The sequence below is a fragment of the Pagrus pagrus genome (genome assembly GCF_965226575.1).
Source record: "Pagrus pagrus genome assembly, chromosome: 2".
In the NCBI taxonomy this organism is placed as follows: domain Eukaryota; kingdom Metazoa; phylum Chordata; class Actinopteri; order Spariformes; family Sparidae; genus Pagrus; species Pagrus pagrus.
The window spans coordinates 26,905,481-27,031,249 of NC_140186.1; the positions used below are offsets into that span (position 1 = coordinate 26,905,481).

The window sequence follows — 125,769 nt, forward strand, 5'->3', positions numbered from 1 at the left end:
ACAATGGAAACTATACACAGGCGCACAGATAACGATTGTCACCACCTGGTGCTCGAGCCTGAAGATAACAATATGCAGTATATTCTCGCTCACTTATAAATATAAATATGAACACAAACATACCACACAACAGACGTGCATGAGTCCCAGGATGAGCGCATATGACCATATGCATGCGCAAACACAAAAAAGAACACACGCATACACACTTCTCTCTGACACACACACCTGTGTATGCAAATAAATCCCTCCCCCCTTGAGACTCTCAGACATAAATACTTGCACAGGTAGCAGAGTTGCCTGGGGTTTTCTCTGAACCTTTCGTCTTAACCTTGATGTTCTCTCCAATTCCCACACATCTGCTTAACACGTGTAGCCCTGAGCATTCACTTCCGCCTGACAAGAGCAAATGGAGAGATGAGAAGAGAGGGAGAGAAGGATTGGGGGGGGGATCAGGTGTCTCCAGAGAGTCTGATTGGCATTCAGAAGCACAGCTTCCCGTCCTCGTGCCCTGCATCCCTTAGAGGTCCACCAGGCCTTCATAAGGTGTTGAGGAGCGGACCAGAAGTCCTTCGATGTTCCTTACAGATATCCTCGGTTCCCCTCTGACAGGAGTTGAATGGCTTCTCAGTGAGAGGCATGATGAATGATAATGATTCTCAGGTTTATCGGTGATTGGTTTTGAGTTCAGTTTGATTACAGATGGGGAATTCAGTTGTGAAGTTAATTGGTATAGCTCTTAATCCACTCAGATACTGACACTTTGATCACCAGCTTACGATCCTCAGTACATTTTAGGCCTTTAGCATTTGCATTATTGTTTCGGTGTACACACTCACTCACCCCTCCACACTCACTCTTTGTGCAGCGTGTCTCTGCTGTAATATATCCAGCTGACATGTCTGGATGTTGAAATGCACAAAAAAGCTAACTGTGGCTACATTTTATTCTCAACTGTCGGTGGAGAAATGTGTCTGAAGATTGCTGCTGCACTTACTGTCGTGGTTGAGGCTGACCTTTCATCAGTCGGGAAAGAAAAAGGTAACCTTTGCAACAAAGTACAAAGTAAATATAAGGAGTTTTCACCATTTTTCGCTGTGCTGAAAAGTTTCTTGCAACCCAATCGCTAGAATGAATGTTGGCAATGTACGTTTCATTTAGATTTTTTAATTTATGTTGTGACAACGCTGTGCTTATACTCTGGTCAGGTTCAAGCCCCAAATCCACTTGGTTAGGTTAAGGAGAAGATCATGTTTTATATGGCTGGGAATTATCCTGAAGTCTCCTTAAAAACATACAGCTGTTTCACACTTAGAAATCTTGAGATGCGTTCACTGGCTTCGCAGCCTTCTTTGCCTGTAAGTCAGCCACCACCTCCTGATATGAACGCCGGGTCACACATAACGTGAACATGATATGACACGTGCAGTAGAAATGCCAGTCTGATGCCACCTACAAATGTGAATGTATTAGTGGTTTGCAGAAATGTTAGCTGCGAACATTTCATCCTGCCTGGCGACTGGGTCCGTTTCCTGTCTTTTTTTCTTTTTTGCATCCTATAGATGACGAGACCTTGTTCGTGTCATTATTACAGCCGAGCCACAGAGCATCAAACATCTCATTTTGAAATAAATAGATCCGGTGAAATAAATAGAAATAAATATCCGGTTATGTTTGAAGAGCTCCTCAAAGGCTTTTACATATTGTGTCTGTTTGTTTGAACTGTTTCCAAGTTGTGACTGTTGAGGCTGAATATTTCTCTCTGCAGAAGGTTAGAGGAGTCGTTAAGGATTCTTGACATACCTTCAGAACAACGGCGAATGTTGTTAAACGACCTTCTGAGTATTTCCAAAAAATGATGGGTATGTGTTTTCTGGCAGTTCTGCTTAGATGAGCTTGGACTTCAGTGTCCATGTCACGTACTAAAACCTTAATGCCTTGAATAATACCTACTAAACAGCGCTTAGAGAGATATTTATTTCAGCCCTGGGAGACATCACAGACCTGGAGAAGCGAAGATGAAGGGCAAACATTTCTTTTATTTCTGGTCACAGACAGAGAAAATCAGAAGGAAATATCTTTGGTTACAGGAAGAACAAACCCTGAGTATTCCTGCCACTGTATATGATTGTGCGTGTGTGTGTTTGTGTGTGTGTGTGTGTGTGTGTGTGTGTGTGTGTGTGTGTGTGTGTGTGTGTGTGCGTGTGTGTGCGTGTGTGTGTGTGTGTGTGTGTGTGTGTGTGTGTGTGTGTGTGTGTGTGTGTGCGTGTGTGCATGGTGGGAGTGTTATTGCTCAGGGCAGAAAATCAAAGGGAAGAGAAAACAATACAGGCTATTCTCTCCATTCTCTCCCTTGGTGGTTCACAGAGGCCGGCTTTTCTGCAGAGATGCGCCGCCTTCTCTTAATATTTTCTCCCTCGTTCGGTTCTTCTGTCCCATCTTTCCCTCTGTTTTTCTTCTGTGTTTTCTCCTCTGTCACTGTCTCCGTATCCCCTCTTTCTCTCACACTTTGTCCCTCTGGAGAAACAAAGCGAAGCTGTCTCAGCTTACTCAGGGGTTTGCAGCATGTAAGAGAAGGCTGCTTGTGCCTGTAACTTAAAACGGTGCCTAAAGTGAAAGGAATTAATAGTGACATGCCCCCAACACACACACACACACACACACACACACACACACACAAACACACACACAGACGGGTAAACACACAGACACACGTCTTCTACAACTCATTTAGAGCATGCACATTCAAGTCATGCCCTCCTTGTAACAACACATCCTGGGATAGATGTTACTGCTCTCAAACCACTTCACCCCAACTCCCAGCTCGGATAAACAGCGCTTGTCATCTTGTTAAATATCCTCTATTGCTCTCTGTTTCCCGTCTGACTTTGACTGAGTCCTCACTCCATCATTCTCCTACTCCATCAGCGTGATGTGACTTTTAAAAGAAGGAGGAGGAGGAGGAGGGGTGGTGGGGCCCCTGGTGGACAGACTGGTTCCTGTCCGACCATTTGTAGCTTCCATTAGCCCGGCCAATGCAGCCTCACTGGTTTCACACTACATTTCCCTTCATTCACTTTAACACTCCATTGGGTCTCAAAAAAGAAAGGGGTTGGGTGTAATTGCATTTTGAGTGATGTTTGTGTCATTACCTTGCTTCAAAGTCAGCGACAACAACAACAATTTAGCGACACGCGCTCAGCCTGCCTTAAAAGTCGCAGCTGGCAATTTGGAGCGGAGATGGTCTCAGCCGAGAAATGAAGGCTGCGGGTTACAGGAGTCACTTTCAGCAGAGCTTAGCACTGATCACACATCCTCTCCAGTACATCAAAGTGCAACTGGAATTTAAATTCTCGTTTTTTGTGGAAAGAAATGTACATTATAAAACATGGGCCTGTCTTTATACTACATTTTCACTATAAGAACTTGAAGGCAGCCGCATTAGTTGACTTGACCGAACTTGACCCGTCCAGGAACTCTTTTCTCAATGACTGGACCTGGTCCAACGGGTCCTGAAGGATGTATGTAAGAGAAAGAGGATGAGGGAAGAACTCACTAAAACATCAAAAAGGGAAAAGACAATAAAAAGTGAAAGGACAAACAACTACAAAGATAACAGCCATACAAACGCTACTCATTCATGATATATGTAGATGTACAACATGAATATGCATTATTTATATTTCGAGAAAAGAAAAGAAAAGAAAAGAAAAGAAAAGAAAAGAAATAAAAGGGAGTTGAGATTTCAGGTTTCACAAAGGGGCAGGGGCAGACTCAGGACTTTTGAGGGTCAGGGGCAAAAAACAATAAAAAGGGCACCAGCTGCATGTGGTGGGGCACCAGTGTGCAGAAAGGGCACATGTTTTGTCCACTAAAGGGCACCTACAGGTTTATCATGTTTTATCTACCACAGGGCTTCCAAGAGGGATCTTATGCAACCCCTTTTTTTTTAATGTGGCAGCAAGGGGCTGAGATTTAACTGAAAAACAAGGATTTATTCCTGTTCTGTGCTGACTTTTAAGTTGACATGACGATGACAAACACATCAAATAGACAGATAAAATAAAAGAAACAAAACCCACAGACATTCCACTATTTGAAGACAATATGTCATGAATCAGCAGCATGAGAAATGCATGTTTCTCAATCTGTGCTGGTCACATTGGTCACAGTGTTGCGCAGTGTTGTTGCTTCACATGGATTTTAGGCTACATGATGTGTTGAATACACTTGAGCATTGCATCTGACAGCAGAGCGCTTTTAATCTGTTTTACTTGAACGCTGCTATTGTTTTGTCATTTGTGATTGTTGTCACACGGCCTGTTGTTACAACGGTGATCCCAACCTATTCCACTGCTGCTCCTATTATACATGCCTCCGATTTTTACAACGTGATTTCCTCTTGGCATGGTGATGCACAACACTTTAATGGCTGTGTTGAAGCGCGACTTCATTTATAAGCCAAGCAGATTCCAACAGTTGCATAAACACAGCTGTTGTTTGTTTTTGTTGACAAAGGCTTGCGAGTGCCAATTGTTCCTCCGTTTCAGATTCAAAAGATAATAAAATTATGTGCTCAATTTTGTACTCCAAAAGAGCTGCGGAGCGCTGACCAGAAATAGACTGCTGTCTGTCAGATTAATGAGGGGGTTGTTTGCCGAGGCGAGAGACGCTCAGCTGGACTGACTCATCAAATAACCGCGTTCCAACCCAAAACACAGCTTAGGTTCAACCTGTCAAAAAGTCAACAATCATCTCATGCTTTTGACGTCCTGCAGCGGCACGGCGACCTGGCACTCGTCCTCGTTGCCGTGTCGGCGTGCATGCGCTTCGGCCTGCCACGTGCACATGCGAGCACAAGTGCAGACCGTTTGACCGTGGTTCTGCTGTGCTGTGCTATGCTAATCTGCTCAGACAACAGGACCAGCCGTGGCCACAGGCTATGGGCTAAGGACAGAAGGACCTTGACAGCGCTGAATCTGTGAGAGTGCAAGGATGCCTCCACCCACACTGACTGGTCGACCTCTCTCACCGCGTGACTGTCAAGACAATTATGACTGCGCCCGTAGCGTAGAATTAGATTTTTTTTTCTTTTACAAAAAAAGGCTGACCTGGAACGTAGATAACCATCTCATGTGCGGGCTCAGAAACACACTGGGTATTTCCGCATCGACGGGAGCTGACTCGAATCTTCATGTCGGAATACAAAGATGAAAAGAGAGACAGGCGAGCTTAATTGAGTGACAGGACGGTGAACACGATAGCAGCGTGACAGTAGCACAGAGATAGTAGAGGCGGAGATAAAACCAAGAGAGAGGGAGAAAGAGAGCGAGGGAGATATGGGCAGGCAGCCAGTGGTGGCTCTGGAGGGAGGCCGGCAGTTGAACAGCACGTCAAGCAGCTGGTCAGTCCGCGCCATTTGCTATATTGGCCTTAAAGCACTGCTGAGATGAAAGCCTCCCACAACCTCAGCCCTCACACGCACACACACACACACACACACACACACACACACAGACGCTTCCATATGCCATCGTCTGAGCACATGCACCTGCACTCCTGTGGCTAAAAGGCAACTACAATTATCACGTAATAGATCTCTGCCCTGTCGCTGGAACCGAGCCAGCTGGATATCAGATGAACTTCTTCTTCTTCTTCTTCTTCTTCTTCTTCTTCTTCAGGTGGATGTAAGCCCAGAGAGAGTGCAGTGGGAGGGGGGGTTCACATTTGTGGGGTCAGTCTAATATTAGTAGTCCACATGGAGCAGATATCACATGCATCAGCTATAATAGCCCTCATTCATCACAATGCTCACCGAGGAAGACCGAGCTTATGCATACGGCGCCGCCCTGCCAAAGACGTATTGCTTGTTGTCAGCGTGAGGGGCACTTCACAGATTAGATTCATCACTGACCTCATCAAGCGCACAAAGAAAACAAATTGGTGGAAAATGTACAATGTTTGTCATTAGTTGACATGTGGCCTATTTTCCAGCCTCTCTTGTCACTCCCTAATTTGAAGCATCGACGCCGCGGGGCCGCCGCGGGGCCGCCACGCAACGCAAAGAAATGTAGCGGCGCCGCTCCGACGACAGCGCGCACTGACTTGTATCTAGACAAACAAATCGATAAACAGTCCACTCTGTTCCATTATCAGGCAGAAAAGTTAACCACCAGCTCCAGCAGCGAGAGCATAGCAAGCAGCAAAGGAGAGCCGTGACGGGGAGGAGGAGGAAGAGAACAATATGAATTCCAGATTCATTTGAGAGCAAACGCTTTACACTGGCATCTAATTGACTGAGGACAAGTTGGGTGGAACCTATTAGTGTTTAATGCTGAATTCAGCAGCGGCTCTGCACCACCACAGCACCTCTGCAAAAAACATCATGGCATTAAAGTTTGACCTTAGTTCTGTCTGAAGTTTGGAGCAAACTTTGAAAAATTGATACGATATTTCTCTGTTCATGTCATCTCCAAGGTTGTACCCACTCCAACTATCAAGAGGCAGGATTGGTCTTTCAGGCCATCTGTTGTGTACTTGTTATATTTTTTTTTGCGTTTGATTTCATATAGTCGTTCATGAATGCAATATTTGTCTTGGAGCGACTCCAGAACAACAGATTTTGATGGTTTCCCCACAGAAAGGTACAAGAAGAACTTACTGTTGCGTAAAGAAAAAAGAAAAAAAAACTGCCTATAATATTCAAATCAGAAAACTTTACAGTTTGAATAAAGCTGTGATCTAAGTGTGGTAATTTGCGATGTCGGAGCCTCTGTAGCAGAGGTCACCGCTAATCAGCCAAACCAGCAGGGGCATATAATCTCTCTCACCTACGCAGCTGAAAGTTGGGCTGCTCTCAGGGCTTCTGTGGCTGGCACATACATCTCCCAGGCTCTCTCTCCCTCATTACCTGCCTCCTCTCCCTCTCTCTCTCTTTATCTTTTTCTCTAAACACTGTCTCTTGCCTCTCTCAAATCATCGCCGCTGTTACTATTTTTACCGATCTAACAAGGTTGCTTGGTCACAGAGGACTGTGGGGAGCTGCGAAGGAAGGAAAAATGTTCACCGAGATCGAAGACGCAGACATGCTACTTCTGTTACGCCTGCCCTCGGAGTAAAGGGCCCTGGGGCTGAAAGTGGAGCCCCACGAGATGGAGGGAGACGGGAGGAACAGAAGACAGAGCGGGAGAAGAGCCGCTGCAGTCCACATGATGGTTGGACAGACTCTTAACCTTGAAGACGGATGAAAGGAATCAGCCCGGAGCTGAGCGAATAGAAGGAAAATCAGGGTTTAAATCAGGGTTGTGCGCTGTCGTTTGGGGAAGAAAAGCTGAACCTTTGAAAAGACTTTGATGTACTGAATAAAGAGGAACTACTGAGTAACTATTTGAACTGATCTTAGCCTCTCATCACCGGAAGCATCAGTTGATCTAATGATTGTTTTGGATTTGTGTCATCCCTCTGTGAATAGAGCCGGGCTGTTTCTCAAGACAGCGAATATGTGCATTTCCCAAAATGTTGAGCTTTTCTGTTATGCCATACATCATGTACTTTGTTGTTTAGGTAAACAGCCCAGTCCAGTTCAATCTCTACTTTAGGTTATAGTTATCTGATTAAATAACGGGGGATCATGGGAGTTGTTGTCTTCCTTATCAAACAGCCACCATTGCGGAGAATATGTTTTTTAGTTTAGTTTATTTAGGAAGGGAAAGTGCAAATTAATAAAACACATACATGGGTAAAAATGCCAGAATTAAACGCTATTTTTCATCCGTCGTCCCCTGACCCAGGTGTTAAAAAGGCTTCCTGAAATACAATGAATAAATAAATAACAAAAGAAGAAGAACAAAACAGAGCATAGTTTTCTGATAGGAGTTCCTGTTGGCGCAGACCTTTTACATGCAAAAGAACATGCTGTATATACAACACTGATGGGAGGGAAAAAACGATAAAGCACAACAGGTCTCCTTTAAAGTTCTCCCAGGAAGCCATAGCAACAGGCGACCAAATGAAACACATCGTTACTTTGACTAATCTTGTGAATGTCTCTGGGTTTGAACACTGGTGGAAACGATTGGGATAATGTAAGAACACGGGTGGTTTTACACATGAGAAATGCAGAAATTCTATATATTACATCTTTAAATATTTAGCATTATGTCCGGTGTATACGGTTTATTAACAGGAATAATAAAGCTGTTTAATCTAGATGGCCACAGTGCAGGACACACAGTAGTTGAGATTGTACATTAGTGGTATGAAATTACAAAAATCAATTGACACACAGTGAACCTGGGGCTTTACGGGCCCCTCAGGGCAATTGGTAATCCAGCGTTGGTGTCAGCAAGGTTTATATTCAGCTCTGAGGCAATTTTTGAGGTCATAGCTGTTGTTTTTCTGTTGTTCTTCTAATATTTCTTCAAAATGTCAAAAATATTCCTTCAATAATAAGTTATTTTAAAGTATGTTTATGCACTGGCAATATACTATATGTACTGTGGCCTATATCACGTCTAAGGGATATAGTATTGTCTATGCAAGCTGACCTCACAGGCATGAGACTGTGACAGAAAAACACCCAAACCTTATTTGAGTCCAAAGTATCCTCACCGTATGTGGTGATGATTCCATTTTTAATAGAAATACTGTGTGAGCTGGGCTCTGAAGGAGCCAGGTCATATGAAATACAATATCTTCCTATTTACATAGAGGTCACACAGAGTCCATTTGATATAGTCCACTGGCTTCTATGTCATATGAATAACTCATGCTCAGAGGAGAGGAGCAGACGTCAATGAACAAGAAGTCATTTTCAGTCAGTCTGTCAGACATGGAGACTCATTCAAACCTATTTAACTGTGCTTTACATTATGTCCGCTCAGCAAAAAAAGAGGAGGGGCTAGATCTGGGAAGGATAAATTATTCAGCGCTTTAATGAAGGTGCGCAGGGCTAAATTTGCTCTGCAAAATGGTGCGTCCCCCCGAGAGGAAGTTCACTGAGTGACTTGGGACAAACAGAATAGCTGTAAGGTCACAGAATATCAATATTAATAGATGTAAAGCTACAGAGAGCTGTGCTATCCCCTAAAGGTTAATGCTACTGACAGGTTACATGACACGACATCCATACAGTCTGGCTAGGAGAGGGGAAGGTTGGTTTTAAAGGTGCCCTCTTTCTGGGACGTTATTCCATCATGGTGACAACCTGCAGGGACCAATTAGAGCCCAAATAGACAACATGGATGCTGACAGACGAAAGCTGCTCGATGTTCAAATATCATTTCAACCATGTTACAAAAGAAAAACCTGCTGTAGCTTCTTTGTCTCAGCTCTGCAAGTGATTCTTGATGGATTTAGGGGAAAGTAGTGCCAATACAGGGTGCTTGATACTGTGCACACTGAAATTAGATGCATTTGTATATTGATGAATTTAAGGGCATCATTAGGAATGTGGTTGTTTTTTCTTGAGATGTCACTGTGTTTGAATACCGGTTCTTCTGTTTTATTGTGATTTTTTGTGTATCACGTTTCATACGTTGCATTTCACTATGTTGTGATTTTGCACGGCTGCTCCCTTGGCCAGGTCTCCCCTGTAAAAGAGATATTGATCTCAATGGGACTTCCTGGTTAAATAAGAATGAATAAAATAGCATTATGTCCCAGATTTACGCAGATTTATTTTAAACATCTGCATCCTGGGATACCATTTTGCTCCAGGGTGAAATATCTCAATAGTTTTTTTGTTAAATGTCTCAACAAGTATCAGATTATTGCTATGAATTTGGTACAGATATGCATGGCTCCCAGAGGTTATATCTTATTAACTTTGGCGATCCCCTGACTCTTCCTGTGGCACCACGAGCAGCAAACTTGTCCTGAGAAACATCTATACGTTGACCTTTCGGATGAGTTCCAAACAAAGATTTCTCCAGACAATCGTGTTCACCCCGAGACTAATGTCACGTTGATCCTCGGACTTGACATCTTTCGGCAACATGATTTAAATTTGACCAATATTTTGGTTTATGACCAAACAAACTAAAAAGCTAATGACATTTCCATTAGCATCAGCTGTACTTTTAGTGCTAGTAGGCAGATGTCAGCATGCTAACACGCTACACTGAGAAGGTGAACATGGTAAACATTGTACCTACCAACCAGCATGTTACTATTGTCATTGTGAGCATGTTAGCATGCTGATGTTAGTGTTTAGCTCACTGTGGCCAGGTATAGTCCTAGAGAGCTTCTAGTATGAACTTAGACTCATGGTGTTTCTCCTCTTTCAAACCAGCACGACAGAAATATAACGGAAACCAGTTGATGGTTGGCGTGTTGGAGAAACATCACTTGATGGCCGTGAAACTCTCTGTTCAGACTCGCTGCTGTCAGCGCTAAAAAAACCCAGAGTGAGTGGCTCTGTTATATGCTTGCTCTTCCACTAATACAGGGGGAAAAAAGTATTTTATGGCTTTATGGCCACAAACTATTCACACCAAGGAGAAAGAACAAATCAATTATCAGAACAAAAGACAACCTTTGATTGCTTCACTCACTCTGGAAACCATAGTCGTAATCATTACAGTCTGTAATCCAGGTGAAAAAAATGACCCTCGCTCTCTTTTGACTGCTCATATTAAGAACAAACGTTAGATGTGATTTTACCAATGTTGTTTTAATAGACCCACCTACTGTTTAATGGCTATTGATGCAGTATATCACTTTGGAATGAAACTTCATTTCCCATTGAGTGAGCATTGCCAAAGCATAATAGCAGTGTCATTTTACGTGCTTCCTATCACCCTTAACGCGTGACAAGACTAAACCCGCTGATGTATTTGCAGTCGAGCCTCATTACATTTTTTGAAATGAGCACAGATTACATACGATTATGTTCCTCCACCACAAATTCAATTATGTGAATAGGACACAAACCAGAGACGCCCTTTTCACTTGAAGTCCGTGGCGCTGATTCTGCCTTATTTCCTCCCTCAGAAGACTCAACTGTATGTTCTCTGTACACTTTGAATGTCACAGGGGGAAAAAAAGTATTTTTATCATGTAGAAGTCATTTCAAAAAGAGCTTCTTCCTGCAGGGACTGGATTTGGTGAGATTTTTGGTGCATATTTGTGCTCTCACTCTGCATGCTTTTGTTTTGCCTTTCCGCTGCTACTGGAAGCCCTCTCACTGCGAAATGAAGCCAGAAGGTGATGGAAGATGAAAAAGATAAAAATGCTCTTCCCTCACCCTCGCAGGTAGGCAGAAGCATAAACAAAGGAAATAGAAATAGAGTGTACACACTGCCTGTACTGCTCCCAGTGTGTACAGGTGATGCTCAATTAAGGATGTGTAATTAAGCTTAAAAATCACATATGTCCCCAGTTTCCTGAAATACTTATAGGTCGCCTTCAAAACAGAAAAAAAACAGATGATTTATTTATTTTTGCCAGTAGATGTTTTTTTTCTTTACTTCAAGGAGGCACGATGCATACAGCGGAAAATTGGTAGAGAGGCAACAATAAGAAAATACTCCAATTAGACTGCTGTGATTTAACTATGAATAACATGCCAATTATCAATCTTTTCATTCAAGTAAGTAAACAGGATATTTCACTCTATCTTAAAAAGAGAAAATGTCACAATGGTAAACAACATCTGCTGCTTTTGTTGCTAAGCAACAAAAACACGTTGGATCTATAACCATGATGTGCTGATCCGCTAACTTGACAGTGGTCTTTGAACGGGACACTGGACCCAGAATGATGGAGATTTTGTCTACAAAGGGACGTAAAACACCTTAGTACTACGAATCTGGAGCTCAGCCACATTCCAGACAACACACCAAATCGCCCGTCTGATGTGCAAATATCTCTCTACATCTTTTGATGGTCTTCCACTTTACTAAACAAATGGCGTAAAAGCACTGTCTTGTAGAAATGTGCTTTCAGCTGACTTCATTTTTCCTCATCTCTTTGCCCTTTTTGAAGCTGTGGCTCCACGTTATACTGGATGGTCTGTTTTCCCTGGTGGTGGTTTCAGCTTTGTACCTGATAAGAGGTGCTGTGTTCCTCCAGGATAAGCTGTCTGATGTGAGAAAAGCTTAGCATCCTGGAACACATCCATTTCCTCAGGAAACACATTCATGCACATGTGCACACGTGCCAGTGGAAACTGACATACAGCCATATGAGATAAGGTAACTGACTTCACATCAGCGGGCTCAGCTACCAAATGAGCCAATCGAAAAAAGGCGAGCTGTCACCAGTTTGCTACTGGCACTGACACCTCAAGGATGTGTCATATACTGGGGAAATATTTGGATTCACACTCCAGCCTTTTAAAAGCTTTGTAGTGACCTTTGTGACCCCTGACTTTGGTGGTATCAGGGACATAGAGCAATGATGTTGGTGTCTGCAAGTCCACTAAATGACAGTTTGCTAAGCCCCACACATAAATAGTAGATGTACCATCAAAATTCACAGTCATTTTTTAAACAGTTGGTCTAAACGGAGTAAAAGTTGATTTCTTCAGCTGAAATGACGATAAAATAAGCTGTAGCTTGTTGCAGAATGCTAATGCTAAAACTCAACGCCACGACAATGAAAACTCTTTCTCCAACTGACCTTTTAATGTTTCCAGATGTTTTGTTTTATTTTTTGATTTTTTTTAAAAAGAAACCCTTGAACAGATTTAAAATAGGCTCGCTCATGATAGCTACACACCGCAGGCTGCAGTACATGATGCAATGCTAGAAAGCTACATGTCATGGGGCAAAATATGGTAACACTTCATTTAACAGGATGGGAAATCTCTTGGTAAGTCGTGATGTGATGTGATGTCATGAAAGCTAGCTCCTTTAAGGGAACTTTTTTTCCCCTTATTCATTTATTTGGGACATAAGTTCCAGAAATGTTTCACTTTGGTAAAATTAAGACCCAAGCATGGTAAGACTTTTGTATGTCGCACTGGTTGCCAACCTACAAAACAAAGTTTAATATAAATAAAATGTTCAATGCACATAGTGTTTTATGTTTTTATTCCAAACGTAAAAATGATGGTTGTCTGAAAAGTATGAGGTTTGGTGTCATTACATTGAATAATTGAAGTGATATATGTGTTCACATTCCCATCATGGGTCAAAACATTGCTAAATGTATCTGAATTGTAAAAGCAAAAAGTGGCTTTAAATGAAGAGCGGAGCTGAAAGAGGCCGTTCTTCATGCTGAGCTGAGCTGAACGATCTGGCTCCCTACAAAGAGCCGGGTCTCCCAACTCTAGTAATGAGGTGGTAATTACCAAGTCACATATCTGAAATTTCTTTAAAATTATCCCCAAATTACCACAATAATTGCAGCAAAATGTAATGAAAACACCATTTAACAATAATATTCTGCTATTTTCCAACATGCAGTTATTAAAAGATGGTAATTCTTTTAATAACTGCTGGAACACATTTCCAGGAAAATTGTCCAACTTCTGCTCTCTCTCTCTCTCTCGCTCTCTCTCTTTCTCTCTTTCTCTCTTTCTTTCACACACACACACACACACACACACACACACACACACATACTTATTATACACAGGTACTTAAATGGTAAGAGTGACATTTAGCTTGAGTGGTGTGAAGACAGTATTATGAGGGCTAAATAATAATCATATAATAATAAACTTTATTTATAAAGCACCTTTGAAAACCAGAGTTACAAGGTGCCTCGCAGGCAGACATTTAAATACACGGGATAAACAGGCAGATAAAAGACAGGTATATTAAGATGATCAAATAACCACTATAAGAACAAGTATAATGAATAGAATTAAAAAGGGTTAGGGAAAATTTTGAAATGGGAACTTAGTCACTTGATTCTTGATTATGAAGTTGTATTTGTTGGTAAATGGTTACACATTGTGGCTGACTAAAAGGAAATGAAGATAATTTACCCCAAAGTTGGACTGACCTGCTGAAGTGATAGAAATTGGTGAACTTCAATGTACTTCAATTTCGTGACCTTGCAAAGTTGGGCAGAAATTAGTTAGGAATTAAAACGGCATGATCAGCACAAGTTAAGCAGAACCCAGTTGGAAATTTCCTGAAAATGTTTTGAAAAAATGTATCAACCGCTTAATTGGAAAATAGCAGAATATCATTACTAAATCATGACGTGGTGGTTTTTTAATAAACTTTGACGTAATTATTTGGTAACTGGGGGTTATTCAAAGACATTTCACGTTACTTGGTTAATTACCACCTTCTTTATATAAAAATTGCAGACCTGTAAAATGAAATGTTACCCGAAAAGCATAGAAAAGCATTAGGTAGAGCTATTCAGTCCTTGCATACAGTATTATGATAGCAATGGTTTAATATATTCCTTGGCTGGTCTGGCATTCATGCTTGAATGTTCGTGTCACTTGTAAAAGAGAGGAGGATTTGATGATGAATAATAACCGACGAGTTTAGCAAACTATCAGACGAAGTGTAAACTTCCCTAAACTGTATAAAGAGCAGGACAGAGCCGCGAACGCTACTGAACTCTGATATAGTGGCACATTGGCTCCCACACAGTGGATGTTCCTGTCATATCTTTTCAGCATCTTTTTATTTCACAAGAATGTACAATAAGCAGCAACTGTGAGTAAACATAGCAGCCTCACAGAACGCTGAATATCCCCTTATCCCCCGTCCCGTTCCTCCGCCCACATATGCCCAAGTAGACAAAACAACACAAGAACAAAAAAAAGCAGACACACATAAGTTGTGTATGAGAAAAGCAGAACAACAAAAACAAAGAACTGTGACATTGCAAGTAAAAATAACATATGTCCATAATTTATGACGTGCCTGAATCTGCAAAGGCTCACAACCAGAAACTGTTGACGAAATAAATATCTTGGAGTCTGGGTTCAGTCCCAGTTCAATGCCCAGCCGTGTTCACCATCCGGCGGCTAAACCTTGTGGAGGTGAGCAACTTTACCCGTGATGACTCCCACAAAATGACCTGTTCAGAAATCACACTGCCAAGACAGATTCCTCCTTCATGTTGTTGATGGATGCTCCCGTCCTGAACAGGTGCTTTTCTGACTCAACCTGTCACCTCACTCAATAATGTAATTAACTTGAAAATAAAGCAGTACTTCTTGGTAGTTGCTAGTTAGCCAGGCACGCTAACGTTTGTTCCTCAGGTTCGAACAGCTGCTGAAAAAAATCTCCTGTGATTTTGTTTTGAAAAGGCGAAATAAACCCTCCTCCAAATGTATTAGCTCTCCGAGCACATCATTTCAACATGCAGAGTAATCCAAAGATTGATGCCCTGCCTGCTGTGCCAAGCTACTGTTGCTAAGTGATGATCAGACAATTGATGTCCGGGCGTGTATTTTTATTTTTTCTCCCAAGGATGGCGAAGTCACGTCCATCCGACCGATGAATTCAAACCCTTTAAAGCCTTAACCTAACCCTAACCTTTGTTGATTTGACGTCAGGGATATTTGTCGGCTATGACTGGATGAACAATGCTCATTAACTATTCATGACTTGACCTCGCCATCCTCTTTAGCACATGATCGCTTAAAACGCTTTCACACTTGAACCAGTGACGCTTTGACTCTTCAGGACGGTGACATTTTGACACACTTTGACACGGCCGGCTCAGATTGCCCGTGCCCTCGGCTGTTTGATGTTATGACATCTTGAACATTGCGTGAACCTCCTGGCAGCTCTTTGCAGCCACATAAAAAAGTCAACAAATCTCTCTCCCTCCCTGTGCATACAGTCACATCAGCCTCGTACGAACCACGCCGGCTGCTTTAGTCTCTTGTCGTATCACAGTGGGAGAAAAAAGGCTCCCTCTGGTCCCCCGGGGCCATCGCTGTCAAGGACACCTGTCTGCTGCTGTGTTTCGCTGTGTTCTACTGCACTCCAGTCAGCACGCTGCCTGATTACATAAAACACTGAAATGCATGAGAGTGTCCTACAGCGGGACGCCTAAGGCTTCAACAGTCATGTTGTGCAGCGCCTACCCCGGCTCCCTCTCCCTCCTGTCCCAGACTCACTCCACCAGCTGGCTGCTCATCTGTCTCCCTCTCTGTCTCTGCATCGCCGTCTCTCTCAGAAGAGTCGGGGGGGTTTGCGAGGACGGCTTTGCATGCTCGCTCGAGTCTCCCGGCGACTTCCTCTGGTCAGCCGATGTGTGTGCGTCTGTCTCTCTGAGTGACAAAGAGGTCGGCTCTAATTAAAATCAGCATTTGTTGCCGCAGGGAATGGTAACCATTGTTGTGGCCACAGTCGGCCCACTCGGTCCCCCAAGCAACAGAGCCACAGCTAATGAGAGGGGAAGACGTGGCTGTGCTGCCAGAGGAGCATGAGCAGCTCTCCGTCTCGTTTTTATTTTCCCTTTCTGTGTCTTTAATCATCTTTACATTGAGCTCGTAAATGCTTTTGTTTTTCTGCTCCCTGTCTCCCTCTAACTCTCCACTCGTCCGTCTCTCTTTGGCTCTTTGCTAATTTAGCAGACCTATAGGTGTACTTGCTATGCTTTGATTATGTTTTCCACTCCCTCTCCCGTTTTCTGACTTCACCCCCACTTTCCAATTACATCGAGTTTTGTCTCTTAACCGTTCTTCATCTCACTCTTGGTTCATTTTGCTCTCATTAATGGCGGCACGCGCGTCTCCTCCCTTGTTCCTGTCCTCCTCTCTCTCATCTTTGCCGTAATTAACAACTTTACATTTCTTTCCATCGCAGCCTCTCCCTCTCTCTCTCCCTCCTGTCCCCCACTCTCTCTCGATGATTCGAGAATTAACATTTATAAGATGCTCAAACATCTTGGGAGTGTCTGAGAGCACATAAAGACATTTTGAAATTCCACACATTTATCTGTCTGCGGTCTGCAGCCTTATCTCCGCAGCGTTGGCTCTGTTTGCCTGCAGAAATACCACCAAGTTAATAATTTGCGCTGCGATTCAAAATACTTCAAGAAAGCCGTGTGATGAGAATACAGATTAAACACTGGAGCATGGATGACAGAATGGTTTGGTGACTCTTCTTTGTGACGAGCGCTGCAGTCTAACAGCGTCATGCTCCTGTCTGAATGATGGCCTGACATTAACAAATTACTCTCCCTCATTTTGCCTACGTTTGGATAGACTATACTTGATTGCTTCTGGTTGCGACTCTTTGATAGGAGAGAAGCATACAGGGATAAGCCTAACAAACGGTTAAGCTGAAAATGAACAGCTATTGTAAAAGGCCCATATGTAATTCTAAAAATGGCAGGAATGTCTAATTGCCACGTCGATTGCGAGACCACAAGGTCAGCGCCTCGCACTCTGAGAGAAATGTCTGCTTTTGTCTCCTGCAGAGCTGTTGTTTTGGGATTTACATGATATGCTTTGTCTGCGCTTCAGTCGAGGCATTCCTGAAGATGAAAACCACAATGCGGTGCCCAAAATGATAACTTCTTTTTCTGTGTTTCAGCAGCCACCGCAGCATATAATTCACTCCCCAATCCGAGGCGTGATGTATGCAAAACTTTGGTCTGGTGTCAAAATTCGCATCCAGCAATTTTCTTTTCTTTCCTGCCCCCAATTATCTTATTTTGCCCGACACTCAACATTAAACCGGCTATCAACGTGTCAGAAAGCTACATCTACTGTTTACAGTCTTATTTATCCACCTCGATGGCTCGTTGCTGAGAAACAAAGAGGAAAGACGGACCAGAATCGCTTCGACCGTGAATAGCTCTAATCAGGGTGTCATTGTGTTTCTTTAGCGTTAATAAATGAAGTGTGGAGTCTATTCTCCCTCTTCTTCTTGTTAAATAACACTGCATCCTGTGTCCCAAAGCTTTCTGAGCCTTGGTTTGCAAATAGCAGTTGGCCAAGGTCTACCTTTAGACATGAAACAAAGGAACAAAGTTCTTCTTCTGCTGTCGACTCAAAGCTTTTTAAATCAGGCTCTTTTTTTGTGGGCTAATAATCGTTTATCCTGGACTATCTGCAGACTTTAGTAGCCTAAAGCTCAATCACTTATTCAACACCACAGAGTAAACAGGATAAGTGCTTGGAGTCGGCAGTCTCTTCTTCCATTTACCAATAATCTGCAGTAACCCTCCCTTGTGTGTCGGATCTTGGTAAAGCACTCCAATCACAGTACAGCAGCTTTCATTCGAAGCGCCAGTTCTTGTTTGAAATCACTGAATAAACATTTTTATTTACCTAAAGCAGTGACTTTAAAGAGACTCTCTGTGAGAATTCTAGTTGAAAACATTTAGAAAATAACTAAAATCATCAACAGAATGTGAATAAATAGCAGTTTTGACATCATGATGTCTTTGTATTATGTTGCAGAGATATCTGCCTAACTTAGCATGCTAACCAGCTAGCTGCGCCCCGTCCTGGTCCAAAGCTCCTGTGCTAGTGGTGTAAACACTAACACCCCCCTGGTCCCCTGAGCTCCCAGTCAGGAAGCTGTGCAGCTAACTGAGCTAACTAGCCGAGGACTGCTACAGATGGCAGCAGTTAGCAGCTAGTCTGGTGATATGCTGCCCCCTTTTTGTTTTGAGCATTAATTTGACAGGTGGCTAATTCGTACATAATGCACCTTTAAGTATTTTGTCAATTTTCCATCTAATTCTGTTCCATACGTTCAATATAAAGGGTCACATTTAATGTGAATTTTCTGTCACGTTGAGCCAATGTGTATAAATTCAATGACTACACGTGTGATTAATTACAGGAGCTAGAATAACCAAATGCACTACTTTTATATATAATACTTGAATAATAAATGCTTGAAAAACACATTATGTTCATGTAGAGGTTCCTTTAATAGCTGCTAAAAGCTAACTCCCTGTCCGTTTTGCAGTCCCCTCCCTCCTCTCTACACCACCACACTTGCCGACTCCTTTCTTTAATTCGAGGCAGCTCTCTTTGCCTCTTTCTTTTTGTTAAGTGTATTTCTTCGTTTGGCCTGTTTGGTAGTATAAGCCGTCATTGGGAGTTCTGGAATTGGGAGCTTTCCCCGTTCCACCATTGCCGGTGCCGGTACCAGAACAGGAGGATCCCTCTCAGCAGACAGGCCCGCCTCGTTATGGAGTTCTCTGTCCTGATTGGATAAATTGGGCAGGGATACCAGAAAATGTCTTTTCTCTTTTTGCATGATGAGGAGGAGGACGGACATGGGTGACTGACCAATTATTCTATTACAGTGATTACTGTTGGAATATCGGGCTATTTAACGCTTATTTCAAAAAGAAAATAACACAGCAGCTTTAACTTTATAATAATATAATAATTGAATAAACACATAATATTTATGTGTAAGTCTGCATTATTTAATTTAATCAGACCAAGTTTTGTAATATATGCACACTGAATCAACAAAGAAAAACTCTGCCTGAGGCAGATGAAACCGCAACCTTAACATCAGAGGTGTCTGTTTTGAGTTGGTGGAAGTTAAACATGAGCAAACTGAGACTTTAATCGATGGCTCTTGTTCATCACAGTGTCACAGTTGTCACTCAGGGCTTCCTCATGGGGCGATTCTAGTGTCATGTGTCAAGGCTTTAAAGCTGTCACATTCATACACCAAATAAATAGGGAGCAGCATGCCACTAGAATAACCGCTAACTGCTGCTGACTGTAGCTGCTGTTAGCTAGTTAGCTCATTTGACTGTGCAGCTAGCTGTCCTATTAGCTGACTCCGCCCAGACTGGGAGCTCAGAGCACCAGGGGGTGCTGTTTACTTCTTTTTTCTGATTTCTGATTTCTGATTTTTTCTGGACTATCACCTCTTGAATTACAAACTAGCTAGGGGGCTAACTGGTTAGCATGCTAACTTTAATAGATATCTCTGTAACCCAAATAATAGACATCTTCGACATACTGTAACATCAAAACTGTGATTTGTTCACATTCTTTAGATCATTTTATTTAATTATTTAATGCTATAAAGTAAAATTCTTGCAAATTGCACCTTTAAGAGATAACTGGAAGATTTGAATGCATGACTGTGGCCAAAACCCCTTCTGCTTTAGTGTATATGACAGCCAAAGGGAAACACGAGACAAAACTATAAAGTAGAGATGAAGAGGTGTTGTTCAGACAGCAGCCCAATCCAGAGATGTGCTTGTATTCTGAGTCACAGCAGTGCTGGTGTCAGTCAGGTGGGCTCGGGCTGCAGCATCCTCCCAGGGTTAGTTTTATCACCAGTGCCACAAAATAAAATGATGTCATTATTTTTAATCCAATTGAAATCGAAAAGAATAATTGCCATGCATGAATGTTTGAAATGTTAAGTCTTATTCTCAGGATAAAAAAACGATTTACTAGAGCATGAAATGTGTGATAACCTTGGTTGGATTCACCCTCCGACTCTCCAATGTCAGAAAGATCTTGAGCTCTGAAGTGTCTTTATGCCAAGTACACTTCCCCCATAATGAATGAAGAATTCTTCATATATCTTCGAAGCCGTATTGAGAGCTGAGTGTATCCCACAATTCATCACAGTCTTGTGTGCCACGTCAGTCCAGTGGATGGTTGTTTAATTACGAAGCTATGAGATGATTCACCATGTGGTAATAATGAACAGAAGTGAAGAAGAAAATCATCAGTATCATCGCATGTTAATGTAATTCTTCTCCGTATGGATATGTTGTCTATATTGATGAATGATGAAAAGAACTATGTACGCTGGCGGGACTATAACAACAAAACTTTTGGTGATTTTCAAAAAAAGCAACAAGAGTTTTATTTATGTGAACAGCACTCCGAATAGAGAGTCTTACATAATGATTATCATCTCATCACGCAGTAAAAACTATCTTGTCCTTCAGTGTATTGAAGAATATGTAACACCGGACATAACGAGTGATGAGTGGGCTTTCAGAGGTGTGCATTAAACCATGATGAACGGTGTGAGGCAGCCCTGACACATAACCTTTGAAGGCCTGCGATTGGCTGATTCGGTGCTTGAGGGAGAGCGTTTTTGGTCGACATCACTTCAGTCCCTATTTCACAACACTCTGGAGTCATTGCCGTCGGTACTTGAGTCACAGATTTAGCTGTAAGTTTATTTTTCGCACTCCATACAAAGTGCCCGAGCCTTATTTTTCAGAACAACTTCTTGACTCATAAGTCAAAGTTTAAGATTATTCTTCAGGCTGTTTCCTATACTCTTTATAACTGGCTGAGGTCTTAAGCTTGGCAGCGTCAACATCATCCTGCTACTGTACAACCCAGGAAGCAAAACCAAAATTACCTCCTTGGTGTAGGTGAAGTGTTGTGCTGCGTGTCAGCCAGAGAAGCTCTGCTATCTCTGTTACTCATGGTGTTTGCATTTCAATGGAGCTCAGGAAGCGTTTTTAACAAGCATCTCTGAATCACTCTGAAGAACTGAGCTTAAAGTTTGATTGGACTAAAAATATTCCCACCTCGGAGTAGGACTTGAGAGTTATTTATGAAGCCTCCTACACAAACTCTCTGCAAGTGCCAGACAGTCTCATGTGTGAATGAAATCATCATTTTCAGATGTCTTGTAGTTTTTCCTGGTAATTACCATCTGTGGTCAAGACTAACACGATGATCTACATACAGTATGCAGAATTTGATGCAATTTTTAGTTAGTATATGTCGTGAGAGAGGCTTGGTTTTCAACATGGATTTATTTACAAGATGTCCTCCTCTAGGTTACAGAAATTATTCCATGTGAGCTATTCAGTGACAAATCCGGGGTTTGAGTGGCATCTTTTTAATCACGTTAAGCGCAAAGAAATGATTGAACATGAGGTCTTTTTGGAGCACTGAGGTGCAGTGAAGGAGCAGAATCATCACTGTTGTGGCTGCATATTTTACTTGTTACAGTTCAAAGGTGCAATATGTTAGAAATCTAGTTGAAAACATTAAAAAATGTGTTAGAATTATCAACAGAATGTGAAGAAACAACATTTTTGACGTCATGACGTCTGTGTATTGTTAGCATGCTAACCAGCTAATTGTCCCAGTTGTGTGAACAAACACCAACAATTCTCTGGTTTTCTGAACACCAATCTGGGCCGCTAGCTGCACAGCTAACTGAGCTAACTAGCTAAACATTCAAAGTTAGCAGCAGCTAGCAGTTACTCTGGTGATATGCTGCCCCCTATTTGTTTGCAGTATGAATTCAACAGTTGGCACCTTCCATGTTACACTGCAGTCATTTTGTTTTTCTGGAGAGTAGACGCACAATTGTGAGGCCATTATAATATCAGTAAAAGAAATTAAAATCTGATCATTTCAAAGAAGCTTATTTTATGCTATGTTTTTTCTACATTCATTCATTCATTCATTCAGTTCAAATCCATCTGCTCTCTGATCAGGTCCCAGGTCAGCTCGCAGGGCACTGGAGCTTAAGCTGAACCACATGTTCAAACTTAACTTGAAAAGTGTTTTTTCAAATCTCCACTTATAATTGTTTTCTTTTATGTGGAACGGATGTCCATTGTTTGTTAAAATTACCTGTTTGAATTTCTCTTTGTCTGTTCTTCTGTGCTGTACATGTATTAGCTATCTCTCTTGTGTTATGTGGGGATTAAAATACTGTGGATTAACAATCAAACACCTCCGTTTAATTAGAGTTTAACTACGCTGAACGGTTGTATTTGGCTGATGTGAGGCATATTTGTGTTGTTTGCAGGCACCTCTGTGTTATTATTAAGTGCTCAGTCAGGTATGACAGAGCTTTCAGACTGCTCCAGTCTTTTTCACGGCTCGGATGTTAATGTGAATGTTATTTACAAGTTTGAGATATGTGATAAACGTCATGTGTGGATACTGGTGGGGGAAAAATAATAAGGAAACCAAACAACCGAGTCTTACACTGGGGGATTTAAGTGTCAGCTTTAATAGTGGCTCAGAGCATTGGGTAGAGAGTTGCCCACAGTTTTTCGCTACCCGCTAAATTAACACTCTTATTTTGTTGGTGTTTTGATGAGCTGGGTCGCGTCACGTAAGGGATTTAAAATGCATGCAACTGGTCTGTGAGGTGCAAAGGCTAAAAAAGCTGTGCCAGTTTAAATAGAAATGCTCTGTCAAAATGTTATAAGTCTCATTAATTAATAAGTTATACATCCAGGTCTGGATGCGATGGCGTCTCAGTCCGGATCCAGTCAGCGGCCCAAGCTGTTAGTGGTCTCGGGGATGATGGAGATGGATGGCGTCCCCCATCGTCCCTCCTCAAATTGCCTACTGGCAGCTGGCAGCATACGGTACCCAACCGGGGAGGGTGTCACAGGGGACACATCTCTGAATTCACAGCAGCTACTGTACAGCACACAGCTGTAACTTACATCATGTGAGGCAGGGAAGGAAAATTACATTTTGCTGTTGGATTCCAGCTGGGATCCAGCGAGTGTGTGTGTAAAATGGAGATTGTCTTGCAGCACTTACAGAGGCACCACAACAATGTCATTCAATCAGGTCCAAAAGGTGCCCGAGGCAACAGAACTCCTGGCTACGCCCCTGTTGTGATCACAGGCCTGATAATACTGTGGTGCACATTTCAACATTTGTAGGTATATGGTCATTATCAGAACCCTCTCATGGAGAGATGCTGTAATTTACAGAACAGACAGTCTGGAGCTTCATCTCTGCCTCCTCTCGCTGAGCTCCACCACACGGTGGCCCTGTGCCTCCTTCTCGACGCTCCTCCTCGCCTCCGCCACTGTAAAGGCTCAGCCTCCCTCCTCCCTCCCTCCTCCCCCACCATCACCACCACCACCACCTCCTCCTCCTCCTCGTCCTCCCTCTACTTCCACTCCTTCCTCCCGTCGCGCTGCGCACAGCCACAGACGGTCCTCCAGCTCCGTGCAGCCCGGTGCGAAGATGGTTGGCGGCTTGTGTGCTCGCAGGTTGGCCCGCCGGTCTCGGTCCGCCCTGATAGCAGCCCTCACGGTGCTGCTGGTGCAGACGCTGATTGTGTGGAACTTCAGCAGCCTCGACTCCGGCGAAGACCGGGAGAACGGAGGCGCCAGCGTGCGGGAGAAGAGGGACCGGGTCGCGGGCAACAAAGCCGCCGGCAGCGACTATTTCCAGCAGCACGGGGTCCGGCAGCGGCAGCGGCAGCATCTCCCTCCGCCGGGGAAGGGGACGTCTCGCCACATACAGCAGCCGGTAAGACAGACAGGCGCTGCCGATGTATTCATATCATATCCCCGCTGTAAAAGACGCTGTCTCGCCCGGGATGAAGCCCGGAGGGGTTGGCAGGCAGGTCAACACATCTACAGTTTGCGATTTTTTTTTTTTTTATCTAAGGGGGGGAGACGAGCGCACGGCCGGGCCTCGAAATGAATGAATGTTTGCTTGTTGTCACCGCGGCTGCTGCTGGGGACATGAGAGGATGTCTGAGGCAGGGCGAGCATCCTCAGCCGAGCACGGGAGCCACACTGCGCCGTCTGAGCGAGTCCAGACTCCAGGTTCAGCGTGTGAGCTCAGCGGTGTGGTTGACTCCAGGGAGGAGTGATGAGCACGGCAGGGCAAATCCTCTCCACAAGACACTGGCTGCTCCACTAGCAGAGTCACTGACTGGGGCTGTAGCCTCTAACTGTCACGGTCTGCTTGGCGTTGTAAGTCCAGCGCAGGAGCTGCGTGGCTCAGCAGAAGCTGCTGTCTGAACAAGGCCAGATTGAAACGTAACCTAATTTGCAGAGTTGTTTTTTGATGAGCGCACAAAGATTAGAGCCATCTGCAGTTTGTGGAGGCACCGAGAGTTTTATTGGTGGTGGCAACACGAGACGCAAAGGTCAAGATTGTGCAGCAAATCTAATGAAAGTGAGTAAATGGAGTTAAAGATGGGATGGTGTCTGTTCAGAGGAGAGGAGCTGATGTCATGTTGCCTCTTCAAAATGTAAGAACCGGTCCCCCACTCCACTCATGCTCCCTGTGCCCAGGAGGCTCCACACACCGAGCAGGTTCCCAGCATGCCATTAATTTCCCCAACCTAATGTCTAGAATTAAATTCTCTAAAATTGGGCTTCTCACTTTTTTTCGTGCTCTCTCAAGCAGTTAGGGCTGCCCTGAAGAAATTGGACGCAGTTGTCCCTGGCAAAGCGAGCAGCGTTTACCCCCTCTGCAAAGCTGCCAGCCATTCAGCTGGAGCCCACTCTTCTGCCACCATGCAACCAGTAGATAACCGGCTTTGATGTAGCATGATACACTGTGGCCTCCGCGCTCCGCCAGTCACTCGGAGCCGGGCACTGTATCATCTGTCTCCTCTGCAGATTTGACAGTCTGACTCACTCGCTTCGTCTGGTCGGGCTGCTTGTCCCACCTGCCGGCGTCTCCACAGTCCAAAGTCACGCAAAGGACGGGTTATATTTGATTTGTGGGAGAATCCTCTAATGAAGTAGCCTACACCTAGAATATCTCCACAGGGACTCACAGTGTGAGCTCTCTCCTGAGTTAAAGGGGCACTGTGTAGTTCTGGAGAAGAGATTCAAACTCAGAATGTTCATATGTACGATGTTAATGAGGTAATAATACAAACTCAGAAGTATTACTGCATAAACAAGCTGTTCTCAGAGGAAAATAAGGTCCCAGAAATGTGGCAGGGTCCGCCACATATAAACAATTGTGTTGTCCTTTAAGGTCAGCTTGTTTTTTTCGGCATGAAAATGAAGAGATTACAATTTCCTCCCCAGAACCACATAGTGCACCTTTGGTGTTTGTTGCGTGACATTACTGCGACGTCCAAGTAAGGATTGTAAATAAATGAGTAATGCGGTGACATAACAGGAACCGAGGCTCAGCCGTGTCAGAACCTATTCACGCTGCGTCAACACCGATTTGTCCCAATGCGTTCCGCTATTAAAACACACTGTGGATCTGCACCCGTGACCTTTTAAAGAAGGGCTTTCATCCCCGTCGCCGAGAGGCACTTCACAGCCTGTATGCCAGTCAGTCCACCAGCCAGTCGACTCGCCTGCTGCCTGCCTGTCAGACTGTCGACTCCCCTCTCTGCAGTCCTGTGGCCCCCGGACTCTTAGCATTCAACTGGTCACCCTGGGCCACATGCATTCCCTCAACTGGTTAATCACTGCCTTTTCATTCTCTCTCCCCTAGTGGGTGGTGCGTGTGTGTGTGTGTGTGTGTGTGTGTGTGTGTGTGTGTGGCTTGGCAAGGCAAAAGTTGTCCAGCCTAAGGGTGACGCATAAGTGCCAACTGATGCTATATGAGGCACCACGCCTGAGAGAGAGGGAGAGCAGCACTTTGATTTGATCCAGAGTAAAAATGAGCCAGAAGCCAGAGTATGACAATAACAGGATTTCTATGTGATAGCTCGTGTTGGATGGAAACATTATGCATAGCTTCCGATGTGTCATCCCAGCAGGCAGGAGCTACACTTGTCATTAGTGGTCGTCTCCTGTTGTGTCTCTTGAGGGAAATGCTGCTCGAGAGCATACGATGTTTTCTTCCAGTACAGTTTAGTCATTGTTGTTCCCATCTCCACTGCCTTTATGAATCTGGATATAATCGAATGAATGATATTATTCTCGGTGAGTGTTTTCACGCAGGCAGTGGCTACCTGTTGCACATCAGAAATGTCCACACTTATTAATTAGTCTGTCTTGTTTTGCCTGACATCAGTTTATTACAGGAGATAGCATCACAATTATTATTAATAGGTGCTCATTAAGGCGGTGCTGGTGGATGTTAAAAAAACACAAACTGTTAAAGTGCCAGAATTAAACCAATCTAGCTTCAGCAGGAGACTGAGTCAAGCTTTAAAACAGCGTCTGGCTCCCAGCTTCACATCTGGTCGTCAGCGTTTTCTTTCCATCTGCCGCAGTAGTCATATACTGTCGTGAACCCCTTGTACCCAGCGGGTGTCCGGCTCACACATGTTGCAAAGAGTTTCCCAGTTAGTCATGGTATTAAACGAAACATTACCTCTGATGTACACGTTTTCCATTACATTGAGTTTGCCTAATGGTTTCCTGTGGCAAAGATGGCATTACAAACCACCTGGATATGTGCGTTTACCTCACGGTTCCACTGTGTGGTGGTCGCACATACATGACAAGCTTCACCACTAAATATTATACATTGTATTTTATGATGAAGCTTTGCAGCAGACCTATAAAGAAACGAGTGCCACGAGCAGATATTTTACTAGAGCAGATTGTGACTGAGAGAAGATGTTCGGAGAGCGAATTTAAAGAAGCGAAAAGTAGAACAAAAGACTCCAGCTCCTGTCTCAACACCAGCTCTGTGGGGGTTCCTTTATGTGACTTTAAATAGCCTGATTTTACTGTTCTTACATAACTTTAAATAACACTTCTTATTCTCAAATACTGATGGCTACTTATGCTGCAATCAAGGTCTTTGAAGCTTATTTTCAGGAGTTAATGAGAATAAATGAGCTCTAAGATGTTTGGTAAAGACGGTCAGCATTAACATTAAAGGGGCTGGAAATGAAATATCTCGGCGAACACTCCAGTCACGCTGGGATTATCGTTTAAATTGCAGTCATGTGCAGTTCAAGAAACAATGCACTGTACATATGTTTTGCATTTAGGAGCTCTGCTAAAAGCTATTGTTGCTACCAGTCTATTCTCCAACCATCACCACAACCACAATGTGATTCATCCCACTGTGTCCATAATCACAGTGCTGACTCACACACACACTCACACACACACACACACACACACACACACACACACACACACACACACACACACACTCACTCAAAAATATGTATGTACGTAGATGCAGGGAAGCAGCTCCACACAATCGCACCCACGTACACACATGTATTTATAGTAACGAATCTTTTTCTTCCCAATTACCCTTTTTTGGACTTGGCACGTTGTGTTACAACATACACCGTGATGAGGTCATAGCTAATGACTGTACTAATAACCTAGCTCTGAACTGAATCAGACTACAGTTTGGGAACATCTGATATTTGGTTTTTAATGTGGTTGACTTTCAAATTCAATACATACCCTGCTCCCCTCAGAAATATTAGGCTATTGTTGTTCTCTTTGTCAGCATAAAATGGAGTATACTAGCTAGCTGCATTTAGGCTATTTCTGTCCACTTTGCTAACATAAAGTGGTGTGAACTAGCAAGCTGCACTTGGGCTAGGGTTGTTGCTTTGCTAACGTAAAATGGAGTAAATTAGCAAGCTGCATTTAGGCTTTTGCTCTTCGCTTGGCTAACGTAAACTAGCAAGCTGCATTTAGGCTATTGCTGTTCACTTTGCTAACATAAAATAGAGTAAACTAGCAAGCTGCACTTAAGCTATTGCTGTTCACTTTACTAACATAATATGTAGTATGCTACAAAGTTGCATTTAGGCTATTGCTGTCCGCTTTGCTAACATAAAGTGGTGTGAACTAGCAAGCTGCACTTGGGCTAGGGTTGTTGCTTTGCTAACGTAAAATGGAGTAAATTAGCAAGCTGCATTTAGGCTTTTGCTCTTCGACTTGGCTAGCGTAAACTAGCTAGCTGCATTTAGGCTATTGCTGTTCACTTTGCTAACATAAAGTGGTGTGAACTAGCAAGCTGCACTTGGGCTAGGGTTGTTGCTTTGCTAACGTAAAATGGAGTAAATTAGCAAGCTGCATTTAGGCTTTTGCTCTTCACTTGGCTAACGTAAACTAGCAAGCTGCATTTAAGCTATTGCTGTTCACTTTACTAACATAATATGTAGTATGCTACAAAGTTGCATTTAGGCTATTGCTGTTCACTTTGCTAACATAAAATGGAGTAAACTAGCAAAGCTGCACTGAACAGATAATAGGCTATGTTTTGTGTTCAAATCAATTTGAATTTGGTTAAAGTGTTTCTTCTCTTTCAAACTTAACTTTTTGAAAGTGACAGCCCTAATTCAGCCTGTATATTACAGAGACGTATTACAAAAGTACACTATTCTGTTCCAGCCCTCACATTTTTCATTCCCTGAATGTCTTTTCATTCACTTTGTAACATAACCACCTTTCTCACCTTTCCGACGTCATTCAGATTCAGTTCTTTGTCACATTGCGTTCCCGGCACTGTAGTTTGTTCCAGTGCCATTTCATGTGCCAGTCACTGACAGTGCTGGTTTCTGTATCATAGCAAACCACTTTAGCAATTGGCAGTCAAATTGGCACTCCCCAAAAGTAAATCGTCTTAGAGTGTGAGCTACTCTGCCTTAAACAGACATTCGAACATACATAATTACAGTCCAGAGACACCCCAGAAGATGCACTGTGTGATTTAAAATTTCAAACGTCCCAATCATTACACCAATAAAGTGTTACTCTGTAAAACCTGTAATGAGGGAAAAGTAAAGTACAGCCTGCCCATCAGTCCGTCCATCTGTCGTTGTGAATTCGCACACACAGAGCTTCTTTTTCAAGTGCCGTTAGTCTCGGAGAGAGAGGTGGGAACATATTGAGATCTGAGGGAGGAAGTATGCACCTCAGACTTGAAAGAGACACATCGAAAACCCAAGACACTTTGATGTTGAAGTATAATTTGTATACATGACACCATCCCTCAAAACTTGCAATGGAAAAACATTTCATTATTCCCATAATGCAGTATACATCCAAAACCCTGCTGCGCTTTGTTTACTCATATGCAAAATATCAATGTCGGTATGAAATCCTCAAACCTCCGACTACGTCGAGTTTGTACGCTGGAAGTTTGGGTCTCCATAGCAGCTCAGACATCACAACACAGACACTCGCCTGCGAAACAGTCCTTCTAGCACAGGTGCTGAATGTACTGCAGGCCTCTTCAGTGTGGTATCCATGTAATCTGTTTACAGCCCCTCTCTCTGCCCCCCCTCCATCCTCTGTGCTGACTTTGTGTAAAGGAGGAATGCCCTTTCAACTATTCAACAAGTGTCGGGGTGTTCGAAACACTCCGCGTACACTCGGAGCAGAAAACACACCGGCATGACTCACACAGCCCTGACAATTATGTTGACTCTTGCTCAAGAGACGAGAGTAGAGCAAGTTCCATTATCATATTATATTTAAAAGGGCAAATGGGTTACTGCATCATCAAGCTGATAGCAAACAGTGTATTGAGAGTTGAACATCTGCACGTGTACAGTATTCTACTTCAGAAGTGCTCGAAAGTAATGAAGTCATGAAGAATAGAGCCGAAATGATTTGAAATGTCAGTACAAGAGCGGTTCCTGTCTGATTAAAGAATAAGAAGAGTGTCAGCTCGCTACGAAAACAATTTAAGAAGGTTATCAAGGTTCAGTATACACCAGCCATGCAAAAGTAATTATCAAAAAGTTAGACTGAGTGAATGGTTTTCATTCTTGTTCTCCCATTTTCCCCCCAAAATTGCTGCTTTCCTCTGCTTTATGTAAGATTTTGGTTTGTTGTCGTAAAAAAAAACCCATCGTTTTTTCAATACACATCGACTCAAAATATTTTTAAAAAATGTCAGTCCTCATTTTCTGCATTATCGATACATAGCCACCGGCTGTGCTTTCTCGCTCTCTCTTCCTTCCAACGGCGAGTTGACACACACATCAGGGTTTCTGCCAGTGTGTTGCAAGCAAAATGGTCCATCAATACAATGTGTTGATTAAACAAAGACGTGTTATACGAGTTGCACAACGTAATGGATGGTGACAGAATAATGAAACAATTTGCGTTTGCATTGGTTCCCTATAAACTTTGCTAGCGACTCTTTTTTGATTTGTTATTGTTTAAATGAATCAGTAATAACACAAGCAATGTAGCTTTAAATTAGTAAATTAAGCTTTTCCATAATAGAGATGTTATGATGGGTGAAAGATAAACAGAAAATCAACATTAGGGATGGACCAAGACGATAATTGTGGCTGATATTAAACACTTTTCCAGTTATCGGAATCTGTGATTTTTTGTGTCAGATAACCGATAAAATAAACTAATTTCAAAATGTGCTACTTTGGCTCTGATGCAACGTCCTCTCACACAATTTCCCACCCACAGCACTTTCTGATTGGTAACACATCACAATTAGTAACCTATTATAACCAATAAAATAACATGAATCTCCAAAGTAACTAAATGTATCAAATAAGTGTAGTGGAGAGGAAGGTGTTGGGCCACCGTGAGCTTCCTGAACTGCTCCCTGTCAAAGATTCTTCAACAAACCGTCCAAAAGGTATTCCCTCATTTGATGTTTTCATATCAGCGGTAGAGAGTGTCATTCTACATCGTCGTCAAAAATAGGGATTCAGTAGAGTTGAGATCTGGTGACTGCCGAGACCGTAGCGTCTCTCCTCAGGCTGCAACTCATCCTCTGCGCTCCACCATTAAAAATAGCAGAATAAAGGGAATACAACTTCCATGTCGTTGTCGAAGGACAAAGAAATGAACCTTAAACCTCGAATATCTGCACATTTTTTCATGTTTTTCTGAAATCTGTCACCTGTCTGCATGTCTGAAAGCTCCGAACCCTTTACTTTAATAGATATATGAACATGGAAATGTTCCAGCTGCCGTGTCTGAAAGGGGCACAGTTGGGAGAGAGGAGTCTTTTTCTTGACAGTACATTTACAGAGTAATGTGCTCGTCTGAAAGGGGCTTAACAGACACAATTTACTGTCCTTTCTCCGCTGTTGGTCTGTGTGTGCCTGCATGTCTGTTTGTGCTTTGAGCTCTGCTTGATGCCTTTGTGTGCCTCATCTGTAAAACTGCAAAATCAAAGATCATAACAACTGTTCATCTCTCTCCTGTCAAGTCTATTCAAACAAACCTCGCCATTACCACCAATTAGAGTTGCATCGCTCTGTGTCAACCGTCCACACACACACACACACACACACACACACACACACACACAACTCCAGCCCAGCCGTCTCTCCTGCCTCCGTGAGACAGCCTGCCTCTCTCCCCCCAATCTTCCCCTCATCCTCCCATCATCCTCTGCCGCCGTTACAGATGGTTTCATTCCCCAACACATTAATAACGCATCATCCAGATGAATGAAGCTATATAATACCTAGCGTTGCCAATAATCCCATAGGTAAGAGGCTTAGCAGACAGCCCTGAGAGAGAGACAGAGAGACATAGAGGGAGAGATGGGAAGGCGAGGCTGGGGGGGGCTGAATTAGGTTTATCTGAAGTCGGGTATCCATGTTGATATTTAGCACAGAGCTAAAAGGCTGCACACACACACACACACACACACACACACACACACACACGCACACGCACACACACAGGTTTGGACTAGACCGTCACCATATGGAGGGGTTATTAGGTCAACCGCTCAGCTCCCTTGCTGTTTAGTAGTTGCTGTGTTATCCCTTTAAACAGATCTGCTGTATTTCGTGAAAACAGATCAGTGCCAACTGCTGTCGGACCAGAGTCCACTTGAATTACATCATTTTGAATTTTTCATCCTAACACTGAACAGATCAATAAAAAACAAATGTTTTATTTTAAAAATAATACTCAATAGGCATTTTTAAATTCAGTGCAGTTGTTTGAATTTTAATTGTAAGTGGAATTAAACTTTGATTAAAGATTCCAACATCTCGTCTCTGAACGTGGGAGAAGTGACTGGTTCTGGTTTTCTTTAGCCACTGGGGCCGGTTTCAGGCAGAATGTGATATATTGGGTCCTGAGGTCCAATATTCAAAACTAATGAAAATAAAATGAGAAGATTGTGAAATTTAAGTCTCACAGTAGCATATGATCGGCTTTTTATTTTTAAGTCCGTGCACACGGCATGTGTCTCAGAGCCTAATCTGAACTGAAAAACAAATGAATTTCAACCAAGAAAATTGAATTTAAAGCCCCTGAAAACTTGGCTGAGGCTCAACGAATTAAAATTTATAGCAGAGAGTCTGTGTTACAAACGTAACGCTGCACTGTGTTGTTTTGGGAAGAATTTTTAATCAGAGGAGAAAAGATTTTCATTGACTGATTTTTATGCCTAAACAAACTGAATAAACAAATTATCTTTGTTTTCATGACTGAATAAACAAACTGACCTTTAAGGACAAAACAATTTCATACTGTTTTACTTTGTTTATATGTGGCGTACCCCGCCACCTTTCTAGCTTCAAACAGTGTTCTGGGACCTTATTTTCCTCTGAGAACAGCTTGTTTATTCAGTTATGGAAGAAATAAATATATCTGAGTTATATTGTAAATATCATTAATATTGTAAAATCTGAGTTTTAATTTCTTCTCCAAAACTTACAAGAGTGCCCCTTTAATGTGTGAAGTAGTTTGAAAGACGTGACTGTTAACCAAGGAGGGAGGGTCAAACGAAAGGCTACCGTTGTGTTATGGGAAATGTAGGATCCAACATCGTCTTACTACAGTATGATCATACTATCAACCAAAAATCAGGATATATAACCTCTGATACACAGATTTGGATTGACCTTTTTTTTTAATAATCTATCCCTGACAAGTCCCTCAACTTTTTGGAGCTGCAACAGTAAAATGCTTCAGTATCTCTTAATAATTAACCCAAACTTTCAGGGGCTTTAAGATAATGAGTGAAAGGTACATTTCAAGCCATTAAGTTACATTTCTAATAATGCTGTACAAACTCAAATCTTGAGCCAATGTATTCAACAAATGCAATTATTTTTCAATTGATTCCTTGTGTGGATGAAACACAACTAAATAAAACCTCTGCTGACATGATCCTTTATTTACAGCCCGCAGAAGGTTTAGTGTTTTATTTGTGTGTGTTATGTTTTCCTATAAAACAACTGAAATGTCTCCCTACTGTGTAAGATACTGAGCTGGGAGGTGAAAAAGGATGAGACGCTGCACTTACACAGGTCAGATTGTCTGCAGCTGCACCAACATACCCTCTTTGTCGCTGATTTTTCAGCCTTGATCACAGCGTGTACGGCGTCTATAGGATCTATAATGGAGCCCTTGTGTTTGTCTCGCGAACATAATGGTCGCATCGCACTCGAAAACACTTGACAGCCTTGTCGTTGGGGAGGCATACGGTAGATTGCCCACTTCTCTGAAATCGCTGCAGTGCCGCGACACAGACATGCAACATGCTGATCTGCATGTAACACCCAAATGCACATGAACATGTAATCACACCCACACAGAGTAATGAGACTGAGCATGAGCCACTGCCTTGCTATCTCCTCCTCAACACACCATACACTAATCCCCATGAATTGTGTTATTCTAATAAGACAGGGGGGGTTGTGACAGAAGCAGAAAAGAGTACGTGGTAGTGTGGCGAGGACACGGGGCGATGACACGTCGGCCGGGCAGAGATACGGGCGATCCGGCCTGTCAGGGAAAGCTTTTGTCCTTCCAGTCCCGTGGAGCAAGAGGAGAGGAACTGACAGCAGCGCTTTTCTTCTTCTTCTGCTTCCTCTTCTGCTTCTTCTTCTTCCTCCGCCTCCTTTTTTCTTCCTCTCACTACTGGAGCCGAATGCCAACAGCCCAGAAGACTTGTCTCTATCTGTGATTAAGAGAGAAAGTGAGAGGACAAAAGGAAGAAGCAGAGATAGAGACAGGCAGAGAATGAGACAGACAGATATGCAAGACAGTAGAAAGCTGGAGGAAGAAATGTTGGGGGGAGAGGGTGGGGAGGGGGGGTATGAAAAGATAAACGTCTCATCCCTTCTACAAATCCGACGTCGACTCAAATCCCAGCGTAATCCTCAGGGGAACCCGGGTTTTGGTTTGAAGGCTTGTTAGCGAGGCTTGGGCCCGGCTGGCGAAGACTGCCTGGCTGGAGACCATTTCTGGAAACTAACCCAAGTCCAAATGGCCTCCACAAATGCGAGGATCAGCTCTTTAATTTTCCCCTCTGTTGGTGAAGTTCAGAGGTAAGCTGATGCCAAGAAACTGATCGGGCTTGTTTTATCAAGCATCTCTAAGTAGGAGCTCTAATTTAGGATTACAGTGGACAGGATGGTCGAGGGATTCTGCCCAATAATCCCAGTTCACTCCTCCGCCACTTAAAACGGGTTGTGATTGGTTTAATTGTTCACCACGATGGACACTTGGTGCTTCTGTTAGATATTTGATTGTGCTGTCCACATCTGGATGACATTTCAGAGTGGCGGACACTTTTGTTGTTTCGTAATGTTACTCAACCCTACAGACTCTGAGACGAGCCGATGATATAATCAGCCAAGGTACCGGGTACCAACCGAAACGTAACCTGACGCACCAGATGGTTTGTTACAACCATCTGGGAAGTCATCTTCGGAAACTGCCTGGAAAAGAGCAGCCAACCTCAAAAAGTTCTTGGCAGGTGATCTGACAAACCATCTGTCCTACCTGACCGTCTATCTATCACACATCACCAGGAGGCTCTGGCCGATATTATATATGATCATTGTGAAATTGGTGAAATACTTTTGACAATATCAAACAACCGTGTGACTCTTCAACTGCTCGGACTGTATTTTAATGTATTACAGTGTTTTTTCGGATCTGGCTCGCTCTCAAGAGTTTAGAGGGAAGAGAACCAGTGAACAGCATATCAACCTGTCAGTCCTTCATTTATTCAAGCTGTTTATACTACTAATCAACATAAAATACAAATAAAATACTATAATTATAAATTGTAAGAAAAACCTGACCCGCACACCAACCCACCCCAGTGACGATAATATCGTGTATCGCAATATTGGGGTGGGACAATATCATGATATAAAATTTTTGATATCGGCCAAGCTTAACAACCAGTCCGACCGACCGTAGCTACCAGCAGAGCCCGTTGGTAACTCAACCTCGTCAGTCGAGACGAGAGTGAAAACATCTTTTCCATCAAGAAAAGCCTTCAGTGGCGTTCTCTGCTCTCCTTTCAATGAAATAAACTCTCCAGCTATGATGCTAACAGCATCTATGCCTACCTCTTGAGGAGCCGCCATAAAAAATATCAATATTCAGGATAGTTGACACAACATTGAGGGCACAACATTTGAGATTTTTGTTAAAAGACAATTATAACGAGACTATACCTTCTTGGCTAGAAGCGGAGAACAGCAGAATGACTGTAGTAAACATTAGATATCACACTTTATTTTAGAAACATTCTCTCTTTAGACAAGCTGAATGCGTGGGTGTCAGCTAGCTGCCGGAGAGAGGAAAGAGAAGGGAAGTCCAGCTGGTACTGGTGCACAGATACTGCAGGAACAGTTTCAAATATTCAGAATTGATATATCATCTACTAGTTCCTCACAGGATGCTGTACGGTGCGAGACACAGCCATGAGCGCGCAGCTTCAAGGCCGGCGAGAGGGATTCATGAGAGCTCATGAATACCAACACGAACCCAGCTGCCTTTGGTCCAACAGCTCCTCTGTCTGTTCGGACACGTTCAACATTCGGTAACTTCGGTTTATTTTGTGAAAAAGAAAGGACAGAAAAACATATTGATGTTTCTCCAAGTAAAATATATAAAAAACATTATTTTGATATTGGTACCAACACTCAAACTGAAATGTTGCAGCTATAAAAAAAAAAAATGAAATAAAATAAATAAAAATAGCTTCTTGGTTTTAAATGATTCAGTCAATGTGGAGAAGGCAGATAAGGAACATACCAAAAGATGTGTGAACTGCACGGGATGTTGGAGGCCGCGCCGGAGACAGCCTGGACCGACTCGTTCGGATGCACACACCTGCGAAACATCCGCACAAACGCAAACACGTGCATACACACTCCCACACACTCTTCAGCCTGTCCTCTGTGCTGAAGGCGCACACCTACAGAATGCATAAAATCATAAAATACTCTCCTTCCTGCATCACAAAAACACACTCACCCACACAGCTCGCTCTCAAACACGCACACAAAGCTCCATCCCCGTGCTCCTTCCACCTTGGCTCGTGCACAACACACACACACACACACACACACACACACACACACACACCCTCTGAGAGTAAATAAAATTATAAAACACCCTGTACACCACATGAATAGCTGCTCTTCAGTATTCATGTTCACCACCCGGACCAGCCGGAGAGCTCGTACTCATTACTGAACAGGTGTTTTCTCCATCAGCAGTGAATTCAGATCCTGCCTGTCCTTCCTGCCTGCCTCCACTCCGCCGAGCGCCTCGAGTGCGTGCAGATCGCGAGGTCTCAACGCAGACGCACGCTCGAACGCCGTCGCACTCTCATCCTTCCCCTCGACTACTTCCTCGCCCTCTTCATCCCTGCGTGCCGCCACTCCTCCTCACCCCCGGTCGTCCCCTCCTGCCTCCTCTTCCTCTCCCGTCTCGAGTGGGGGTGTCTTGCCGCGCCGCTGAGTCGCACGCTGGTCCTCCAGACGCCGCAGGCCTCCCAAATCAGCTTCAATGAGGAGCCCTGCAGAGGCTGTCGCTGCCGGGGAGAAATCGCGCTGTAATTGAGCTGCTTGATAATAATACGTTCTTCTCTCTGATTTCCTACCAGCGGTGAATCATCAACACCATCATCATCGTGCCATCACATCAGCGACGCTCGGCAGACGCTTCAACGCCGCCGCCGCCAGAGTTGACCTGCTCTTTCTCTCTCTCTCTCTCTCTCTCTCGTCAATTGCTCTCGTTCCACTTATTTTATTCCCATTTCCTCTCTCTTTCACTTTTCTCCCCCTCCGTCCTCGCCACTGCTCGCTCCTCTCATCTGTCTCCAACCATCCTTCCCGTTTCTGTTCCATTTCATTGGACGCCATGCCTCAGAGGTATACAGAAATTACTATGTAGGGGGAAAAAAACGTGTGTGTGTGTGTGTGTAGGGGGAGGGGAGGGCAGAGGGAGAGAAGATAATTAGGATGGGTGATTGTGTGAGCACCATGTCAAACGCCTTTTTGCGACGTACTCAAGGCGTCCGTGGCGGGAAGCTCGACAATTTCTGTGCAACCGTTTTTTTTTTCCCGAGTTTTGGAAAACGATCTGAATTTCAAACACTCCGAGCGTTTAACCTGTAAGCGCCCTCTCTCGCTTCCTCTCTCCGTTCTGTTGCGAAAATATTCGCCCGTTTCGTGCATTCCCACATAAAACTTTGACAGGGCATAAAGGCCTCTGTGTTTCCCTCCGTGGCATTTTGTTAAAGGTGAGGGGAGTGTGTGTGTGTGTGTGTGTGTGTGTGTGAGAGGGGATGAGAAAGAGACGAAATTGTTTCTGAGCAATATTGGAAAGTCGGTTAAGTTATGAGGGAAGTTAAAACTTTGTGGTGTAAAGCGGAAAGAAAAAAAAAAAGCTGAGACAGAGGGTTAATGGACTCTGAGACACACAGACTCTGATGTAAAGAGAAAAAGAGGTTAAAGGAAAGGGAGCGCAAGCCAAGACGGATTTTAGACTTTTGTGTGTGTGCGTGTGTGTGCGTGTGTGTGCGTGTGGGGAGTTTACACATGGCTTTCTGTGCTTTAACCGTCCTCCTGAGAATTGCCTTTCCATAGAAGAGAACCATTAGGAAAATCATTGACTGCTTATTGGTGTCAGCACTCTATTTGTGATTGTGTGTTTTTCTGTGTGTGTGTGTGTGTGTGTGAGCTCCAACAAAGAACAATACTGCTCTCTCTCCCTCTCTCTCTCTCTCTCTCTCTCTCTCTCTCTCTCTCTCTCTCTCTCTCCTCCAAATGGCCAGTCTAGCTTTTTTCTTTTTCTTTTTTTGACTCTTTGTCCTCGAGTTCCCCCTTTAACTGCAGCGAGTGAAATCCGTTTTACTCCGGCAAATAGGCCTACAACAATCTCTTTATGTAACCCTCAGTTTATCCACAGGATAGATGAATATGTTGGGGTTTTTTTCTTTCTTTTCTCGCGGAGGGCCAAGTAGGTCTCACAGCGCTCCTCCAGTAACGTTCATACATACTTCATGGCTCTGTGAGGTTATCTGTGGACAAGGCTGAAATGTGAGTACGCCCCAACCCCGTGCCGTACCTGTGCACGCGACGTGTTGGACAGTACCGTGGGGACGCGTGTAACCGAGTTAGTGTGTTTATGAAGATTAGCCTCCCGCATGTATGCGTGTGTTCCAGAGGCGTATAGAGTATGCAGATGTAATTGTCTTAACTGCTGAGAGAGAGATTTGGTCAAGGCAATTATAATTCAGCCAGGGCACATCTGCTTGCTTAGCACTCAGTCTATTTGCCTAAAAGACACAAATGACTGCAATTTAACAGCAATAGAGAAGGACTGTAATGAGTTGGTAACTGTTTGCCTGATGTGAGCGTGCTGCTCTAAGGTGGGAAGAATAATCAAAGGAATGGCACTATATTTTCACTGGCACCACGTCCAGTGGCAGCAATGGAGATTAATGAGCAAGGTGTTTATTAGCTTCTCAATACTATGCTGCACCCTTTTTTTTCTTGTTTTTTCTTTCTTTTTACGTAATAGACTCAGAATATAGCTCATATATTCTGTCCAGATGATTCCATTTTAATACCTGATGGAGAAGGTGGTGGTTATATGATGCCTGCTGCACTGGGGTCTTGCATACACGTGACTCAAGTCATTTGGTCCAAGTCTCAAGCAAGTCCCAAGTCAGTTTGTCTTGGGGAAGTCAAAAAATCCAAAATCCAGTCCTTCCTGCAGAACTGGTACCTGTCTAATCATATTATTTGACAAATGATCTAACCTGTTCAAAAAGTACGACGTGGGATTGAATTTGTATTGTAGTTAATTTATATTCTGTAAAATAAATGTAATCAAACAAATAGCACAACTTCATTTTATTGTCACTCAAAAACGTTCCCTCCCCATCACTTCTAAACAGTGAAATGTTGACATAAAAATCACATGAAAACCCCAAAGCTCTTTCTGTCAAGCTATTAAAATGCCTTTGTAGTAAAGGCATGTTCATGTTAGACCTTAGAGCAAACTCTGACACATGTTGGCATCAAGCATCAAGAGTCAAACAGATCTCATGGAACAAAAGGCCCTTTTATTGTGGTAATCCACCAGCAGGAATTTATTCTGTGAATACTGACAGCTGGACTAAATTAAAACTACAAAAACTAAACTGAAAACGTAAAAAAAACACAGACAAGTCATTTGAGTTGTCGAGTCTCAGCTCATTTATTTTCTGTCAGTTGGAGTTGGTCCTGGTTAGAGGAATATTCTGATTTCATATTTGATCAAACAAATCAAATACAACATGTTCATTGATGTTCAGCTTTAGAGGTTCTGGTAAGTGCATTTTGTTTGGACAGAACCAGACCAGCTTATTCGCCCTGTTTCTAGTCTTCATGCTAAGCTAAGCTAACATACTGCTGGCTCTAGCTATATTCCATCCAGACAAAGGAGCGGTTTAGATCTTTTCTCTGCAAGAAAGCAAATAAGAGTATTTCTCAAAATGTCAAGCTATTCTTACTGAGCGTTATCCTGGTTTTGATCCGATTGGAGATGTGACATTTATTAGAGCTCAGTGAAACCTGATTATGCTTATTCATATCTCTGAAAATAGAGTTATGTCATTATCCAGGTTTCTGGTTGTCTATGTTGTTGAAAGCATGAGAGTGCCGTTTGTGCACCATTTGATTTCCCTCAGTCGTCGAGGACTCTGCATCTTCTTCCACTTTACTATCTAATGACGGGCAATTTGAGACGAGAGTGACAAGCGATCAAATTTGCCTCCACATTACCGCTGTGAGACTTTCACTTCAGTGTACATCGTGATCACGTGGTTGATTATCATAGATTATGTTGTTCAGACTAACTGCATAAAAGATAACCATCAGAAACCTGTGGAAGTGTTTCAGTTTCACACGCAGGCCTGTGACAATATCTGCTTTAGTTTAAATGCTCAAACTTTCCATTGCACTGAGCAATAAGGGTCATGTGACACGACAGGATATATTTACATGCAACAGGAAAGACCAAAAACCTGATAATAACTTGGTTGCTAGTCTGTAGGTAAAAAAAAAACACTTAGTGGGTATATAGACACAGCATTAAAGGATAAGTTCACCCAAAAATGACAATTCAGTCATTATCTACTCACCCCCCCCCCCCCGCCGATGGAAAGTCAGGTGCAGTTTCGCAGCCTCCTAAACAACTGAAGTAGCAGTAGAATGTAAAAAAAAAAATTAAATAAAAAAAACATTAAAATGGCTTCTAAAATCTCGTCTGACGTAATCCAAGTCTCTGGCAGCCCGGAGATCCCATATTAATTTGCAAATGTACACCCTCTACACACGGTAGAGCTTGTGCACCCACTTCAGATGGGGTGTGTTTGCTTTTAGTTTAGCAGTCCCCATCTACTTCAGTTTTTTTTAGGATTTTAGGTTGTTTGTGGGCTATGACACTTCATCTGAGTTTATGTAGGTGAGGAGATAATGACGGGATTTTCATTTTGGGTGAACTTTTCTTTTTTTAAGGAGCCATAACTCTAGTTTTTGCCACCTTAACTCATATTAATTATATTTATGCAATGGTAAAGTGGTTTCATATATCAACTCATTTGATTAAATCAAGTGTTTTTCCTCCTACAGTATAGTAAAGCTACAGTACGTGTACTGCTCTTCTCAGTTCCATGTCTTCACCTCTTACTGGATGTCCTTGTCACTGTATGCACGTTGTCACATTGATCCTGTTTTTTCTATACTGTGTGTGTTATTACACCACTGGCACCGAGGCAAAGTCCTTTTCATATCTGTTTGACTAGAAAAAATTGAGGAAGGACGTAATCCCTGTGAGAATGACTGCACTGTACATGCTGAATTATAAATGCACTGTGTGTGTCGAGATGCCTGAGATCCAACTGTTTGTTTCCAGCAGGGATCGAGCTGTCCAACATGCGCACTGCACATTGTATATATCATGTACAGAAATCCTGTGTTACTTATGTTTAATGGATGAAGGGTTGTGAGTTTATGATGGCCTGTGGCTGTACACACTCTATACGTCTGTGCGTGTGTGTATAGAAGTGGGGTGGAGGGTGAGGAGATGTGTGCCTGCTGCACTAAACATCAAAGGTCAGGGAAGGTGATAGTTTTCTCTCATTGTGTGTGTGTGTGTGTGTGTGTGTGTGTGTGTGTGTGTGTGTGTGTGTGTGTGTGTGTGTGTGTGTTGTGCTCCACATGGCGTCCCAGCCTGCAGCGGGGCCGATGATTCAGAGGACACGGGCTGCATGACGTGCACTGCCTTTGACCCTTCTCTACAGCAGCTGTTAATGTAGCGCTGCAGCTGTGTGCTGTTTATGTTGTTGTGATGGAGGGAGAGTTGTTTAAGTGGGACTAAATATGTACGTTCGTCATGCACTTGTCACTAGTAGTATGCATTCTCTTTGAACGGTACGTACATCTTTGTGTGTTTGTCGTATCAGCGTACAGCTGTGTGTATTTAGCGCCTGCTGGGTCACCCCAGGCCCTTTGTGCTCTTGCCAGTGCCCTGCTTTGGCTCCCAGGGGTCCCAGAGGGATTTTTTGTTGGGATATGCTGACAAATTGATGCTGCCGGACTGGCTAACTGCTCCTTCTGTGGCTGGCACCGGCCACAACGCGCTCTGAATACCAAGCGATGGCCGTGAGCGTTTTTTTTTTCCCCCTCTTTGTTTCCCACAAACACGCACACACAAACAATATGACATCATCGCGCAAAACCCAGAATTTCAGATGGGCCCAGCTCAAGGAAAAAGCCCCAAATCCAGCCTAAAATCTGGATCAAAACCTAATCCTCAACTCTGGGGGATCCGATCCGAGTCGCTGCGAGGTCTGGCTATTGGCCATCGCTCTATTCCTCACTGCCCTCGCTCTCTCTCGCTTTCTCCCTTTCTCCCCTTTTCTCTCTCTTTCTGCAGCTCGCTCTCTCAAATTTTGGACAGCTGTTTCGCACTGTGAAAAAAAAGGGGGGAAGTAGCTCTAATTTTGCCAATAATGCCTCAGTCTGTGCATCTGCTATGTCGGAGTGATTAGCACAGCAGAAGCCGTCTTTACTATGGTGACAAGCCCATATGGTTTCCGTATGTACTAGTAAGCATTAGGCTTGATCTGTCACTTTGTATTAGAGTTTGTTTTACATGGCAATATAACCATTAAATCTTTCCCTCAACACAGTGACAACAGGGAGAGCTCGTGTGCTTGATCGTCGTGCATGTGCTCTGCGACTGCGACACGTTTCACAATCCGTGGGAATGATCATTTTTGCATTGCAGTTTTCATTTTCACTGAAAAAACTATTACAATCGTGACGGTGTGACATTTGTTGGGGTCTGTTCCAAACAAACCTGTTTTCTTGCGTGTGGAGGGCAGGATCTGTAGGTCAGGACATCTCTGCAGCACCACAGCTCTTCGTTATAATGCTGGATGTTGCACTTGTGGCCTGATTTTGATTATCTTGATTAATTGTGCGGCCCTAAAATGGAGGGTTTGTGTGTGTGTGTGTGTGTGTGTGTGTGTGTGTGTGTGTGTGTGTGTGTGAGAGAGAGGTTTTAGCTGGTCGTCACAACTTTAAAGGGGTGTTTGAGGGTTAGGACTTGGTTTTAAGCCAAGGTTGTAATTAGGTTAGGGTTAGGAAGGTTAGGGTTCAGGTCAGGCCTTTCATTTGGACTGTTATTGTCAGAGTAAGGTGCTACAGAATGCATTTTTTCAATGAACGTCCTCACAAGTATTGCAAAAGAACGTGTCTGTATGTGTTTGCGGCTAGTGATTCGGTAAATGTGTGATAGATTTTTTTGCTGTGTTACACCCTAATGTCACACAGCCCCCTGCACACATTCACCTGCCCAAACACACACACACACGCTCACACACGCACATGTGCGCGCACACACACACACACACACACACACACACACACACACACACACACACACACACACACACACACAAAGCAGTCTTTCCATTCAGTGTGAGTGAACCCAGTGAACCCCAGCCACCCATATACTCCTCCGTAAAGATACTCCTTCTCCCTGCATTACACAAACAAACACACACACACACACACACACACACACACACACACACACACACACACAGAGGCGGCTCTGTATGGCTCTTTAACAGTTTCCTCTCAGACAGAGGGAGTTGAGCTCCAGCCTGGTTTCACTTTGCCACACAGTGCACCACTGTAGCCGGCTCGCTGTGCCTTCAGCTTCCGGGCCCTTAGCTGTACCAATAATCAGCTAACCTTCACCACTTGCCAAGGCTAACCACATAATTACTGCACTCATCTGGCCGAATCTCTTCTCAACGCAGAGCAGAAGCATGATCCGGCAGTAGCAGGGAGCTGCTTTAGCCAAACCCTCGAGCGCATGAGACTACAAGGCTACAGCTCAGCCCTCATAACCCTCACTGCAGTTCGGTGAAGATAGGGCCGACTTTCTCGGCTTATCTTTCTCAGAAGGTCATGGATTAGCAATCCTTGGGCCTTGTAGCTCTGACTCATTCTTATGGATCAGCATCGAGCACAGACAACAAACGAGTATCGCAGTAGGAACTGCTCGGAGTTGTGGTAGGAAAGTCTGATTGGTGGTGGTCGGACTGTTGGAACAGGATGGTAGTGGCATTCCTCTGGAGGACTGGAGAGTCACTCTGCTGCACCACTGAGACTGACTGAAGGCACTAATGAATGAGTTTCCCTGGGTGCATGAGAATGGAAGATACATACAGCCTTTGCCTGGGATCCTGAATATCTTGCCTTTTCATAACTAATTTATATATAGAACATGTATCAGCAAATGGACATGGAGTAGATGACATGAATTTCCTCTGGTTACATCCTGTCCCCATAACAGGAAACGAAAGTAGACAAAGCTGAGCCAGGAAATACTTTAATTGAGCGTCTGTTGGTGCAGTCATTCATGAAACACGGGGACTTTCATAGCCTGCTGTGTTTTTTTTCCAACATTGTACGTCAGAGAGCAGCAGCGGAGGTAGCAACGATGTAAGATCTGAAAGAATTAGATTAGTGTGTCAGCTACATAAATAATTTGTTATCTCCCTGTTATTTTATCTCCATCGCTCTGCTTCATCTGACGGTCTCGCCCTCAGCTTCCTCAAGAAAGACAAACCTCAAACATGTCACAGTGTCGAACAGCGCTGTGTGAAAACCTTTGTCAAGTCCAGTGTAGTGATGCGATTGTGTTGTCTCCCCACCTGATTATGGTTTGCTTCGAGATAAAAGTTATAAGAGTTATTATAGGATTATTATAAATACTATACTTGATGCTGTCCAGGACTTTTAGCACTGTCAACCCTCAGTTTCAGAGATACTGCTCCAGTAACTCGTCATATGTCAAGGAAAACATCGGGACAAGTTTCACCACTCATCAAGTTCTGCCCCTAACTTTCATTTTCATTATTAATGAATTAGTTAGTTTATAAAATGATAGAAAATAGTAAAACATTTCTATAACAGTTTCTCGAACAGAAGTCTTTTTTTCATTGTTTCTAATGAGGATCGAGGACCCATTACCTTGGTAACCAAGAAAATGGAGGACAAGCTTGTTCTGGCTGTGTCTGTCTCGTCAATCGGAAACTCTCATAACTGAGACAGAAAAGTCAATTTGTGGGAGTGTTGTGCTTTTATCACCCTACGCGTTGTAAGCTTGTCATTAGCTGTGTCGTCAGCCCTTTGTTAGTACGGCGTTATCAGATGTCAGTCAAAACCAGCATGTTTTTTCCTGTCAGCGCACATCTCAGCTCCCGAGCACACAGCCAGCGCTGTCTGCACAAGCAAAACACTCTGTGGACACAGGCCCTAATTGGCTAATTATTTTATCTTACTGCTCTGGTAGAATTCTCTGTTTATGGTTCAAGGTGTCATTATACAACACGGGTTGCAAAACAAAAAGCATGAAAGTGATTGCAGTGTGCTGATGACACAAAATCCAAATACAAAATTCCTACTTTGTAAAAAGTGATATTTCCATGTCTTGTATTATAAATGTATTATAAAGCAGGTCTACGTGCTGTATAAATACTGTTAGAGTATCACAACACTGAATCCACAGAGAAATGCACACAGCCTGGATTCAGACACTGCGCCTTCAAATGAGCCGCCAGGACTTCTGTAAAGTTGTGATGTCACAAGTATACAGTCAGCGCCCTCAGCCACGCCCCCAGCATACAAAAACACCAGGAAGCTGATGGGCGGTGCCTGCTCAGGCCTGCTAGAGCTGACCAATCAGAGCACACTGGGCTTTTCAGAGACAGGAGCTAAAACTGAGCATTCAGACAGAGAGTGAATAGAGGTGCTGCAGCAACGGACAGTATTGCATAGTAGGCTGATTCAAAGTGATCTCTCACTATCCGCTAAAATTGCACTTGAACACACAACAAAGACCACAACGAATAAGACTGTTACTGAGCACCAGAACTACAGGCAGCGCCCGACAGCTGACAGTCAGCGTGGTGTGTCAGGGTGTTTAAACCTACCGGCTGATCGTAAAAGAGAATTGCAACCAGATAGGTTTTACCTCAGTTGTGTGTTAGACCCCCTCAGCAAAGTATTTAAGTCATAGTAAATGTCCTGCTGCGCCGATGGAAAACGTGTAAAAGATTTTGCCTTGTCAGACGCTTTGTAGAAAAGTAATTTCCTCTTGTTTCTGTTGAGGCTGGAGATAAGCCAGGGCTCCTGGTACACCGAGGAACAACTTACACATTAAACACACTTTCTGTCACAGCAGAGAACAAACACACACACATAAGCATGCATGCTATAAGCCGTAGGAACTTTGCGTAAGGTCTCAAGGACCCACTTATGCAAAAGATGAACTTACACCCACACATACTGTACACACTGGCCTACATAAACATGTGTGAATATATACAGACTGGCATACACATCTAAAAACTGACAGCAGCGCTTCGCATTTAATTTTTTTGAACAAAAACTTGTCATTTTCTCGCAACACAGAGACGCTGAAAAGGGATTTCTCTATTTAAACCTGCACATTTATTTAATTCCACAAATCAATTATGCGTTTACCTCTGCAGTATTTACTTTTGGCGAAAAAAAAAAAGCGGCGTACATCATTAGTAAGATAACCCGCTGAGCGAAACTGACAAGTGCGACAAAAGGGAGGGTAGAGACTGAATGAGAGACGAAGAAGGCAAATGACAAACATGATGAAATAAAAAAAGTTTTTCGGAATAACGCTGCGTGGGAGGAGATTTGGAGTGACCTAATTAAAATGTTGGAATCCTGAGAGGAATAAATTAAGAAAATGTCAGTTAGGCTGAGCCGGAGGAGGGGAGATTAAGAGGCAGGCTCCAATACTGTCTTATTTCTGCTCTTCTTCTCCTTTATCGCTGCTGCATGGAACATTGGTCTCTCGCAACAACATAGTGAGTCGGTGTTCCCCTGATGTTAACCGTTTGAGTGCATGTGGAGAGCAGCGGTGTGTGAAAAGAGAAGGAATGGTGTTTCAAGTTGGGAAACTATTTGAGCTTTAGGTGTCAGGTAAAAAAGAAAGTCGAATAGGTGTGTAACTAGTCTGACACGGCTGATGTCCAATCCTTCAGTCTTCCTGACAAAACTTTGAAATGAAAATGTAAATCCGAGAAAATAAAAGAAAGACAGAGCGACGGGAAGCTGCAGAGTTTCATCAAAATAGTCCCACCTCGCAGTTTAAGCTGCTTAAATGGGCACTTTGTAGTTTTGAAGAAGAAAGTCTAACTCAGAATTTTAATATTCGCAATATTAATGAGATAACAATACAAACTTAGAAATATTTATCTTTTCTCAGAGGAAAATAAGGTCCCCAAAACACTGTTTGAAGCTAGAAAGGTGGCAGGGTCCGCCACATATAAACAGTTTTGTTGTCCTTTAAGGTCAGTTTGTTTATTCAGTCTTGAAAGAGAGTTTGTTTATTTATATTATACTTTGTTTAGACATTAAAAAAAAGTAAATCAATCTTTCCCTGCTGGTTAAAATGTCTTCTGCAAAACTACATAGTGCACCTTTAAAGTTTCCACAGCATTATTGTACACTTCTTAAGCCACCGGTGTGTTGACTTCATCTAGCTAGCGTCCTCGCTGACTTCCACCAGCCGTCACAGATACATTCCCCCTGTGGGGTGGCTCCATATGGGACCGGCATGTTTCTGCTGCGCCGGGCAGGACGGGACCGTACGGGCCGTCGAACAGCACGTCGCGTGTATTAGAGCAGATGACGGCGGCAGCGATGTGTCGACTGTCAGCACGGAGGAGGAAGGAGATGGGATGAACAATGAGAGGGGGGCTGAGCAGCAGGAGGAGGGAGGGAGGAGAAGAAGGGAAAAGGCCAGCTGGTACCAAGATTGGTGTTAGTTAAGGATGACTAAGTGACATGTTGACAAGAGACAGATAAGAGGACTCCGTCGAACAAAGATGAAAAAGGAAAGTATCAGCGAGCCTCTGATGCCAGCGTGCTTTAGTAAAGAACAAGATCTTTTGATTCAACTTCCCTTTGAAGTGATCCATGGAAATAACACCATGTGGCATGCATGAATTTCAGCACTGGATGAAGGAAAAGACCCAGCCTGGTGCAGCATCCCTAATGCCGAGCCTTCGCATTGACTTGCACAGCCGCAGCGTTTTTCCGCGTGCTTTGACAGCATCAGACCAGGATGCAGCCTCACAGTGTTTGCACAATAAGCACTCACTTTGCTTTCAGTTGCAAAGTTGGATTCCATCAAAGTTTTAACAATGAAAAACTTCTGCGCTGAAAAGGACGTTATATCTAATCTATTGGACAATAATCGCTTGCAAATGAACAGAGGTTGGAGTCTGCATTTTCAGGCGAGCCGAAATTAAAGCGGGTTGCCCCCCCTAACGCTCGCACTCCAGCACCCAAACCCACACTGTGTATGTAATCCAGGCGTGTAGTGTTTGTTCAGAGGGCATCCATTTCAGCGCTGCACTCCAAAACAACAACAACAGCAGGTCGTTTGTTTCAATCTAACCAGAGATGGTTACAACACCGATTTCTCCCTCAATTCCTCCCCAAAGTTCGCTGGCGGCCTTGGGAGGCTTTACATAATTTCTGTCATCATTCCTTATCCCCACCTTAAATCTCCTGTGGACTCTGAGGTGTGTGGTGCTCAGCTCTCCTGTGCAGCAGTCGGTCTGTGTTGGTGGTTAGTAGTGTAACAATGGCTGTGGGGCTACACTCCACTTAAGCTGTCACGCCTGTAATGAACAGCAGATTTCAGTGTGAAGCAGCTCGCCTATTGGTGAGTGTGCGTGTGTCTGGAAGAGAGAAAACGAGAGGGGAATCTGAAGAATAACATGGGAAACATTGTAGCTTACGGGAGAAACTGACCAAGTGTTGCAGTGCGCTTTTTAAAACAGCTCTGAATTTTTTTTTAATCGGTCCGTCAGTCCGTCTCTTATATGTCAACAATCATTGGATAGATTGCCACACATTTTTTCACAGACTGTCGTGGTTCCCACATGAATCCTAATAATGATTTCCCTAACATTTCCACTAGCGCCACCATGAGGTTGACATTTCTTGTTTTGAGTGAAATATCTCCAAATATTGTCATGAAATTTTGTAGCCAACTTTTAATTTTGGCCAGTGCTTCTCCATGGCATTCAATCAGCCTCATTTAGCTTTTACACACCAAGGACGTGAATAAACGACACGATTATGTGAAATACTGTGAAAATGTCTCATAAATCAATTTTCAGCAGACCATTTAGTCCGTTAAGATGTATTAATATGTTGAAACATCAAAGTTACAAACAAATTAACTGACTGAGGCAGTGGCAGACCAGCAACCCATTGTTCTGTGAGGTAAAATTACTGTTTTTATCAAAGGAGTCTGGTGGATGTGAAGACAGCACAGGTGGTTATAACAACAGCTCAGCTGTCCCACATATGAAGCAGTGTGTCTCTGCAGGGTGCAGTCGAGGTTGCTGCAACACTGTCTTTATAATTTTGTGCCCTTTGTCAAACAGTGCTGGGTGATGAAACACATAAACAATTAAAGGTGCATTATGTAAGAATTTTGGTTGAAAACATTTTACTTCAAATGTGAAGGAATTGATGTGTTGTTGATGTTGTTTATGTATTGTGTTGAAAAGCATGTTTAGCATGCTAACAAGCTAGCCCTGGTCCGTCCCGGTCCAAAGCTCCTGTGCGAGCGGTGTCAACACCAACACTTCCCAAATGCTTTGAGCTCCCGGTCTAAACAGCTAGCTGCACGGCTAACTGAGCTAACAAGCTAACTGCAGCCATAGTGAGCAGAAGTTGGTGGTTACTCTGGTGATATGCTGCCCGCCATTTGTTTGGAGTATGAATTCAAAAGGTGGCCAATTCTTACATATTGCACCTTTTACAGGTTAACACATGGTACTTTTGTGCAACATGATTGGTTGATGCCTTTATTTGTGGTGTGAAACTCAGAAAGAAAAACCGACCTTGCTCTGACGATAAAGGCGCTTTTTCGCCTGTTCAGTGTCAAAAATAATGACAGACGATTTCACCGCACAAGAGCAATGCCTCTAGTGTGTGAAGGCCTTGAGATGGTGAATAATCATTCTACCTGCTAAAACTCAGCAAGCCGGCATTGTCACTGTGAGTGTGTTAGCATGCTGATGTTAGCATTTGGTCCAAAAGTTGGCATATTGATAAAGTGAAAATGTGATAACGGTTGGAAGGAGCCTATTTTAGGAATACGGCTGGATGTCGCTGTATCTGCCTACGCTTCTCAGAAAGAAATAGCTGTCATGTCGTGCTGCCACCTGGACACCTGACGCACCATTACCGCAACTTCTCTGCCTCCAGTCGAGCCTCGCGCCCCTGTCACCATAGCAGCAGATGAAACCATCACATTCGTAAGACAAAACACAAATGCCCTCTTAGATGTGAAACAGCGATGAAATGTCATAATTTATCAGACTCACTGCTGCTCAATTAATTATGTAATCTTGTGATGTCCTCCTGAATATATTCAGTTCAGCTGGAGTTGAAGGAAACATACACTCACATTTCATTCTGTAATGAAAACATGACTAGCGAGGCTCAACAGGATGCTGTTGTCTGCCAGATCCTCTCACCGCTTCCCCTTCCTTCTCTCACTTACACTTTTTTTTAATCATTTTTCCTCATTTGCGCAATTCCCTGCATCTTTTTCTCCTTCGCTGTGTCTCATTTGTCTATTTTTCCTCTTTCTGTTTCCCCTCTTCCCTTTCTCTGCCTCCACTTACTTTCACGCAGTAGCTCTGTCGCCTCAGCACTTCTCCCACCGTGTGTGTCTGCTGCGCCCACTGTGTGTGTGTGTGTGTGTGCATGCGTGTGTTTCTTCTCCTAGTGACATTTCCGTGCCAGGTGTGACAAATGGCAGGCAGAGAGGAAACATTTATTCCCTGTGGTGAGCTTAATTAGCCTATCAGCTAAGCCTTGGCACCAGCTTGTTTTGAAAACCACACACACACACACACACACAGACACACAGACACACACACTTTGCATGCACACACATTTATCCTCAAGTAAGAATGCACCAACAAGTGCACACTCAGGCATACACACACGCACACAACAGACAAATCACTTCAGTACATGAACCGCATAGATAATTGGACAGTACAATTAAATGATGTCTAAATCACAGCTCCAATCCTTATTTTTCTTCTCTGGCTTCTCATCCAGAAGGGACTCAGCTGTAGCCAACCTCATCTTTTCTCTATTAAAAGGTTAAATCATTTACAAATTACAGCTCTCTTCCAGCAGTTAGCATATGGTGGGTGTGTAGAGGCCATACAAGGCCAGCAGGCGAGACTGGAAGAGAGACAGTGAAGAGATCGCATGTGTGTGATCACATTCACTGCAGTTTTACATCACATACCCATGCGCGCGTATCTGTGCAAGTGTGTGTGTGTGTGCGCAAACATCTGTCCACTTCTGTGCGGCTCCGTTGTCGTGCCAAACCCAACATCTGCAGCTGAGGGATGGAAGTTTGGGGGGGGGGGGGGTGAAGGAGGAGAAGGAGTCCTGATGTCCAGTTACCCTGCAGCCAAGCAAAGGGAGCTGTATCACAGTGCTGCTAATTACACACACAAACACACAAATACAAACAAGCACACACACACTCGCATAAATGTGCTTTCAACTGAATGAGTGGTGTCTGAGGGCCTTTCTTTGTCTCTTCTCTACTCAATCTGTGGACAAATTACAGACATTATTGGCTGCAATAGAGACTCCCTGTCTACCTCGCTGTTTTTCTCTTTCACACTGAGCCGGGGCCCTGGCATGTCCCTGCGCACCCCCGCTGAGGAGAAGGAAATGAAAGCCAAAAATGTTGCCCTGCTAAGCACTGGGATCTGGGCTTTGATGCCAGCCAGGTGGTGGAGGGGATATTAAGGTGCCCTTTAAGGGTAGAGAAGGGGGAGGTGAATGCTGTAATTTGACCGGATTGTGTCGCGACTTGTTTTGGGTGTGGCCCGGTCCGGCAGCCCTGCTGGCAGCAAATGGCTTTTGATGTCAGGGTAAAAGGTTTGGTGGGATTTTGGAGAGACTCCATGCTGTTCTGAGGTGGGATTAGTGTTGGAAAGTCAACAATGGGAAGAGGCATGGTGCTTGTTTTCCTCAAACACCTTGGCAGTCTAGCTGTTGAGCTATAATTGGTGCTGAATTGGATGCTATGTTTGCTTGTAAAATGTTTCTTTAAAGGCTTATTATTGTGTTACATTCTCAAAGTTAGGGTGAAGAAAATTCCTGGTTCAAGTAAATATGAAAATAGATTGTTTTTGGGTGATGACGAGTTAAATGATGTGCTTGTTAAACTAGACAACAGCACATTTCCATTGTCAACATCTCTAGCCCTTTTTACGCAGAGATCCTGCAACAATGAAGGCGGCCATCACACCACATTTACCTTTTTACACTGAAGTAAACAACGGCAGCATAATGCCACCCCAGTGTGTGATTTTGGATAGGTTGCCAGACGTTACGTGTAACACAACAGTGTCGGTATCTAGTGTAATGTATAACATACACATGAGGCAGTGCTTTTTAAACTATAACTATGCAATAACATTATCCATTGCTGTCCTTTCTTTTTTGAGTTAACTGCTAACAGCTGCTGGACATCTTCAGTTAACCCAACTCTGTATGTTTTATAAGGAGTGGCGAGGCAAAATAACTCTTGCCCTGTACAGGCTGTGTAAAATGGGCTTCTGTCTTTATAATCTGTACCACTGAAAACTCATCCCCAAGCTGGCAGTGTAGATACAGAAGGAGTGTTTGTTGTGTGCTGTTAGGAGTTTGTAGGAGTTTAAAGTTTGCATGTGACCCCGCTGGTTAATCAAGGCAATCCACTTTGTCTTGTTAGGGTTTGGCACTGGTAAAAGCCAATTGTTGGCTTGATCGCCAGGAGATTAAGAGTCGTGACAGAGTGAGACAGGAGAGGGAACAGCACCACGAATGTGACTTTCACCTCTTTCACACTGGACAAAAAACCCACTAACACCCACTAACATCTGGCTTTTGTCTTCAGTGTGTATAATCTGCATTTCTGCCCGTGGCAATTGATTCTGCAGGAGTCATGGGTATATATCAGCTCAGGCTTCAACTGGCAGATTAAATAGTGAGCTAACAGCAGGGTGGCAAGGATGTCCCCACCTGGCCAGTCATTTACAGGTGTGTTCACCAATGTATTACAATAAGCCGACAAACTTGGTCAGCGCGCCACTTTTGTCCAGATTGAGACAGCTGTTGGGAATTTAGCAGTGTCTTGTCAATGAGGGGACCAGTGTCCAAATAATCTGCGAATAACTTGAGCCACAGAGGTCTATCTAGCAGATCAGATCAGTGTTGTAAAATAACTAACCGGTGCCAAAATGAATTCGGGGTCAAGCAGGAAAATCTGGTGGCTGTGTCATTCCAAACAGGATTAGGATTTAATCAATAGCTCCTCTGACAAACACAGTTACTGCAATTATTTAATTAGTTTAACTGTTTGTCAATTATTATAATGAGAAACTCATTATGTCAGAGAGAGACCAAAGACGTGTAATTGTTTTCTTGTAATAAGACCATATAACACTTTGTGTTAATGTTATCATCAGTCTGTTGATTTTTCATTGGGTTCCTTGAATTTGAGGTTCCTTCAAACTGTGAAAGGAGCTCAAAGTGGGAAATCTCCTTTCTGCCCCAGGATCTGCTGTGCTGGACAGTGGGGCCCTCAATCTTTTAGATGTTTTAATGATCTGGGTGTCAGACCAAAAGATCGTATCAGCCGTCTCTCCACTCGTTATTGCTAGCTTAGGTGCTTAACTCCTCACCTTCACTTTCTCCTCCTCGCCCTGTTTTCCTCTGATCTTTATCTCCCTCTCATTCCCTCAGACAGATGCCTCTGTAGACTTTTGTGACTTTAGAAAGTTATTGACTGCATTCCTCTGAAACCATAGATTGTTATAGGAGTTGATTTCTTTTTTTTCTATTTGCGGTGGCCAAGCATAACTGGAAGTGCGTCGCACCGTATAACCCCACGAGACTGTCAACAGCTGTTCGGAGAAAAAGCCATTGCTTGCTCGCATTTGTTGTTTAAATGTAAATCTGACCACATGATGTTACTCTCAAATGAATTGATTACAATCATTTGGAAAATGATATTCAAGACAAATGTTTAACTGCTCAGCATGCAAAATGCATTAAGCAAATGTAAATGCGACAACTGGACCATTCACACTTTTGAAAAAGTAATTTTTAGTTTCTCTCTGCTTCAGTACACATTTGTGCTGCACCCTGACAGATTTCCCCCCCAATTCTCTCTGCGGATATCCAACCAACAACTGTCTCCACAGGCTGATTCCTGCAACACTGCCTGAACCGTTTCTGTCTGACAGCCAAGAAGTGATTATAAGACTGTGACCAGATTCAAAATATCCCCTCTGGAAATAATTGGAGTCCTAGAGGGGTCCTCAGTTACAGTGTAATGCATCACGCATTTATGCATACATGACACGTCCGTATATGACTTGTTCTGGCCCCGGTGCTTCTACGATTCCTGTGTTAGTCTGAGAATGCTACCACAGGTTCACCCGTATTTAAATGATGGCTGAACACTGCACAGTCCCATTTAGCTAAATGCCTGGTCTATTGTGATCCTCCGTTTGCCTGTTTGACCTACAACAGGCAAGAAAAATTACATCACACTTACTAACGCGCCATTACTTTGACATTTTGATGTTTGTCCACGTCTCACTGGGTGATAATATCAGTTTGGTGTCCACGTCACAGGGACGGAGGTGGTAAGCCTCAATCAAAGAGGAGAAAATCATATTTATAGTTTGTATGTTCTGGCTTGCTAATGTTGTCCACAGGTATAAGAACATTCACGAGTCACCTTGTTTTGTTGAGAGTTGGAGGGTGTACACCACACAGTTGAGTCTTCAAAGCTGGGCGAGCTGCCACATGGTTGGTAAACGCAGTGTTTCCCACACATATACTTTACAGAGCCATTCTGTGGGAGACGCAGCTAAACCTCCAAATTGTTGGGTTAGGGTTAGTGTTACCCCTCTATCAAATACAAAAGATTGAGAAATGAGAAGTTAAAGTCATTTGATTACTTGAATGATTAAGTTTTTCAGGTAACTTGGTGAGAAATGTGGCCAGCAAAGGTAAAAAAAAAAAAAAACTAACACAAAGCACCTCGATTTTACTGTTTATTGTGTTGAGGAGGGGTAACCTCTGATCTTATGTTCTCAAAGCATTTTCAAGTACATCTAGACAGGAATCCTCCACCTGGCCCCTCTTCCCCACATCCATAAAAAACTCACAAAAGACTTGACAGCATGCTTCACTGGAAGTGTTTGTCCTATTGTTGAACAACGCCTCCACGAATACCAATCTAACGTCAGAGATCAGAGGTCTGCGGATGACAATTTTTGTCACTTTTCAGAAACTGACAATCTGGCAGTCGGTCGATTTGAACTCCCCTCTTCTTCTCTCCAGCTGGTTTCATTCTTACTTAACCACTTCCCTCACATTGTGTGTGAACAACATGGTGCAACACCATGAATACCTACAAGGAGAGATTGTCCAAAATTGTGGGGCATTATCCCCACTTGTGTGATTATGACATTTCTGACAACAGGCTTTTCGGGAGCCGTCAACTATAAACACTTTCACTTTTAGACGTACACGTGTGATTTTTTGTACAAAATAGTTCTTTTACCATACCCTGGTTTTAAGACCTGATTTCACACCCACAAGCCTTGTGTTTGGCTCGCATAGAAATGAGCAAATCCAGGTAGTTTTGATTAATTTGTGTCCTTCATAGTGTTTCTAGGCCTGTATAGTGAGTCGAACTGGAACTATTTTTAAAGTCGGTGCTGTTGGGTTCAGGAGAAGCTCAAGTCTACACACATAAGCCTCAAGTGATTAACGTTCTGCCTCTTCCACATCTTTTCATCTTGTTTTTCTCCCCACCATCGGCCTATCAGTGCAGAGAAATTAATTTCCTCTGCAGTTGTAAACAGAGCAGATAGGGTCGTAACCTCGGTGCACAGCACGTGTGTTCTTTGTATTGTTAGAGTGACACAGGTCACCTACAATTTATGTCATTTGCAAAACTGCGTTCCCAGAAAAATGCCTTTTGTTATCGTCTGCGCCTGATGCATTCGAGTGTTCTTTTCCAGAGCCGGTTTCGTCTTTACGCAGCATACAGATGAGAGCGTGACAAGGCACGGGCCTCATTTGAACCCATGGGGAGATATATGTCGTGTGCATCTGAGTAACCAGGCCTAGAAGGGAACCGTAACATCGTCAGTAAATGTAATGAACAGGTGCCTTACATTCCCATGGCAGCAGAGATGTAACAGGAAATGCATCAAAACAATGAAGCTGTTAAGATAAGGAGGAACAGCTGACAATAATCACGACTCAAGATCCACTTACTTGTTCCTCAGCTTTTAATCATAGTGCACTGTCCTCATCAGCAGATTGAAGCTGCTCAGTTGTTGTTAGCTGGCAATGTTTGGACATTTCATGAATCTTTTAGGACCTTTAATTTGTACAAAATGTAATTAAATTCAGTGGAAGGCACAAGAAACAGGTGTCTAGTTTTGGTGCAGAGTTGCAGTCAGATACGGAGCGTCGTGTGGCCTTGGCAGACTTATGGAACCTCTGTGTGTGCTCTGATTTGTTCAGTCATCCTTCCCTTCAATAACTGAGATGAAAGTACTTACAGGAAAACAGTTATGTAAAATAGTTTGTGTCTACAGTCGAGTTAGTTATAAGGGAATCATTCCTCACTTCTCCAAATTATTTCTGTTACACAATATTGTGCTTCTGGAGGCTTGTCCTGCCCGCAGAATTTGCGGTCGTATTGTGGAAGTGAAACCAAAGCTGTCACCGCTGTGATATATTTGAACATCATTAGCAGGCTGTAGTCAAACACTGGCGCGCAAGTGAAACACACACACACACGCACACATCCACCCTCTTTTTTCTTTTTTTTTCATACCGTACAAGAGTGATACAGCGAATGAATGGACGGTGCATAAATCCAGAGCTTGTCATTTTGCCTCCTGCCATGACATGAAAGAGCAGAGTCACTCTGACCTCTGCGTGGGGGCCACGCCGGGGTCATGCCGTGTCACTGCCATGTCACACAGATGCCTGGAATCTCAGCTATGTTCCCTGACACACTCCCTACAGACCTTACATCATACATTCACATGTCGTTCCCACCAGCCCATTCATGCAGAAGAAAGAGAGGGGATGGGGGCCTTTCCCATCAGGGGTCTCTTACCCCCATCTCTCTCTCTCTCTCTCTCTTGTTCTGCTCCTCTAAACTACTTTTCCTCTCTTTTCTCCCTCGCTTTATCTCACTCTGTCTCCTCCACCCTCCTCCACTTGTAATCTCTTATAGCCCTCTTTTTCCCCGTTATTCTTAACCCCTGGTCTATTTAGGGCCTCTGTAAAACGTTTGTGTGAAGGGCTATTCACACACACATACACACACACACACACACACACACACACACACACCTCCTTTGCACCCCTATAGATCAGCTGTAGGATCCCACTGTGCTGCCCGACCACGTGGCCTCGATGCACAGAAGGGACCCTCTGTTGCGGTGCCATTGAGCGGGGGCCACATGATGTCACAGGGAAATCACCTTCATCTCTCAAACACACACACACACACACACACTAACAGCGCAGTGCACAGCCCCTCCCCCGCTCCCTTTTCTTCTCATCGCCGTGGTGAATGGAATTGCATGGCTGTGCAGTTCAATCACTGTCAAGTGCAAAGAAAAGGGGTCTCTTGTGCAAAATTTCATGATTCACAATTGATTAAATAGGGGTGTCATTTCATGGCTGAACAGGGAGGTGTGCGGAGAGGAGAGGGGGGTGGGGGTGGTGGTGGTGGGGGGGATTGAGGCTTTTTCATGCCCTTGTGAGATATGGCTCAGAAATCGCGTGATGGGCTCCATTCAGAGCTGGAGATGTAAAGTTCTGGGGTGAATTCACAGAGGAAAATAAGAGGCCGGTATAAGAGAGAGCAGGGGGTAAAGGGACACAGTAGGGGGGGGTGCCAGTATCTTCTCATGGTTTGTTAAAGGGCTTTCATGCCCTTGAGAGATATAGACCTAATAGACTGTATGTAAGCCATATGATTTAGATTGTTGTTGTCATGTGGAAACTCCCAGAGTTCACCCAGCAGGGAGGCCGAGGAGGACAGGAAGTGATTTAGAGGAATAAAAGAGGGAGGTTCTGAAGGAGTGAGTGGGCTTCTATCATATCAGTGTGCTCTGCAGAAGGACACTGACTACAGCAGTAATGAGGTCAGAGAGAAATATTTCAGCACTGTGTTGTGGGAAGTGTATTGAATTGCAAACCTCAGACTGTAACCACTGAGGTTTCATGATTGAAAGGCTTTTATTTTGAAGTCAGGACTATGTCCGACCCTGGTGAGGCAGTGTTTAGACCAGCCCGACACAAGATCGACCTGCTTTATCCCTCTAGGGTTCAAAAATACAATCTAATGCATAACAACATCTAGGAAAATTGCTACTCTATTTTGTGATATAAAGCCTGCCAAGTATACCCTTCCTACAGGTCAACTAAACATCAGGTATCAGAGGGTACTGGAGGAGGAGTCGGGGGTATTATGAGTAAATGTTAGCATGAATAGCTGCTAAAACAAACACCACACCAGCCAGGGCTGCAACCAAAGATTATTTTTCCTTGTCAGAAATGTCAGAAATTGTTATTCAGCTTTCTCTCAAAGCCCAAGACGGCTTCCTCTAATGTCTAACATTCACAGTTAAGATGCTGAAATCAGATCATTTTTACTTTTTGTCTTAAAAAATGACTTTAACTGATTAATCGATTATCAAAATAGTTGTAATAATGTAAGTTTTGCAGTTACCTTCACAAGTTCTCACAGGTACCTGGCACTCAATAGCTTGACTAGTTCATGTAGCATTTTGTCAGGTTTGGCTAGCCCAGTGATGAGCAAAAAAGTTACTCGAGTACATATAACGGAGTAAATGTAACTCATTACTACCCTTCTCTGCTGTTACACCACTGAAGTGGATAGTGAACTACTCATGCACATCATTTTATTAATTATTTCTTTACTTGTAGCTCCCAAAATTTGAGGATTTTATTTAGTATATTTGGCTGGGTTTGAGCCTTTATTTTGATAGGACAGCTTGAGGGGTTCGACAGGAGAGAGAAGACATGGTGCAAAGGGCCAGGCAGGAATTGAACCAAGGCAAATGATGAGCGATGATATAGCTTTGTCCATAATCACTTCCTCACTCACTACCTCCCACATGATAGCCACACATGTTGCTGAGCTGAGCTGTAAATTAAGATTCAGAAAACTCAGGAATCATCATTTTGCGTCATCACTGACAGCTGCAGTCACACGGCGGTACAATAGGCAACGGGACCTTTGCCTTTGTCTTTACTGCCTGTGACTAGATGTTCCAGACCAAACCTCATTCACTCACACAGCTTTTTAACACAAAATAAATACACTTCTACTTCCAATGGAAACTCATGCACATGGAGTCCACTTCGTCCTATATCCGTGCATTTGTGAGCGATGGATTAGCGAGTAGCGTGACGATACTTCTGAATGAACGCCCTTTTGTTTTTCGCGTGTCAGACACGTGTTGAATGAATAAAATAATGGTGGGCATAGATATGCAAATGTCACCTTTACAGCTGATGTTTCACACTTCGCTCCAGACTCTGCTGTCCATGAACACTGAGGAACTCACACCCTCACATCCAGTATCCTGCCCGGCTTCTGCTGCCTCCACAGCAGAGAAATCATGTATTATTCCACACTCACACACACACACACAGGCCCCAGGATAAATGTGGCTTGTGTGAGTGTGTGTGTGTGTGCATGCAGACCTGTGTGTGAGCAATACGGTGTGTGTATTAGAAACAGAGGACAAGTAAGTCCGGAGGTGCAGGTGTGTGTGTGTGCGTGTGTGTGTAGTAATCCATCTATGTAAGCTGCCGGGATGCCGAGTAAAGATTTTTAAGGGGAGAAGGCGAACCAAACCTTGTGAGACTCAGGCAGCCTGGCTTCACTTTTGCCACATGCTTTAGGGATTTCAGCTCCAACATTGTTCCCAGTGTGAGTTTCCTTGTTGTTGGTACACACTCAGAATAAATCTTGGAGGGTTATTTGAGTTCGCCTCTCAACTCTTTTTCCTCTTAATCCAATTTATTGTGAAAGTTTACCAGAAGAGAATAATCTTGATATCAACACGTTCGTGGTATTTTCTTATGTTTCCACTGTTGCGTTCACTCCAGTTCATTTCCACAACAGTGAGCAGATTCTAGATTAAATTATGCCCATTAAGTGACTCATTTACATTTCAATCATTTATCCGATGCTTTTATGGAGAGTGACTTCTCATAAATGCAATAGATGAATTGGCTTGAATTCCTTAATTTCTGATGGCTAAAACAGCCAAGAGTAATGAATTTAATGGTCAAGACTGAGAGCGTAGAATACTAATGTGTGATCATGCTACATTAAGTGTTAGTGGCCAGGAAGAACAAAGGATTATTGAAATGCAGGAATAAGGTAATTAATTTGGCTGTTCTGAATATATATGCATATATATATATATATATATATATATATATATATATATATATATGTACACCGATCAGGCATAACATTATGACCACCTGCCTAATATTGTGAAGGTTCCCCTTGTGCAGCCAAAACAGCTCTGACCCGTCAAGACATGGACTTAAGACCTGTGGTGTCTGGCACCAGGGCGTTTTATAGTGGATCCTCTGGGTCCTGTATGTTGGGGGGCGGGGCCTCCATGGATCAGACCTGCTCCAGCACGTCTTACAGATGCTGGATCAGATTGGGATTTGGGGAATTTGGAGGCCCGGTCAACACCTTGGGCCCTTTATTCTGTTCCTCGAGCTGTTCCTGAGCAGTGTTTGTGGTGTGTCAGGGCTCATTGTCCTGCTGGGGGGGGGCACTGCCATCGGGTAGCGTTGTTGTGATGAGTCCTGTCAGGGACTTTAATGTTGTGGCTGGGGCCAAAGTCTTTTTGGGCCGCAGTGCCTCACGTGACGATGTTATTACACAGTTTGGCCACTATGAAAACTAGCATCAAAGCCTAGCGCTCTTCCTGGGGCTCGGCCAGAACTCCTGCTAAATGACTCGTTTCATCATCAGAATTTGATCCATTTGGTCCGATAACATTAGAAAAGTCCAGAGAACCCACACAATTAAATCATTTTATCTCTATTCGAGCTAGCTCAGAGCTACACTGGAAGTCAGCCGGCTCGGACAGCTGAAGTAGTGCACACCCTGCCAATGCGGGAGATCTGGATATTTTCTATACCTGGGAACTCAAGCTTTTTTGGCTTCATACGCCACTGAGCAGCTTTTATAGGAATCAATGTATCCAGGCTTCCCTTGATACCGCTCTCAGACATGAGAGCATGACCCTGAGCCTTTAGCAGTTTATTTGCAGTAAACCCAAACAGGTGCAACAAAGCTAACAGAAAAGTGAAGGAGATGTCATTCAAGCACAGTCTGTAAACGCCCACACAGTCTTGACAAGAGGTCTAATCAGCTAAAATCATTTAAATCATCTTTGTGGGTTTTTTCCAGTGAGTGTGCGGGGCCTTAAATATTATAATATGTGCGGTGTCTCAGGATGACTTGACAGATGTGGGTTTCATACATCGACAGGCCATCAGAGAAGATCGGTGCTCTGAGTGGGCTGAGCAGTCTGTACACATCAGCTGAGCTCCGGGGAAAAACTATTGCAAGAGATCACAAAAGTGTTGCATGCAAACACATTGTGAGGGAAGCAGAAGTATTTCTGTATTCCACTCCCTGTAGTTAACGCATTCCTTTACATGGGGAACTTTTTCGCTGTTTTTAAATGTTACTCTTTTAAGGAAGAGGAACTCTCGGATTCTGTCGTCCCGACTGTCGGTGTGAGCTCAGAGTTTTCTGTCTCGTGCCCGGTGAAATCCACACATGCAAATATAGTCAGAAATTCAACACTAGCTTGTGAGTTCACCTCTGCCCTCTGGTCTTAGTGAACACCCACGAGTCTCAACCCCTGGATGATTGTCCCTGGCACACTTTGATCTTTTTCCACTGGCTTCAACAAGTAGCCGATTACAATCATCTGCCTGTTTAAGAAGATTCCCTGAGGGGAGGCATATTTTTCTAATATCTCTGCCTCCTTTTCAGATAATGCGCCCTTTCTTCGATTTCATTTGCCAAACCTAAAGCTGTTAAGTATTTTTCTGAGGTTCTCACTGTCTGTCTCTTCTAGGTATTTGTAACACATTCGCACACACACACGCGCATGCACAAAGACACACTGCCTTTTCTCCACCACTTTCGCTCCGGGGCTTGTCGCAGGGCACACAACAAGAGGCTTCTGTGCATACCAAACCCAGACTGTTCATTCAGAGCTGCCGCTAATTGTGCATCTGCGCGCGCACACACACGCACGCACACACTTGCATTACATGTGACCGGCATTCCTCCAGTTTTAGCCGTCGGAGAGAGAAGGGGATTGAAAGGATTGATCGGAGGGAGAAAAAAGAAAGAGTGAGGTAGCAGCAACTCAGGAAATATTCACAATACAACGAGAAGCCTGGAAAGTCGACACGAGAACACCACGAGATTGAGGCATCAAAAAAAGATCTGTTCACGACTCATCTTTGCCTTTCTTTACCCTGTTTCCAACCTCATTGTTCAGTTCAGACTCTTTAAAAGTCTTTCCTGTAGGCTATTTGTTATTGAACTGAATTTGAAGCTCAGTCTACTTTGCCGTTCCTTGTACGAGCGTGTGATACCTAAACTGTGAATCTGAGAAAGCAGAAGAGAGCAGCTGCTCTTGCCCCCAAACTCTACAGCTGATAAGCCACGATAAGTAAGACTTCTAAGAAGTCACTAAGCATTTAGGTCGTCCCGGATCTACCCTGGCTCATTGCTCCGCGAGGTGTCCTGAGGTGCTGGAGCAGCTGTGAGCTAAGTCTGTCAGTGTATCAGTCTGCCGTGTCATGCCAGACGCCGCATCTTACTCTGAGTATCACAGGGATTCAGTACAGGTAATTAATCTGAGCTCGTTAGCCACATGGCAGCCAGGTCGCAGCAGAGGCTGGCCCGCACGCTGCCGAGGCGACTCAACATCCACCTACTCACACACTGGCAGTGCAGTTTCTTAAAGCACTTGACTACATGTTCATGTACATGGCGGTTTGGTCGTCCATACGCCGGCCTGTGTTGACGGAGTACGGTCTGCCGGCACACGCAGTAGCTTATCTCACCTCGGCCTCGTAGGAATGATGTCTTTTAAAGGAAGAGGCCAGGGAGGGTGGGGTGAAACTGATATGTGCTGCTACCTTGCTCTCCCTCACATCTACCATGGGACTGCAACAGTAAATGATGGCATTAGGGAGGTGGGGAGGAGGCGGAGCAGATGAACTGCTTTCCTTCCTAGAGCGAGGGATGATACGTGGGCCAGGGGAGGAGGTGGAGGAGGAGAGCGGTGAAGCTGGACAGGTGCTGAGAGAGAGATATGTGCTTTTTTCTTTCTGTGCTGCACAGGAGATTGGAGGGGAGAGAAAGGGAGAGAGAGAAAAAGGACAGGTGAAATATTTCCCCCTGTGGCAGAGGAAATGGGGGAAAGTGGAAAGGGCCGGCTCGGTATTGAGAAATGGACTAAACCATTCCCGGAGGGGATGCTGAAACTCCCAGCCCCACAGGCCTCTCTCTAAATGTACCTACCAGTGATGGATGATATTAACGTTTACCCCCTCTGCTTTTTCCTCACTCCTCGGCACAGCTCAGGGAGGCCTTTTGTGTGTGTTTGTGTGAGTGTGCACAACCAACACACCGCATGCCAGGCAATCCTGGCTTGGCCTCCTCGACACTCCCGGGGAGTAGAAAACATATCCCCTGTAACAATCGATAGCTACCCCCAGCTCCCAGCCCCATCTGCAGTCCAACGCCGCTCCTATCTCCAGCGGCCGCCACCGCTATTAATTCTGTGCCCCACCGCTTCCTGCTTAGAGCCCAGTCCCTGAGATTAAAGAGCCACGCGGCTACTGGAGTCCTTTGCTCACAGGAGGAGGGAGAGCAGGGAGCACAGTGTGAAGATTGTTTATCCAGAGGAATCTCCTCGGTGCCAGCTGACAAACAGTACTCATTTCCACTTCAGGGCCACACGGGGCTAACCTCGTCTGACTCTGGTCCGTGTCAATTAATTAGCAACAAATCTTTGTGATGCTTTTTTTTTTTTTTTTTTTTTTACCCCCAAAGAAAACAATTATAGCCGGCTGAATGCGTTCAAAGAAGTAGTTTTAAATACATCGGCCTCATGCTGAAATTAATCAGCCAGATGATCCAGATGAAACTAGGACAGTTTTAGTAGTCCAGGAGTTGTTGATGAGTCATTTGTCAGTCAAAAATGGCAAATTCAGATGTTGGGATTTTGTCTGTCTAACCTGATTATGAAGCAAATAGTTTGGGGTTTTGGAGGCTTGATTGGACAAAAGACACATTGTTACCTGATTGTGACTGATTGGGCTGTTTGTCTTTTAAATCTTAGGTTTTTCTTTTTCGACACTGAAATGTGCTGCTCTGATTAATTATAAAGTATTACATATAAAGTGATCAATCAGTCAATCAATCAGTGTGACCTGCCGAGCTGAACCAGACAGATTCTGATGTATCTCGTCTCGTTAATAGTTTAATTACTAAAAAGTCAACTCACTTGCTGAATATGTTGCTTGCGTGTGTGGTGTAGCATCACTGTTTGTTTGTTTGTTTGTTTGTTTGTTTGTTTAAAGAAATAGTTTGACATTTTGACAAATTCGCTGAGTTGGATGAGAAGCAGTAACTTCCTGAAGTCTTTAAGCTGGTTCCCAGCCAAGAAATAGTCTGGCCCCAAAACAGCCAATTGTTATTATACGCTTTGTTCCTTGTGTGGTGTAAACAACCCAGATATAACATGGTAATTAGTGAGCTTCAGAAGTGTTGGTGGCTGAATGTTGTTATTGTTGGACCGAGCCAAGATAGCTGTTTCCCCCTGTTTGAAGTTTATATGGAGCTAAGCTAACTGTCTCCTAGCTCCAGCTTCATATTTACTGTACAGACGTGACAGTGGGATTGATCCTCACATCTAACTATGGGCATGTTGGTAGAGAAGTGTATTAAGGATGGGCAATATGGATTTTCTTCAGCTGATACCAATAACTGTTAATTTCCTTCGTAGCCTGTACTTGACATACTCCTGAGGGCAAAAATGGCTCAGATGTAATGAGCAAAGATTTCCCTTTCCTTCAGCGTTTTATCTTCTTATGTGCATGTAAAAGATCTTAAAAGTTAAAAAGGTCAAAGTCCGCACCAACAGAAGCTCCTCTCTCCCACAGATAACACTGCCGCTGAAACGCCTCCTTGTCAGCAGTCCGGCTTTAATTCAGCGACTTCATGAAGTCGCACCACATCTCAGAGTCGCACATTTGCATTTGCATAACTTATGCTTAGCAGCTTGTTTGGACTGTATGTAAGAATTGATTTAGCAAAGCTGCTCTGTTGTTGGTAGCGCTGCCGGCTCAGGCATGTGTAAGCTGACCAATCAGAGGAGACTCGATATTTGGGAGGTGGGCCTTAAAGAGACAGGAGCTAAAACAGGAGGGGGAACTGATAATTCATCGTCCTGACTTTAGTGGAGGCTTTCCCCTATTTCAGCCATGGTGCGACGCCTCCACTATAAAATGCTGCAGAAACCTTACTGTTACACTTTCTGAATGTATTTAGAATATAAACCTACTGATTAATCAGCAGATAAATTGATGATGAAAATAATCATTAGCTTTCTTTGCTACGTACAGTACAGACAGAGGGTTAGCCTCACTTGGCGTTACTGTGGAGAATGAGGCCGTTGGTGTGAAGACTGACTTAGCATACTTTTGAAAGATTTTGTATATTTTCAATTCGGCAATAAAAGAATACGGAGAATGCCTCATCATCTAATGTGAGGTATCTGTCTGCTGTAAGCAAAATAGATTTGTTCCATAAAGTCGGGTTGAGAGACATCCGGCCGCTGTTGTTTGCTCACTTGGGCATTTTTCCAATTTAACTGTGTCCCTCATCTTCTCATGTCTCTCGCAGTGGGACTCAAAGCGAGAGTATCCGTCTCTCCGGGGCAAACACATGCTGCCTCTGCTTTACTTGCTCTCTCGCTCCCTTAAACACACACACACACACACACACACACACACTGAGTGAACATTTTTAGAAAGAAAATCCACAAGAAGCAGACACTGTACACACATAATTGTGAATGCACACAGACTCATTTTACCTCTGCAAACATCCAGTGACTTGCACTGCATGGATTAGCTCCCTAAAGCGTTCCCTTTGAAACTCGGCAAGTAGGGATTTCTTTTTAGGTGATCACTGGCCTAAGCAGCTGTTACACGCAGGATTAGCAGGTTCTGCCATTCAGACAACATGGTCTGTTTAAACTGGCGGGGTGAAGACAGTGGAGAAAGACAAGGAGGGGAAAGGGAGAGGTTATGACAGGCAGGAGTTGACATGACGCTGGGAATAAAGGGGAGAGAGCGGAGCGGAGAAAAGGAGGTGCGAAAGAAATGACGAGAGAGGGGGAGATGTGGAGCAGAAGGGATGATAGGTGAAGGGAGACGAGCAGAGGGGCGGAATCGGGACGTGTGAAGAGAAGTGTGAAGGGAGAAGGCAAAGAGTCGAGGGAATGTGAGTGTGCAAGGAGAGGAAACGAGGAAAGGAGCTTAAAGGTATCCAGTGTTGTGAGAATCAGGCCTCCTTCACGGAAGCCGCTTAAAAGGAGCTGACAATGAGAATATTGTTCCTCCTCTTGTTTTCCATCCAGGTTGTTGTTTCGTGTTTCACTTCTAGAAGATCAGCCCCCTCTCCCCCTGTCTCTCCGAGTGTGAAAGTGTGTCACCCAGCCACCTTTTGTAATTGTGCCGGTACAAGGTGTTTGCAGAGAGGGGAGGCTGATGGGCTGATAACATGCCTGGCTTTAGGGGTGGGAAAACATTTCCTCTCTGAGTGGCTGGCTCACAATAGCTTCTCGCTTGCCTCCCTCGTGTCTCTCAGCTCTCCTGCTTCCATTCTGTCTTACGTACCACAAATTGCACTTAGCCTCCTCCTTCTTTCTCCCCTCTCTTCTGTGTCTAGTAAATGGAGAAACACATCAGGGGTCCTTGTTGTTATGAGCTCTATCTTGTCCCGTCTTTTTTCGCCCTCCGCCTCTTTCTCTTACGGGCCTAGCAAGGTGTGCAACAGTGGTGTGGCAGCCGGGACGGCTTGCTTGGTTTTCCGTTTGATGCATCGCGGCACATTTCACTGGAACAAGCCGGAGCTTCCTGGGAGCAGCACTCATGCCTCGTGTCAGCGCTGCTTCGCCTCGCACTCCCCACTTTCACTCGTTACCCTTTTTCCTCTTTCGGTTCTCCCCTGTGCCCCTCCCTCGCTTTCAGCCTATTCTGCTGGAAAGATAGGGAAATTGTACATTCAGACGTTCACACACACGCACACACACACACACACTATCTCACATATGCAGAAGCACAGCGCTGACAAGTGCAGCCTTTCCAGTCACACGCCACACCACTACAATTTCTTCACATTCTCATGTGGCTTGACTGAAAACAGGAATTGTACACATGCATGCACACACTCACGCAGCAACGCAAACACCCACACAATCTCACAGTCACATTCTGGCCCTTTATCCCTCCTTGGTAATCTGTTTACGGAGTGCTGGGCCCATTTGAGGGAGAATTTAATTGAAACCGGGGCTAATCTGATGATGGCACGGAGCAGCAGAGCCCTCAGCCCTGCATCACCTCCAGTCAGGTTGCACCTTGTAGTCCTCCAACTCAATACCTTGCTACTTCATTTCATGCCTCACGCTTCATTGCAGCGCTGCCCACTCATATATGCTACATTGATTGTTAATCCGACGTTTGATATGCACCGCGCTCACTCAATTCTGATCTTGTTTTTCTTGTTTGTGTCCCCCCTCCTCCCCTTTTCTCCCCAACCCTTCCCTTGTCTTTCCCCTCCTCTTTCCCTCTCTCCTCATTCAGGATGGATACTACTCCCACCGGCCGAAGGAGAAAAATAGAGTTGACAGCAACAACGAGAACTCTGTGCCCAAAGACTTTGAGAACATAGACAATAGTAACTTTGGCGCTCGCTCACAGTCACACCGGCAGTCTGTCGGGGCCACCAGCAGCAAGCAGCAGCGGGAGCATCTGCAGGAGAAGGCCCACGCTCAGCGGCAGGCCTGGCGGGACAGCTCCCCGAGTCTGGGCCGCAGCTCAAATGAAGTGCTGCCCGTGGGCCACCAGCCGCTGGCGGTCAGCAACAACGGTTCCTACCCAGGCGGTCAGGGCGCCGTCGGAGTGTCGCGGCAACACTACCGTGCCTCACAGGCCCAGCAGGCCCAGACGCAGCACAGACATCAGCACCCCCACAGGAGGCCAGCAACCGCAGCACCGCTGGAGGTGACCTACGACCAGCCACCCAAGTGCGAGATCAGTGGGAAGGAAGCCATTTCAGCTCTATCCAGAGCCAAGAGCAAGGAGTGCCGGCAACAGATCGCTGAGGTGTACTGCAGACACAAGGAAGGGCAATTAATGCCTGAGAAGGTCACTCGCTACTGCCCCCTCGAGGGTGAGTAATTAATCATTGGCATTAATTGGATCGATTGTTTGATTTTATTTAATTCAGATGGTTATGTCTGTGACGTTAGTGCAGTCACTTTGTATTCTGCACGACAATTGTCTCACCGAATGGGTCGATATTTATTAAGCCTCCCAGCATGAGGACACCTGAGTTTATAATGGTCGTGTTGTGTGAAATGACACATAGATTTGTTAAAGCGCCTGAAAACTGTCTTTAAATCTTCAGTATTTCTCTATGACTTTTTCATCACCAAATAAGAAACAACCAAAGTTAGATTTAAGTTAAATATGCTGCATTCACTGTTACGGTAGATGGCAGATAGACACCTTCTGGAGAGCGATCAAACAGTCCGGGGGTAATGACAGCACGGCAAAACCAAACTTACATGTCGATATGTTGCTATGGTGAAATTGTATCATATACAAAGAATGTGATATATTAGAAACAATTATTTTGTGCCTTAAAGCTTCTCGTTGTCCCGATCAGCCTTGTTTTATTTTAAGTTTGAAGAACATTTTAAATTTCTGTTGCCGTTGCTGATATTCTCTACTGGCCTCAACTAATTTTACCGCCCTGCTCTCGTCCACTGAAACGAGATCCTGCTTGCCGTCTCCCGTCTGCCTGACTCCATGTGAATGCAGCGTAAGTTAATTTATTGAGAGAGAAAAAAAAATGTCTGCCTCATCAGGTCTGTGTGGATTTGGATCAGATTTGATTAACAGTGGCGGCAACATAAGCAAACAAACCCACAATTGTCATCACATTTTCATTCAGATCTTGCTAACGCTAATTGCTGCACAGACATTTGTGACATCACCTTTTCCAGCTGGCCCCAGTGAGGATTATTCAAGGATGAAAAACAGAAATCTCAACTTTAGGCTCATGTAGGACCCTGGTGCTCATAGTAAGAATCTGGTAGAGAAAATAGGTTTTCAGGGCCTTTAAAGGGTAACTCCACCAATTTTACCCAGTAAAGTGTGTATACAGGTCTAGTATAAAGCCTTTTGTGGCTCCAGAGGAAGCTGCATGCAATCTGATGAATTGCCTCCAGTGATGTCACTCAGTGGCAAAGTGGCATTGTGGGTGATGTAGGCATATGGTGTAAAGCAGTCACTGTTGGGACTCCCCATCGACAATTTAAAACAAATGATCAAAATCGATACAGCAGAACCAGAGATAGCACCTTTTTTATTCCACACATTCTTCTTCCTTTTTTAAAACCTGGCACCTACATTACCCACAATGCAACATAGCCACTGAGTGACATCACTGGAGGCAATTTGTCAGATTACAAGCAGCCTCCTCTGGAGCCACAAAAGGCTTTATACTGCTTTTTACACGTATGAAGCAGTACTTTCATAAAGACTTGTCAACACCTTCACGTTTGTTTGTTTGTCTGTTTGTTTGTTTGTTTGTTTGTTTGTTTGTTTGTTTGTTTGTTTGTTTGTTTGTTTTTATTAGCTGTGTTATACCTGAATGTCAAAAAAGACTGTTTTGCTCAGTCAGCAAAATGACTGATTCATCTCACTGGACAAAGCAGGACACTAACACCAGGTCAGGTTGTGTTCATACTAAGGCCAAGCACTGCATGTATGCACTCAGCGTGCTTTAAGATATATGAGCATGAATAAATCTTCCAAATGCAGCTTTTATGCGGAAGCAGTAAAAATAGATGAAGCGGAGGAGCCACTCTTCAGTGCTCATTACTGCAGTGCTCTTTAAACAATAGTTCATCTCAAATCACTTCAAAATAGATTAAAATCAGGAGATCAGGAAGCTAATGGAGATTTTTTGCTTGAGTTGATTATTTGAACAAGACTTGCTCAAGTACAAGACACAAAGAAAACACCTCCTGGACATAATGCTGACAGGTTGTCAGTGTCTTTCCTCCTCCTTTCCTTTTTTGAAATCACTTCCCCCTGCTCTCTGCTGTACAGACATGTTTTTTCTTCATCCACAAGAAGAAAAATAATCTCCGCAAAGCTAAGTACAAAGAGTGAAGTCTGACCAGTCAGGCCTTGCATGGTACAATATGTCCGGTTTTTGTAATTGCGGTTCACGTCAAAAGTCCCTTTTTGTAATTGGTGAAGGAAATTGTTGGAGAAAATGGGGATGCTGCTTGTATTCTCTCCAAATTGGTTTCCAGTTTTCATTTGTTTTGTCAAGCTGGCCACAGAACACAGGTTCCCCTTTCTTTTCTCAAACAGACGCTCACAAACACACACACACACGCACAGACTCTATTTCCCTAAGAATTTATGGACATCTGCAGTCTGATTGTGGCTTCTGTAAACATAATCTGTTGCGGCTGCCGCCATCGGTGAGCAGCATGCATCAGCAACCATGTTTTAGCGAACAGCACACACACACACACACACACACACACACACACACACACACACACGATTTTACACTCACAGGAGCAGACTGAATGCAGTGTGGACAGCAGGGGAGGAGGAGAAAGCTATTATACATGCTGCCTGTTTCTAGTCAGATACCTTCCTGGCCCTCGCTCACGTTATTGGAACTCGAGGAGGGCACTGTGACTTAGCAACTTTTGTGCATTCCCCTTTCCCAAGAGCAGGAGTATCGTTTGTCTGGGCCTGAGCTCCTGTCATCTCATACAGCAACTCCACATCCCACTCAAACTGACAGTTTGATCAAAGGAGACAAAGAAATTGAAAAGGGCTTTCCCCTGGTGGCTGGGCTGTAACAACACGACAGCTAAATTAAATCACTTTTCTTTCTTAGTCTCTGCCTGCCAATGTCTCTCTCTCTCTCTCTCTCTCTCTCTCTCTCTCTGTTCCCCATCCAAATTCAAGTCGTAACCTTGTTAGCAGAAAATTGTCCAATTTGATTTGATCGGTATTCTGTCCTTGAGGCCTTGGCTAGATTAGCAATTGTGTTAGCTCTCGTATTAGCATCATTGAATGCAGGGCGACCATGTTCAGTCTCTTTGCCTCCCATATGCTAACTTGGCTAATCATGATATGACTGGGCTGCGTTGCTCCAGCAGCGGTAATAGCTGGCAGTCAGCGACCTTGTACCCGTGTAGCTTTACTCTGAAGGCCCTGTACTGCAAATGACTTGTGTGTATCATACTTGATATGTAATATATGTATGATTACAATGAATCAAATGATTTTGTGAAATGTGAACACGGTGACAAACCAAAAGATAATGAGCGCCAAACTCTGTAGCTCCTTTCAGCTCATTGTCTTGGTTTTCTGGTCCTTAACTTAAAGGTGCAACATGTAAGAATTTTAGGTTAAAACATTTTATAATTACAAAAGTTATAAACGGAGCGTGAAGAAAAAACTGTCTTGACGTTAAATCAAAGACGTCTATGTCCTGAGTTGAAAAGATACCTATTGAAGTAAGCATGCTCACAAGCTAGCCCTGACACTTTCTGCTAGCGGACCCTGTGCTCCTGTGCTAGCGGTGTAAACACCAACACTCCCCTGGGTTAGGTAATAAACAAACTACTATTTCGATAGCATTACTTAATCATCACCACCACTAAGCGTCTTAATACACAATTACACACATTTTCTGTTAATTGATCAATCGGTTAGTAGAAGAGTCTCCGCGTTCGGCACAGGGTTTATAGAGGTGGCAGTATAAAAATGTTGTGCTCAGTGTTGTGTTTGCTCTGCCCCCAAGTGGCCCGAAAATCTGTTCTTACATGGGTAAAGAAAAGGAAATGAAATTTGTTATTGTATTCATGTAAATCAAATCCTTGGCTATGATTTATAAGCATGAAAATCTGACTTTGTGGGTGGTATGAAGGAGCAGACACCATCCCCGGGACATTTTCAAATGCAATTTGATACCAGCCCTTTGGGGTATAGCTCAGTTCTTGTTCTAACCTCTCGTATGAGCAGTTAAGAGGGAGGGTGGGTAAGAGCCCGAAGTTACACAAGATGATGAAGGAAGCCAGTTGGGTGATAGCAGATGAGGGAGAGGCGGTTTAAAAGATTGATGGCGATGGAAAGGATGATGAAGAGTGATGAGTTCAAGTGGAGGGCTTCTGATTTTTTGTTTTTTTTTCCGTCTGGAAGAGGCCTGCGGTGCTTTCAGGTGCAGAGTCAGTTCAAAAAATACTACACACGAAGCTCTTTTGCAGATAAACACACATACTCTACTAAACTGACAGTACATTTTAAGTTCTCTCTCTCTCACACACACACACGTACACACACACACACACACACACAGCGGTGCTCATTAGTTCAGCTAGCTAGCGTAGCACACACTCTCAAAGTGCTTTGTGAAGTGACTGGCCAATTATCCGTGTGCAAAGCAAACCAGTGAACCTTCTTAGCTGGCCACCAATTACCGTTCAATCTGATACAGCCCACAGCAGATTTCCCCCCTGAGCTGTCACACACACACACACACACACACACACACACACACACACATGCAGAGAGAGAGAGGAGTGAGAAATAAGTATGAGTGACTGACAGGAGCCATGGCCAACTGGGGCCAATTGGAGCCAAGGGAGCGTGTCATTAACCCCCGCCTTGTGGTCAACCTTTAAACAAAGCCGTGTTGGACACCTGCCCTGAAATTTGAATGAATGAGATTAGTTGAACGGGCTGGACGAAGCCTTCTTAGCCGGCCCCTGTCAACTCATAAAGAGAAGACGTGTCGGACACTTGCCCCTAAATTATGAGTAATTACAGGACCTAAGGGCCAGAAGGGGGAGAGGAGCAGGGAGGGGCATTTTTTTTAGGAACCGTAACCTCAGGGGAACAAACAGCCCCCGCCTCAGTATTCCCTCAGCTTCCTCTTCTCCTTCGGCACAAACAGGCTCTTGGGAACTGAAGTCCCAAATTATAGTCATTAATCTCCTTAAGGCACGTTCTGCGAACAAACATGTCTCATAAGCTGCGTGTGCGCCTTCGCTGTAATAACTGAAGATTTAAAAACAAACAATGTCTGGGATGATGTTGGGGGGGACTCGATGGTGCAGAAGTGCTTCGAGGAAGGTTGTGTTTTGAAGTGCAAGTGTTTGTTTGGGAGCGGTTAAGGGTGGCTCGAAACCACACAGTGGAGCAATGCTAGGCTACCGATGGCTCTCCAGAGATTGTTGGGATTGTTTAATTTGATAGTGGCTTTTTCCGGCCGCGGTCAGGGCGGTGTTCTCTCTGCATGCTTATTGTTGTCATTCGTGTGAAATCCAAGGCATCTTCTGGGAGCTTTGCCTGTGAGGAATGATGGCACACTGTCAAAGCGTGCTCCACCCTGAAAGCCCCAGAGGACTCGCTTATAGGATTCCTGTCTGAATGAGGATAGTAGTTACAGTGTGTGTAGCGGCTGGGGGAAATTGTCATAGTTCCAATTCAATCACGTAAGGAAATGGATGAGAGTCATGGCTTTGTGGTTGTCCTTTTTTTTTTTTATTCCCCATGCAGGCCCGCTGCTTGTTACAGTCAGTGTTTTTCATGCTTTAATGGCTGTATCATAGCCCGACTGTACATCTTCAGGAGAGCATCTTAATGGCGAGACGTAAAACTCCGATCGGGCTGCATCACACTTAGAGATGATGTAAAATACCCACTGAGTGTTCACGTTCGACATCCCTGTTAATTATTATGAATATGCTAATCATACCACTCCAACTGCTGCTTACCGTGTTGCCTAGCAGCCTCGTTGTTTAGCTAATTCCCTTTATTGTTTAATAAAAGAATAACATTTAATTATCATTAATAACTGTATTCATTACGCTTTGACATTTGCTTTCTTGGTCCCTCGAAGATATTTATACGTGATCCCCATCATATAGTGACTAATGGTGCCGTTTGAGCAGCAGAACAGATGCAATTTGGTAATCAAAGCAGCAAACAGCCCCTGATTATATTACTGATGATTTATCCATGCAGTGCAGCGTTAATACAAAATTTGCATCCAAAGCCGTCTTTTTTCCTTTACAGGTAAAGCCAACGTTAACGTCCAGTGGGACGAGGACTCTGCTGAGAGCTTTCCATCGAAACCGGTGAGAATAGCGTTCGTTCTGGTGGTGCACGGACGAGCCTCTCGCCAGTTCCAGCGCCTCTTCAAAGCCATCTACCACACCTCGCACTACTACTACATACACGTCGATCAGGTGAGCCGCAAAAGCCGATCAAGCACTTGCAACGTGACGTCAGTTTAAATCCATGTTTTTTTAACAGATGTTTGGTTAGGATTTAAAAAAAAGTATGTTTTTATTAATGCATTAACTTTTAAAAGTGTATCTCTTGATTATGGGTGTGATCTTTGCCTTCCCAGCGCTCTAACTACCTGCACAGGCAGGTGCAGTCCTTGGCTGTGCAGTATCCAAATGTGAGGGTGACACCCTGGCGAATGGCCACCATCTGGGGCGGTGCCAGTCTGCTGACCATGTATCTTCGCAGCATGGCTGACCTGCTGGCCATGAGGGACTGGAGCTGGGATTTCTTCATCAACCTCAGTGCTGCCGACTACCCCATCAGGTAACAAAGACGTCTGGTAATGAGTTGTCCTGTAAGGAAATGAAGTGAGCTGGGGGGGGAAGCGTCTCATATAGGTGACAAAAGCAGTCACCAGGGCACAAACATTACTGGACTGCTTTCAGCCAATAAAGAAGAAATTCAATACTCACTGGTCTGAGCTCCTGTGGTTAACTGTGAGCTTTAAATAAAGACTCACTCCAAACCAAACAGATCAATGCTTTCTTCAAACAGTATTCGTTAACACCTTCTCTTCCAAGTGCCTGCCTCCTTGCTTGCACTCCATTGAATGGGTTACATGGTGAACTGATTACAATTTAATTGCCCAGGGTCAATACCTATTGACTTTCCAGACCCGCTGTGTACTGTACGGTCCGAAAGTCGTCTCTCAGCTCGAAACCATTGCTTTTAAAAAGCTGTAAAAGGTAATTAAAGCCACAAAGCCTGCGTGAGCTGGACATGAAGTCATAGAAATAGGCGATTGGAGGAGGAATTTTGTGACTTGTACTTTTTTCCATGTCAGTTTATAGTTCTTCTGGGAGTTCAGGCTCTGCTGGGTTTTTGATGTAGCTCTGCAGCAGCCAATTAAAAGCCTCCTATTAAGGAGAGAGTTATCTCTCCTGCACAGCCAGATGTCCACCCGTTGAATTTAGACAAGCTGTAATGGCCAGTGGGTAACAGGAAGCTGGATCTGATGTCTCCACAGCTGGAGCAAAGATGCAGGGGCAAATGTGGACGCATTCAGTTTTTTCACTATATCGATGAATGCCGCTGAAAGGCCGTCTGTGTTTCTGCACCAGTGTGTACACAACGTCTGAGTTTATGTCATGCCGTCTGCATAGTTCAGTGTGTCCCAGCACCTGTCTCTCTACACGTGTGCTTTTTACCCTGTCTGTACGCCTGTCTGTTGTTAAAGGTATTTGCGAGTGCGCACGGCGTGACACTGTTTTCCTCCCGTCTTTTGCCTCCTCATTTGCATGAGGGTGATGTTGTCGAGAAAAGGGCTGACAGTGGAGGTTTTAAGCCCCATCTGTTGGGAAACGAAACGATTGATGGAGCGAAAGATGGAGCCGAGAGGCAGGAGTGACGGGGGGAGGCGAGAGAGCGAGAATAAGCAGCTAGGTGTCGGGGAACAAGAGGAAGCGGCACGCTGTGGCTCCATGCAATATGGAAATATGGAAATTACACTTTTGTATCTTTGCTTAGCAAGTGCATTTGTAACCACAGCTTGGATTTGACCAGGGCTGCTTGCTGCATATTTACTGAGATGAACTTGCAAATCCAGTTCTTTTTAAGTGGCAGACCTGCGTCCAAGCCCCTTTGAGAGGGAGCATCCGTGCTACTCGAGACTGAAACCCTTTCAGCCGTTTTGTCGCTGACAATCCTTTCTGATTTCTTTTGGCGCGTGGTCGAGATGACAGAGACATTCTGCCTCAGGAATAAACACCGTTACATCATCATTATGGACTTACTTAAGCACACTGTAGCACAGAGAGACGTGTTAATTTCAATCCATCCTATAGGTGATGAGATATGTTGGTCTCGACTTCCAATCCATAGGGTTGCAGAAATACTTGAATTAAGATTGATTTGCTTATTTTTAGTGTGTTTCACTTGATACGGTGCTGTAGTAAGTAATTTGATCTAAAAAAAAGCTTTCAACACTTATTACCACCTACTTATTTCTACACTGAACCAACTTATTTCAAGGTTTCTTGTCAGGTAAAATTCTCGTACGGCACTGGCAGATCATTTCCCTTGCTTTTAGTCTATATCTTCTCATAACAAGTATTTATTGCCTGTGTTTGGATAGTGTTGAGTTGTGCAGTGATAAGGCGGAGGCCTCACTTTTGCGTGACTGCAAATACAACCACACATTAAGCTGCCAGTACACTTCATCAGAACTGTTTGTAAGATCAGGCCAGGTAGCTCTGGAAACCCTCTGCCCCCGCACTGAAACTTTCCAAAATCAACAATGTGACAGTCACACCCACTTCACGTCATGATTGGCCAGCTGTGTGGAAGGTGAGAAGGGACTTGTGGTTTGAGCTTTGAGCTGAACTCTGTTTAGTTTTGTCTTTTTGAGAGCGGCTGTTTGGAACAGCTGTATCATCACCACTGGTGGACTCGTGTTCTGTGTGCCGGGGCCCTTTTTGTTCTTTGGCCCCTGCCCCTCAAACATCCTGAGTCTGCCACTGTATTCAAGCATACCTCAAGCCTTATTCTTCCAACTTCTTTGTCCGTAATTTTAAGCCATAGCCCATTATTTATATTTATCGTACAACTTTTATTCAGTTTAAAATATATTGTAGCACCGTCTTGTCTTATTCTAGCTTTAAGTTTCTGTATTTTTTGGCACAGATTTTTTCAGTGCCACTTGTTTTTGCGTTGTCGCCGTACTGCGCAGGTGCCGGCAGGACTGGGTGGAGGACTCCCCTGCCCCGCGCTGCCCTGACTACTGCTGTTGTTATCAGTGGGACTGGAGACAAGCATTATTTCCCCTCTAATTCCCTGATAATGTCTGTCCTGCCGCATGGATGGCTCTCAAAAGCAAACCCAGAGCCCCTCACACCAGCAGAGGGGCTGTGTGTCCAGGGGGAGATATAGTGTGTGTGTGTATGTGTGTGTGTGTGTGTGTGTGTGTGTGTGTCCAGAGGGGCCAGAGGATGAGTTACACGCTTGCTTTGTCAGAGTACAACCCTCTTTCCCAGCTTTTATCTGCACAGTCTCCTTGCTCTTACCTCTCTTTTTTCCTCTTTAAAGCCCCTTTCATGGACTTTACAGCAGCTTTTAAGAAGTGGGAGCTTTGTGAGACGATGACTGGCTGCAGGCGTCATATCTTCTAATCTGTTTCACTTTGTCATCTCTGTCAGGAAAGTGTTCCATCTCATATATTAGCTTTGTTCCAGAAGTGATAGGCGTCATTTCCTCTTGTGGAACAAAAAGCCCTTTATAACCTGTTAGACCAGAGCCAATTCATTTTGAAAATGTAATTCTGAAAAAAAAACAGGGAAAAAAACTTGTTGAATAACTAGCAGGATTTTGGGATTAAGTTAGAGAACTTTCTGTAGGTCTTTCCAGGACAGAGATGATGAATTAACGATCCGTCTCTCATCTGTCTGAGTGTTGTTAGACTGTGGGTTCATAACCTGTCAGCTATTTGAATTCAGCTATTCCCCTCAGGAGTGGTATATTTAAAGTCCTTGTTATAAAAAGGCACATTATTAATTTAACAGCGAGACCGTGGAAGTGAAACAGTGGCACAATGATGAAGTTTAATTGGCTATGATATTGAAAAGGTGCACATTTTTTAGCTGTCGGGTGGGGTTGGAACTCACAGCAGTGTGCGTGCGTGTGTGTGTGTGTGTTACTGTAATGTGTGTGTGTGAATACCACTGTGAGACAGAGCAGCCACAGGGCTGACAGTAAGCAAACTAGACCCAGTGGACGGGGTGACCACTCAGGTGGCAAATCTGGAGCTTGACATGAATTCCCCTCGCTCTGTGTGTGTGTGTGTGTGCCGCGTCTGCGTGCCTGCGAGCATTTGTGTGTCTCTGAGCATGTATACTGCATTGTCAGTGTGCATACTAGCAGATACACAGCATCTATGCATGTGTGTGTGTGTGTGTGTGGGAAGTAGAGACAGAGAAGACTGCATGTGTCTGTACAGCACATCATCAGTTAGGCTTTATGGCTCAGGACCTCCTAAGATAAGCCCTCCAGGCTGTGAAATTGCTCCTTCAAGAGAAAATGACATTAATATGCGCTTGTCCCTCCCCCCACTGATCCTTGAGCTTTTTACCAGGGCCTCGCTGCTCTTTTAGAAAGGCAAGCCAAGCCATCGTGAAAGACTCCACCACAGATGAAATGTTAGAGCCATTGACTAGGCCATAGCCTGCAGAGCAAAGCTTTTAGCCTGTCTGGCCTGCATATGAGGAAGTAGACTGCTCTACAATGTAGGAGCAGCATGGAGTCATTCATCAGACTCATGGAGAGCGTAATCTTTTGTACGAGCCTAAATAGTTTTAACAGCTTTAAGGAACTGAGGGACTGACACCGAGGTCAGCCGAGGTCTCTAATTGATCACGACGTGACTTAAAGCCTCTGAGAACTTGGTTTAGTTTAGTCCCCCTCCGCTCAGATATGTGTTTCTGCTTGTTGTTACTTCACTCAGATGTTTACCCCTCTCTGTGCAGAATGATTTGTGACATCGAGTGGTATCGAGCCAATCCTGGCCCAGTATGCAATGTACACGTTTGGGTTTTTCAAGATTTAGACAGAGCAGCTGGACAATTAAGAGATTTTTAACTAGTAAACGAACTGTGGAAAAAGCAGATCAGATACAAATCATTATTCCAAGCAGAGTTTTTTTATGTGTCTGAAGAGGATCTTTAAATATAAATGACTAAATAAGCAAGTTGTTCCAAAGTTTGGACAAATAAACTTTATTTACACTTTTCAAACACAAAAACAATCTGTGTCATCAGGGCTGTGTGGGTTTGGTTTGATAACGGCTGATTGACAGCATCCCCCACAACTGTCGTTATATTTTGAGTCAAATGTTCCTAATTCCTGATTCACGCAGGGAAGTATGTGACATTTTCCATCCGAGCTCCGCCCACTGAGAAAAGCAAAGATAACGTACACACACAAATTCGGACACGCTTACGTGAAATAAACACAAATTGTTTAACCTTTGGAGGAGAAGTGTGTGTTCATGTAACCTATGGTAGTCTCATAGTGAGAAGCTAATTAAGAAAATATATTTTCAAGTTGCCTTTGCTTCCTTAGTTTTACGTATTTCCAAGGGAAATGGTTTAGTTTATGTGAGGTATATAAAAGTGTTGGAATGGAGCCGAATGCATGTGAAGCGGACTAACCTACAGTCAGAATCCCTGGTGGGCTCTTGAACGCCCCTGTGGTAGATAAAACATGATGGATTGCCCTCTAGGGTGCCCTTCCAGCAGACAATACAAGTGCCCTCTCTTCATTATAAATATATCACCACTTTTATGCCCTCAAACATCCTGAGTCCACCACTGGTAAAAAAAAAAGTACATCTCTTTGGTATGCATTTAAATGTAATGCATTTTTGGTATATGTTTTGATCTGTGTTGAAATCACTGTGCAAGCTACACGCCCTGAGCTAACAGACTTGTGTGGGCGTCTATGATGAGCATCAAATCTGATTTTATTGGATATGGATGGACACACCGAGTAACAGGGAGAGTAAAGATGATTTATTTCTATACGTACTGTATATATACCGTATAGAGCATATAACAAAAAGAAAACTCAACAATAGTTGTCTTGGAAAATGTGTTTTTTATTTCACCGTGTCTTTGAAGAACTTTCTCAGTAACAGGTTAACCAGGCTAATATTCCTCCATAGCTCACGTCGTACAACAGCATGTGCTCTGCTGCAGCTTCCACCTCCAGCTAGCTCTCACCATATGTTTCCCGGTGTAAAGCAAGTCATTTTCTTCCATTTCAGGACCAATAACCAGCTGGTGACCTTCCTGTCCAAATACAGAGACATGAACTTCATCAAGTCCCACGGCAGGGACAATGCCAGGTGAGATGCAAACTTTTCAAATTTCATTTTAATCTCCCCCGCAACACTCGGCCCTCCCTCTCTCTGGCTGCCTCTCAGTGTTTGTCTCTCTTACTCACACGCAGCAGCACCTATGCGCACACACAGCGCGCTCCTGCCAGCACAGCCTGGTCACTGAATCATAATACAATTAGCTCCCATCTGTGGCTTCATTAATTAACCTTCTTGGTGGGGTGAGCTCGCGAGGTCGCTGCCAGAACGCCCTGCTCCGCTGCCACCACCCTGCCGCCCTCTACTTTCTGCTTCATCACACTCCGGTGACGAACCAGTCATCACCCGACACTGTGGGCAAAAATACCCCCGAAACACATGAAAAAAGGAGGAAAACAGCGGCCAGCTTGCGTGCATGAGTCAGCGTGACTCAGCACTACCTTTTTATATTTGGAGTCACTGAGTTTTATTCAGTGCTGTTTGTTAAGAGCGAAGCTGTTTGGTTCCTGATTTGATTCTATATCAACCACAATAAGCAGCTCAGTAATCCACCATTATACAGTGTATGCACATATGCTGATGGAGTAAACAAATTAAAGTGCTTGAAAAATGCATGAGTGCTTTTCTAAAATGTCATCTGCGTATGTATATGCGCGTGAGCCCGCGAGCCACAAGGTCAATACCTGCAACAGTGTTTGTCACGGTGGAGGGAACAGAGGGAACAGTCCGACCCGACTGACCTGAATTTGACTCCTTCCATCTGACACTCGATGCGTTCTCAGGAGTAACACCATCCATTATGTATGCAGGGTGTCACTCTTGTTGTGGCTGATAAAGTGTGTAGTGACAAGTGCGAACGACACATTTGTCAACTCATTTAAAGCCAAGGGCAGGAGACATACTCTGCTTTAATGCAAGAGGAAGTCATGTTTGGATATACGTTAAAGGTGCATAAGAATTTAAAGGTGTAATATGTAAGAATTGGCCATCCCCCAGAGTCAAAGCTTACTGCTGCTAACTTGTAGCTGCTGTTAGCTAGTTAGCTCAGTTAGCAGTGCAGTTAGCGGTCCGGACTAGGAGCTTGGGGACCAGGGAAGTGTTAATGTTAACACCATGGGCACAGGAGCTTTGGACCAGGACATGGCTGGCTGGTAAGCATGCTAACTTCAGTAGATATCTCTGCAACACAATACAACACATCAGACCCGGCTGCAGAAAACAATTTAAGGGGGGGCATTACATTTTTTCAGGGGGGCAAACTTTTTCAACCTACATTTTATTTGCTTCAGGCTGAACAATGGCTCTGTGACCACTCCTACAGTGCGGAGAAATAATTTTCCTCTTACTAAAAAGGGGCAGTTCATCCCAAAATCTAAAAAACAAACAAACAAAATAGTGTAGTACTGTGTCCATTTATTCAACTCAAGCATTTATTCAAATTCTCTCAAGTTTTACTCTTTCAAATAATCAACCATCTACAGAACTTTTCAGTACGCTATTTTTCTACTTCTTCTCATCATCATTATCATTAATTATTATTATTAATAATATTGTTTAAAGTGAGCCTCTTATCGTTTAACAGAAAAATACATCATACAAGCAGCAACTTTTGCAGCCTTGTCAGTCTGATGGCGAGTTCTCACTTTCTGTCATCACTAACGTGCTGTTAATAATCAAAGAAGCTCTGAGGCTTTGTTCTATATGTTATAATACAAGATTTAAGCATTGAGCTACAATCAGGCAACATTCATGACTCTGTACAGTCAAACTAACCAAAAGCTTATTATTGATCATCAGTATAAAGTTTCAGGGCGGTCCTGTAACCATGGTAACTCATGGTGCCAGAGGGGAGGGAGAGACGCTGAATGAAGCCGTTTACACAGATACACTGCAGACAGAGTCCAGACTATAGTTGTTATTTCACACATGTAGCACACAACAGCAGACTCTCCGTGTCAGACGAGTTCTCACGTGCTGACTAAACTCAGCTGATAACGTAGCAGCGCGACGAGTCCTTGCTAGCTAAGCAGCTAAACTTTAGCGCCGCTCCGTGTTGAGATCCCGCCCCGTGTGGGTCACTACACTGTCATTGGTCAGGCGAGCACACTGTTAACGATACCATTGGCTGTAGAGTGTGACAATCTGTCAATAAACATCAGCCAACAGTTCTCCGATCTACATTGATCTCACAAGTCGCCTCTGTTAAGTTTGAATGACGGAAGTCCGTCGTAGCGACGGAGAACTTTAATCCATGCGAACGCCACAGCTAACTAGCGACTCTATGAGCAACTGCGACCATGAACGTCAAGTACTAACAGCGTTACCCTCTCATGAGTATGACTCAGTGACCCGCCCCCCCACCACCTGTAATTGGCCAGCACGTTTCCTTCGTTCGTTGGTTGAATTGTATGATCAACAAATCGAGATAGGAATAATAGAGCGTTGGCCACTCCGAGGTAATAAACAAAACCCAAATAAAATAAACAGCTTCCAGCCCAGGGCGGGCACGGCTGACTCTGTGGGCGGGCACGGCCCGCCAATGCCCGCCCATGCCGCCGGGACTGCAACACATCAATGTCACAGCTGCTATTTAGTCACATTCTGTTAAAAATGTTCAAACTAAAAAAAATATTTCCACTTTATGTTGAAAACATTCAAAAATGAACTAAAAGTATAAACAGCGTATGGAGAGATAACAGTTTTGACGTTATGACAACTTTGTGTTGTGTTGCAAATATATCTACTGTAGTTAGCATGCTAACCAGCTAGCCCCAGCGTGTCCCGGTCCAAAGCTCTTGCGAAACACCAGCACTCCCCTGGTAGTCCGGCTACCTGCATAGCTAACTGAGCTAGCAAGCGAACGGCTAAAGTCATGGATGAAGGGGTCCAAGTTCCCAGTCGGGACGGCTAGCTACACTGCTTACTAGCTAACAGTAGCTACAGTTAGCAGGAGTTAGCGGTTACTGTCGGGTTATGCTCCCCCCTTTTTGTGGTATGAATTCTACACGGGGCCAATCTTTCATATTGCACCTTTAATATGATTATTGTTAACAATGATTCATCTGTAATCTCTTTTGTCTGCTGCTGTTACTAAGCTAATCATTGTTGCTTTTTTACAAGTAATCACCCAAAAAATACCCAGATTTATTTTAAGAAGGAGCAGATTCACATTTTCACCCTGATTTTATGACTCTCGATAGTTGTTTCCCAAAGAAAGAGGACAGTGTTCACTGAAGTCTGAAGTCGTAAAGGGCCTCTTGAGTGAGGAGAAACATTGGGAGAAAATATAAATGCGCTGATTATACACAACTGTTCCTCTAAATATAAAACGAGAACTTTTATTATGTAAATGCCGATTTCAAAGTCTGATTCTCACCTGGGTTTGTTCTTCCAAAAAATAATTAGCCCTCACTGCTTTGTATATTTGAATATATTCAGTAGTCAGTGCTGTTACCATGTTTTTGTGTGTGTTGGCCAGGTTTATCCGTAAGCAGGGTCTGGATCGTCTCTTCTTCGAGTGCGACACCCACATGTGGAGGCTGGGCGACCGTAAAATCCCAGAGGGCATCTCGGTGGACGGCGGGTCCGACTGGTTCCTTCTCAACCGCATGTTCATCGAGTATGTCATCAACTCCAAGGACGACTTGGTCACCAACATGAAGCGCTTCTACGCCTACACTCTGCTGCCTGCCGAGGTAACACACAAAACATTCACACACGCACACACAGATACACCACTTTCACACGTTCAAGTGTTTCTTAACCTTTGACTGACATGTAAGCACTGTTTGTGTTTACTCTGCATCGCTTATAGAAACCGTATACACACTTGTCTTTCATGGCTGTGAAGGCGAGATGTAAAGGCTGACTTTCCAACCGTACACAAGGATTGGATGAGAACTGAATGATCTCTGTGGGGAAATTGGATTTTTATCACGAGCTACTCTGAATCCCTATTCTCTGCTGCTACTCTATTTCCTCTCCGTGAATTGAATGTTGTAGAAAATAAAAGGTATACAATTTTCTAATTTTGTCTCTGCCTCCCCCCTCTGCCTCTGCCTCCCTATCCCATTTCTGTCTCTGTTTCTGTCCCTCAATAGTCGTTCTTCCACACAGTGCTGGAGAACAGTGGCCACTGTGAGAGCATGGTGGATAACAACCTGCGCATCACCAACTGGAACCGTAAACTGGGCTGCAAGTGCCAGTACAAGCACATCGTTGACTGGTGTGGATGCTCCCCGAACGACTTCAAGCCCGCAGACTTCCACCGCTTCCAGGTAATAATAACACACAACACGAGTGAGGAGAAAATGCATCAATCAATTGGTCAAGAGCAGAACTAGTGGCATTAGTTGGTCAGGGCCCAGATCAAACTTCTCTAACACTGCGTCCTGACTGCATGCAAGAGTCCAACGTGATACCACGGACGCTCGCTGTCGGAAAGATGATTGAGTCATGTAAGATGGCCCATCTTCCTATATTTAGTTCTTTTTAACAGAAAGCACACGTTTTATACTGTGATCTTTATGTGTTTCCCTTCTGGAAATGAAATTCAATACAGCCAAAATATATATGTATTAAACCTTTATTTAAGCATGTAGAGATGTTTTTCTTCACGGAAACTTTAAGCTAACTGGTGGTCTGCCTCCAGCCAGCTGGCACCTTATTCAGGTTTTTGTAGTTGTAAAAGGAGACAGGATTCTATAGATTTCTCATCATTTCCATCCATTTAATTCCTCGCCCATGTCACGCTTTCAGTGTGAGAGACAAGAATGAAAACAGAAACAGGGCAGCAGGCTCAAAACGTCTTGTACACTGGTCATTTCAATAGGAAACAATGAAATCAGCTGATTGTGTCGCTGATGCTCGCTCACACCACGTGTAGTTAAGACGTCATTTGAGTTCTTAAGCTCTTAAATTGAAAATGACTGTATATAAAGAGCTTCTCAGGGACGGTGGAGCATTTTAGCAGCTACAATCCCAGCAAAGTACAGTATGTGTAGAATAATATGATACCAGCAACTGTAACAGTGTAGACCAGAATATTATATACTGTAATGTGATTAAGTAATGATACTCAGTGTTTTATAGTTCAATATAGTATAGGACATAAAAAATAATATAGGGTGAAATGTAGTTGTATGCTATAAGATAATATAAAGCCTAGTATAGTGGAGCAATATAAGATTGCTCCTTGGTTGTATAATAACTGATAAAGTTTGGGATCAGGTTGAATATTTCAGGTTGACAGAAACAGCTGCAGGAAGCCCTCCACCCCAGGATGACTGAACTGCAATTTCAGAAGACACTGAATGAAGAAATTGGCTCTCATCCCAGTACTATAATATGAACATTATGTATAATGCTGCAAGAATGGACTCTATATATGTGCCTATAAGATGTATTCCCCCCATTACGTATGTCATTGATAGACACTCTTCCCATACAAGTATTGAGCTGCCCACGATGCACCCTCTTCTAGCATGGATCAATAAAAATGAAGTTAAAGGCAAAAGGAAGAGTTCTCCAAAGAGGCAGCTGAAGAGTAAATTCTTAGTTAAAAAAATAAGTTAAGAAAAATGAGCTTCTATTCATTTATTGACAGACTTACAGTGAAATGTAGGAGGAACCTTCAACAGCAGCTCTCAAGTGATCACTTGATTGATCAAATTTATGTTCACAGCAGGACGGACACGTACATTTACCCTCCACCTTCTATAATATATTCCAGTCATATAAGTAGGGATGAAACTGTGGGAAATTCACCAAAATGAAATGAGGACTTGACTTGAGAATGTGCTGCAAGTAAATGAGATATGTCAGAAAAACAACATACAATAAGGGAAATCTAGTATGGCAGGCAAATGCTGACAAAAGAGGTGCAAAAAAAGAGATTTAAAAAAACTCGATATCTACTTTAATGTCATTCCCAGTTCTTACGAATGCAGAACAAGTAGTGTAATATCCAAGGATTTAAAGGGTTACATACACAAACAATATGATAGTCCCAGAACACTGTTTGTAGCTAGAAAGGTGGCAGGGTCTGCCACATATAAACAAAGTAAAACAGTATGAAATTGTGTTGTCCTTTAAGGCCAGTTTGTTTATTCAGTTTATTCAGTCATGAAAACAAAGAGAGTTTGTTTATTTAGTTTGTTTAGGCATAAGATAATGTGTCTTATCATAATTATTATTATTATTATTATTATTATTTGTCTCTTCTGATTAAAATTTCTTCCCAAAAACTACATAGTGCTCCTTTAATTAGTAAACGTAAATAGTATTGATAGAAATAAAAGATACTTTTAAGAGCATTTTTTAAGTCAAAGTTATTTTGACTTAAAAACTAAACTTTTAAAGTCCAAAACGTCACTTTCAGCAGTTTGCCAGAACCGGGCCCTGCACCATCAGAAACATCAGACAAACCTTCAGACATACACAAATTGAAATGAAATGAATACATCACTTTTAGTGGATGTTGGCAGTGCACACATCCCGGTATGTCGTGGGAAATCTGCAGCAGTCAATCTCCAAATTCTCCGCCCTCAAGGTCTGTCCCCTCAGCCTCCAGCATCCAGCCTGTTCCCACAGCTTTCACAATCAATATGTGCAAAATTATGTCTCGATTAGTACGACCCTGAAAGGGGAGAAAAATTAATAGCAATTAGATCCTCTTTGCCTTGAGTGCGAGGGAGAGAAGAGGTTTAGTTAGCTTTTCAAAATGAAAGTGAGTGAGCGGCGGTGACTGCAGGACCCCAGAGAAAGTCGGTATCGCAGTTTGACTTTTAATGTGCTCCTAAAAAGTCAAAGCTGCGGTACAAAGTGAAAACGTTCTGCCACAGTTAAATATCACTTCAAGTCATATCCTTTGAGTGCTGTGACTCACTTCGTCTCTCCTGTCCTTCACATACCAGTCGAAGCCGCCGCGCTGACCTCACTTCTCCCTCCGCCAGGCCCGTCTGCCGTCTGTCTCGCCTCAGTCTCTGGCAGCTCAGTGCCAACACATTACCACAGGTCCTTGGCACTGCCGCTGGGTCTGGTTGGCACCCCGGTATCAGTAAAGTCCAACCATGGGAACAAAGCAGCCTTTCCAAAAGCAAAGCCAGGCCCTGCTCTTAATAGGACTTAATATCCCATTGAGCTCACAATCTGAGTTTCCCTTTGAACCGGAGTGTTGGGGAAGATAGGGCCGGGCGAAGTAGGCTTCAATTTGGTTTGCAGATGAGACGAATAATTCAAGGTACAACTGTCGAGTTTCCCACATTGTGAATATGAAGTGCACTCACCAGGGGAGGAGGGCGTTCTGCAGAGGGAGAGTGGCGATGTGTCTTTTTTCTTAGTGCATCATTGTTTAGTAATGTGTTTCAGAATGAGGAGCATTTGAGAAGTGTGTTGGAAAGACAGGCTGTCCCGGGCTGGCACTTTTAGGCATGTCAAAGCCCCTTCTTAATGTTTCATGTGATATCTGTAGCCGATCTGGCGTCGTGTGAAGCCAGGCCGACATTTTTTCATGCCTGAGCAGTCTGAAGAAGAAGCTGCGCCGCAGCTTGATTAGCTCTCTGTTCTTTCTTAGCAGGTAGCACCGAGGTGTTCACTGCCGAGTAACTATCGGTAAATAGTTTTGCGTCTGGGACTTAAAAGGCATCTTTGTGCGTAAGCCAGGCCACGGGGGCGGCAGATTTCATGATGCACCTTCAACCACACAAGAAACAGTGCGGCAGGGACAGAGAGGGTGAGAAAGGCATGGGTGGAGTGGAGGAGGGCAGACAGAGCGAGAGAAAGAAGTGTTGGGAAAAGAGATGATGCATGGATGGAAAAATACAGAGAGGGGAAAAGGATGATACCTTATGTCAAGAGGGATCGTTTTGTGCCTCTGGGTTAGGGTTTGGGTTGGACATGTGGGGCATCTACTTGTCTTTCTATAATTCCTGTATTGAAACTGTCTCACACAGAAGCTCTGGGTGACTTGCAGCTCCAGCAATGGACCCAAAACCTTTTTATCAATAGTTTGTGATGTGAAAAACTTTTTTAAAGCTTGTCTCGATGGGTGATTTATCTTCTCCTCAATTTTTCTTAACCTGTGACACCCTGCCCTGCATCTGAGATATCACACAGCCATACATGCTATGCTCATTTTCAGGTTCATAATTCTATTTTTTGGTTACTACTGGAACAGGTTTACCTGCTTTAATTCTCAAAAAACACATCAGTTATCTCGTACTCTATTCCCCCTCTGTCTGAAACACAGCTCCTGTCTCTTTAAGGTCCCCCGGCCCCTAATTGGTCGGCTTAAAGGCGGGACTATTGACGAGGCATTTTCAAGACCTTTTACCCGCAAAAGACCTATGTATGTACATAAAAGAAAATGTACTGCGTTGTAGTATAGCATGTTTTTCCTCATCGTGGCTGCAGGGGCAACACAGGGTATTTAAGATGGATAGCTGCCTCGTTAATCCAAATATTACAGTCAGTGCATTGTTTTGACAAACTGGAATGAGAGATCATTGGTCCCCTGTGAGCAGCGGTTCCAAATGTTCTGGCCTGTTTATTTGCTAGCTTTCGTCACCGGTTGCATCTGTCTACCAGTTGGACAAGATGTATTTTTTTCCTTGTTTTATTCAAATGAGTTTTAGAGTCGTTTCAGAGGAAAAACATGACTTTTTGTGCCGGCAATGTTCTTTTTTCCTCTTGTCTTGAAGGGGAGCAGCACCAATCTTACACATCAAAGTCTGTTTGCAGGTCTTGGAGGATACTATGTAAATCTAAATATGAAAAAAAAAAAAAAAAAAGTCTTTAGCGGCTTCATGCAGCTGCATGAAATCTGATAAACTGCCTCAATTGATGTCAGTGTAGAGTTAGAAAGCTAACCAGACCTCTGTAGGCTGCTCCAAACTGATGGAGGTCAGGTGAATTGTGGGTAATGTTGGCAGCAGGTTGAGAATGAATGTGTGGGATATAAAAGATTATATCTCTGCTTCTGCTGCACGATTTTGATCCCTTTTTTTAAACTGCCCGTTGCATATAGAGTGTTTGTTCTTCAAGTGAATGAAAGAGAGAGACTGAGGAGACTGATCGAATTTATATACAGAATATATTATTAATGTGATATATATTATAATGAATTCACATAACGGTACAGAAAAGATTTACCTCCGTTTGATCTGCTACCTCTACTCCTTCTCTTTCTTCTTCCTACCCACACGTCTCATGTGTTCCCCTGCCATCCTGGCACACCAACGTTTCCTAATCTTCTCCCTTTTTCTTCTTTTTATCTCATCCCTCCCTGCTTTGCTGCTATCCTCCCCTACCACCCTCCCCCGCCCTCCTCCCCTCTCCCTCTGCAGCAAACGGTGCGGCCCACCTTCTTCGCCAGGAAGTTTGAAGCCAGCGTGAACCAGGAGATTGTGAACCAGCTGGACAGCTACCTGTTCGGCCCTTTCCCCCAGGGGACGGTGAGCTTAAACTCGTACTGGGAGAACGTGTACGACGAGCCAGACGGTGTCGCCAGCCTGTCGGACACGCAGCTCACGTACTTCCACGCCTTCTCGCGGCTGGGCCTGGCCAGAGCTGCCGCCTCGCTGCAGGGGAACCCAAAGGATCACAGCTGCAGGTGAGCTTTGTGAATTACACACCGTGATCAGCATCGTGAGACACCTGAACCCGCATCCACAGGTGCACTTCAGTTGAATAGGCAGCCACACCCATGTTAGCGTGAGAAACCACATCATTTATAAAAAGCCTTTGACTCCGCTGATGCGTCTCTGTCTGGCATCGCATGTCAGGGAAACATTATAACAATGGATAGTTCCAGTCAGCAGCTAGGAACTCTGGGTAATGCTATTCATTCTGAAACATGATATGACTCTCTGTCAATTAATCCCACACATAATGAGGCTATATGGGTCATAGCATGGAAAGCTTTCCCTTCAGGCCAATGTACTATTAGTGGAAATGTATGAATTCCAGTGCTGTTAACATACAGTAAGTATGTGGTTAAAATGAAATGGGAAGAGCAAACTGTGCTTTCATATTTAATGGCCAAATGGAACATTTCAGCTTCGTGCACTTCAGTAAGGATTCTCAACAGCATATGTCTTCTGTAGCATCTGGCGCAGGAACGCTCAAGGTGAGCTCTCTGTTACTTTTATTCTCACAGCGATTAAACCCCTCGACACAAAACGATTTCAAAACAGTGACAAATTAAGCACGCTGATTCCAAAGAGAAAGCAGAGGTGTAAATTGCTCATTTGCGTACGTGTGACAGAGAGGCCCGTGCATCTCATAAAAAGCGCCTTACCTCGAAACAAAAGATAAAGCAAACAAGCAAGACACCTACACAGGCTGCAAACATTAAGATGACATCTTTATGTGCATCTTAATGACATCGACAAACATTAAGATGACTTCTGCCCACACGAGACAGGATCAGAGAGAGTAAATGGAGCACAGCGTGAAGGAGAGCAGTTGTTCTAACAATATATGGAGACACACTGTGATAGTTTTTGTTGGGAGACATCCAAGCTGCTGGTTCATATTGTTCTACTCAGGAACGTCTCAAAACTCAGGTCGACTGACTGATAGCACCGTCATTAGTAGGTGTAAACGGAGGCAACACAAACCTTCTATCAGCCGAGATGGTTTGCCCTCCCACCCTGCTGCATTGTGGGTGTTCTGTAAAGTCCTGCGGGTAAAGCCGAGCAGAGAAGGAAGCATGTTTCCATCTGTCAAACCTCAAAACCATCCATTGGCTACAGCTGTTTCTACTCATAGGCTGCATCTGGTGAAAGAGAGAGCAAGCAGAGCAGGGAGAAGGTGGTTACATACATGCATGTGTGTCTTTGCATGTATAACATCTTTGTCATTGGCAGGAAATGAGCCTGTGAGAAACCTCAGTCTGTAACAGTTACATGTAAAAGCACCTTAAGACGGCTGAGAGGCCAAAGGTCAAACAGCAGGAAATAGAGAGAACGACTGTAAATGTCTGTGTAGGGTGAGTTTCGTGTGTGTGTGTCTGTGTGAGTGTGCATGCATGCAATTTTAGAGTGATCCTGTTTATGTCTGTGCATACATGTGTTTTTATCACTTCGTATTAACGTGTTTTTGCAAGTTTTTATGTGAACATGGTCTTCTTTCCTTTTCTCCTTTTGGTTTTTTAACTTTCGAGATCTTTTACATGCACAAAAAATATATAACACACTGAAGGAAAGGAAACAAACGGAAAAGCATAATATGTCTCCTTTTAAACCCCTCAGCCCTTCATTACATTGTCTGTGAGCGAGCACAAATTCATTCAATTTATAAAACAACCTTTAATTTAACCTTCTTTCTTTTAAAAAAAAAAAAAAAAACGACTTAAAAAGCCCTTTACTCTGCATCCTTAGTATACATGTACACATATATTAAGCCAAGTGTCACCTTGTGTGTGAGCTGCCTTGAGCCTTAGAGGTCGAGCCTCAAGTCCTCATATGCAAAGCACAAGTCAGAAGGACGTCTGTGAGGTGTTTGAATGCTTGCATTGCTGTTTTAATGATGTTTTTACATCGCTGACTCCAAATTCTTTCATTGGGATGAACCTGATTGAACACAGACGAGAAGGCAGGTCCTTAATAAAAAGACTGATTTGGTGGTATGTGCCCACCTTTCTGAAATGAGCAGAATATATGAAAAGGAGATAAAATAGCTTACTGCTGCCAGGAATTTATAAATGCTTCTTTTTTTTCTTTTCTTTTTTTTATAGTAACCTGCGACATTTATTTCCACAGTGAATGACAGAATTAGAGGAAAATAAACCAGTAAACTTACCCAACATTAGCCCCACTTTGTGCCTCTCATGTAATAACAGTGCATGGAGTAACACAGCTAAGCGCCTGATTTTCTCAAAATGCCAAATAATTCCCCAGTGATCTTTCAGAGAAAGTAGGATGTTTTAAGATCACACACTGTTGTTTTCTGAAGTATTTCCAGAATCCTCAGAGACTCTTTTTAACCATTTAAATCACACTGCTGCACAATCGCAAATGTTTTTAACCTGCTCCAGAAGTCGCACCTCTTTTTTCACAACACTGCACAAACACAGTTGTGTCTGATGGCATATCTCTCCTCAATATGTGCCATGTGAACCAACATTTGCAATTTCATAGTCAGTTTCATTTAATATTAATGTTTTATTCCAACATTTAATATTTTTATACACATTAAAGGTGCAATATGTAACAGTTTGCTACCTGTCGAATTCATGCTCCAACAACATAGGGGGCATCTTATCACCACTAAGTGTAGCTGCAGTAAGCTAATTAGCTCAGTTAGCCATTAAGCTAGTGCTCCTATCAGCTGACTCTGCCCGCACTGGGAGCTTGGAGCACCAGGGGAGTGAGGGTGTTGTTTCTTTCTAGTTAGCATGCTAACTTCAGGAATTATCTCTGCAACACAAAACTGTACATAGACATCTTCGACATCATGTCAAAACTGTTATTGCTTCACATTCTGTCAATAATTTTAGTTGTTGTTTTAAAGGTGCAATATGTAAGAGTTGACCACCTGTTGGCTTAAAAACAAATAAGGGGCAGCATATCACTACTGTAACCGCTAACTGATGCTCATTGTAGCTGCCCTTAGCTTGTTAGCTCAGTTAGGCGTGCAGCTAGCAGTCAAGACTGTGAGTGTTGGTGTTTACACCAAGAACACAGAGGCTTTAAACGGGGACAGGCCGAGGCTAGCTGGTTAGCATGCTAATCACATTCACCTTATTCACTGTTATTCACATTATTTTGATATTTTTAGTTACATTTTGAATGTTCTTCCATACTGCACCTTTAAACTAAAATTCTCACATAATGCTCCTTTAATGCATTAATATTTAGTGTAAGATATTGACCATAATGTCTTTTTGCTTTCAAACCCACAAATATCCTTTCTTTATTAATAACTACATCACAAACAACAGGGAGCGAACTACGCATTTTGCATGTTGCTTCATCAAATTCGCTCTGTGCCTGATTGCCAACAGGTCTTTCTATAAATAATCAGGTGTTGATTAGAGAATCCAGCAAGGTCACATTCCCAAACACAAATACACTTAGAAAAAAGTCAACAACAACAGGCAGCAGCAACCATTTCCACTGTACAACACTAGAAAACATGCTTACATCAGAGTACAAAGCCTGGCTGATCCATCTACAGTAGAACAGAACAACTGAATACAGAATGCATACAGTTCTATAGGACATCATACATAGATAATAATAAATACATACAAATACATTTAGTTGTAGATGTAAATGTAGCTGATAAACATCACCACCATGTGTAAGACTGAATGTGACATGAATGTAATGCATGTACATGAGAGCCGCCCGACACGTCCACGCTACGTTGTGTCACATGTGCTCTCATATAACACCACAGTCGACATTTTCCGAGGCTTAATAGGGTGTCATAATTTAACAGACAGTGTCAGACAGCCGTACCAGTCCTGTCTGGTCTGTGATGCGTTCTGTCGTAAATTAATTACTGCACCATTACAGGGTGGAGACCATGAATAATGCACTATTTGTTCACCATTCTGGGTGTAATACACAGGCAAAACGGCGTTACCAGTAATCTTCGATGTGTAGCGAGATAAGTCTATGAAACTAGTCTGTGGAGTGTGTGAGCAGAAATCAGGACGTCGTACATAAATGATGAGAGCTACAATGAGTCACAGCTGCAGTGAGACATAGTTGAGATCAGGGCGAACAAAACGGAGCAACGAGAGGCAAAATGAGCCGTCTTATACTTGAATTTGTGGGCCTCATGAATTTATTGATCTGGAATTGTACCAATCAAGCAGGGAACTTTAAATCCAATCAAGGTTCTGCTTTGAAGTTGTAAATCTCATTCAAGTCTAAAGTCTCCACATGCGAATAGGTCAACCCCAGTGTGAGACGGAGAGGAAAAGGCCGGGACTAAAAAATGGCTCTGACTTTTTCGGCGAACACAACGAGGTGGGAAGTGGGCCGATCATTCATACTCGCTGTTGTTTGTGTATAATGGGGCTGCTGAAGCGGCCCACAGAGCCACCAGCCCGACCGGGATTTCTGCCGGTGCTCCCGATGGCCGGTCCGACAATGAGAGAAGGCCACAGGGAGGGATTTGGCCCTTTTAGCAGCCCGCTGTGACTGGACTGGAGAGACTGTGGAGTAAAAGCCTGAATGGAGCTTCTGTGCAGGCTACGCCCCGACCCCTCTCACTGCCTCTCACACTGGCAGCTACGTCTCTTTTGGGAAAGACCAGGCGGGGGGGAGGGGGGCAGAGGGACGAGGAGGGAACGCAGGATAAAAGAAGGAGAGGGGAGAGAAGAGGAGCAAAGAGGAGAAGGCAGATGGGAGAACAGAGAAGAGGAGAAAGGGAGAGAGGCACAGAGAGAGGGAGCCGGAGAGGAGGGAGTGTGAGCTGTTATCCTTGTGGGTGTAAATATTTGCTGTTCTGCTTGTCAGGGTAGCATTTACCGGGACGGGTTGACTCCTGGTCCTTTAGTGGAATACTGATGAGGCCACGGGCACTGGGGAGCAGGAGGGACAGTGTGTGTGTGAGTGTGTGAGTGTGTAAAGAAGAGACGGGAATAAAGACGAGTTCAGGGAAGCAGAAGGATGAGGAATCTGGGCGAGAAGGAGTCAGAGAGCAGCTGTGGAGCGTTCCCCAGCAGTGCCCACCCTGGCCCCTTTTTGTTTTTCCAGAAGTCACTCGGGCTAGCCGCCCCGAGGGCAGGCCCTCTGCCACGTACCGCAAACAAACAACAGACTAATCAGGGGGGCAAGACCTTCGTTCGGCTTCAGCTGACTGGATGACCCAGTTCAACTTTGTTCAGCGGACTTGTGTTCAGTTGGATTTGTCCGCGTGTGTTCAGAACTCTGACTAATCTGAATCTGCTGCCAATACAGCCCATGACTATTCTGTAATTTTCTGCAGCCAGCAGAACGCTGCGGTCTCGACCGTCACATGTCTTCTTTAACCATCCCTTCCACTTCAGAACCGGGGCACATGCTGAATCGAGCGGCACGCTGTAAAAGCAATAATTAAGCACAGGAGAAGCTTGTTATTTACTTACTTAGAAGTTCTCAGTGGTTGTTAGGCTTTTAATAAAGCGTTCACTCATCCGTTGCTTATGTTTGATATACTGTGATAATCACGTACACGCATGAAAATAGTTGAAAACGCCGATTACTCAAGCGTGAACACAGCAACCAACAATCGATGCTTAATGGGAATTATCAGCATGGTCGACACATGTCTTTGACACAATTGGTTTTCTGTTAAAGGTCATTGAGTTAATGTCCACCATGTCCCACAATCACAGAGCACATTGACTCCCCCGCTAATCTGCACTGTGAGCATACATTAGCCTCCAGCCACATTAGCATGTTCAAGGCCGCTCCTTCGCAGACGTTATCCAGATGGATCTAGATATTCTCCTCCTCTTACACTATTGGCCCTGAAAGGCGGCACAGCAGGTAGGTCAGCGGGTATCAGGTTTGCTAATGGATTCTCTCTCTCTCTTTTTCGACGCCCTGCCAGGTACTTCCCCATGGGCCACCCGGTGTCAGTGCACCTCTACTTCCAGTCGGACCAGTTCCAGGGCTACCTGGTCAAGCACCACGCCACCAATCTGGCCACTAGCAAGCTGGAGACCATGGAGACCTGGGTGGCACCCAAGAAGAGCTTCAAGCTGACCAGCCCTCCCAGCAGCACATTCAGCAGGTTGCAGTTCGCCGAGGTGAGTCAGCAGATCGGCTCGCGTGGCGTTTGTTTTTAATTTGCATTTAAGTCACTTGTTTGGCACTAGTCACAAAACAATCAGTCAGCCGTTGCCGGCGTCAGGAAATGAGTTCCATTAAAACCTTGAGCAGCACATAGCTTCTCCTATGTGCTGCCTATAATTAGAGGTGAGATATACAGCTCATTGCCATGGTGACCTTATATTCATTGCTATGGCGACCTTGCCAAGACTCATAGCGGCGCATCTCCACACAATTAAACTGGTGCCTGTAATGGCCTTGTAAAATGTAAATTGATTGAATTCATCCAAGTTTATAGGGATGAGCGCTTCGTGTGCTGCTTATTTGTTGTTTCCTAATAGAACGTCTTCTCACCTTCACACTGGAATGCCTCCCTTGATTGTCTTGTTATGTTAATCTGTGTTTCTGTTTACCACGACGCCTGTTTAGGACACAGCAGCTCGGCTGTGATGTGACAGCAGCAGTGTCTTTTTAAAAAAAGGACAAAAATTAACTGAGGGAATGCAAATTGACCTTTTCCTCTGGTTTATCGTACAGAGCTGTGTGGGAAGCACAAATGTCAGCAAACTTTTAAATGAATTTGTTTGCTTTGTTTGTGCCCGTGGAGCATAATTTTACAGCCGAACTCCACCTCATCCAGCCGTCTCAGGGTGAACTCCGGGCGGACCGGTGTCCACGCCGGCCCCTCTCGCTAAGCCCTGTTTGTGTGTCGCGCCTATGAGTGACAGAGAAGTGATGTGAGCTGTGGCTTTTATCTGGATGCTCAGCCAGAGAAAGCATTCACTGTCTGGCACTGTGCAGCAGCTGTCAGTCAGTCAGCGTGTCCGTCTGTCAGTCAAAAGCAGAGCAGAAAGAGCTTAAAGAAGACGGCGCGGCGTCACAGCAGCAGCTCTGTGCTTTTTGTCAACTTAGCAGATATGAGCCATTATACTAAAGCTATATGCTGGAGTTTGCCAGATAAACCATATGGTTGGCTTAACAGCGTGTTCCCTGTCCTCCTTTAGATATAAAGGAAGACAGATATGTCTTTCTTTTCACCTCTCTCCTGCTGCCTCGCAGCTGCTTTTATGGGCCTTTTTACTGCATGATTTAGTGTAGAACCACTTACATCCCACACACTTAAAATTAGTATTTCACCACAACTCAGCTGACACTCGCTTGACATTGAGAGGTATATTACCTTTTTTTGGACCAAACTTACATGACAGATTTTGACTGATGGTTCAGTCCTCGTCCTACTACAGTGTACATACTGTACATACTGTGATAGAGGAACTCATTATGATGCAGTGAAATAAACATGTGTGATAAACGTGTGATAACAGGTGACACAGCTGAAAAAATCGAACATTATGAGCCTCTATTCTGAGTAACAGCACTTTGCACTGGATACTGTAAGGTGTTTCTGTAATTTTGTCAACCCTTCATATTTATAGATATGTATGATAATATGATAACACACACGTCTTCATTTACAACTAAATATATGTTTTTTGTGAGTGAAATGTGACTGAGTGTGCGGAGAATTTATTGCTGAAAAGGTTTTTTGAGTTCAAACAGACAAAAAAACAAGGGCAGTGTATGACACATCTAATTCTTATTCTATTTTTGAAATAGAGTTCTACTGCAAGGCAAGAACATATTGACAGACAAAGTGCTAGCTAAAATGCTAGCTGGTTATCCTGCTATTTGTATTAACAGCTTTAACAAATACACTTTTTTGAGGAGAGTTACATAAAGAGATGAATAGTGCTGTCAAGCCTGTACAGTAAATATTAAGCTAACACCAGCAGCTGGTTAGCTTAGCTTAGAACAACAACTGGAGACAGGAGCAAACTAGCCAGCTAGGCTCTACCTGAAGAAATATTGTCCAGCAAAACCTCAGAAGGTCGTTTACACAGTTTTTTATTATTCTTTTTTTTGTTGCATTAATCAATGTGTGAGCTTGGGCAGATATTTTGTTAGTAGGCTCAGCTGTTTCCTTCCTTTATCCTAAGCTAACCAGCTTCATATCTATCATAGGGACATGAATGTGGTATCGATCTTCTCATGTAGTTCTTGGTAAGAAAGTGAGGAGGCACATTAGGTGTATCATGATATACCATATTGGAAAGTTAAATATTAATATCATGGTAATAACCTGGCAGGCTAATATTGATGCTAATTCATCGCTATCGTAATTTTTTTTTTCCCCCAATAAGCATGTAGTCAAAATCTGATGTCGTGACAGCGTCAAAGTACATTCCTACTCATCCCTTTTGTTTTGATGAGCGCTCAGCTCGCACCTTCATGACAGAAAACATCCTCATCCCTCTCTTCTCCACCCTCCCTTCCTCATACATCCCTCCACAGTGTATCTTTATTAGCAAGCAACCAGCCGTCTTACCCACAGTCCCTCAGTAGTGTAAATGGTGTCCCGGGGGAGTCCTCTGCTGCTGCTGGTGAGCACCTGTGTTTGATTACCCCCACAAAAGTGCCACTAATAAGCTTCTGAATAGAGCCTTAAGGGACATTCATGCCCCTTGGTTTTAAGCAGGACCAGATGTAGAGTTGGACTGTCCATGCTGCTGCCTGCTGATCAAATTGACCTGTCTGTTTTTAATGGAGGTGGTAGAGTACGGGCGCCGGCGAGTCGGTGACGCGGAGAAAAGGTTTACGGGTCAGAAGGAAGAAATAGAATAGAGGTAGATTATGAGATGGGAGCATTTTATGTTTCCTGTTAAGTCAGGTAGGATGAGCAGGGGATGAAACGTGTAATATGGGTAATTGACTTGAATAATGAGGCATGTGTGGACAAAGGTAAAATGTATAATTAGGGCCTGGCAATATATCGATAGTATCGTTATTGTGATATGAGACGTATGCATCATCTTAGATTTTGGATATTGTTACATCATGAAGTGTCGTCTTCCTGGTTTTAAAGGCTGCATTACAGTAAAGTGATGACATTTACTTAACTTACAAGACTTTTCTACTTTTTCTAATACTTGCCTTTACCCACTTAGTCATTAAAGGTGCAATATGTAAGAACTGGCCACCTTTAAAACAAAACAAGGGGCAGCAAATACCCATAAGAAACTGCTTACTGTAGCTGCTATTAGCTTCTTAGCTTGGTAAGCTGTGCAGCTAGCAATCTGGACTGAGAGCTCAGAGCACCGGGGGGGTCTTGGTGTTTACACCTGGAGCGGGAGCTTTGAACCAACTTCGGAGCTGTCTACTGAAGTTAGCATGGTTACCAAGCTGACTTTGTAATGTGGGAGGAAGCCGGAGAGAACCCAGCAGACGCCTCTGCGACAAAATTCACGGACATAACGTCAAAACTGTTATTTGTTCACATTCTGTTGATCATTTTCGCTTCTGTTTGTCCAGTCGACAGCAGAGGATAATTGAGCGTGAAATCCCCTGAAATTAACAGCAGTTGTTAGTATTTGTTGGTTATTAACGCAAACTGATTAATTGGCTCAAGTGAGTGGAAAGTTTGAGTCGTTAAGAGAGAACGGAATAATTGAAAAAAAAGGGGGGTAGAGGTCAAAACGAGGTGCCAGATCAGCATTAGCTCCACAAAAACATGTTCTTCTAAGTATGGCTAGAAGGGAAAGAAGGTCCTAAGCCTGCGACTTGGTGAGCGGCGGGTCATAAGGCTTGATTGGGTATTGGTCTTAAGCCAAAGCTTATTGGGTAGAATCAGCAAGGGACAGGTTGAGTGTGGAGGTCAGAGTACGCTATAGGCTGAGGCTGAAATGGGCCAGTTAAGTTAATCCCTGTTTGACCCACTTTCATACTGGAAGAAGGAACTTGCTGTTACTGGTGGCTCCGTCTATTAACTGCAGATTTACCTTGAGTCCAGAGAGAGCGATACCTGACTCAACTGCAGCATCTAAAACTATAAACCTTGTGATTAAGTCTTAAATGTTTAATGCAGACTTTCAGCTGATATGGTAACACTGTGTGTGTGGGCTTAAGGACCTCCAGCTCTTTGCATAAAAATACAATAGGTCAGCATATACTTTTTTCAGTAGGAGTTGCCTTCTTCTGCCTTGTATTTCTGTGGTAACCAGGTTAAGGATCGAGCTTCCATCACGAGGCAGGCAGCCAGTCAACAAGATGCATGTGCGCCTTATTAACCTGTGTGTACGCTGTGCACCATATGTGTGTGTGTGTGTGTGTGTGTGTTGGTGCAGTGACTGAAAAGCTTGCGGAGTGGAGCTGCCCACTCATCCGACCTGAAACGGCACGCAAAAGTGGAACTTGGACTTCTGCGCATAATTCACATCGCTTTTAGTTGACATTTGTTGCCGAATAAACTACGGCGAAGACCCAGGAGCGAGTCACAGGGGGTCCCCTCCCACCCGGTGTGAACATTGTCAGAGTCTCCCTCTCATAACTCTAACTTTAGTCGGCCCTGTGCAGCCTCTCTCCCAGTGGATTACAGTGAGATTCCTCTGTCAATACTCCCTTCATTTCTTTAGAAAGAGAGTGCTGCCAATCAATCGGGGATGTAGTGTGTGCCAGCGAGTCAGCCTTGAATAAAGTAATGAGCTGCAGAGGTGCCAGACAAGAGGAGTTGATAAGTAATTTAAAGAGAAAAGGACTGAGGTGTTTGGGGCAGGGATGGCAGAGGTCAGTCCAATAATTGAGATGAAAGTGTCTTTTTACGGATGGCCAAGACACACACACACACGCTAATGTCAACTAATGTCTATTGATACTGTTCATTGCAATTCTCAAAGGGTGTTACACAGAGTCAGTTCCAGTCAGCCATTGATCGTCCAGCAGGATGAGGCTGTGTTAATCAGCTACCATTGTAAGGATGAACGCTTCCTAAAGCCGCCATACCTCTCATATTTCTGCCAACACCCCAGACATAATTCACTGTCGAAGCGCGCGCGCGTGTGTGTGTGCGTGCGTTCAGCCTCCCCCTCTATCACCTCATCTCCCCCATCAATCTCGATCACTCGGCGTCTCTCATTTTGCATACCGCACGCTTTTGCAGTCTCTCACACACGGATCACACCTCTTCAGTTACAGCCTCGACCACAAAGAAGACATTAAAGGCAATTAGCCGCACTTATGTTCCTCCCGTTCTTGTAATTTGTTCTTTCTTCTCTTTCTTTCGTCGTTTCAGTCGAGCGACAGAATCCCTCCTCTAGCGTCACCTAAAAACATCGGTTCGATCGCACAAACAAACCTGCAAAAGTGTGTATCCTAAATGTTAATTATGTAAGCTCACAGGACGTAATAATCTTAAAATTGGCTCATTGTCCCGCTGGCAGTCCTCCAGTGTGCGGCGTGCTGGCAGCTAGTCCCATGTTCTGCAGCCAGAGGGACTGTATGTCTCATAATTCACCAAAGATATATTTTTGACTTTGCTATTGTCTGTTAGGTTTTTACATCCTCACAATGGTTGCAGAGAATGCAGCCTCCTCTGTCTTTGTTGAAGCCTATTTTAATGGAAGATGGCTGCACAGACTCCCTTTTATTTCCTGTCAAAAAGGCTGCAGTCGCCGTGTCTGCGTATGATGTCAGAATGTAAAACGTCTCCCTCTGTTTGGGTTTTCCTCACTGATGTCAGGTTGTAATCTTCTCCCCTGTAGTTTCTGTTTAGGTTAAATGCTGCTCACGCTGCTGTTCGCTGCCTGCCTTCTCCTCTCCCTGAAATGTGTTCAGAGAGCAAACATGGATGCATTTGATCTCTACCCCAAGGGGATACGGTCGGGGGGTCTAGTCATATGCCTTCCTCAGCCTGCCTCTCATATTCCTTGCCAAAGACGGGCGTACACTACCAGCAGCTGTGGACAAATAGTCGCAAACATGCAGGACGGAACAATCGGGCTTGTCAGCTTCTGCGTATTGGAACATTATATAACGGCTGTGTGGCGGGTTGGGCGGGAGTGTGGTGCTATTTGATAGAAAATGCATGCTGAAGATTATTTCCCATGATAATTCAGTGCAGATATTGGTTATCTTAACAGCGTGGTCGAATGGCGACGCATGCACATAGTGTATTACTTTATAATATTTATGACCTCTGTATGCAGCAGCAGGAGGGAGCTTATATCCCCTCATCGCTTGTGCTTTTTGCTGTCGCGTCCCTCCTTGTCTTTCTCCTTACCTCATTCTGTCACTCACTCTTGTCTCGCTGCTCACACGCCCTCTCATTTCCCTTTTCTCCCTCTCACGTTGTCAGATCGGCACCGAGTGGGATGCCAAAGAACGCATGTTCCGAAACTTCGGCGGCCTGATGGGCCCCATGGACGAGACGGTGGGCATGCAGAAGTGGAGCAAGGGCCCCAACGTCACAGTCACAGTCGTGTGGATCGACCCCACTAACGTCATCGCGGCCACCTACGACATCCTGATCGACGCCAGCGCCGAGTTCACCCACTACCGCCCGCCGCTCAACCAGCCCCTGCGGCCCGGTGTGTGGAGCGTCCGCATCCTGCACCACTGGAGCCCCGTGGCCGAGATGCGCTTCCTTATCTCCCCGTTGGCCTACAACAAGCACCAGCCCATCCGACAAGGTGAGAGAGAGGCTCCTCTGTGATGTGTAACAGCTTCACCATAACACAAAATGAATATTGATCGTTTGTACAAATAACCTTGCTTAGCTTATTGCACCACTGTGCTGTTCCCCAACAACAGATAATCATTCATAAAAAAAAAGTGCTTAAAGTGTTCCTCTAAATACCAAACACTTTGCTTCATATCTTAATGTGGTGGAAGCCCCACAAGGGAAGCAGCCCTGCAATAAATCCTGTGTTTGTGAAGCTTATTACTTTTGATTGTTTACTGTGACCACCTGGACCAGCTATCACAGTAAACTGCTGCTACACGTTAATGCATCAGGAATAACAATCAAGTAACATTATTAAGAATATAACCTTCTGAAACATTCGACATAATCATTCTTATACTTGAATATTTCCAATTTTTGCTACTTTGTAATTCTGCTCCTGTGCACGTCAGGAGGTAATATTGTACTTTTTACTCGACTACTTTTATCTGACAGTTATAGTTACTGGTTACTTTGTCAGGTAAGATTTGACATAATCCACACACTGCGAAAAAATGTAAATTGTTTGAAGAAAATACACGTTTAGGACTCAAAAGGTTTTTTTTACCTCTGCCAAGGAGGTTTTGTTTTCATCTGTGTCTGTGTGTTTATTGGTTGGTTGGTTTGTGAGCAGGAAAACAATAAACTAGTAAACAGATGTCCATGAAACTTGGATGGAGGACAGGTCCCGGCCCAGAATAGACCCCATTAGCTTATTGTGCAGATCTGGATAAAGGGACAGATCCAGGAATTTTTATCTCACTTTCTTTAACATCGGGAGATATTTCGACATTCTAGTTAATCTCTCAGGGAATAATGCATGGCTCATGATGAAAGCTGGTATCTGTGAGTGAGTACAAAAGCAGACTGCGGTGGTATGCACTCTATTGAGTGCCATTCTACTTTTGGAGCGTAAAACAAAATATGATTTAAAGTGTTTAAAATGAACTCTAATACTCTTTTAATCCAATAATTTCAACAATTCTGGAGAACGAGGACTTTTACAGCCGATACTTTAAGTGAATTTTGGTCATAATACTTGCATCAAGTAAAATTTTGTTGCAGTACTTTTACTTGTAATAGACTGCTTGTACAGTGTAATATTGTCACTTTGTGTACATACTGTAATTCTTCCTCCGCTGTGTGTATCTAACATTATGTCAGACACGATTTGTTGCCGTTCAGTCCACAACAGTCTGACACAGTCAGCACAAATTGAGCACGATGAAGTCTTACAGAGGAAGTACTGGCTGTAGGTTATTGCAGAGTGGAGGCCTGTATGTGGTTACTTGTTATAAATCCATGATAGACAGGCTCATTTTAGATTTGAATCACACTGCCCCTCTTATCTAACACAGATCAGACGTTCATATGCAGGATGCTGAAAATGAAAACACACAGCTTGAATTCAGATAGTGGGCATGTTTGACCGACAGTGTCTGCTTCCAGTTTACATTTTCAGTGTCTACTTTTCAGTTGATACCAAAATAGTAACAATTTATAAAGTAACACAGCTAGTTAAGGTGCTCCAAAATGTCCGCACACACACACACACACACACACACACAGACACACACACACACAGATGATGCCCTTTCTAATCAAGCCTCTGGGCCTCTGCAGACCCTGGTTGTTTGTCATCAAGTCACCCTTAATAAAGCAGCGAGCTGCTCATACCCACTAAACAGAGTGTTAAACAACAGCGCACTTAGTCCACGAAAAACAATGACACAATTAAATCAATCAGCCGGCGTGGATAAGGGGCAAGACAGCATTGTTCCAGACCGCTGGCAGCCAGTTTGCTGTGAAAGTCACATGAGAGTTGAGACGCTAGCTTCGGCGTAATTGCGCCTTTCTCCGTTTAATAATCTCACTGAGCCGTTTAAATGATGAGGAGAAGCAACAAATCAAGTTACAGCTTTTTGTCTTTGACCTGAGTCTCAGTGGGGCTGTGGGGGGAGGGGCTGCTGTGTGACAGCCTGAGTTAAATATTCATCTCTGGTTTACGGCTGTTTAGGTTCGCATTATGCAACTATGTTCATCCGAGAAACTTGCCTGGTACTAATTTAACTGTGTCAGCTGAACATTCATCTCTTGCCTTGTTGTCACTACAGTGGTGTAGCTCAGCTGTAAGATAGTGTCGGCTGTTTATGAGGCACAGATGTAGATTTATTGATTATATGTTGGCATTGATGCAAATGCGATGAACAAATGAGAAACACTCCTACCATAATGTAAGTCAGCCTCTAGTTGTAGTATCCTCTCTCTTTAGTTTGGCAAAAGTAGTAACATCAGTAAGATTTCAACATGGTATTTTTACTTGAGTGAAGTAAAAGTACACAAGTATTATCATTTACATTGGCAAAATGGAGTATAAAGTAACATAAAATGTAAATAATATAAAAATTATAAATAATAATTACCTCATAAAGCACTAGTGCATCTGTTGTACAGTAAATGTATTAGGTTACTTCCATCCACTGGCTTTTGACTGTAGCCTGCATTAGTTTGAGCTAGCTGTAATTCATTAGCTGGAAACTTCCTTCAGTGGAGCGCCTGTCTCTGCCAAGGCCCAAGTCCTCTTCATGCGAATCACTCATAGATACCAGCCACTTAAATAAGCCTGACTTTTTCATGAAAATCCACGCATTACTTTAATAAATATGTCAACAACAGCAAAAAAAAAACACCCTATCTCACAATGTTAAACAAAGTGAGTAAGAATTCCTGGGTCCATCCCTTTATCCAGATCTTACCCAGAGGTCACTGGGGTCTATTCTGGGCCCAATCACATCCTCCATCCAAGTGTCGAGGAAATCCTTTGAGTAGTTTTTGTATAATCCTGCTGACAAACCAACCAACCAACAGACACAGGTGTACTTTACATGTGTAAGCTAGTTCTGTGTATCTAATCTCTAGAAATGTGATTTATATTCATTAAGAGTATAGTAGTTGTATTATTTTAGGACTTCTATTTACTATTTTGTTTTTAACTGGTCATAGTTGAAGATATAGGCATGTTTACTCCTGTGATTGCGTATTTAAAGCAAGACTGTAACTTTTTAATTTAGAAATAACACATACTTCCTCTTGCTAATAAAAAGTCACATAATAAAATAAAATAAACCTTTTCCATTCCAGTACACTCAGGAATATTCCTGCTGCAGCCTCGCTTGGTCCGGTTTGATCCGTAGCATAATTATGGCGAATAATGCTACAAACTTTAGAGAGATGATGCTCTGCAGCTGATATTCTCAAGTCATTCGCCGAGTTTAAGACTCTCTAATCTCTGCATGTTACTGTTACACATTTCAGTGGTTTTATCACAACATTAAAACTACCAACTCACACCAGAGATGAGTGAAAGTTTAATGCACTGAAATAATGTAATTGCCACTCTGGCCACAGCGGCCTCTGCTCAGCAAAAGTTACAGTCCCACTTTAAGTACATGGGAAAACTTAACACAAGGAACTTTTAACCAGTTATGAAACGGTCTCAATTCATTTTTAATCTTAATGTTGATGCCTCTATATGATCTATATAAGACCCGTGTATGGCCTTTATTCTGTGCAATTATTATTGTACTTCTTAAAGCCTTAAAGAATAAACGACTTCTAGGATCCAGGCAGGATAAAAAATAAAGTCTAAAACTATTTTTTTTTATGGAGGAGTACTGGGGATGGATTGAGGAGTCTCACAGCCTGAGGAAAGAAGCTGCGCATTAATGTGGGGGTACGGCACTAAAGCAAACTTTACTTTGCTTCACCCACGTCATCTTTTGTCAGCAGGGAACGCCGCAATCAACAAGAAATGAACTTCTCTTATAGGAGCGTCAATAACTTCGATTCAGGTCGCTGTATCAGGATCCAGGTGGACTCATCTTTGATTACATCTGGATTAAGGATCGCGCCATTTATTCCCATTAAACTCACACACCATCAAAAATTGCGTAGTTATTCGTTCTCCAGAGTCATCTACTTTTTGTGTTTATGTGGAGTTTATAGTCATTTAGTAATAATCGTGAATGTGCTTTCTTCTTAGCTCTGCCATCCAGTCGCCTTTAATTTACTGCCATGTCTGGCACCAGCTTTCCCTCCTACATTGCAGTGCCAGTAAAACTTTATGACATGGCCTTCCACCCGCACCGGCAGCAGCATACACACACATGCATGTGCACACTACACATTTTTACACACAGAGCTAAAACTTTACACAGATGCATGACTTCATAACACACTCTGCCACCGCAAAGCTGGCTGGCACGGGCTGGACATCTCCTTGCCTGGTGGAGCACCTCGTGTCTGACTGCCTCTTTCTGTCACCAGTGCATGAAAAGCGCCAATGTCTGCTCAGCCATGCTTAGAGAGGATGGCTCGCACCCCAGTTAGAGGACCAGTGAGGAATTTACAGCTTCAGTGGAGCTCAGGGTGGAGGGAGTGTTTGAGGATGTGTCTACGTTTTCTGTCTTCCTGCCGGGCCCGACCGTCATGGGAAGAAAGAATGAGGGCGCGTCTGAGTATTTCTGACCGTTTCCAAAAAGTCAGCATCACAGTGGTCTGACATACCACATGAAAGAATGGGATTCAAGAAGTCCGGTGGTAGAAATCAATCCAAGCAAATTAGCAACCAGTTGAAGCTTTTCTGATAATGAAGCGAATCACGTTCTCTGCTTTGATATTTTACCATTCATGTCTCTCTTTTTCCTTTTCTCCCTTTCCCTTCAACTCCCTTTTGTCTGACCACTGATTATCAACTCCTCACACCTCATCTGTCTCCCTCTCTGTTTCTCTCTTCCTCCATTCCCACGTCTCTCCAGAGGATACGCTGAAGCTTCACAACGGGCCAGTGAAGAACAGCTACATGGAGCAGAGTTTCCACGGACTCAACCCAGTGCTCAACATCCCTGTCAGCCTGGGCTACGTGGAGCAGGCCAAGAGGAACGCGGCACTGACAGGTCCGGAGCTGGAGCACTGGTTAGACAGCCTGGTGGGCGAGATGTGGGAGGCAGCCGACATCTGCGCCGTGGGCCCTACCGCCTGCCCGGTCATGCAGGCCTGCCCCAAGAACCCTTGGAGCTCCCTGAGCCCGGACCCCAAATCCCATCTGGGAGCACCTCGCGCCGACGGGCGCATCAGGTAGCAGCGAGGCCTCCAGCTGGACAGGAGACCACGGCACAGGAGATTCACTGTTGTTTTTTATTTATTTAAGGGGTTTGTTGCAGGTGGGGGGGAGGAAAAGTGTTCTTCCTCTGTCTTGGGAAAAGGAGACAAAAGAAAAAGTGGATTTTTTGGGGGGTTGTTGGTGAGGGTGTCTGGACAGAGAGCGAGGAGAATGATTTTTCAGATCCTCCCACGGGGTTCCTCCTTTTAGGGGATTATGCTGGCTTTGCTATTTCAGTTTCTCAGTGTATTTATTTTTCTTCTCATGGCTGAGTTTTACTGTGATCAAACGTTGCAATTTTTGAGCATTTATTTTGCTGCTGAATGAATTATGAAGTCAGCTTTTTAAGCCCCGCACGGGGCACAGCGGTCATGTGAGTGTGGATTGTCAACACTGGTAGCAGACAACGTTCTGCTGCAAAAAAAAAAGGCCTTAGCTGTAAGACGTATATGTGAGGAGGTAGCCCGGTACGAAATGAAATGTGCCTCCTTAAGTGTATGTCAGCATGAAGAAAACGAGATGATACGTGAGCGTTCAGATGAGCCCAAACAGTCAGCAAAGATTATTTTGATACGACTCAAAATGCAGCGCCGCTAAAAGAAAATCTCCTGTTTATGAAGAAGAAACTTTGAACAACAAATATTTTAGCATTATTAAAGCCAATTACCGCAAAACTCCTGACTTTCTGATAGTTCAGTGACTCCGTTTGTAAATCAGTGGAATAAATCAGCAGCAGCAGCACAACTTCTCTCAGCTCAGTGCCTGATCAGGATGTGGAACTGTTGCGGCTGGGCGAACCATCTGCTGCAGCCACATTTTCGTAAATATGGAAAAAGAGAAATGCAAATACAGAGGCCTTCTCAGAATAATTACACCTATTTGGATTATAATAGAAATTAAATGTAGACATTTTAGTGTTCTGAATCATGAATGCTTCATTTAGGGTCGTTGTACAATAGTATTTTAAGACTTAACATTCACATAGTGTAGTTTTTTTTTTATCAAACCCAGATGTTGTGACAGGCAGAGGACAAAGAGAGAATTGTTTTGTCCGACTTGGTTTTCTCACAAACCTGCCTCAAACTTGAAACACTATTATCTCAAGCTGACCTTAAAACTCTCTTCTTGTTTTCAGTGTCGTCTTATTTTTTTTTACTTTCTTCAGTCATTTCAATTACACTTTATGTTGTACATGATTATACATGAAGTTTCAAAAAGTGTGTGAATGAGGGGGGTGAGTCCATGAGTCGCTATTTATTTATAAGTTTATATTAATACTGATATTTTTAGTCAGTGACTAAATAACTGCGACGCTGCCTTGGCAGCATGATAAATATTTTTTTGTAAAGAAAGCCGCCTTTATTTACAAAGGCCAACCCCCCAAACTTATACTGTACCTTTTTATGGCCCGCACCTGTGTGTTAGTCCGTGTTGTCCTGTCTGAATAGATCTTCTTGTCTTGGTTTCTTACACGGCTGTTTGCCAAGTGCATCACAAGAGAAAGCCACCCTGACCTGTGAGGTCAGAGGTCAGCTGACTAACAACCTCACCAAACAGAGAAGGTGAACAAAGACGCTCTTCACAACTGAACACATTGGACAACGTCTGGACACGGAAGGAGAAACTGTGCTTTTTTGGTGTTTTCTGGTTCCTGTCAGTTTCAGAATGATAGTGAGTGGTAGTGATCTTCATGCTGTGACAATAATGTACAATTTCAAGTGACTATTATATCGTGTCTTGATTGCAAAATGCATCATTTATTAGATCGGGTCTATGGCACCTTTTCAGCTCTACATTTGAAGTACCTTTTCTGCCATCAAGACAATCTCTGGACATTTGAGACGAGTTGATCAGACTGAGGGAAGCACTGTACGGCAGCACATCCTGAACAAGAGGCTCGGTCACATATTTACTTTGAAATAAGTTTCATCTGAAGCCAATTAGGAGTCCAATCTGTGATTGTCAACATTGTTTAGCCACCACACGAGCTAAGTGAGTGTTTTTGCACAGGCTAATTAAGGCACATTACTGTTCATTAATGTCAAGTTCACCTTGCCTCTCTGTCGGATGTGTCCATTATAACTGCTGTCACTCCTTCCCTCTCAGATCGACACTGTTCCTGGGTTGTAAAGGACTGTTTTGTTTTTCACTGGCCGCCTTCTGCTGCCCACCTTTTAATTTATAGTGCCACCGTGCTCAGAACAATTACTTCACACGATACATATTATTATGTAAGCTCGATGACAGTTTTGGAAAAAGGTGAATAAAGTAAATGTAACTCATTGTGGAAGTCCTATTTTGTAACAAAATGATTAACAAATGAAGATGTACATAAGTATTTTGTATTGAAATATTGTTTAAAAGGTATTGTACATGTAAATACAGATGTGGTAAAATTACATTGAATTATTAAGAGTTTTTGAAGTGTCAATAACTGGGCACGAAGAGTGAATTGATGGTGTTTATTGATCAAAATACATAACCTGTTTCAGTGTTTATGGACAGCTGTGACAACAACCTTGTCCTATTTGCCTCTCAGAGAAAATCACATGCCAGATTGTTGTTGTTCTTGCTGGAATGTAACGTTGAGCAACTGTTGCACAAACTTCTCTGAACTGACGTTTCCCCCAGACGTTATTTTATTGTTTTGTTGGTTTGTTTTTTCCGGGGAGGCTCTGTGTGCCTTAGCTGACTTTTAGAACCTTCTCTGTCCATGAAAAAGAAAGACCTTATTTTGCTCTTTGTTTTTGATTTCATGTGAAGAATACCATGAGTTTGTCGAGTGATTCACTGGTACTGCAACACCAAAAAGATGTCTGCTGTTGTATATATCATCAGGCCTTCTGTCTTTATCAGCTTTTATTTGTTCTTTTCCCTTTGGGGGATTTGTTTTGTTGTACTTGACTGGCTTGTTTTACTTTTCTCTGACTGCTTTTTGGAAATAAAATTCTATGGAAAAACAGTTGTGTCTATACGAGTGAGCATGTTGTGTTTGATAACGAAACATTAAGCCCGCTGAAGCATCTTTCCAACATTAATCTGTTGTTGCTTTGCAAATATAGCTGAAGTCATTTTAACTGGGTAATATAATGCTTTTAATACTGTATATATTCACTAACAAGGGTTCATTAAACTTTAATTGTATCATTTTAATTTCAGGGATAGTCATATAAAGTGTTAGTGGAAGGACTTTAAGTTTGATCAGAGGTTAAAAACAAGATGTGATTTAAAGAATCTATAAATCATTAAAGCTGCACTAATCAACATTTTTATATTACAATGGATCTAATAAATATGTCTCAAGAGAAAGGGGTCGCCCATAGTGACGAGCCCACATTGAATTATCATCCAACCCTGTAATTCCCCTCAGCTTTAAGGAGCATTTTAGTGTCTATAAGCTCATTGTTTTGGTTCTACAGCCTGTAACTTAATTGTTTTGGTTTAGCGTCAGTGTTCTCATCAGCATTGTTTCCAGCTGTTGCATGCAGCTGTTTTGAGCAACAACAAAAAATACTCTAATAAACTCATTGTACACTACAAAATCTGCAAAACACCAAACAGCAGACACATTAGGTCAGTTAGCGACTAGCTGGTGAACATATTGGAGCGTTTAGCAGATAAAGAGCCAGATTTCCCCCCAGGAGTTGGTGGAAACAGGGTTAGGATTAGCCAAAGCTAGAAGGAGAGTGAAATAATAGATCTTATTCACACAACCGCCATTTTCCTCTGACGTCGCGCTCAGGGTGGGAAGCTCAAATGTTGTATTTCTGCTATATTTCAGAGGGAATGTTAGGGAATCTTACAAAAATTGTTAATCATTTCACCACTTCCTTATTGATCAGCAACTACAAAGACATTGATTTTGATAGCGTTACATGATGTGATAGGAATGGCGAACATTAATTCCAAAATATCAACACACATCTTGGACACATTCATTTAAGCCTGGAAGTGAAACACACTGATCGAATAAAACAGAAACCCAATGTGTTGTTTTACCTTGAAATACAGCCCAGCTTCCCTTCTGATTTTTCACTATCAATCATCTTCACAGTTGCAGATGAGTGGCGGTGAAATGATAATAATTTGTCAGATTCAGAACATTTATATGAATTGCAACCTGGAAAACAGCAGCATAACGTTGTGCCACAGTTCAAGTTTCCCACCCAAAGGAAAATGGCCGCTGTATCTGTATGGTCTACAGACTTACGTTTCCCAGGTGGTCAAAATCACCAAATGAATGCTCCCATTCTGTGTCTGCTGAATATTTAAATAAACCTGTCAGCCAACACATTAGCATTACAACTAAGATCATTTCCCTAACTGCAGGTTCTTTTTGTTAAAAAGAACGATAATAAAAAACAACAAATAGACTATAAATGTGAATAAAATGATTAAAAAAAAATAGTTTCAAAAGGCATTCCTCTTAAACTCAACGCTTGAGAGATATTCCCCCGAAATCCAATCTTTGTACTCACAGTTGGAAATCATTTCAAGCTTTGACCATCGCTTCATGCCTTAAGTATTTTCCCAGTCAAACTGAGGTAGACGAATCGTTAACTGTGGGTACAGCTAGTTGCTCCCATATGTTTTCACCAAATTAGCCTCAACAGTTGTCCTCTAGCGGAGACTCTCACCCAGCGCCCACATCAAAACACAGCTCCTAAATATGTGGCTACAGGGAGAGTTAAAGCATTGCAAAGGAATGATGACTTCCTATAAATGAGACAATCAAAGTCGTACTGTTTACCCGTAGATGCAGACATGTGCCTAACAAAAGCAAAGACCTTCAACAGGTTGACAAATGAATACATTTTTGGTTCAATCTTTGTGTGTGTGTGTGTGTGTGTGTGTGTGTGTGTGTGTGTGTTCCCCAGAGGTTCCCTATCACAGCGTAGCACTGTTGAGTGTGTGACAGGCCTTGATCAAAGGAACACTACGCTGCCAACAGATCCCATTTACTGTCCCATAAGACTTGGGACAGGCGGCCTAATTAGTCCTCGCTTACTCTGCTGTGCACTTACATGCGCGTAAGTGTGTGCGTGCGTGCATTTCCTGAGTAAGCGAGTTAAGTAAGACAGCAAAAAAACATTACGTGCAGGTTAACATGCACGTGTGGGCGTGCCCGTTTAGGAGGATGTGAGGAGAGATGTGCTGTGGCGTCCTCGTGCCGCCGCAGGATGATGAGCGGTGTTGTGTTTGTTTGACTGCCACGTGAAACGCTAAAGGCTGTCCTGCTGATGTTGGGAGGAAATGACTCGGATTAATGGCAGATAAACAGTCTGATGATCATTTTCAGCTTTTAACTCGAGCTCACTGACACACATGCTACTTGATTAATTAGCACCGCCGAAGCGGAGAGAGGGTACAGTGATAACAGGCGTCTCTCTCTCCCGACTGTAACATGGCCATCTGCACATGGAGAGCCTGTTTGTTGCCACTGAATACATTCCAGTCACGGTACAATGTAAAAATGGCTCTCTAATGAATAACTCATATTACATCCATGTTAAATGATTATACAGATAATTGTAAGATGCATAGTTTTACTCACTGAATTATTACTCTTATGTAATCAGGGAGCCACAGTGTTTAACTGGCTGATATGTTTCTTGGCGTAACTTGTAAAATATGGCTATAATTATGGGGGAATATCACCAGAGCAACCTCTTTGCTCTTTGCTTGCTATCCTTAGCTGTAGCTATTAGCTCTTGCAGAGCTCAACCGTGTTTAGCTTCCTGAGAGTGAACACAGCTGCACACTGAACCGGGCCTGAACACAGCTTCCAAGACCGACTGAAGTCAGTTTGAAGTCAGCAGGATACGGTATGGAGGCGATTTACAGCAGCTCTGACCAAGACCATGACTTCAGGGACAAGAAGACACAGCAGGCAGAGATACCAGAGATGTGCAGCGAAACAGGAGTGAGAGAGACTCAGACATCAGCAGATAGCTAAAACACGGTGTAGAGCTGGAATATTTTCACATCTTACTCTGAATTGAGGACTGGCAAATTACTCCCAGCTGAAACTCGCCTTTGGAGGTACAAAGTGGTATTATGACACAGGAAGGTCCGCAGCTAGGTGGTTAACATGTTAACTTGAGTGCACAACTCTGTAACACAGTCCATAGACATCATAGACATCTTATTAAATTACAATTCTGGCCATATCTTAGAAATTGCTTCTTTAAGATTCACAATGTCCTGTTGCTGTAAACACGCATTACCTCACCAGATGTGTACAAATCCACAGGTGAAACTAGTCCACGGCAAACAGCATACCACTTCTTACTCTTGTTTGAATAATTTCTTCTTAAAGTGCTCAGCTTTTTTATGATTTTTTTTCTAACCTGTTTTCTTTACATCCTCAGTAGGCACAGATGGGTTTGCAACCTAGGACCACAGATGTGCCAGGAGCTTCATAAAGTACTGAGAGAGGGACTAACACAATGTTTTGGCCTTTTTATGGCCCAAAATATATCCAAATATCCTCCCCAAATATTACTTCATCATGATGGAGTCTATTCGCCAAAGACTTTCTCATTCTCTTTGTACACATGGCAATAAATCTTCATGTAGAGAGTCTCTCCTGATTAAACTATCGATATGTTTCAAACTCATAGGAGATTTGGGTTTTTAACAGAAAAGGAGTACCATATTGACAAGGCAGCAGACTTTCAGAACAGAATAATCAATAAATGTAGATGTCTTAATTTAACATGACAAATAATGTTAAGTATATCAAAATTAAACAGCTTGCAAAACAGTTTAAACTTCAGTCTGCACTACAGCAATAAACTTCAGTGTGTTTCCATACCCTCTAGAACAACAGGGGGACAGCATCATTTGTCTTTCAGAACCATTACAAAGCACTGTTGAATAATGCATCTGTTTTATTATCTGACCTAATGGTTAAGGTTTGGATAGGTTTAGACATAAAAACATTTAAGACATTGTGGTTTGGGTTAAAATGACTACTGGATTCCAACAACACCTCTGTATTTCTTGGTTTTATCATACCATCACCTCACTACCTCCTTCTCTCCTGTCTTCTACATTCTCTGTCATACTGTATGACTGCATTGAGAAGATTTATAAATGTGACACATGGTATACATACTGTAGGACGTGTACTCAACTCTTCCTCTCTCACAAACATTGACTTAAATCCATTGTAATACGCAACAGGTCATATTCAAAGTCACTATCTGACAGTCTAATACTGACATACTTGATCATTGATTTCACCTCTCATCCCTCATCCTCTATCTATGCAGCCTGCAGTCCTGAGATACTGAATATCAAGATTTTAATGTCCCAGCTGGCAAAACTGAAGTCAGACTTATCTTTAGATCAGGCCGGCATCCTCACGGTGCACTGAGTGCAAAATATGAAAAACGTTGTGACAGTTACAAATTGTATTTTCAAAAGGCCAAACAAAGAGGAAACAATATTTATTAAGTGTAAAGGAGTCTTCCGCTTCAGTAGAAAACTAGATGAATGTCATTTAAAGGACACAATTGATGGAGGACAATTACAACATAATCAGCATAACACAAAACAAAAGGAGCTGAGCTGATTGTTCCAATGAAACTTTCAATAGTTTACTTCAGAAATCAGTCTGCAGTGTTTGGTGTTATTTTGACTCCAGCACAGACATTGTGCTCTGCTTGATGTCCGCACTTCAAAAAGCCACTTAGCGTTTGGAAACAATGAAGACTTTATCAGTAAAGCTTGCGGCCAGCTAACTGCAAAGCTCACAGCCAAGTCAAGTGTCAATCCAAGAAAGCATCAAGTGTCCATCTGGACACCAGTGCCAGTCGGACTGCCAACACACAGATGGAGCGTTTTTGATGCTTTGCCATGTTTGAAGAGTCAATCAACCGTTAATCCAAACCCAGCATATACATATCAGACAGTTTTTAAAAAGCACATTTTGTCACGGTGCTACTGTGGCAGTCTGGTTGTTTTTCTGTGTCCTGTTCTCCCTCACCTGCTCCTTTCCCTGTGTGTGTGTGTGTGTGTGTGTGTGTGTGTGTGTGTGTGTGTGTGTGTGTGTGTGTGTGTGTGTGTGGGCGTGGCGGCAGCAGCAGCAGCAGAGTGGCACACTTGTCTCATATCAACTCATCACCCTCCAGCTTTATTACCCTGGTCACTCCATCACTTTGGCACCAGATTATTACGTCCCGTATGGTGACTACACAGTGCCACTCTCTTGTGTTTTTGTGGTACTCAGAGTATTCTGTGTTTCTGTGTTTTTTTTGCCTTTGCACTAATGCCCGGGCCTTTGTTGGCTCCTGCAGAAACCTCTAGTGCCGTTCTGCTCCGCTTCCTGCTTGCCTGCTCTCCTGAGTTCCTCCACGCCGGCTCCAGTCAACCCTGCTTGCCTGCCTGCCTGCCTGCCTGCAAACCCTGGTCTTCTCCTCCCCATTACCCTCCGGTGATCATAGTTTGTACAAATAAATCCGTTACTCACTGACTTCTTGTCTTGAATCTTTGCATTTGGGTCCTAAGAAAACCCTCCACCGTAACACATTCGAGCCATAGTTAATATGAAACGTTTTGTGTTTTCTTCCTTTCTTAATTTTTCAAAACCTTGGAGCCAACTTCCCAACATTGCACACTATGTCTTCCCTAACTTCCTTTAACACTAACCTCAATTCACCTGAAAGCTGCATATATTAATATGCAGCTTTCAGGTGCCTCATAAAATAGCCATCCCACTTTCAAATGAAACGTACTCCACAGTGGCACGCAGTGCAAATCTAAGTTGACATTACTCATTTAAAGAGAGGACGGAGCAGATGTGGAGGTGGAAAATGTCACTAAGAGTACAAACTGTGGTTTACAGGTGGTAAAAATGATCAAATCAGAATGGGTAAAAGAAATAGGGATGGACTTTTTCTTGTGCACATCTTAATTTGATTCAGTTTAAATGTATTCATAACACTCACTGCATTAAGACCAAATGCGAATACACAGATGAAACGTGATCACTGTAAAATAGAAGCAGACTGAACACACGTGTTTTGGTCATGTTGAAGCTTGAGGGAATTTTGGACGTCAATATTTGATTTTGAATGAGGCCTTTGATCTAAACACAGAAACCAGCCATACGATGGCAGCATTTGGAGTCCTAGCAGGGTGATATTAAGAAGCAAAATGCAAGAAGTTTAGTTGAAAAGATCCTTTAAAAAATTGTCAACAGAATGTGAATAAACAGCAGTATTGACATAATGTCTACATACTGTGTTGCAGTGATGTCTACTACAGTTAGCATGCTAAGCAGCTTACCCTGGCCCATCCCAGTCCAAAGCCTCTGTGCAAGCACTCTGTGCTAACACTCCCCTGGCCCCTGGCTCCCAGTCCGAATTGCTAGCTGCATGGCTAACTGAGCTAACTAGCTAAGGACAGTTTGTTTTGAGTATGAATATAACAAGTGGCCAGTTCTTACATATTGCACCATTAAAGTGACTAACTGTAAAGAAATGCCATTGCATTACTCAAAGGAGAATATTTGGAAATCACAGAGACTGGCTCATGGCTCCGAGATAGGCTGTAATGTTGTTTTTAAACAGTGCCTCCCTGTCAGGGAACATATCATTAGCTCAAACAACTGTACACATCTAACCATCCAACCAATTATGTCCTTGGGCAAGATGCTATCTGCGGGGGATGGAAACCAACACCCTGACCCCAAACTGTGATGCTTTTTCCCCCTTCATTTTCTTATTTCTTGTTCCCTTTATTACTTCCTGCCATTTTCTATTGTTTACTATAATGGGACAAAATGGGATAAATACTGTTTGTTTTTGTTTCTGTACCTGTTGCTTTTGTGTGCCCGGCCCACCATCTTTAAAAATGAAACTTCAGGTTTGTGTTTTTAAAGATTTACTTGGAGCATAAAGGCCTGGGGCTACAGACAGGGTGGGGAAGTCAGAAGGCATTGGGAGACGGATGAACGCATTGTTGGTTCTCTTTTCATGGTATTTGTTGAGAGGAAACAAAAATGTTTAACACCACCAGCCTTATTCTTGATGAAAAACATAGGATGTGTTTTTCACCATCATTTCATCATTTCCACCATTACATTCTGTAACAGTCACAAACACCCTAAAGATTTTTCACTTAACGCCCCAAAACTTGGGTTCCTTTTCCGAGGACACTATTGATGCATCGGAGGGGGATGATATTTATTCAGTTTGAAGGATTTGTGACAGCTCAAGGGTTTGTATGTATTCTTTCATCAGCTACACTGAATATGCGATGAGCTTCACTGACTTTCTCCTGCCGTGTTTGTTATGGTCCATCCCCACTGTTATGCCCTTTTGAACAATTCCTCCTGCAACAGTCACTGAAAATGTTGTTCACTGTGGCCAGTGAAACACTCAAGCTGAGATGAGAATTGATCTGAAAATGTGGATTGGGGAAACTAACATCTGAGGCCACGATCGCCGGCCACTAAGGTTTAAACAAACTAGAAATGGTTAGACTTCGATCACCGGCTGGCTGCTAATGACACTTATCTCCCCTCGCTTCGTTCCAGTGGACAGAATAATGACATCATCGTTCAGCGCCAACATGTTGCCGTTACTCCGTGGAGAGCGGCGGGCTTCAGATGCGCATCCGCTGAACACGAGAGAAAAGATCCTCGACAGTCAAATCCGATTTGAAGCACCTCCACACTGCACAGCTCCAACTTATACTGCCGAGCCAATGTAATTCCAGCCAGGCAGAAGAAAGGCAGTACATGCTTGTGAGCTGGAGTGGGTGCTAAATATTTCAATAACAGCTCACTGACAGTGAGAAAGAGAGCGAGAGAGCAGGAGGTGCAGCGGGGCCTGGTGCGAGACGCTTCGGGAGCAGCAGTGAGAGGTGACAGGTTGATGCCCGTGTTACATGAGGAAGTGTCTGAAAACATCAGCCATCGGACGAATAACAGCACCAGGAACGTTAAGAGCGAGAAGTGGGGCAAGGCCACAAGGCACGTTGATCAAAGAGGCTGAGGGGGAGACACACTTACACACCTGCTGGTACAAGGTGTGTGTGAGCGTTAGGGAGGCAGCAAGAGACGATCGAGCTTCACAGACAACATGACCACAGGTGAGGAAGCCCGCGCTGAGGATGCTGTGAGTTCATACACAGTTTTCATACATTTATGGATGGAGAAGAAGACTGGAAAGTGACTTCAGAGATCTGCGGTACATCAAGCAGATGTTGAAATCTGAAAAAACAGTGGAGATGGTTTATGTGTGTTGGACAAAGGCAGCGTTTCTGGGGACGTACATGAAGCTGCCGTTTATTATCATGCTGCCTGGTTCAGTGCCGGTCGTACATTTCAAAATCTGGACTCAAATCATGAAAACCAGCAGAGAAACACAAGTCTGGCAGTTTTATCCCCGCTGCATACCCATCCTTCACGCAGAGTCTGGCCCCCGAGTGTCCCCCAGAGTTCAGCTGTGCTGGAAATCTGACGTACACTCACACTTGAAAAGATCACACTTTGTCACCGGATTATCTTCACAGTAGTACGACCTTCTATCTCAAGGGAAGAAAAGGACGACATCTGTCTTTCACATTGATCATCTATCTTGTTATTATGTTTTTCAACCCCATTAACTAAGAAAGATACGACTCATAGCAGCACACCAGTCTTGGCAAGCTGTAGCATGATGAACACGTAAATATATATATTTGTGCGTAAGTCTGTCAGTGGACAGTGGCTGACAGATGTGTAATGCAGGATTTGATGTAACGCTGCGGTGCTAAACTTTAATGAGCTGTTACATTTGGGTTATTTCCAGGGCGGGAAAAATGACATCACACTTGGGATGAACGGGGAAGATTTCCATGTAAAACTGACACTCCATTCACAGGAATATAATGACTTTCAAACAGCTGTTTCAGTATACAGTTTAAAAGTTGCCTCGCTCACTTACAGCGAGCTAAACATATCTCCGTCTCAGTTCTGGAACAACTCACCTACTGTTGATCTGATTGCTGGATATTCACTAATTGATTCATTTGAATTGATCTGATTTTGTCATTGATCAGTGGCTCATGGTGACTTTGTGTCTGTGGTTGCTGTGAGGGTTGCCTGTCCAGTGCCCACTTTGATATAAAAGCCTGTGTTCAAACTAGTCAGCCTGCGAGGGAAGGGTCACGTCTGAGCCTCTTGTAATAGATAACACCCGACAACACAATAATATAGCCCGCCATAAAAAAAGAAATAAACCTGTGGAAAACAATGCCACTGATTAAAATGGAACAGCTGTACAGGCGAAACAGCTTTTATCCTTAAAACAAAGCAGACATTTTCCCCAGGCTCACACTGCTGAATTAACATATTAGGATTATTCAGTCCCAGTCTAACTCAGCTATTGATTCACTCGGAGCAAAGAGCCTGAGGTCGATTTTAAAATGCTGATCAGCTGTGTGTTCAAGTTAAGATGTACAGTGGAAATAAGTCAGGGAGGGAACGGAGGGAGACAGAGACAGAGGAAGACAGGGAGGGACTGTGTGTGTGTGTGTGTGTGTGTGTGTGTGTGTGTGTGTGTGTGTGTGTGTGTGTGTGTGTGTGCGTGTGTGAGGAGAGTGAAGCAACAGAGAAAGAGACAGAGACAAGGAGACAGCTCCCAGCAGAACTCTAAAACAACAGCGTATCTTGCTGACGGATGATACGCCGAGGCCGGCTGGCCAGCCATGCGAGCAGCCCATTCCCTCCTGAACAACCCGTCACAGAGTAGGATCCACATCAGCAGTGCACAAGAGGAGAGGAGAGGAGAGGGAAGGAAGGAGAGACGAGACAAAAGGGGAAAGGAGGGGAAGGGAAGGTCAGGAGAGGAGAGGGGAATAGGTGAGAAGAGAGGCGCTGGTAGATAGGGCAGGGACGTAGATCAGAGGGGGAGGAAGACGGTGAGTTAGAGGAGGCCGGGGGGGATTGAAAAGGGCAGTTAAGCCGACTTTCTCAATTATTCATTAAGAAATCAATACGATCCCCACTCAGCAGCGAGGGTGCTAAAAGAAAGACGAGAAAAAGGCGTACGGAGGAATTTCGCATGATTTCGTTTTTAATTGGTGATCGATCATCTAGCTCGGTGATCTCCAAACAGCCTTCCTGCACCTCGTGATGGAGTTATTTAGAGAGGATGTGGAGGGAACAGGATGTGAGTGTTGTGGCGTGACAGGTCAGACTGTCCTCCGTGCCCTGTTTCATTGCCGTGATAGCGCTGGGCTGACAATTGAAAGACAGAACAACATGAGCGCTGTGTGAGAATGTGTTCTTAAATGACCTGCCTGGATTAAGGAGACGGTTGTTAAAGAAGGAAAATGGTCGTAAAAATAGCAGTAAAAACACGTCATGGTTTTAAAGCTGCTGACTGGTATAACAAGAAAAAATTAGACAATAACTGAGGGCAATCGCCTTTTGTTTGTGATCAGATCAACCCATGAAACCCCCTGACTCATCAGGTCCCCGCTGCCCCCTCTCCAAACTTTCCCTTTGTGTGCCGTGGCCAGAGGGATCGAGGGATAGATCTCTTAAATGTCATGAAGACTGATGGCGGGTGTGTTAAAGTGTGGTGACATTACTGCCTCTACTCTCCCTCTTCCTAAGTCAGGCTTGTCTGCCTTCCGCACTGACATTTTCGCCGGCCGTGTTTATGCGGGACTCGCCGGCCAAAATGCCACTAGGAGATTTATAGCTGTGAACACTGGCTGGTGGAGCGGAGAGAAGGTGTGCGCGACCAGGTAGAGAGAGGCAGAGAACAAATGAATCTGAGCATTCATTGGTTCTCCGTCTTCTCGCTTTCCTTTTTTAACTTTTATCTTCGCCTCTTTCCCTCGATATCCACTGTCATCTCCTCTGGACTGTGAAATTCTCCTCCCCTCCTGTCTACCTTTTATTTTTTGTCCATTACAACAGATTCGCTTCTAATTTTTCAGCTCTTGTCTTTTCTCGTGTACATGTTTCAATATTTTCTTTTATGTTTTTCCATTTTCTCAATTGCTGTTTAAAGTATAAGGCTGGCGATATTATACATTTCTGTTATTATCACTCAATCACATAAAAACAAAACCAGCGATGCACTCGTTCGTCTTTCAGTGTTTTCAGGCTTCCCTCACCTAACACTGGCACTCGACAGCGAGCCCATTCATTTCCGCGGGCGATGTAAATCTTTAGAAACAGGTCACAAACTCAAACGGGAGTTGTTGGGGACCATTTCAGGGGGTGGATGAAACCACATTTGGTGCTCTTGTGAGTATTTCCAACAACAGGACAGTGTAGACAGCTATATGTATGACACAGAGGAATAAAATATATCAGGCCTTGGCTACACAGACAATAATTGTTAATGGGATTAAGTTATTGTGGGTTTTGGTCTTTTCTTACATTGTGTACAAATTCATAAAGACGTCTTTGTGAATATGTTTTTCGAGCAAATTGGTGACGGAGCTACTACTCAGTAGCTTAGCCTGCCCCTCAGCTAGGCCAAAAGCAGTTAAATAAAATGCGTGGTTAAATAAAACTTGATTGTGAAACACAGCTAGGCTAATAAGCGAGCTAGCTGTTAGCTTTTGGACTCCCTGGCTCTCTCAGTTCCCTCAGAGGTCGTCACTGTCAAGACAGCTTGCCATAGGTCTGCCACACACATTTTCTTCTCATCCAAGCCCTTGCTTCTCTTCACAAGATTTTCTCACTTGTGTTTTTTTCTTTTGTCTTTTTTGACAAAAGGAAAAAACACAATCGGATTCTGTCCTTTATCTTTTCAACGACTCATTTCTCCCAAACGACGGAAATTTTCCTTGACATCATTTTGGGTGATGTAGAATGCAAGTGATAAAAATGTGATCACAGAGTATCAAATATCAACGTTTCTCCCCGCCCTGTTTCATTCCCTCGGGAGCAACACAAACCATATGACAGGAAAATCTAAAGCTTAGGCCCACGCTTGCAATGCGACTTCACTTCTGCTCAACACACCATTTTCCTTCTCGTTAAAAGACTCCTGTAACATTCCTGGTTTGAAAAACGAGAGTCAGTGAAAAGAGAGGAAAATGTTACCGAGAGCAGGGTAGACGAGGAAGAAGACGTAAGAGTGCAACTTTTTCTCATGCATGGTGCAATGTCACGGACGTGTACCACATAACTCTGCGTGGTGATTTCCTGTGAGACGAGAAGTCACATCTCAAGGGCATTGTTTTTCCTTCCTTTATGGGTTGCATGAAAAACGTCCTCTCTCCCCCGCTGCGCCCCGGTACACCCGCGTGTGACCCACATAAAACAGTCAAAGGGAACAACAGCACCAGCCTATGTGCTTACTGTTTGTACACACATCATATGTCACGCCGCACTGAGTGTCATCATCGCATGGTGGGGACATCAACTTCCTCCGTGGGAGCAGCTCTGCTGTATAATGTGTGGGATGCATCATTCCTCAGCCGCTGCACCAACCTCCAACCACCACCATCTCTCAGTGTGAAGAAGTGATCTGTCATGCAGGCAAGGTGGCACACTGAGTCCCACTAAAACATGCGCTGTGAATTGTTTCTCTATGTAATGAACTGCATCTCACTGACACCATGTGTGACGGTTTGCTCTGAATATATTTATCATGCATCAGCGCATGTTATATCAGTGGCTTACTCCAAGAATCCGTGTCTCAGGCCCTAATAATCAGCCTTGATTTTACTTGGATGAAATTGCGTTTTTGACATTATTAAATGAGCTTTAGAGAGATTTTATGAGCACAGTGGGTCATATAAACTTCCTACTCGTGCTCCTATAATATCTGAAAACCTGAAAACAATTACAGCAACTGGAAGCACAAGCTTTTCAGCAGCTAGCAACATCTTTGTGGTATGCTGTGAACAGATATACATCTATTATCCTTTCCCACAGCTGCGCACACTGTGCACCACTGCCGCCTGAATGCACACACTAATGCTAAATGAGGGTGATGTATCGACCGCAGTTGGTTCTATAGATATACGTGTTGGAGAGTGTGACTTTTCATCGTCTTCAACTCTGTGTATTGTTACACCTCGATGTATGTCACGATGTACTAACCACACCCAGGAGTACACTTCTGCATCTCTGCAGTGAGATGAGAGGTTAAACCACTGCAGCATGAATACTTAGATAGAATGCTTGCTCTGTGAGTGTGCTGTTGATGTCCAGTATTGTCCCATAATGCAATGCACAAATGAAGTGGAGGTGGTGGAGAGGCAGAGGCTGAAGTTGGCAGAGTTTTCCAAAGCCTCGATCTTAGTGATGTCTAAGACTTAATATACACTACAGCATCATAACTCATCAGAAGAAAGAAGTGTAAAGTAGCCTGTTTTGGTTTGTTGTATACTAACTGTGAAAAAAATAATGTGAAAATTACTTTTAGGGGGACCATCACAATGTACTTTACTTTTACATTTTATTCTACTTTATACTTAATCCATTACAGTTCAGAAGACAATATTGCACATCTTATTCCACTACATGTATTTGATAGAACATACAATAGACTCTATATATACAGCCGGGAAATTTTTAGCACAAAAGCCACTTGGTTAAGATCATGTTCTGGCTTACCTAATTCTGTCGCCACAAACATGGCTGCAAAGTGTCCTGACATCTTATCAAAAAATAATGTGGGTTTTTTTTAATGCCAAATGTCCCATCGTCTCAATAAATATATTCAGTGATTTAAGAAATGTTGAAACACTGTCTTGAACAGTGGTCTGTGGCTTGACAGCTGTCTCCCCTAGCTGAAAGGCAGCTGATACATATGTAATCTGACCGTGAAAATGTTGATATGATACGTATGAAAGGAGCAAATTTAACATATCCATGGTTTGCAGAAACCTACGTCAACATTTTGTTCCAGCGACTGGGCTGGATAAAACTGTGTTGTATCAGTCCTTTAATGCTGGAATATCTTTATTATCAACTTCACAGCATTTATCACATCTTCCTGTCATTTTCTCATCAGCTTCAATACCAGGTTGTTTCTTGTGGTTGCTCCAACACAGCACAGCCCACTGCAGGAGCCTCACGAGTAAGACAGACCAACACCACATCCTCCTCCATCTCTGTGAGGTTTCTTATCCCTCTTGTCTTCCCTCCGTGCCTTCCAGGCTCTTCCAGTCCTTCAGTCCTGCCTGCTCTCTGGGCTCACAGGCTCAGCCAGTCATGATGAATGTGGAAC

At 43.6% G+C, this 125,769-nt stretch overlaps 1 protein-coding gene across 1 annotated transcript; it reads left to right on the forward strand.

Annotated features, from left to right (window-relative positions):
- The first annotated feature begins 23,772 nt into the window (after positions 1-23,772).
- On the forward strand, positions 23,773-111,530 carry LOC311272654 (xylosyltransferase 1-like). The gene is made up of 11 exons (XM_084379222.1): positions 23,773-24,139; positions 68,460-69,048; positions 75,000-75,172; positions 75,337-75,539; positions 81,031-81,111; positions 84,560-84,776; positions 85,182-85,358; positions 90,426-90,691; positions 96,634-96,832; positions 103,042-103,375; positions 108,225-111,530. Exons 1-11 carry the CDS (start codon positions 23,852-23,854, stop codon positions 108,545-108,547), a joined length of 2,850 nt encoding a protein of 949 aa, XP_084235348.1. The 5' UTR covers positions 23,773-23,851; the 3' UTR covers positions 108,548-111,530.
- The last annotated feature ends 14,239 nt before the right edge of the window (positions 111,531-125,769 follow it).

Excerpts from the sequence above, each read along its gene's own strand:
- LOC311272654 (XM_084379222.1), top strand. The coding sequence starts at position 23,852 with ATGGTTGGCGGCTTGTGTGCTCGCAGGTTGGCCCGCCGGTCTCGGTCC. Across the intron at positions 81,112-84,559 it reads CACGGCAGGGACAATGCCAG|GTTTATCCGTAAGCAGGGTC; the intron begins GTGAGATGCAAA and ends TGTGTTGGCCAG. Across the intron at positions 85,359-90,425 it reads CAGACTTCCACCGCTTCCAG|CAAACGGTGCGGCCCACCTT; the intron begins GTAATAATAACA and ends CTCCCTCTGCAG.